This window comes from Anopheles merus, chromosome 3L (genome assembly GCF_017562075.2).
Source record: "Anopheles merus strain MAF chromosome 3L, AmerM5.1, whole genome shotgun sequence".
Lineage (NCBI taxonomy): Eukaryota > Metazoa > Arthropoda > Insecta > Diptera > Culicidae > Anopheles > Anopheles merus.
In genome coordinates this window covers 22,681,348-22,823,211 of record NC_054085.1, presented here as the reverse complement: position 1 = coordinate 22,823,211, position 141,864 = coordinate 22,681,348, and the positions used below count along the sequence as shown (strand labels likewise).

The 141,864-nt window shown below is 44.3% G+C and overlaps 10 protein-coding genes across 19 annotated transcripts; 9 read left to right on the top strand and 1 right to left on the bottom strand.

The window, feature by feature from the left end:
- Window positions 1-21,457: 21,457 nt before the first annotated feature.
- LOC121599911 lies at window positions 21,458-80,678 on the bottom strand. 3 transcript variants are annotated; one of them, XM_041928058.1, is made up of 3 exons: window positions 78,821-80,678; window positions 64,537-64,586; window positions 45,209-45,527 (listed from the first exon to the last, which is right to left on the bottom strand). In XM_041928058.1, exons 1-3 carry the CDS (start codon window positions 79,210-79,212, stop codon window positions 45,358-45,360), a joined length of 612 nt encoding a protein of 203 aa, XP_041783992.1. In that variant the 5' UTR covers window positions 79,213-80,678; the 3' UTR covers window positions 45,209-45,357. The 3 variants fall into 3 exon arrangements, with proteins under 3 accessions (XP_041783993.1, XP_041783992.1, XP_041783994.1); XM_041928059.1 differs by lacking the exons at window positions 45,209-45,527; window positions 64,537-64,586 and adding an exon at window positions 21,458-21,878 and having other exon boundaries at window positions 78,821-80,671; XM_041928060.1 differs by lacking the exon at window positions 64,537-64,586 and having other exon boundaries at window positions 45,491-45,527; window positions 78,821-80,671.
- Window positions 80,679-83,282: 2,604 nt separating this feature from the next.
- On the top strand, window positions 83,283-85,611 carry LOC121599908 (zinc finger protein 101-like). Its single transcript, XM_041928054.1, has 4 exons — window positions 83,283-83,491; window positions 83,584-84,681; window positions 84,756-84,907; window positions 85,014-85,611. Exons 1-4 carry the CDS (start codon window positions 83,354-83,356, stop codon window positions 85,261-85,263), a joined length of 1,638 nt encoding a protein of 545 aa, XP_041783988.1. The 5' UTR covers window positions 83,283-83,353; the 3' UTR covers window positions 85,264-85,611.
- Window positions 85,612-86,843: 1,232 nt separating this feature from the next.
- On the top strand, window positions 86,844-89,450 carry LOC121599909 (zinc finger and BTB domain-containing protein 24-like). Its single transcript, XM_041928056.1, has 4 exons — window positions 86,844-87,010; window positions 87,081-87,923; window positions 87,996-88,147; window positions 88,377-89,450. Exons 1-4 carry the CDS (start codon window positions 86,873-86,875, stop codon window positions 88,621-88,623), a joined length of 1,380 nt encoding a protein of 459 aa, XP_041783990.1. The 5' UTR covers window positions 86,844-86,872; the 3' UTR covers window positions 88,624-89,450.
- Window positions 89,451-91,224: 1,774 nt separating this feature from the next.
- LOC121599910 (zinc finger protein 652-A-like) lies at window positions 91,225-93,058 on the top strand. Its single transcript, XM_041928057.1, has 4 exons — window positions 91,225-91,487; window positions 91,548-92,333; window positions 92,407-92,558; window positions 92,635-93,058. Exons 1-4 carry the CDS (start codon window positions 91,350-91,352, stop codon window positions 92,861-92,863), a joined length of 1,305 nt encoding a protein of 434 aa, XP_041783991.1. The 5' UTR covers window positions 91,225-91,349; the 3' UTR covers window positions 92,864-93,058.
- Window positions 93,059-93,710: 652 nt separating this feature from the next.
- Window positions 93,711-95,654, top strand: LOC121599261 (zinc finger protein 624-like). 2 transcript variants are annotated; one of them, XM_041926941.1, is made up of 4 exons: window positions 93,711-93,815; window positions 93,957-94,874; window positions 94,955-95,106; window positions 95,186-95,654. In XM_041926941.1, the coding sequence occupies exons 1-4, from the start codon at window positions 93,756-93,758 to the stop codon at window positions 95,415-95,417; spliced, it is 1,362 nt and encodes a 453-aa protein (XP_041782875.1). In that variant the 5' UTR covers window positions 93,711-93,755; the 3' UTR covers window positions 95,418-95,654. The 2 variants fall into 2 exon arrangements, with proteins under 2 accessions (XP_041782875.1, XP_041782874.1); XM_041926940.1 differs by having other exon boundaries at window positions 93,711-93,890; window positions 95,186-95,650.
- Window positions 95,655-96,029: 375 nt separating this feature from the next.
- On the top strand, window positions 96,030-98,197 carry LOC121599246 (zinc finger protein 77-like). Of its 2 annotated transcripts, none has more exons than XM_041926905.1 (4): window positions 96,030-96,277; window positions 96,356-97,150; window positions 97,230-97,381; window positions 97,455-98,197. In XM_041926905.1, the coding sequence occupies exons 1-4, from the start codon at window positions 96,140-96,142 to the stop codon at window positions 97,669-97,671; spliced, it is 1,302 nt and encodes a 433-aa protein (XP_041782839.1). In that variant the 5' UTR covers window positions 96,030-96,139; the 3' UTR covers window positions 97,672-98,197. The 2 variants fall into 2 exon arrangements, with proteins under 2 accessions (XP_041782839.1, XP_041782840.1); XM_041926906.1 differs by having other exon boundaries at window positions 97,429-97,545.
- Window positions 98,198-98,288: 91 nt separating this feature from the next.
- Window positions 98,289-107,644, top strand: LOC121599590 (zinc finger protein 628-like). Of its 6 annotated transcripts, none has more exons than XM_041927487.1 (5): window positions 98,289-98,516; window positions 98,593-99,369; window positions 102,058-102,209; window positions 102,281-102,414; window positions 106,728-106,745. In XM_041927487.1, coding segments are annotated over exons 1-5 (1,203 nt in total). In that variant the 5' UTR covers window positions 98,289-98,378; the 3' UTR covers window positions 106,730-106,745. The 6 variants fall into 6 exon arrangements, 5 of the variants coding, with proteins under 5 accessions (XP_041783421.1, XP_041783420.1, XP_041783418.1 ...); XM_041927486.1 differs by lacking the exon at window positions 106,728-106,745 and adding an exon at window positions 103,255-103,389; XR_006005695.1 differs by lacking the exons at window positions 98,289-98,516; window positions 98,593-99,369; window positions 102,058-102,209; window positions 102,281-102,414 and adding exons at window positions 102,571-103,179; window positions 103,255-104,031; window positions 106,981-107,337; window positions 107,402-107,644 and having other exon boundaries at window positions 106,728-106,909.
- On the top strand, window positions 104,041-105,664 carry LOC121599592. The gene is made up of 2 exons (XM_041927489.1): window positions 104,041-104,790; window positions 104,895-105,664. The coding sequence occupies exons 1-2, from the start codon at window positions 104,500-104,502 to the stop codon at window positions 104,973-104,975; spliced, it is 372 nt and encodes a 123-aa protein (XP_041783423.1). The 5' UTR covers window positions 104,041-104,499; the 3' UTR covers window positions 104,976-105,664.
- Window positions 107,645-107,646: 2 nt separating the features above from the next.
- LOC121599591 (zinc finger protein 91-like) lies at window positions 107,647-109,440 on the top strand. The gene is made up of 4 exons (XM_041927488.1): window positions 107,647-107,879; window positions 107,956-108,732; window positions 108,817-108,968; window positions 109,037-109,440. Exons 1-4 carry the CDS (start codon window positions 107,742-107,744, stop codon window positions 109,290-109,292), a joined length of 1,323 nt encoding a protein of 440 aa, XP_041783422.1. The 5' UTR covers window positions 107,647-107,741; the 3' UTR covers window positions 109,293-109,440.
- A 1,778-nt stretch (window positions 109,441-111,218) lies between these two features.
- On the top strand, window positions 111,219-121,921 carry LOC121600039 (zinc finger protein 555-like). The gene is made up of 5 exons (XM_041928313.1): window positions 111,219-111,380; window positions 111,447-112,196; window positions 112,274-112,621; window positions 112,692-112,843; window positions 112,918-121,921. The coding sequence occupies exons 1-5, from the start codon at window positions 111,243-111,245 to the stop codon at window positions 113,153-113,155; spliced, it is 1,626 nt and encodes a 541-aa protein (XP_041784247.1). The 5' UTR covers window positions 111,219-111,242; the 3' UTR covers window positions 113,156-121,921.
- The last annotated feature ends 19,943 nt before the right edge of the window (window positions 121,922-141,864 follow it).

Genomic DNA, 141,864 nt, shown 5'->3' with positions numbered 1-141,864 from the left:
TTCAATCATGTTATTGTTTCATAGGACTGTGTTGATTTGGTTTTTTGGTTCTGCATTTGAATATCTTAAATTATCCCATTTGATGGTTTAAGTTAGAAATCTACAGTTTTTGTCTTTGTGAGTTGAAAAATCATCAACCGAGTTTTATTTTCCATACCTGTTTAACAGTTGCGTTTGTGTACAAACTATCATGCATCTAAAAGTTAATTTGATTCATTTTTTTGTTATTTGGAAAAATAAATCAAAAATAAAGATATTGTTTAAAACTGTATTAAATCTATTTGGATATACTGGTTGTGCTTCTTCATAAAACTATAAAAGCTAACCATATTCATCCCACACAGTGAATGATTTTGTATTGATTGATTTAAGTTAAGGCTGATTGATTTAATGCTGAAAAAGGGGACTTTCACGATACCAGAAGCTTTTTTATAGGGAGTTTGACAGTTGGCGGCTGAAATCATGTCAACAGTCCATACAAAATCACACACAAAACTAGCCTGCTATTTTCAGCCTAGATTATTTCAGCCTAAAAGCTAGAATAATATTCGAGTACCTGCTCGACAAGGTCGTGTTTTATTTACTCCAAGGTGTATTAGAGAGATCAGGTGGTCGAATCTAGAATCAAAGTGTATGTAGACCAGAGTGTTTTTTTTTCTAACTAAATTTGATTGTCATATTTTGACGGAACGGATGAAAACTTTTGCTCAAACAGGTAACTTGACGAATACACAAAACAGAACTCTTAAAATCTTCATTCAGGAGCATAAGTGATAAATAATTGCCTTCTAAGTACATACACCTTAGGATAAGCCCACCTGTATATTATACCTACTTAGACAGCTAAACAGCTGATTGGGTTAATCTTAAAAGCGAAAGGGGCCCAATGTCAGTTTTTGTTCGGCTAAATGTCAAATTCCATGTAAAAAAATAACCTTAAATCGTAAAACCTTTATTTTAGTTCCTTATTTAGATAGATAAAATATATTGTTATTATGTTTTGGCAGAACTTGTACTAAAAAAAAGAAGAATTATAAAGTCCTTTCAAAGTCTACGAAATACTTGGCTTTGTTTGGCTTGGCTATTCCAGAAGATACGCCGCAAGCAACGCCATACAAGCCAACGCTCCATAAAAGGGACTCAAATAATCCTTTTCGCTAGCAATGGTATGAATAGCCAGCTTAAATAATGTACGACAGAGAGAGAGAGGCACGAATGTAACGTGGATCATGTCAAGATCATCACGAAGTGGTTCTCTCCCGTGGCCTGATTGACCTCTTGTTGCCTTGCGGGACCGACCGACAGACTAGGCACCGAGGCAACCCAAAACCTTTGGCTCGCAAAGAGTAAACACACGTCAAACTCATCAACCCACCGCCGCCCGGGCAGGCTTCTCTTAGCACATGAAAGGGGAGGATCCCCCAATTCCCGACCGTTAGCAAACACCGGCAAAGCACTAACCTCAACCAGGTGGTGTGCACTTGTTGCGATTTGATTATGTCACGAGGAATCTTTCCACCTGGGTCGGTGTGCGCGCAATGGAGCTGCAGTGTGGAGGACCACACCACTTTTACGCGCCATTCTTCTTCGTTACCTTGCGACGTTTAGACGGCAGGCGCAAGGGTTGCTCCGATCGGGTTGATGATGGCACCCTGCCTTGGTTCGGTGCGGCTGCAAAATTGGCGGCGAAATTCAAACCGCGCTTCTGTTACGTGTACGCAAAGCGAGGCAATGGCAATCCTAAAAAAGGGCCCCCCGCGTTCCGTTTCGTGATTATCACACGTACTGGGCACCGTGCGCAACTTGCTGTGTTTAGCGGCCCACTTTTGGAGTTCTATCGCAAACACACATAACGGCTGAACATGAACTGAACGGTGGTTCGCTGTGGCGGCACGTGTTGCAACTGCGCTCCCGGAAGGTGCATTTCTTCCTTATCGAACGAGCGGCTTTGCGGTAATGCGGGTCAGTAGAGGGAAACGCTGACCAATTGTAGGGTGTGGCGATTGTGAAAAAGCAGCGGCCTTTGTGGTGCCTTGGAGTGAAAGTAACCATCAATTAATCGCCAAACCGAGCAGATGTTCTAGCGTGAGCTTTAAATGTTTTTTATGTGCTGTAATGCAAGTTATGATGTACATCATGATTGGGCTTTATCGATGGCATCAATCATTTTTAATTACTTACAGTTTGCGTGTGATGCGAGTAGACCAAGTTATTAGGATATCGAATAATGAGTCAAATTGTTTACCTGTAGAAAAGAAAAGATGAAGCAATCAGTATTGAAAAATCGTTTGATAATATAATAGATCATTTGATAGAAGCGATAACCGATTTTTTTATTGTAATTTTATTCTGCTGTTCAGTTTTTTTTGGAAAATGAGTCACAATAAAATACATCTGCAATACATTTCACGACCAGCATTATTCAGAACCGTCCAGAATCTTCCTGAGTCGTAGTAATCTAAAGTCGGAGTCGGAGTAGTTTAGAGTCAGAGTTGGAGTCATCCGGAGTCGAAGCGGGAATCGTCCAGGGTTGAAGTCATGCGGAGTTTGGAGACAGAATTATTCGAAGTCGAAGACGTTCGGAGTCGTCCGAAGTTGTCCGAAGTCGGAGTAGTCCAGAATCAGAGTAGAAGTCGTCTGGATTCAGAGTCGTCCCAAGTCGGAGTCGGAATAATCTGGAGTCATGGAGTCATTCGGAGTCGATGTCGGAATCGTCCAGAGTCGTAGTAGTTTGGAGTCAGAGTTGGAGTCGTGTGGAGTCGAAGTTGGACTCATTCGAATTTGGAATCGTCTGGAGATGGAATCGTCCCGAGTAGGAGTCGTCCGGAGTGGTAGTCGGAGTCGGCCGGAGTAGGAGACGGAGTCGTCCGTAGTAGGAGTCGAGAGTTATCGGGGGTCAGAGTCATCCGGAGTCGGGGTCGTAGTCGTCCAGAGTCGGTGTAGTCTGGAATCAGAGTTGGAGTCATCCGGAGTTATAGTTGGAGTCGTCTGGATTCGAAGTCGTCTGAAGTCGGGGTCGGAGTCCGAGTAATCTAGAGTCATTGAGTCATCCGGAGTCGAAGTCGAAATCGTCCAGAGTCTTAGTAGTTTGGAGTCAGTGTTGGAGTCGTGTGGAGTCGATGTCGGACTCATTCGAATTTGGAGATGGAATCGTCCGGAGTCGGAGTCGTCCTGAGTGCTAGTCGGAGTCTTCCGGAGCGGTTGTCGGAGTGGTCCGGAGTAGGAGACGGAGTCGCCCGTAGTGGGAGTCGAGAGTCAGAATCGTATGGAGTCGGCCAGAATCGAGGACTCCGATTCCAGACGACTCCACTCTTATTACGGTCAACTCTGACGCCGGCCGACTTTCTAGTCGTAAAGTTAAGAATTAAATCATTAATGAGGTCAATTAATTAAGCATTTATTGTTGATTTATTTCGAGATGATCGAGATTTAGCTGACAAAGGAGGTTATAAACTTAAAACGTTTTCATACGCGGCGCTGCTGAACATGTTGATCGTTCCCTTGTTGTATTCCTTTATATTTCGAGATGTTTTATTGTAATCGCGTTGACATGTACGCACCATTTTGTCGCATATCGTAATCAATCAATCAATTTCACTAATTAAACCATTTCCACATTCAAACATCTGAATCCCGATTCCGTCCTCAACCCGCTGCGCCAATTCCCATCCGATCGACCGGATGAACGACTTACGATCGTCTCATAACTGAACCCGTCCGTCACATAACGTTTAGCTTTATGTATGTAACCTTCACGGCGGCGGTCTAACCCGCCTCAGAAGTCGCGTTCGAGCCGAACATAAATATCAAACGCACAGCACCACCCCCTCGTGCGACACACCACGAGGGGCGCGTTGATAACGCCGTCGTGTGTCTTGCGACAGTCGGCAGTCGGCCAGACAACAAAACCGGAAAGTAAAAGTTGCCCTTCTCCGTTCTACGCACGTTTTCCCACCACCACCACATCCACAGCGATGTCCGCCCAATGCACACACGCACCCGGGCGAGAAACACTTTCCCGCACCAAACCCGACCGGTTCCGGTGCCCTTTTTGTCGTGTGTCTGTGTGTGTGTGGCCGGTTCGAAATGTGCGATCCGATTCGCTACATAATAATTCCACGAAAACGTGTCGATCGCATTGGGCTGCTTGGGAGGGGGATTGATGATTGCGCAACCCATCATCATCACGATGGGTTCGATCGAAATGACAGCAAGCGAGGAAGGAGAGACTCTGGATTACTGGAGTAAGGCAAAAAAATACTGTCAAGTGAGTAGACCTTTCGGCAACTTTCTGAGATCGTACACCACACTACAGCACAGGTCGTTCCCTTTCTTCCAACAACAAAAAATGGTCAGCTTTCTTATCACATCGACACCGTGGTGCGTGCTCTTATGCCACCGACATGGCCCGCTTTCGCACACAACCAGGAAGTGTGGCGGTGGCATTCGAATTCGGACGCGGAACGCGAATGGAAGAAGAAATGTGACCCTCTGTTGCATTGATTATGTACCGGGCAGGATAAAAGCTGCTGCTATAATAAGCATAAAAACGCCCGAGCCGAGTAACCTTTTTCGGGGTGGCGGATTGGCGGTCGCTATATCTTTATCGGGGCTCAACAAGAAAAACACAACGAAAGGCGATGTGTGTTGAATTTTAAAACCAAACCATCCCTTCCCGGAGCCGTTTTTTCCACCCCTAACCAACGGTGGGGCACGAGCGGACACAATTCACAATAAACATTTCACTGTTTTGTCAACGATCCTCTTTCAGGCTTTACAGCACCCCCCCCCCCCCCCCCCCCAAAAAAAAAGAAGGAGAAGACTATAAACTACAACGCGATAACGAGCACGTGTTGGGGAGACAATATATGTATGAATTTATCACGTTTGCGGCATTATACTTTCATAATCGTTTAGGCGTCTCACTAACTTTGCGACCCAAGTGCCATCGCTGTCTACGAGACGATGACATACGGTCGCACTAATATGGATCAAAATGAAAAAGCAAAAACGTTGTTTACAGCAACGCTTTATGATTTGATTTTGATTGATTTAAGCTGTCTTATATTTGATGCGCTCACTTGCTTCCTCGTCGAAAAAAAAAAAACAAAAAACGCACACACACACTAGCGTGTGGTTTGGAATTGGAACAAAGTGCATTACAATTCACTGCGCGTCTCTTTCGCCATGAGGCAAAGCTCAATTACAGTTTTGAATTGTGAGACAACACACGCTCGGAAAGAAGAAGGAAAAAAAAACAGCGCCCCAACCAACCGAAACGCCGTTTTGATCAAATCGTTTTGATAAGTTTCATCGGGTATAGGGTAAGTTTAATCCAACGCTGAAGCAGAAGCGGTAGATTTCCTTTTTTTATCGATTTACTTTTCGCTCGACACGACATCAGCCACACATGTGCATCGAACCGATCACTCGATCAACATTTTTCCCACCGCATAATTAATCGTGGATGCAGCTTCTGGTTGTGTTGTTTAAGTCCATTTCTTTAATGTCCGCACACTCCCGCACACACACACACACTGGTATGCATCGTTGTTGAGGACGAATAAATTGGAGCATCTTGAACAGAAGGAGAGAAAAAATACAGTGAGAGTAAAGGTGGCCCTGGCCGAACAAAATGGGGCGTTTGAAACTCATCTCATCACACCGCACGTGTTTAAGCTTCCTTTCGTTTTTACCCCAAAAGAGGTAGCATTTGCGCTCTTAATCATACGCTCGAAAAGAAAAAAACACCAAAAAAGATGATGCCGCTGTTTGAAAGATGAGCATGCTTTCGACGCTGGGCGATTTGTGGTGGTTTAAAAATGAAAACAATTCACATTACCCGGGCCATGCCGGCGACGAAGCATGAAATTGAAAGCATGTGCACACACACGCACACATACTCATCTATTTCCATCAAAACAGTACACTAGTTCGTCGTCGCCCTTCGCCCGATTTCGCTGCCGCGCGCCTGTCAATTTCGCACCACAACGCAGCATGAAAACATGATGGTTCGGCCGCCCCCAACCATCGCCAAACATGCACGTAACATAATTCAATTGAACTCTTCGTTGGCAGCCCGCACCCCACCCGTCCACACGGCATCGATCTAACCCGATACACACGTCTTTCAATGCCGGGGGCGCATTAGCCATGACACGACCCTTGAAGGAGTTTCTGTGGTTTCGATTTCACACAGCCCTGCGGTTTTGTGAGCGTGTGTATATCTGTGTGTGTGTGTGGGGAAGTTTTCAAATTTTATTGTAACCGTACGCGCGAAAAGCTCATATTTGTGTGTCGCATGTTTTCGGGTGGAAGGTTTTTGCATGAGAAACAAGGTAGAAACTAACCTTCGATCAACAAGCAGAAAGAAAGACACGTAACACACACACACACACACACACACAAAAAACCTTCCCTTGACTTTGTTGTCGAAAATTGGTCAACCATGGATGGAGAACGAGTACGGGGGGAGATACACACCGGCTGGTGCACTGGCTTAACAGGCGATCTAAGTGTCCGTGGCACTACCGACGACAAAACGGTCGTCCATCATCCGCGACCATCGCGGATTGACGCGCCGCACACAACGGAAATTGCATTAAAACGGTGTCAAGACGGCGGTCGCGCGTTCATAATTGCCGAAACGAGGGTGGTGGCAAAAGGGAAAGGAGAAGAGCGGGGGGGGGGGGTTTGTCAAAAGGGGAGGACAAAGAACAACAAACGCATAACTGACACCGTTTGGCGACAACGACAACTGAACGGTGGCACGATGTTAAAAATTAACGAAAGATTTCAACGAACGAAGCGACGAACCTCAACACCGCTGCATACAACACGGCGGGCTACAGCACTCCTCGAACGTTTTGCAAAACTGTGCTGCACTTAGAACCGGCACAGCACACACGCTGGCGCATTTTGCAGCAAACCCATTTATAGTAAAATAAGCAGCGCTGGGAACCGATTTTCTTGAACGAACCAATTGCAAGGTGGCCGGACGTAAACGGGACAGCAACACAGTTGGCGAACGGTGTCGTTTCCCGTCCCGGCGGTTAGTTTTCTTAATTACATTGCCCTTGACATAACAAGAAAAATTGATTGAAATTATCTGACGCTGGTCGCGCTGGTGGTGGTAAATAGTTAATTGCCTTAGTTCTTAGTTCCTCCCCTAAATGGAGTTGGAGTTCCGGTTTAGCAGTGAGTGGTTGTGTTTTATGTTGATGGTTTGTTTGCAGTGATTAAAGGAAGAAAGAAAACAAAACCCAAACGACTTTATTAACCTTGTGCGTTGGGCAGCGTAATGGTGGTTGGATAAATTTCATATTTATATTTGGAATGCAAGCCTTGTAGCGCTCCGCGCAACCTTGCGCGTAATGCAACCACCCCAAAACCACGGCGATGCATTACGCCGTTTTCTCTGCGTGCACTTTTCTCGCATCATCGATTCGAGACACTTTATTGGTTCGTGGCCGGCCTGTGCAAGCGAGCGCCAAGTGTCGACGGTAGCAAAATTAGCTCAGCATCCAGCACAAAACCGTACCGAAATCAGCGAGAAACTCAGTCGGCCGCCGCTAAATTTAGCCCGGCGATCGGGTAAAATCGGATCAAGTGAAACATTCAAAAGCAAAAGCAATAGAAGAAAAAAAAGCGAACCGAAAAGAAACTATCATCCGAAAAGACAAAGAAGGGCAAAAATCTAATTTACTGCCCGACTGACTACGAACTGTCTCGCGATCTTACTTTTTACATCTCACAAGCGAGAGCGAACGAGACCGGCGACTACATGCTCGCCATGACGAAAGTAAAAACTAAAAATCATGAAAATATCTCCACCCAAAAGCAGCACACCGTCGGCCGTCGGCAAGAGCACAATCATTCTATTTGCGTCTGCATCACACCCTTTCGGATCGCACTGTCTCCTGCGCGCTGCGCTCGCGACTGTATTATTGCGCATTTTTTAGATGGTTTGTTGAAACACAGACGCGTGCTCGCCCCAGAGCAAAAGCGAACAACAGTGGGCTGCTGCACAAAACCTGCTGTTGTGTGTTTCGCAGTAGCGCCCTGCCCGCGGGGGTATATGTTGGGGCAATTCTATTGTTTCGTTCGCTCGTGCTTGTACGGGAAACAGTTTCACCGGGCAGGGCAGCAGGGCGGCAGAGTGAAAAGTAAACGAACGGCTTTGACTAAATTTCGTACCAAAAAGGGGCCCCAAAATAAAAGGGGACGATTGAAAACGAAGCCCTTTCTGTGTACGTATGTGTGTGTGTATGTGTCCCCTTTTTCCGATGCCACCCACTGCAGACACTGCTGCAAAGGTTGGTAAATTAATTTTCACTTTTAATTTCGCTGTTCCTTTCTGCCTGCCTGTCTGTCTGCCTATCTTGATTCCAAACGGGGAGGTGGAATAGTGCACCACCAAGTGCACGGTAAGAAGGAAGATACGTGTAGTACCCAGGGGGAAGTGGAGCGATGTTCACCACCGTCAGTTGGTCGATTTATTTCGAAACGCGAGCAGTTTGCGGGGTTTATCTCTTTCGCTTTCATTCAAGTCTTTCGAATCTTTCTACGCTGTGCGGCTTGGTTTCGGGGTCTAAAATCATTTGTCTTGTGGCGAATGGCACAGGAGATGGGGAGGGGACGTTTTTCCAACGGTTAAAAGTAATCTTAAATCGCTTTAAACCGTCTGTCATTTGTTGAGGCAGGATAGAATTAAAATTTTCACCAGAGGCGTAAAGCGGTGGGGGCAGCAAGTTGGTAAACAAAATCCTGTCACTTTCAGGACAGGAGAAATTCAAGAATCTCTACACAGTGGTGTTAGGATAATTACATCCAAAGGAAAATTGTGAAGAAAGTTTCCGGGATTCCGAACGATTAATGTTTAGTCGAGGAACTGTTATTAAGCTCACCGTAAAGACCGTAGTTGTATTGTAGTGTTTTTAGCACGGTTTCTAAACATACTGTTTAACAGAAAGAGTAAGTTTTGTGATGCACAAACATTACTTCTCACTTCAAAAACGAAACAGGACCGAAAGGGTATTGATTTGTAAGTAGAAAGTTTACCAACACAGCAACAATCGACACTTTTGGGGCTGGTACGTGTGTGCGAAGGAACGTACATTGGCTGCAATAAATTTGTCATGCCCTAGGCACCGGGGTGAAATGCGATATTTCTTATGAGACATTATGAGGCACGGGCACGATCGCGCAATAAATCTGCACACCCTGACCCTCCTCCGCTAGCGTTCTTCAGCCCGTTTGGGGCCGCTTTTTCGTCACCACTCTTGGCAAGACATCGGCAAACCGCCCGAGAGAGAGAGAGAGAGGAAGCCAGATCACAGCAAGCAGCAAGAAGGGCTTCGGATGGTTGGCTAACGCGAAGCTTAACACTCTGCCACCGGATCGGATGCTCAAGGCAAATTCGGTTGCATTCGGTTGGGTTTAGATTGTGTAAAATCTCCGACTGTTGTTGGCCCTTCCCTCCGAGCGGTTTCCGAGGGCACAACACACCGTGATGTTTCGAGACCACCTATTTTGAGCTGGCATGAACATTTATCGATCAGCATCATCAGCTAGAAAAGAGTAGAGTTAATCCATTCACACACACACACACCCCACACGTGTGCACCAGAATGCAATTACTCACGATTAGATCACTTTCGCGGTCGTGAGGTGGAAGTCTAGCGCTGGAGAGGCTGACTTTTTAAAGGGCTTCTCCCTGTCACGGGGTGGGAGGTTAATAGTAATCGTAGAAAATCACAAAACCGCACACCAGTTGCTCTTGGCTAATTGACATGTCGGGTACCGTCGAGTTGCAACACTAGGAAGTGGGCGAAATCGTCTCCATCTAGTAGCGTAGAGATTCATTGCAGCATTTAACCACTGCAACCGCACCATCTACAATCGATACCCTACAACAGTGGTCAGGAAGGCAGTGAAAATGTACTTCACATTTGGCTGCGGCAAGTAAAACATTGATACAAACACTTTAAATTCAAAGTGACTCAATCAAGTCCCCGATAGTCTTCCAAAAGATCTTAAAAGTCTGGTTTGGGCATGCAGTTTGCATACTTTTGGGCGTTTTACATCAAATTTCAGATTGAATACACCTTTTTTTATTGAAATAAGGTCAATTTTGGTACCGCAAATCAAACAGCTCACCATGCAACATATCTTACTATTTTCGCAATCAAACACATAACACAAATTTGTCACAAAGCAATAAAATGGAAGCTAATCAAATCTATTTCCCCACAAAAGAAGAAAAAAAAACACCCGGAAACTCGTTCGAGCTCGTTAACAAATTCCCGCTGCGAGTTTAGTATGATTAGCATGATCAGCCGACCGGGATAATTTTATCTTCATCTGCTGTGAAGATGACAACGGGTACGACGAATAAGATGCTGGTGATTACAATGATGATGATGATGATGATGAGTACCGAAATTCCGTGCCACCGAAAGAAAGTGACATCAAAGCATCAGCGTGTTATGTGGCAGTCCATCGATTCGCTCTCACTTCAAACATCTACATCGGTGACATCTACTTTCCATCGTTCCTGGTTGCCTCGCGGTACGCTAAACAGGGGTAGTAATAATCAAACCCTACGCTCCAGCACGTTTGTCCGTTCGATTTCGATTTCCATTCAGCCGAGAGTAAAATCAAACACATTTTCCTAAACTAGCCGGCCCAATTTGTCGAACGCATATTTCCCCGATTCGGTTCGATTGTTTGCTGATTGGTAGGTTGGAGACAGTTGTCTTTGTGCTTGTGCTTGTGGTGGTTTGTCTCCGCTCACCCGCATTACTTCCACCATCTCGAGGCGAAGGTACAAACGTTAGCCGTTCGTGAGCGGGCTCGTTTTCCTTTCTGCATCATATTTCGACTGTCATTACCGAAAACGATCGTTACGGGCTATGAGCGACGAGCGAGCTACAGTGCCCATGGGGAGTGCTTTCTCCATTCGTGGATATCAAAAAGCCCACCCTTTATTGATCGCTTCATTTCGTCGTGCACGGTGTTGTCGTGCGGTCCGGAGCCGGGCACGTTGATCATCGCATCGACGAGATTTCAAAGCTCGTCCCCTCGGTTTCCGCCGTTTGCAATTGTTTGCCGGGTCGGCTATATTGTTATTGAAATGACAAAATGGAAAGGACAGGACAGCGGGAAATATGATCGCTGAAAACCATGAGCGTATTCCTGCCGGAAATGATGTTTCTGCTTTGACTTTCCTTTCATTGCTGAATGTTTTTTATTTTTTTTGTATTTCTTTCGATGTTGAACCCAACAATCATACCAATCATGCGAAGGAAAAAGTGCATTGCTTATGCAGATTTAATGGAGAAGGTATCGTTAGCTGCATTATGCGGATGGATGATTATTTGCCCAGACCATACGGCCATTAGCCGGCGAGTATTGACGATGAGCGTGTGCGTCGATCCGACGAGCCGGAACAAGCGGAACTAAAGATTGATTGGATCAGTGCGCGAAGGATGCTTATGGTTTAGCGGAGGTTCTCGTTTGTTTTGTTTTTCAACTTGATTTATGCTTTTTGATTTTAAGGAAAAAATATGTTAGGCTCAGGAAGTCATTATTGAACGTGACTCTTGATTTCATGCGATTGACACCTAATCTGTAACATTTAAAGTATATTTGTAAATTTACATCACTGGAAAGTCTTCACTAACTTCGAAACCTAAATTACAAAGTCCCAAATGGTGAATATCTAAAATTTTCAATTATTTTTGACCAAATATGTTGGGATGCATTTAATCTCAGGCCTTTGCTTACTGTTAGGCCTATTACTTTGCCCAATTTCCCCGCAAGATCACTCTGCGCCAACTATTGCGCGAGTAGCAGGTAAGTTAATTTAGGTTTAACTTGCTCCCATTTACCAAACTGGCCCGATGCGGTCAATGATCCAATTCAGCTGTAGGAGCTGTGTTACACAGATACACGCCACCGGACAAGCGCACAAATTCTGTCCCAAATTGAGTGAAATGAATTTTCGCTGCTCTCAATGGCGGCTCACCGGCCAACGAGTGAGAGCGAATGGCAGCAGCACTTTACCCAAGCATAATCCAATTTTGGAATATGTCATACTTTACGTAACGATTGCGACCGAGAGCCATCGCGCGGGCTGTACGGGCCTGCTGTCAGGTGTGCCGGAGATCGCAGCGCCACAATAAACCCGAAACCAGTGAGCTTGCAACACGTACCAGCTGAAGCAACGATTGAATCTCGGTACAGCGTCGAAAGGCATAACAGTGGATCGGTGCGGGGTTTTCTTTTGGTGTGTGTGTGTGTCACCAAAAAAAGACCCCTGCTGCCCGAAAAGCCGGTGTTCGGGAAGAAATAATGAAGCCATAATGAAAAATCTGGCATTCACATTTTAATTGTCCCCTGAGCAAGCTTGAAACAGCCTTTTTTGCGTTCATCCTTTTTACGAAAGAATGAACTTACTTTCACGTAATTTCCTCTGCAGGGGGAAAAAGCATTCGCTCAAACGATAAAAACCAATCACTCGTGATAAGATCCTAAAACAGTCACACTAAACCGTAACTAAATTAGGTACGCGGCCCGCGACGGCTGTTTTGTAATTGAGCTCCCGCACAGAAGCGTTTGAAGCAGTTTATTCGCATAATAATTTGCGAGACACGGTGGCTGTTGTTGCTATGACCTCCTCTACCCCTCCAACACCATTGGTGTGAGGCAGACTGTATTTACCAACTGCTGAGTGCTTCTACTCCATGCACTCTGAACACTCTCTTTCTATCGCTAACGATAAAATTCAACTTTAGAGTTGCGCGCGTTCGGAAGCGACGAACCCTCGAAACGCTCTCGGGGTAAGGGGTATCAAAATTCTCACATCATATCGTACCAGCTGATAATGAAATAATGCAACCCCCTTTTCCACTTTTCACGTACCGGCGCAGGGCCAAGTTCTTGCATCAAGTCCGGGGGTCCGGCTCAACCCTAATCGACTTCAGAGCCTCCAATCTCGTGCGCAACAGCAGTTAATCAACGTTATTCAACCACCAGCTCTCTAGATCGGATACCCCTGCTTGCTCTGGAGCCACATATACCTGCATCGATCTGGTACGAGGAGCCTTTGCCTTAAGGATTTTTGTTTTTGTGCGATGTGGAATCGATCTATGCTGCGATCTACAGGCGTCCGCTCGCTACACACTTCCATTTTTGCGTCGGCCCAACCGGTGCTCCGGTTTTTATCGAAATGACCTCTCAAAAGGGTTAACCCTGCGGCTGAACCAAGCCGTGGCGTATATGGGCATGCGGTGCCGAGTGTGTGCGTGTGTGTGGGAACAGCCCGGTGCCCATGTTCCGGCGGTTAATTAGTCGCCGCAGTATAAATCGTCACCTGCGTTGGTGTGTTGAGCAATTATGGAACGTGGTGTAAGTGTGTAACCGAAGCGATAGGCTTCGCGCCGTACACCCGGACCGGGGTTCGATTGATTGTACGGTTTTTGTTGCGTAGAAATCAGAAATCGTAGGGGTAATGGTGATGGAAAGAAGTCATTTTGCACGTGGGACGATAGTGTTTATAACCTCGAAAACCCGTTTGCTGGGACGGCTACCTGTTTTTTGTAACCGGACCTCTCTACCTTCTTTTTATTAGTTTACAATCGGAACTGTGCGCATGGTACAAGAAAAGGAATAAAGTTAATGATCTTGATTGCGCTTACAAGTAAAGTCTCTGTGCTTCTTTCATAATGTTTATGTGAAATGGCGTGGGTATATTTTTACATTCTGATGAATATGATATCAAGAATACCTGAAATTGATTTGATTACTAATAATAAACAGGATGATTTTTTTATTAACATTAAAAATGTATTTATGAAATACTCCCGAGATAAATTGTCTTGTAATCCCTTTAAGCTTCAGATTTTAATCTGATTCACACGTTCACACGTACGAAGTATCCAGAGGAATGCTTGTTTTTATATTTTTGTCTCTTTTTTTTTTTGTTAATTCCATAACATTACACAACATGCTCAAAAACCGCCTTCATTAAACCGAACCGTAGCAGCCACCGCTCGACCAAATAAATCAATTTCCCATTCGCGGCCACACGAACGTTCAAGAACAAGTACACCGCGGGCAGCGCAAGCAGATGAATCGATTCGTGATGTAACATCACGATGGAGGGCAACCAAAACTGGCGACACATTATATTCATCACATCAACACGCATACACACACACACGCTCAAAAGCCTTCCCTCGAGGGGCAGGTGAATGTGTGCATTACAGCGCCGCGCTGTTTCATTGGAGCTGTGATTTAGGTTTTTGATTAATTTCGGCCTGATCTGGCAATCATGCGGTCGACTTTAAGTAAATTGAATCGACACAACACACTGCCAGCCTTGCAGCGGCTCGTCAGCTTCGCCAGCTCAGCTCAAGCACGGGCAGTGAAGAAAAGGTAAACGATCATTAAAGGGTACACATAAGACGGCGTCGAAAGCACTTGTTTCGTAGTATGACATTTCAAGCCTCCTCTGCTTGTAGCGGTGAACACGAAGGTTTTCCCTTGCGAAGGCAGATGAGTGACGAATGCTAGTGCATGAAGCAACCACTCACGACGCACGGATTATGTTGATCTTCCGTCCGGCGTGATGACGATTGGCGGAGCCAAACCGATTGGACATGCAACGGTGTCCATCCGAGCTGGTCGGACTGGTTTGCCATATAGGTGTGCGCGCGCGCGCGAAGGCAGCGAAAACGAGCTGATTGTGCGCTCTACACTTTGCGGCTGGCTTGTTTGGGGTTTGTGCGTTTTCCATTTGGTCAGGCAAGGTCGAAACGAAGCGCAGCTGAGATTCGCATGTTTGGCCGGCTGCTGATGCAGCCCCGTCCAGAAGGCAACGAGACTCGTGGCCTACATTCTGATGTACGGATATCACTCGGTGTTTGCGGTGTTTGCGACTTCCCTCTACACGGGTTGGTGTGTGTTTTTGTGCCATCAATAAATTCTGCGCTCCGTCTCGTCTCCGACACGAAACCTTAAGACCGTTACGACCGTTTTTGGGCTTACGGGCTGTTTCGAAATGTTCAAAAATATGGAGATTACGCACTCTTTATTACGCATACCAAGGTCGATATGGTAGGGCTCTCGAATCGTGAAATCAAAACAATCACGTAAGTTTCCCTTATAAGGACGCTGGCTACATATGGATCAGTTGTTTTGGAAACAGAATAAAGATATTACGGATTATCTTGTAAGATTGCAGCTGTGATGTCAACATCAAAAAGAAAATATGCCTTTATCAACTAAAAATAACTGGCTTCTTGCAATAGTTAAAGGCCACCATCGAAAAACAAAAAAAGCGATTTAAAAATCAACAAAATAACAGAAAACACGAAAGAATCCAATTTTGTTAATATAAGCATTTTTCACCATAGACACGAACCTGTGGCTTCGTACACAATTTCTGCCACTAGAGGGCACTGGGGTCGTGAAGCGTTTTGCTAAAGCGTTTCGATCTCCAACAGCTCGACATTATTCGAGCTCAACGAAACTGCTCGAGGGCTTTAAGTTCAAATTTATAGATGGCAGCACAGTAGGAAAGCTTTCAAGGATGAGTTAAAGCTTTACGGTACAGTAAGGCATACATGAAACGACTCAAGAAACCGTTTCTCATAAATAACTAAATTAAATTTTTATTCGGGATTATTGAATAATTTAGATGATTATTGTAACAATCAACAAACCATACTTTTCAAGAATCTTGTTCAGAGAGATTGGTTGTTATTTGAATTAAACTGTTTCTATGACCATGTTAGTAAGCAGAAAAGGACTCATTGTTTTCTTTTCCTTTAACACCCAACATTCAATAAAATCCCCCACTTTAATTTGCAAGAGAATACCATCTGTTTACCTAGTTAAGGCGTCACACATGGAGGAACTCCCCCTTCAACCATAAATACCATCAAATGGTATTTTGAAAATGAAATATTACATTACCTTGGTTGACTAACTACGACCGGCGGCAGCATGGGAAAATTCAAAGAAACAAAGCTTCTAAAGAACAATCCACATTTGCTAGTCTTCTTCAGCTCCGTCATCGCTCGAGATCAGTCACCATCAACACCATCGCCCAAATTGAAGCGAGCGCATTGAAACGCCAACGACTGTATTAGAATTAGCACCCAACACTCAATCAATCCACACAAAAAGAGACATTCCGGAATTGTCATCATTTCTGCATTTTTATAGCACCATCACAACAGAACACAGTAGTGCATAAATTCATAAAATAGTCGTTTGTTTCCCTTTTGTTCTTCCTCAAACTACTACCCGATCCGGTGTAGAACGTTACAAGCGAGCGCGTTTCCTAGTCGACAACAATGTTGAAACGATTCCGACAAGGAATAATTTTATTAGTCATATTTTTATGGCTTTTGCTCTATCCTCCTCCGCGTAGGGGAACGAACGTGGCGTTTGACGAACTTGAAACTGCCGAGCAAGAACAAAACTTTGTAAGGCACGCACAGTGTCAGCGTGCGCGTCCGCCAGAGACAGATGAAAGCGAACAGAACATTAAACCATGCACCATTTCACCTTCGATGGCGTTTGGAAAAGGTTAAATCCTCACTTAAGGCGCGCGCTCGGTTGTTATTACCGCGCGGACTAACAATATTCCCGCTGACAGCAGGGGGAGGACTGAAGATTACCCAGGAATAAACGTCAACTTACAAAGCTGAGATCTTTGTGTGGTGAGGAGCAGAACAGAAGGAAAGGTCCACCACATACCACGAGGAAGGGGAGGCTTTAAACTTAAAGATCCAACACATTTAGGACACCGGGCAACACCCTCATTTTTGTACGCTGTCCCTACAAATGCGGTCACAACCGCAAACCTGAAAACAACGCTCATCAGAGCGATGGGATGCACTCTTCCGAACCCGAACCGATGATCAGAGCTCGTGTTGCAGAGTGTTCTCGTTGTTTTCAACAGGGATCAGGCACCTCGGGAGACAGAAGAAGAGAAAAAATACAACCAAAGTCCAATGTCTGTGGGGCTGCCCAGGGGCGGAATATCCGCGTTCCCGATGCAAGACGCGAACCAGACATTCGATGTGTGGGCGTTAGACGATATATTTTCCTCCAACACCTTACGAATGGTCCCCCAACAAGATTCTCCCCCTGTCCAGTTCAAGCAAATGCTTTGCATGTCGGACAGAAAACGCACACTTTCGAAAGGAGAAAGAAGAACAACAAGAAGTCGTTGAGACCAGACTTTAAAAAAAAAACAAGCGTCGTCCCGCCACCAGTAACAGTTGCTTTCTACGAGGAAGTGTTTTTCACTCCTGCGGAACCCTCCCCACACGAAAATGGGAAGATTAATACGGTGGCTGTGAGTTTGTGATTATTTACACCGCAGCCGGGATTGCCTCCCCCACCATTCGTTGCTTGACCCGGGGGAGGATGGGTTGCAGTTATTTGTCTGTATCAAATTCAAATTATCTTAATGACCATACCCGCCATACCGAGCGCAGGAGGGATTGCATTCACGAGCAAAACACACACAAAATGCAAACACAATAATTCACTTTGCACGGCGCTGTAGATCTCATTATAACAGCCAAATTGATTGTTTTTGAATGCGATGTCAGAGTCTCCCCCATTTTTGAAGGAAATTAAAGTCAGAAGCAATTGGAGACAGCGGGTTTTAAAAGATAAAAAGCTATTGGTTTCGGTCAGACGTATGAGTAATCACAGACAAATAGCTTCCCACGTATTTGAAGACTCAAGAGAAAGATAAGACGTTCGATTGAGTCACACATGCCCCCAAAACCAGCGTTATTCTTGACGCTTGGAAATGATGGACAGACAAATTGAGGGTCTCCTCCCCTACCCAGTCACTGATTAAACAACAGCAACATATCAAACGGACTCACACACAACTAGACTGCAGTGTGGTCTAGAACAGCCCGAAGAAGACAAACTATTCGTTCCATTTCATCAAGATGCAAACTCGTGATGGGACGGGATTGATATCTGTAAGAACCACGCTTCCAAGGAGACAGAGCGACACACAGTCTTAGGGGAGAACAAAATTGGGGCCAACTACTCTACACCCTATCAGCTGATCTTGCATGCTACACCGACACTTAGGCTGTGTTGTTCCAACCAAGAAGAACTCTCCTACCGTTGGCTGAGCTTAGGATGGAGCAAGTGTTTGTGTGTTTTTCTTTCACGCTTTCCATAAATAACTTCACTTTCCACGCAAGGGGGCCACTTTTTTTCTCCCGGCTTCCGAAGAACGGTTGGACGTTCTGATGACTCCCAGGAGATTCTGCCTCCAAAATAACTGTGTGTGTCTTTCTTCAGCTCGGTGATGAGTTTCTTGATACCGAGTGCAGGAAAAAAAACATTAAAAAAACTATCCCAGACCACCAGGAAAGTGATACCGATCGCTAAAGGTTATGTTTTCACGTTGGGTCGACTGCTCGACCCACCGAACCGACCATCCGTCCATCGTCTAAATTGTGCCGGTATTAGCATAATAGCTCTTGAGTGCCGGCGAGTTGCTGCGGGAAGCAGCGCTTGGCGCGGACGTAACGACAGACGAGAACGACACTTTAATTGACTGTCGATTACGGACGCGGAATCCAACGCCTAGAACAGCCGCGCGGTACCCAAATTTGGGCACTAATGTGAAGGGAGTCTCTCTCTCTCTCTACGACTTTGAAATTCGTAGAACTGTGTCGATCGGGAAATTGGTTCCAAACAGTGCTCTTGTTGAAGAACATACAAATTAATTCTATGCCATTCCGTCTTGGCACAGTCTGGAAAGTCTTCAAACTAGAATATCTCACAAATTGGTTCTGGCAAAACGCAGCCGTACACACAAGCATACTCTAACAGCCCGAACTACATCAGAATTGTTTGCTATGGTTTGAGCAGATCTCGCCTTGTGGGTTTTAGGTGTTTTGAGAGGTTATACCGTGAACTCCGTGTAAATCGCACAATATTCTCGACTCTCATTCTAATTCCACACAGACAAAAAAAGGAAGCAACACAGTTTGCCCAATATTCCAAGCACGTTCACATTTTCGCCCTACAACTGCTCCGATTGCCCGGGTGACATTTCTATCCACGAGTGGATGTTGTCTTTTTCGAGCCGGCGCACGAGTGCAAATTAGCTAAAGTGTTTTGGAATTTTCAATGTAGCAAAAAATGTCTTCCCTTAAAAATCCGATTAAATTCCCAGAAACCCAACAATAGGTTTGGGAGGAGGTGTATTTGTACTGGAGCACAAATGTACAACATCGCCCGGAAATAGAAAATGGAGCACGAAACTGACCATCCCTTCCGAGTTGCAATTGTCTGAAGGCACGCGATCATGCAGCTCCAAAAAAAATGAAGGGAACTAATCGATAACCTATTCCTATCGTAACTATTTTTTGGTTCGCTGTTACATCATATTTCAGCATGGGCTTAGTATTTCCTAAGTACCTGTTAGAACACGCGAGAAGATTAATTGTTACGAACATACGATAACGTGCAAGCACAAACTTTGCCTTTCCATGTATTATTTAATTACTATTTCTCTTTTGTAGTGCATTAACTACGTTTGAACGATTTTGCTTAGATTAAAAATAACATACTCCAAACACCATTTGTCCAAATCTCCTACATACGTCTCTATCCGACACTAATCAAGGTCATTGCCAATATATTCTAAGCACACAAAAAAAACATACTAATCTGTTTGAGCCTTATTCCTGCTCCAAAAAGCAGAAACGAATCTGATCTCAACACAAAAGAAACCCTCATGAACCGTTATTTGGCGCTCGGCCACAAAATGTAATCAATTTCAGCCCCGATCGTACTCCGCACTCAACTGCCCCCCAGGCGAACATTTTACCGGCATGAATATTGATTCTTTTACGGGCTGAATAGAAAAGCGTTCTTGAACTAATTTTACTTTCGCTTCTTCAGCGAGAAGTCGCACCGGCAAAGCATAAGCACTGTAATGGTTGCGGATGGTTCACCGGCGTCCCTTGCTTTCATTTCATAATCTTCGCTTAATCATTCACACTCACTGCCAGCATAGTAAGTGGGGAGTTTGGGTGCTTTGGGGTAGTATATTGTTTTCATTACAAACTGTCTTATGGCGCTCGTAAATTGTTTTGAATCAACAAGAGGCTTGTTTTATATTTTGACTCTTACATTTGGTCCTCTTTCATTTTGTTGCCAATAGACGACTATGCAGGGAGCGGCTTCCTGTGTACCATTTTCAGCGAAATCCTCAAAGGAAAGGGTCAGGTAAGGGAATCATCCTTCCAACGTGAGAGCTCGATTTCATCAACGTTTATTGCTTTGGTTTCAGTAAGTTTGTTTTCTTCCTTTTGTTACCGTTTGCGGTAGCCGTTGGGGTTTTTTATGTTGTGATTTCCAAATTGTTTCTAAATATTGTACTATCTCCACTTCAGCATCCAACAGCTAGAAGAAAAGAGCACACACACACAGCAAGAGCAGACCTGCTGCTTTTCGGGCTGCTTGCTTCAGTGGCGGTAGAATAATCTTGCCCGCAGCAAGAAGGTGTAGAAAATCCTGCGGAAATTTAATTTTGCCCCACTTCTCAGAAGAGCCCTTTCGCATTCGGGTGGGTTGGGATTTCGAACACATCATAGCAACGAAATTCAACAGATAGAACGAAGGAACCAGAGAGCAATAAAGAATAAAAAAAACATTTACCACCAAGGCAGAGGCGTTTTTTTGTCGGCCTTTTAGACCACAAATTATCGGCATCTACCCAAATTCAGTATCGCAGACCCATTCTAGCTCTTACCGACATTTGCAGTGCATTTGGTCAGCATTGAAACAAATACGCAGCCTTGTCGAACAAATTGATCCGCCACAGATTAATGTACGTTCATTTTTATCAATTTCGGTAACGACTTGTCGATTGATTTGCGTGTTTGGTCCTTCGAACCGGATTCACAACAACGTGCGGGGCTTGATTTGCATGCCTCGAGAAAGAGAGCAACGAGATGACGTACAGATGCTTCCACACAGTCCCCAGTCGCACCCAGTGTTGTCGGCACAGATAGGCTCACTTAATTTAAATACACGCTTTATTTATATTGGAAACCACCAGCAGAATACACAATCACGGTGGTCGTCGTCGTCGACAAGGCAGCGGTGTTGCGATACAGCCTGATCGTTGCCATTTGGCACCCGGTGCTGTTTATTGATTGAATCAAGTCGGGGTACGAGGACTGAGGAGGTTGGTGGGTGTGTGTGTGTGTACTGTGTGCCACCTTCGAGATCAGAGATCAACTGCGAAGGGAACTGTAGCGAAGCCCAAAACAACGCAACGAAGAACCGTACGCCGAGAGGCAGAGATAACGAATTCTGCGCTCATCAAGTATTCCGTACCGAGGAGACCGGCACGCAACCGATTGTCTTCGGTTAGCGCAAAGCCCTTATGGCGTCCGAATGTGGTCACAGTTGGTAGGTTTCGGGTGATGTTTTAACCATTGAGAGGAATTTGTTACACTTCTTGTCAGACAGTTTTAGGTGCAATGGTAGACTAGACAGACATGGCACTAGCATGAAAACAGTTTACAAGATGCTTGGAGGTATTACGCAGTCTTGCGATACCCACGACTAACGTCGGTGACCTTGACCGACCAGCTTGCTTATCAGGAAGTACACAATGCTCCTATTGGTAGAGGTTGGTGCAGGCTTGCCTCGGAAAGATTTCATTTGCTGACCACCTTTTAACAGGTTACCTACTTGTCCGAGATATTCTTGCAGAATATCTCCAAAGAACTGGCATCTGCATTAAACTCCATCGTCATTACCGTAGTTTATCTTCAGAAAAATGAACTTCTCAATGTGCTCACCTGAAATGAAACCAAGCAAAACAAAATACAAACATTAATACCAGTGTGCCATAGCGTATCGTGCACTGATGAGACAAGAGCGATAAGGGCCTTGGGGACGAGACGCACGGGGACACAACAGCAACCATCGACCAGTAAGACTCCACCCTTTCCACCGACAAACCCACTGAAACCCCAATCGATCTCATCGGAATCGTTCAATTCTGACGTTTTGTATGGTTCGGAATTGTGCCCATTTCTCAATTCCCCTCGTTGGAGCGCGTTTCGCCCAGGTGTGAGGATCTCCTTCGCCGCAAAACTGCTAGCCAACTGCTCGCCATGATTAGACATTCCAGGCACGGCACGGTTTTATGCTTTATGCGTTCCAACCGTTCCAGCGGCAACCACCCCCAATGTCTGGTGCGGTGACACCGATACTCAAGGGTGAAGAAGCAAAAACCATAGAATACGCTGCGTGATGTATTGGCTGCGGAACAGTTTCTCGGGAATTGGTGGTTTGCAATCTTTAACCCCATCATTCGCCACCGGTCGTGGAACAACATAGGGACCCCGGGGGGGCGAAGCAGTAACATTTTTGTTTTCATCACGCAATAGCGAGACATGTGAGTGATTTACAAGTGAAAAGGTCAACCGCGGGCATGACTTCACCGGGGGGCGATAATGTACCAAGGGCGATGGCAGATGATGCGTTCTAGGTATGGTGTGTCACCAAAATAAAAACGTGAAAATGTTTGACGATTTCATCACGTTGAGAAAGTTTGAAACACAGTTCAGAGCAGTTAGAACCAATGAAGTAAACGTAGTTTTTAAAACGAATTGCACTACGTCCCCTTCGTTTCGATGTCTGATTATGGGTATTATTGTATCTTATCGCACCAGGCTTATCAATTCTTCCTTACCCAAGCGTATCATTGGTGGCATAGAACATTAGTCTACGCCACACATGCGAAACCAATTTCTTAGGCACCTATTTCAACTCATGTGTTGCGAATAAATTTGCGAATATAGGCCCTATGCGATACTGCACACGGTGGACTTTCCTCCGCCGCAGCAACGACTCAAACCCAAAACTCAGCCTTTTGGAACGATACCGATTACTTTTACGGCGCGTACTTTTGCACACGGCGAAGGACGGTTTGGCGAAGGCATAAATTATGCTGCCCAAGTGGGATTATCGGGAGATCGGGTACGGCTAAAGGTACGAGAGGTTGGGGCTCCTGGTACCGGATGGCAACGACGCAAACACACATACAGACGCGTGCGCGCGCGCGCTCCCCCTCGCAGACCAATTTGCGCAAGGTAGCGTGGCGTGGCTTTCGCGTAGACGTGTGCGGAAAATGAGCCACACTCCCTCCCAACCCGAAGCACCAGAGAAACTGGACAGGGTTGGTTCCGGATCGTTACTCGCTATCGGAATCGGAAGCGTAGATTAAGCCTCTCCTCTCCTTTGGTAAAGGGACGCAGCTGGAACGTGTGAAAAGGAAGGTTCCGTTTGGCAATCAATTTGTGGTGCTAGACGAACCCATACCACCTTCGGACGGATTCACTTGACTACTTCTTCTCGCGCCCATAAGGTAATGGGGAGTGATTTTGTGGTTTTATTTTTAAATAATTCAACCCATTCAAAGGGACCAATTGGCGGTGCAAGTGATGGCACAATCTGCGCAGAAAATTAGCAGCTAATTGAATTTTTAAAACATTTCACTGAGAAGCCTGCCCGTCGCCACACCTGGTAGCAGAAGCAGTAGAGTGGGTAAGGGTCCGCGCACGTAATATAATCATGACATTAATTATCCCAAGTTTGATGCTTCCTGTACTTAGCCGAACAGGTGGTAGAACGTGGTAGCAAAAAGTTACCGCTCTTCATAAATCTTTTTGTTGCTATTATGAACAGCCAACCACGAACGGGGTTGGGTACGTTTAGTTAATTTTTGAAGCCAGTTTGCTGTGCTGGGCATATACCCAACGTGTCGTTAAGTTTTTATCGCCCTTTTTCGAGCAAAACTTTTAACCGCACTTTAATCTAAAATCACCATTTTACTCCTTCTGTGCCACTTAAACGCGTGACACGAACGAACGGCTGCACAAGCACAATCTGTGTCAGTAGATTGCGTGAGCGATAACTAATGGCAAACTTCATCAGACTATCGAACGGCCTCTGCCTGGCTGAGTCTATTGCTACCCTAGCTGCTACCAGAGCACGTGAAAACTGCATCATTACTGAACCACAGCGAGCTAAAGGCAAGATAAGCACGAGCATCTCGGCTTTACTGCGCGTACTTAGAGAAAAAAGTGAAAGCAGCACAAACAAAACTCGTTAGACGCCAAGTGCTATCGAGGTGCAAATCGAGTGACAATTATTATTGACGCAGACCGACAGACAACGCGTGTGGAACTTGCCACAGTGTAACCGGTGGTGCGCACGGTGACTTCATCGTGGCTCCAATGGGCGCTAAGACGACTAGAATTACCCGTTCCTACACCATTACCACCAACAATTATCTCCTTATCGAACGAGAGCGAAACGCCACACGGTGCGGAGTCCTTCAAAGTGTTGCCAATAGAATAGAATGGATCATTGGCGGCTTTGATCGCCTTTTAACTGTCCGCGATTAGTATCATGAAATGGAGCTGCTTGCCGTCGCTCGACGTGAAATCTTCCAGCTGGAATAAAATGGTGACGTGACCAGGATGCAAGGGAAAATTTGCATTCACTTGATACGCTGCGTGTTTCTTATCGTGGCGGCTGATGCGATGCTTGCAAAACGCTCGTTCGTGTCGCGGCATACCCGGGGTGAGAGAGTAATTAACAACTCGCGCAGTACACTCGAGTATTCAACAACTTCAGCAACCTTGCCTTAGGTAAGTAATTAATCTGTATTTATTAGCTGTGCCCAACTACCCGACACTAAGCTTCCAGAATGGTAATGTTTCACCACACTTCGTAACTATTTCCCACCGTGTCGGATAGCGGCAAAACAGTGATTCACGAACTCGTCAAGTATTCGAGACAGCTAAGAACCTGTTTTTTTTTCTTTAAGTTTTTGAATGGAAGTTTGAATTTTTGAATAGAACCTTGCACGGAGGTGTTGGCGATAAATTACAAGCATTTGTTTACGCCGTGTGCTAACTTTTCCAAATAGAAACTGCAACACAGCCACTGTCATCTAAGAACGTCGAACAAAAGCACGGAAGCTACTTGCCCAAACAGTTCCGCCTAGAGTGCTACACTTTATGTTTGGAGTTTTTCGCGTGCATTTTCCGCGCAGTATTGTGCTCGTTGTTCCCTTTGCGGAAGAGGAAAACTTTACAAACCGACGACACAAAAACCATGCCGCTTTAAAATCCATAGTGAATTGGAGCCTCTCTAGAAGAGTTTTGTCTTTTCGGGAGCAACAATAAATCATCCTGCTGCTCACTAACGTTCGGCTTGAACACGAAAACTGTGCCTTCCGTGTTGGAGGAGAGTTCCGTTCGAACTTTGTTACAAAATGCAGGCTCTGTCCCTCGAGGGCGGGATGCAACGTTCCCTGGTGCTATACTTTGTGTGACAGTTTACAGACAACATACATGCTGAGGGATGGCGAGGTGTCGTCTGTGCGTGTGTGTGAGAGTGTACTTTCACTCCATACTTTGCACTGCAACTCCCGTCGCTTTGTTGCATCGGCAAACACGCCGACGAGATAATGCCATCATTGTATTACTACTCCAGCTCGTCAGGGAACGCATTCATTTTACTTTGAATGACAGTTTACAACTTATCACCGGTCGGTGTGGTGGATGCGGTTTTGACAGTGCGTGTGTGAGGTGTGTTGTTTGCAGTCTTAATTTATCTTTAAACCCACACAGAAACTTTAACGTTGGCTGCACTCTCTCGTAGCGAATTTAAATAGAATGAGAGTGCCCGAAGAGAACGTAGAGCTAAAACTGTGAAGTTTTGAATGATGCTCTTACCAACTGCATGGCCATAATCCGGTTTACTTCACAGCTCCCCAAGATAATCAAATTGAACAACGAACCGCTGGGCAATTTCCATCAATTTTGACGCAAACATTGGTGCGAACAATCAACGCAAATTTTATTCGAATTGACGTCCCAAAAACTGTCACTGTTAAATGTCACTTATCCGTGTTAATGCCTAGCGGCTATTTAGTTCCGTTTATTTATATCAGATTTACAGCCGGCTCCACTATCCGGTTCCAAAAATGTCAAGGACACACGCTGGACGAAAGAGGTTCAGAATAATAGAGTGCCAAGAATTGAGACGCAACGGTTCGAACCGGATAGATACGATTATCTATTTTTTTTTATTTACCATCGATACGTAACCATTTCAACTGTTTGCCGAAGATGAAGATTGATATCATCCAGAGGTCCACACCCGGAGGCAGCTTTTAAGGATAGCAAGCAAACAAGCAAACAAAAAGTATTCGGATCAACCTTGGTTCCTCTTCTCAATGGGCACTGGATCTGGAAGCGTGCCAAACAAAAGGAACCGTTAGTCTATTTGGTACAAATGGTCCGGATATGCTATTAATAAATCATTGCAATACTCCCTCCATCCTTTCAGCCGGAAGAACATTTGAGAAAAGGGCCATGAAAAGGGTATTATAAAACATTGGTTTGTTTTCGTAATGGTGTCACATTGTAGTTCGACACTTTTGTATTGTTAGTATGTGGCATGATACCCATCACATCAAGTAATGGAAATGGAAAAGGAGCAACATAATCATTATTATCTGTCAATAAATGTCCCATTTCACTGATGTATAATTTGTTATCGCAGCGCGTAAGATGGAGAAATATATCCAGGGCATGAAATGTAAATAAATTTTATCGGAGTTAAAGCCAGGAATAGCAATTCTTTGAAATGAGGATAATTGCAGTAGAAAAACAATATTCTATTAAAATGTGTAGAACTCCTAAGAATTAAAATGTCTGCAGCTTAATATTTAGGTGTCCAGAGTCGTTCGGATTCGTTCGGAGTCGTCCGGAGTTGTTCGGAGTCGTCCGAAGACCAGGTCGTTCAGAGTCGGCCGGAGTCGGAGTCATTTGGAGACATTTAGCGTCGATTGGAGTCGACCGGATTCGGAGTCGGTTGGGGTCAACTGGAGCCGTCCGGTGCAATGTGGATGTGATCAGGCATTTAAATTTATTGTATTGTTGTCTTTCATTTTGCGCGTGCTCTTAGTATACAAGCCTTTGTTTCGAAGGCCGACTGCGGACGTCTCCGTACGACTCCGGATGACTCCGGATGACTTCTGACAACTTCGGACAACTCCGAACGACTCTGGATGACTCCGGATGCCTCCAGACGACTTCGGATGACTCCGGAAAAAAGCCGTTCTGGATTATTGCAAACAGTTCTGAATGATACCAAACGGCTCCGGATAATGCTGGATGAAATTATCGGAGTCGGATGAGAGTTGACTACGGATTTTTGCCAACTTTACCCATCACTAGTATGCAGCATCAAAGAAAACTGATTAAATAACACTTTTTAAATATTTTTCAATAAAAAGAGACAAACATCATCGACCAAAAACACTTTGCACTGCTACCGGTAGTGATGTCCCAGAAACATAAATTAATAGAGCACAAAAATTCGTCATAGAATTGTCGAAATTTGAATGAGAACTTTAGAATGCTAGAATGCTTCCAAAGTTTGATTATCGTTGTATTCGATCGACTGAGCGATTAAACTGTTCAATTATATTATTCACACCCTTTGTAAAAATATACATAAGTAGCTGGGTGCCAGCTTAACTGACTTTGCTTATTAAAATGTAGAAAAAGAATACGAATACATACGTAAAATTATAATTTGTCAAATTTTAATACAACAGAAGATTAAGGAAATTATAAGATAAAATAGGAATACAATCCTAAAATCAACCAAACCTACTTTAAGTAACATATTTGATACCAACAATGAGGAGGTAACAGATGAACAACACACAAATCACATGATGGTGATAGAAATGGAAAACTTCAATTTTCCGCTTCAGCAGCTCACTTTCACATCTTTTCCCTTTGCCGCACAGCTTCAACCTGTAAATCCTTTCTTTCGAACAAAAAAAAAACCGTTACCCCTATGATGATTACAGCGCTCTATCGACCTGCTTCTTTATCCTCGTGCCCCCTATTAGCTAGCGTAATTTATGCAGGTGTCTTCAACCACCAAGACACGCGGCTCATCTCTATCTTTATCCATTTTTTCCCCTACTCCAATGCTTAGAACTACAATTTTAACGCCCAGCGGTGGTCCATGGTACCATGTCGCAGCGATAAGCCCAGCCCGAATAAAAGCAACACGACATTAATCTACGGCAATAAACCGTTCGTTCTTTTCTGTTTTCCGATCGGTCACAACACACGCTGCGGATAAAGTTTAACCCAGGAGGTCGTACCGGTCACACACACACCCAGAGAATCGTCGTGTTGAGCACATCGGCGCACGAGCTAAATGAGTTTTCTAAACGCGCCTCGTTTGTGCATCCAGTTGACATGCGGACGCACCAACACACCGTTTCACGATTGATAATAAATAGAACACAATCCAATCGTAGGAGACAGCTGCACACAGCAACAGCAAAGCGAAGAAGGTACAAAAAAAACAAATGATACTTTTTCCGTCGCTCATGGAAATTGCGGAACGTCAACACGGCCAGCGCATCGGAGAGGCGGTACTGCACCTTTGATGTGAACTGTAACGCATAGCTGCATAAATAGGAAATAGGAAACTAGGCACAGCGAATAGAAGGAAAAGCGCACAATAACAACAACAAAAACAACAAAAACACATCCCCTCGATCATACCGCTGCAGTGGCGCGGAGATGGGAAAGTGTTGTTTCATTTCATGCTCGTTGCACAACGATTAGGCATTGAATGTAAAAGAAGCAATGCACGGAGAGGGGGGCTCTATGTACTGCAGCGAGCGGGATTGTGCTCTACTTTTTTGGCATTGATTCGCGCCCACTACCCACACCGCCCTCCTCAGGTGCATCGCCGATTTGTCGGTGCGATGCATTTCTATTGCTTTATTTTGCCACGCGGATAAGCAAAGCCGCGGGTTCGGCACTGTCGGCACTTTTCCGTAAACAATTTTTCTACCTCATTGCCCATCGGTTCACACCATCGGTGGGGCGTTTCTTCTGCACCGTGTTAGTGGAGGACATAAATCGGGGGAGGAAAAAATACAGTATCATGAAAATCGGTAGTACACGCACCAGGAATGGAGTTGAAAATTTCCACACAAATTTCACCACTCGGTAAAACAACATCGACCAATGCATCGAGGTATTTCGTTTGGCGGGATGGCATTTCCAACCAAAAAAAAAACCGCCAGCGAGCCCACACTTGAGAGAAGGAAAATATTTTTCTTCTGTTTCAAACGAAAAAAAAAACGCACACAGCAACCTGACCTTTAGACTGACTTATACATCTACCTTTCGAAAGGTCAGAGCATTAAAATCACAAGTTCAACGTAGCACAAAAAAAAACCCCACCGTCAAACGCAAACGTTGAAGCGAAAAACAGTTATGAGTCACCGTTCATCGTGCTGCCCTCAGGAGCTAAACTAATGAGTGAGGGCGTGTGTTTATCCACGGCAGAAGCTAGACGCCTACACACGCATGGAATTATGGCGAAGGAAAACCATGGGGCTTAGCCCGTCGTCGCTAAATGCAATCAGGAGCAGATCTGATAATGTTATGTGTGTGTGTGTGGTCGTCGGTTACTGCACTGAGCAAGGACGACGCCCGGCAGGGCTGTAAATTTGGTAGGTGTTCCTAGCACAGTAGCAATCGGTTTTGTGAGGGGGACGCAAAAAATCGATATCCCTTCTCGTGGGGTTCAAGTTCATTGCCTCGTTCTGGGCAATAGATTAATGTTGTTCTTTACACCCGATTTGGAATTAATCATGCTGGGAAAGCACGTTCTCCCGTCCTTAACGGACAACAAAGAAAAGAGTCAATATTACAGTGAGAATAATAATTGTATAACTTCGGGTATCCGGTTTTCCTATTTATATTTGTAATAAATTGTTAAGTATAAGAATTATATTAAAGACTATAGTTATTGCATAACTTCAATTAATGCAACACAACAATGAAGGACGACAAATTCCTGTGATCAGGTTCCAAGAAGCTTACAATTGTTTACAAGTATCTGCTTTGCTAGTATATCATGAACATCAACATTATTAATTCATAGATTCATAAACAATTCAAAGATATGTTCTGCTTATCTAACGAATCCAATTAGTTGAAGATTTCCACTTGCATAATAACTTGTTGTTATAGAATATTAATATCTTCTTTTCAAAAGAGCTACGAAGTAAGCTGTCTAAATTGCTGGGAGAAGAGTCATAAACATATAAACAAAAGGACCTTTTTGGTAAACGCACGAAATCTTGTCTGAAAATTCATTCGAGCCCCATTCAGAATTCAACCCTCATTCCCAAAACTTGCGATTCATTACAACTGTGTGAAAAATAAAACAACAACAGGATATGCTTCGTGTGTTCTGCTGTTTTTTTTTGTTTTTGGTTATTGTTGTTTCCCTCCCTGTTTTGTCCGTCATTAGTTGGCTCGGTTCTGGTTCGTTAAGTAGCATATGAACTCACGTGCCACCATTGGCAGTGTGCTGAAGTCATTTGGTGATGTACTTTATGAGACTAGAGTGCAGTTGGTGGTGAATTCATTTCCCCCGATGCAAGCAACATCCAAATTCAGGGCTAATGCAAACGCAATGTTACGCCCGAAAAATGTCCTTTTTGAAAGGGTCCAGAGAGTAGCGGCACACTCGCAAGAGCGAGCCGTCTTTGATGATTCAACAGCAAGGACTTTTTTTTGGCAAATATGAAACATGGCTCAAGTAGGCACACACAAAAAAACTGCTTCAAACGCTTCTAAACGAAACTAACCTTCACTATGCGGTACGTGGCATTTCGATAAGAGACGCCCAAACACGTCCACCCAGCAACGTTATAAACTGCATCTATGCAGCAACAACAAACCAGAACTCATCCAGGCATAACGTTCAGTTAGGGTCATGTATGCGCGTTGGCATAGGGTAAATGTTTAACGTTTTTTTCCGAACAGTTGCCGAGTTTTATGTGCGGCGCCAAGATGTGCGGGCCCGAGTGCTACTGACGGAAATCAACCCCAACGGTAGAACGGTTGTGTACGCGACATCCACGCGGAAGACCTCGCACTGCCGCCCTCCCGGTAACAATTGAGAACCTGATGAAAATGTACTGCCACCAGTGGCGCATTGCCGTCGAGAAGGGATTTTCGGGTACGATTTTCTAATGAATATTGCAGGTCAGGTTCAACGCGCGTTTCCGCATCTTCCCCCTAATTTCCAGAAGTCTTCAACGCCTGTTCGCCTTTGTTCGAGATAAGTACACCGAAGTCGGACGTGCTGAATCATCAAGAATTTGACTTTTGGAGTCGGATCTAATGGCTTTCTTTCTTCTTCTTTTTTTGCGCTCTCTCCGCCCTTTCTTCCGCAACATTGGAAACTCGAGTTCTAGAAGCTGTTCAGTGGTAGTGGCGTGTACATTATAATTATCAGATCACTGTGTGGTGGTGTGGGATTTGCAGTAAGCCTGGGCAAATTTATTCACCCTTCGTGGGTTCGTCCGCAACAAGACCGCAGACTGCAAAACAGACATTGCCTCACAATATAACTAGCACACTCAGCGGTACATCGTTTAAACAGATGTGGAATCGATTTGCCGAATGATGCCTCCCCATTGAATATACATTACTAATACCGCCAGTAGCACTGCGTTCAGGTCCATTCGTATCGAAGCAGAATAGACATTTTATTGGAGATGTTTAGCACGCGCGCATACACACACACCCAGACGCACTTCTGACAGGCATGTCCGATCGATTCTGTTTCGTGTTGCTCGATTTGCATAGCATTGTAGATTAAATACCGTTCATGTGGAGAATAAATTGAAATTTCAATGGCACGAAACTACCCGAAAGCATTACACAACTGCGGGTGAAAGGAGGAGCTGGCATAGATATTCATTTCAGATACGGAGTACGATCGATACATCAAATTGATTTTATTATCATGCGAGTATCCCGACCGCTTACCTGACAGTAACAGAATTTCTGATAATTGAAATTCGATTTCGTTTTAATGAATTATACCAGAGTCTACATCGTTACCAACAATACATAAAGCACACAGGCACACTTAAACTCCGTTCCAACATACAGGCTGGCGTTGCCTAGCCATGGCTTATCAGCAGTTTAGCGCAATAATAAAAATAGCTTTAAAAGATAGTTTCATTTCCAAAACAGCTATCAAGACGATAGGGCCGGCTCGACGCCCAGAGCTCTTTGAACTATACCGTCACAGAGAGCCATGCTGTGCGCGTGTTGCACTAAGCATTTTTCATCTCCAATGAAGTAACTCTGAAGCCGATCGCTTCTCGTTTGGGACCTCCAGTTCGGACATGAAATTCCCATTTGTGAGCCTGGGTGGGATGATGGTGATCTTTATTGGATCAAAAACCTCGCTTCTTAAGCTATCAGTCCCCACGCCCTCCGTTTGCAAACGGGGATTTTCAAATATTTAAATTTATCTTCACCGTGCTGGAGTCTAGGCACGTAACGGCTTAAAACGAAGCCTCCCACACACGATAGTACGGCCGGACGGACAGGGGGACAGGAATAAATCACATTTAGTTGATCTATTATACCGTCTAACCCATCATCATCAGCAGCAGCAGCAGCACCAGCAACCGCGTCCAGTGGCCTGCCACCAAAAAATGATTATTCCAAAAACTAGACATCATTTTTAAAGCAGTTAGCAACCGTTTTGTGAAATTGTGTTCGTGGGTTCGCCCCGCCTCTGACCGCTAACTGGCGGTCGCAAAGACATAAACCTAATGGACCGAAATGAATGTAATGTCACACAGCCCGAACGGGTCTCTGCGTCCCTCGAACGCACGCGGACCCCGCAACAAAGCCCGCGATATGTTAATTACATTAAGCTCGAACATGCTCGTCTACTGCACTTGAACCCATCGGGCCGTTTTCCGACCTCTCGTGTGGTTTACGCGTCGTGCTCGAGGGAGTAGGTTGCGGCCCCTGTATTATCCATTTAACAGTTGCACTCCACTAATTGCCCTGGGTTCCCGACACCTCATTATGCGGCCAGTATGCCTCCATCCATCCAAGCGCCAGACATCGCCTAAACAGTGAAACCATATAAAACATGAATTAAAAACAGAGCGAGCGTTCAAGTGCGAGCCCAATTCAAATACGGCACCGCGAGATGAATAATAAAAGGCACACTCTGGTCGGTTCGTATCTTCGTCTAGCATCCCTTCAGAATCGGTTCTCCAAAAGCGAAACCAACCCTAAAAGGTGCCCCAGAGGATAGCATCGAGTGCTGATCAATGTCATCTTCCTCCTGTACCATGCTTTGCCTTCCCTTCCATTGGGAAGAAAACTCGTTTTGCCTCACTGGACATCGCTGTGCAGATGTGAAATTCGTAGGAAGTTCTTGGAGTTGTATTCAAGATATTCAAGCTCCGCTGCAGAGCATTCCCACCAGTTTCAATATCTGCAGACTATCGTTCTAGCAAGAGGTTTAAAGTAAACTGAGCACTGGCCCTTTGGCAATGAGCCTTACTATGTACAACACCAACATCGCTGGTCACGCATGGTCACCCACTCCACTCATGTGTAATCCAGTGAGTGTCCCTGTTTCCCGAACACCGAAATGCCTACACAGATCCTGCACAAACAAACGGCAGCAACGAGTTTATGCTATGCTTCACTGCAACACGCCACATTCGGACGCATGCTGATGGGGCGATTCGCCCAAACAGTGGGAGCAGCAGTATCTCTCCCGCTCGTCATCCAACTCCTCACACTTGCAACCTTCAATTCCGCACCACGGACTCGGTGTTCTGCCAAGCACAAAATGCACAACCACTGCAGGCAAAAGTGCGAGAAGTGAGAGAGATTAAATTAAACCACTTCACTACGGAATCGGGTGGTAGGGGTATGTTAGCGACTTGCCAGCTGAAGATTCGGAACCTGAGTCGTCCGAACAGGGACGACACTTTGGGGCAACTTGCTTCGTTCTGTGTGACGTGGTCTCGGACTTCTCGCTTCATGGCAGGAGATTTCACAAGATTCAATTACTTAATTGGCGTATGGTGGAAGATGTTTTGCTGGTTTGATTTCCAACCAGTTCACTGGTTCACGGAGGCAATAAAAAGCAGCTCTCTTGTACAAGTATAGCAAAATTCACTTTCTGTTTATGCAACCAACCAGCTGTCGAAGGGGATAGGTTTATAGTCTGCACATTGATAAACACTCACCCACCGCGATGAATGACTTAATTTTTGTTCCTCATGTCTGGGAATCTCTGTTTAGATTGCTCCATTATGGCAAACCATATCCGCACCCGTCGTTAACTCGCCCACATCTCAATCTGCTATACAAAACTCTATGAAAAAAATGGCTAACGCAGACACTCCAACACAATTGTATATCAATAAAAAGGCCCGACCGGCAGGCTAAAATTACGCGCTACAAGAAGGGTCTTCCAGCTCCAGCTACTGTGCGAAATACTTAACGTCTTCGGGATCGAGATTAATGTTGTTATGACGCGCTTACATAAAACACCCGCCACAAAAGCTACCCTTTGTCGTTTTGCGTAATACCACGCGCGAGACCCTTTTAAACCGCGCCCGAAACCACTTGCTAACAATCCCGCCGCCTGAGATTGAGAGAGTGTTGTGTGCTGTAGAGAGGAACATCAGCATCAACAACAACAACAAAAGGAAAAGGTTCTTTCTTGCTCGCACGCCTTTCGCAAAAGTCTGATGAAACTGTATCCGCAAACAAATTGTTGCAGCAAGTCGCGCGTGGTTCAAAACGAAATCCGAAACCACACAGCATTGTGAGGAGAGCTTGAAGGGGAAGGCAATAAGATGCAAGACAGAATGAAGCGCTCTGCTCAGATGAAGATGCTGCTCCGTGCTCTAAACCAGCTCAACCAAACACACTACCACTTTGGAAGTGGAGCAGAAATTTGCATTAATTTGCCACCGGACCTTACCGGAATCGAGTTACTTTCGGTTTCGGGACGTCGGCCGTCGGACGTCGAATGTCTCGTGTGTTTATTTGTTTCACAATTTGTTTTGAACCAATTTAGTGACCAACTCCCTGACACTGATTTTGAGCAGGGTGTCACCACCACCACCAACGACGTCGGCCAGAGCCGGATGTCTTAGGGGGATGTGTCCATTTAGTTGTGTGTTGGACTCGGCGGGCTCGGGACGACCCAAGAATCATCATATCGATCCCGGTCAATGTCCGAACAAGGGCATCCACGCAAGTTTGATGCGCGTGTGTGTGAGTGGGTTGACCGTGGATTATTGGATGGTGTCAAAGTCAAAAACTCAAGGACCAACCGCCACCCCAAAATGCAGCGACACCGAAGATTGTGATAATACTGCCGCACATTGGAGTAGAGCGTCAACAAGACGACAGCTTACGGCGAGGCCTCCTCACTCTATCCGCTTCAAAATAGTCGGTTACTTTCCCGCGCACGTCTGTTATTATTTAATCGAGTTGAATGTTCTTGATAAGATTCCGTACACGACGACAAGACGGGTCGGCATGTGACGGTTCCATTTGCCGGCTGGTTGTAGGCTTTTCCGTGTGGGAGCGGCGGCATCCTAACTAATTTCCTTGCCCTACCCTTATCTGGCACTTTCTCGGGAGGATGACGATGGCGCTTTTCTGGAGGTCGTTATCGGTGAGTTAACCGTATTTCCGATGTTCTCCTTCGGATGACATCCACGGGTAAGGCACGTAACGGTGCGGAACGTACACGACTGCCGGAGCGGTAAGTGAGATAGTGAGGAAATTGAGCTGCCTAAACATACAATATGCTGTACGAGATCTGCCCTGATAACGCTAACAAGGCGTGGTCGGTGGACGAAGCTGCTATCTGCGGCGTACGACTGAAAGTTATCTCTGGCTCTTAGCTGTGCAACGTATCCGTGGGTGCAAGTGTACAATTTAACGTTAACGTACGTTTCTGTTCGGTGCTGTTGGTGGCTGGGAAAAGCTCAGGTTAATTTATGATCAATACTGGCGAGGATAGCTGTCGATGTGCAGCTTTTTAATTGAATTATAAGCCACAAAATTAAATAACCCCTGCTTTTTTCAGATTGTAATAAAAAATACGATGATAGGATTTTTACCTGGTTGAAGAATTATAGTCATGCCTCATGACGATCATGTCATCTTCGCACCTCTGGGGAGTTGGCGGGCATTGACACTGTTGTGGACTGAATCGTTATGTTCACACCAGTTGACTTTGTCAACGACAAGCATAGCTAATATTGCTGTGTATGTGTATGTATGTTTTATTTTTCTAGCCAAGAGATAACATTTTGTGATGTTGCATTCTAGCTAGAACCAACTTCAAGATTCTTTACAGCTTGAACAAATATAAATACGTTTGTTTACACTTTGTTGATATCTCTATCAGATAAAGGTTATGGAAGCTTTTGCACTGCTACAGCTAGGCAACCTGAGTATGCTCCAAAGAAACCAAGAAATTCGTGACGAGTTCCTCTACAGGCAAAGCTATCCCGCTTTCTTGCCATCCAGAATTCCATACAGCTACATCATCCACTGTCAGCGTCAGTTTGTGGGGGGAAATCGTGACACACGATAAATGTGTCAACTTCCACACCATGATTAACCCGTTGTAAAGCTGTCTCCCTCTATCCCCCCTGGAACCATGGACGCGTTTGCTGTGTTCTCGTTCATCGGTGTTTTAAATCTTCATTCCCGCTTCTAATCGCGATGACGAGCGCCCACAATAAACATAAAGCCACTAGAAAGCGCCAAAGAAAGAACCAACTGGTGGTTTGGAACGGTACAAGAACCGCGAAAGAAACCACGTAACAAGTACAAACACACACCCAAACACACATACGCACCCGGCAATTGCTTCATTAATAAAACAAACCTCGCCCATTCAGCAGCGAACGTGCGCGAAACAGCTTAGCGCCCGTAGCCTGCCCCTTTCTTTATTCCGAACCAGGTCGAGTGTCTTGTGGTTCTGTTATGGTGGTTAAATAATGAGACCGCTACTCGCAGACACAGCCAGAACACGAACAGAATGGGGGAGAGTGTGGTAGGCTCGGCCCTGTGATGAAATAATTACGTATAATTTCTCATCTAAAACACTCTATCAAAGGCCCCTCCAAACGTAGAAAAAACGTCCCCGGTGTGACTGAGAGCGCAAAACAGCTAGAGAATCTTGGTCGCGGTGCTTTGGTTTGCGACAACTCACCGCTGCTTTATGAGCTCATTTTTTCTCTTCATGTAATAAACAGCCCGAAAAGAGCTTACAGGAATGGGAAGAGTTCCTAGGCCGGCACGGTTATGGGCTGTGTCAGGAGTGCACGTGTGTCTAGACGCGTGGAGCGTTTCGTCGTCAGCAGTTGGCAACATTAATTTTCACTAATTTGCCCAAGTGGCCCATGAAGTCGCCCAGAAGCGGTATACTGTACATCAGAAAGCATTTAAAATTAAATAAAGAATACAGCCAAAGCAAACAAAATTCTTCCCTTTTTTTGCTGATGTATATGGTGCAATGAAAGCAACAACAAAACCGATTCAAAAAATGAAAAGAAATGGGCTGGGAGGTAAGATCGTGTACGAGATTTTACATACTACATGCTTTGAGTAAGCTCTTCCGAATCGTAAAAAAACGCTCACCCAGCAAAGAACGTTTACAGTAAACGAGATTCTTTTTATTCTCACCCCCAACGCTCGCAACCCTCGGGAGGGAGCCGTCGAGCAGACGGGTGAACAAATAAAAGTACAAAAAAGCACCCCCACAAGATATGCAGGAAGGATGCAATTGAAGAGGAATGTGCAACAAGAAACATTCGTATGCAGGAAGCGTATAGAAGAAGAATTGTAGCATCGTTCCACGTTGGGCATATATATATACAAATGCATTCAAATTTGCCAGGAAAGATATTCAGAAACGCTGTTGATGCTTGTCGCTGATTGCTGTTGAGTGGAAAAATATACTTAGCTAATTATGCAATTTTCATTCATACATGCTACTTCAGGTTTAATGTAAAAACACAATTCTGCAGCCTTTAACCGGAAAGCAAGAGCTAAAACAATGAAGCAGGAAAGTTAGTATTCAAGTTATTCTAACCAGTCCAACCATTCCCAACGGTTCCCAGTTTACATTATTCATCTAACTTGATAACTTGTGATCCGCAGTTGCAAATCTTCTAACAATTTGTCTTCCGTCTTCGATGATTTATATTGATCTTCCTGAAACCCGCCGCCCGGACGAGTGCGATTGTCTTGCTGTCACTGTTGCCATCGCGCACAAAGCTCCATAAAATCAACAGCTTATAAGCTGAAGCAGCACTTTAATGACTCCCAACCGACCATGAAGGTTAGCTCGGTAATATTTCAACACGCTTTAAACGCTAGCCACACTACCACCGGCCGCAGCAACCTACCTGCAACGACATCGGTGCCGTTCCGGTAACATCATCGATGGTGTTGTCTTTCTCTCTTCACCACCGCCACTTTTAATTCACGCCACCAGGATAGATTAGTAGATGCGGGTCCACACCCCGAGCAGTTGGGAGCCGGTTGGGAGTGTCACTTCAGCTTGTCTCAATCAAACCCCATCACTATGTTTACATACATTCTAGCAGTTCAGCTTTTTTGCTGTTGTCTTTCCTCTCCATTTAAGTACCTTTTAATCTCTAACACGCACACGCCGTAGTTGTCGTTCCGCAAACACTCACACACGGTCCATCCAGGCGATGCCGTAGAGCGATTAAGTCCGCAGGCAACTAGCCGGAGATTTTATCGACAGCGCAATATCGATTCGGCGTTTTCATTACTTTTTAATATCACTCCCTGGCACAGAACTCTGGCGACGGACACACCCCAAAGAACCCCGCACCGAAAAATTGTCCCCAGCTCGACGACGGACCGAGCAACAGCATCCGAGGGCGATCGGAAAACTAATCACGCCGATGAACGCCCAAAGGCCTGAAGCTGCCGGCCGAGAGTGGACAAAAAAGCTTCAACTTCAACGGCCGAGTGGGAGTGTGCACTGTCAACTTCGTCAATGGGATGGCGGAGTCTGTGTGTATGTGTAAGTGTTTCTATCCTCAGACCGGATCCACAGGATTGGCAATGACTAGTTTCATCTCCGGTTGAGGTCCGTGGGTTCAATAGCCCAGCGGTGGTCACCAAGCAAACATAGTGCGCACCGCCATGTCCACAGCACACACACACACACTTACGCCCGGTCACTTACTTTCTCGTGAGTAAAACCCGTGTCGAACCAAATACAGCCATCCCCACATAACCTGTCGTTCCGCAGACAGAAGTTTCACTAATTGATTTTTACTCAACTCCACACCACGCTTGCTGTACGCTTCCAATCAAACGATGCTTCGATCACGGCACACGTGGGATGGTACGGAACGGAACGGAACGCGTCACACTTAGCAGACAAGCAAAACTCTCACTGAAAGGTATGGTTTATTAGTGGCTCATAATTCATGCACAACGAACTGCGACTCTATCCAGAATTAACACCAACATCAACCGGAACCTTTACATCATCACCGTTTCCAAACTATTGGCATTAATACCCTTCCGAGACGGGTTGCACAGTCACTTGCGGACACTTGCTTACTACTGGCAACGCAGCTGTCACCGAACCACAAACTGTCGTCCTCCAATCTGCAATTCGTAGAACTTTTATTTCCACTCCCTATCCCTCTCTCTCTCTCACTCTCACTGTTCGCTTCCTCCCCACACAGATAGGCCTCGTGCATTGGCGGACAATAAAAAAAGTGGTGCATTTGCCCGCCACACCATCATCTACCCGCCAGACTGGAGGGCCTTCATAATTCTCTCCCAGGTTGTGCCAGTTCGCAAGCTCTCGCATTTCTCTCGCATCACCCAATTTGGCACAGGCCACAGGATTTCGGATCACGTACATAACCCGGCGGGGATGGTGGCGGCAGCATGGCTCGCGTAGCTGCTGTAGCTGACCCCCTTCATCTAGGCCTCGTAGAACGTCAGCCTACTTTGCCCGCTGTTCTCGCAGGCAGCTACGAACTCTAACTATGTCACTTCCTGGGAGGGACAGGAAAGAAGAAAAAATACGAAATAAGCGTACTCCGTTCCCTCGCTTGCTCTCCTCTTGGCGGGTCGATTGCATCGATCTACTTTAGCTCGGTGCGGCCACACCGCACGATCGGACTGCGTGTGTAGATTTGTGTATGAAAGTTCCACTGTTTACTGGAACCCTTCCACTTTCATTCCTTTTCCTCCAGCAGCGCCCAATCCCCACACAATCGATTGTCTGCGCCATATCCGACGCCGCTCGCCCTTCTCGCTTCGGTTCGTGCGATGCGGGTATATATTGTTGTACTAACCTAGATATTGTGTCACTATGCTCTGCAACTGCAAGGTGAACTAGCTGACCGACCGACTGTGTCCCAACCGAGTCTAGCAGCAGCTACCAACACGGGACGCAGCCTTATACTACTGTCGACTGCTTCACAAAGCATTGCGGATGTACTAGCAGTTCGCGGTACTGGATAAATCTTTGCCATAAATTCTCCTTCCCCAAACCAAACCAATCTACTAAACATTGCCAAATCAAATCAACTAAAACAGATTGCTGCTGTAACTTCTGTATGACTTCCGCCCGCTGGAACCTAGTTTTGTGACGTCCCACAAATCTACTTATTCCGCTACATTCGCGTAACATTACACCATTCCATCAGACGTAACTTGTACTTTATTGCAAAACTTGCTCAACGTCCTCCCGAAAAAAAAGTTGGTCGTTTTAGGGTGGATTATTTTTGCGTTTTTTTTTTGTTTGACAACAGATCTAGAAAAATCTCACACGGTGCCACTATTTTGCTCGAAACGAAGAAGAAAAAGTCCCTCTTTCTGCAACCACCTGGAACGTCTCCGGAGGAAGCTGTACCATTATTACATCTTTGCATAGCCGAATCCAAGAAAAGCGGAACACGAAAGAAAAGTGCTCGGAATTGACTTCCGTCACCAGCAGACGACGAGCTGTAATCGCTTCCGATTACACGCTTCCAAGTTTCACCTTCCGATTCCACAAGTCGCAAGGGTAGTCTAGGCGAAAGTAAGTGGTGGAAGTAACAAACAAAAAAACTTCTGTTTCAGCAGAACTTCTATTTGTACAGACATTTGTGAAACTGTCACGTGCATTATGCTGGAGTGAGGTGCAAATACCTTGGACCATTGCAGATTGAGCGACAACGGAACCGTTTAGTGGCGTTTACTACATTCATTTCAGAAGAAAAAACCAGACCCGTTTCTGCGGATGAACCAAAACGTTTATGCTACTATATTGAAACAATGATCCAAATGACTTTCCTCGTAGGTTTACGGCAGTATGTTTGGTATGTTGAAGTCACTTTGCAGCCGTTACCGTACTCTTCATTAATTTACTGCTTTTTTCCTGAGAAGCACTACTTTACAGAACGCAGAATATGATAGATGAAATATAAATGAGCATTTCAAGTGGAATTAGATATTATCCTTCAAAATAAATGAAGGGTCCATGAAAGTCCCTCTCGGACAAGAGATTGTATCCTTTCATTGAGGTTGATGACGGGAAAAGTTGAGCATCATTCATCTGTACCGGAAAGGTCGTATCAAAAGTATAAAAATATGATATTAAACCCTTTTCGCCCTCCATATGAACTCCATCCTCGCCGGAGATTGTATTCATAAAGAGGTGGAGAGTTTTCCATGCTCGGCCGCACATCCTTTTTGTAGCTTCAACGAAAGCAATAGAACGACACCGATAATGACCTTTTCATCGGTTTTCTGCAAAATTGAAGCAAAAAAAAAAAACACGCACAACATAAAAGTTGTATAACTTTCGCTCACTTTCTCCTTGGACCCTCGGTACTCCTCCGTATATTCAATATTGCTCGTATTGCCCTAGGAATCCCTAGTGTTTGCTGAAAAGACCAATCTAGAAGGCCGGTTCTGTGAGTGTGCCGGCACATTGATAAGACCACTCTCTCTCTCTCTCCCTGTTCGCTCAATTATGCCACATTCTTCCCAACCCGATGAGATCTGCTTTTAAGAAAATTACCCCACGCCTCGGTTGCATCCGGCAGTTGCAGACCTAGCGAGCGCTTCTGCGCACTGACGAGCTCCGGTTGAATCGTACCGGCGCTCGCCGGAATATTTGTCAGTACCATAACATCCAGATACCGTTCCCTCTGCCTAGGAAACCGGTCTGGAGAGTGTTTTGAAAATAAAAACAAACTCAACCTGCCGACCGACGCTCTGTAAACACCGGGTCAGCCAAGAAATTGTGCTACTCGCTAGGGACCACTGCGGTCATTATTATTACGCGAGATCTAGGCAGGATGTTTCAACCCGGTGTGACAACCGGTTACACGGATCTTTCACCGCAGTAGCTTGATGAAATTAATTGTAAGCGAGTATAAAAAAGCGAAAGTTCCTATTAGAGGAGGAGGATTTAGCAAACATAGTAATGACACTAGGTAAATTAATTCTTATTACAGCCAATTTAATATCCACGCCTCGTGCTCGTCTGTCTTCTCACTGACACCGGGTATCTCAATGCTTGGCGGATGCTACCGCCTGTTGCTTTGGCGGGGAAAATCTCACGAGCAAATGGTGAGAGATGCAACGGCCAATAATGAGCCTTGCGTGGGAGTTTCTCTCCAAAGGACACTCATTCAATCGCCCACCAGGGAATGGAAGATAAATGGCTGTGTGCGTTTGTGTACTTTTTTGTGGGTTTCACCAACGCTATGTTATATGGTCGTTACAATTACATTACACTGCTCGCGGCATAACACACCCCATTAAATCCCACAACGATGCATAATTTGAAAGGTTACAGGACGGCTAGGGTACGGAAGGAATGGTTCAGGTGGGGGCTTGCCTTTTCTGTTCTCGCAAAAAAATGTACCGCTAAAACTCACCGACAAGATAAAATCAGTGCGTTGTTGGAAAATCAATACGGTTGGGGCATGGGAAAATACACAAGCCGTCGTTGCTTCATATTTTACGAGCCCTCCCGTTTTGTAGTCTCACATGCCATACATTAACAGGAGGTCTGCGATGCCTTTTTAAGCAGGTCTCGAGTCGTAAACGTCGTACCGGTGTCACTTTTCGACAAGATACGAGCAGTTTAAAATAAACTGATAAGAGTGACATTAAACGCCCCTCTCCCTACTAACAACTAGTACAGTGTGAAGGATACGTGCCTTATCAAGTCTAGCTCTTTATTAACATCTTAAACCATCAAAAAAAGTCATAAAGATGACGTACTTAACTTATGCAAGGTGTCATTTAATTCGTTGCTGCAAAGTTATGAGAGCAATTAAACCACCTACAGTGAGCAGTAAGCAGCAGCAGCAGCAAACCAACCCACCGCCGAACAAACGAATCCCGTAGGTAGAAGTAATTTAAACCGCACAGTAAACACACGCTGCTCCAAAAATAGCACCAAACAAACTACCGAACAGGAGATTTATCAAGCATCTTTTGCGCCTTCCCAGAGCAAATCGAACATCTAGATTGGCTTGGAGAGTTCTCCGGAAGGTACAACTATTAACCCACTTAGATTCCAGCTAAGCGCTATTTCCTGAACCAGCGGGTCGTTGAATGAACGAAAACTCCCAGCTGGATACGTGACTTTCTGCGTCAAACAACTCGATGGAAATAGCCAATGAGCTCAGTAGTTCGCTATGAGTGACACCTAACAGCATCACACACCTTTTGTTCGTGGTCTTTCGTTGAACTCTATATTAATTGGAGACCAGACGTGAAATCATTTGTTATTTAGAAAAAAAAAACCTCAATAAATTAGGAATCCAAAAGCTTCAAAATATTGAATTACCACAGTTTTTGAGAGGTGAACAATCAATAAAAAGTGAAAAAAAAACAGGCTTACGCCATCTAGTTTATTCCATACTTTTCAAGTTTTAGATGTTGGCTATTAGATCCTTAGAGCACATGTTTTTCAGAAAGTTATTTAAACCCAATTTTTGGATTTGTTAATTCCACTCAAGTCTAGATTCTCAAAGAAAGTTTCTAAAACCAAAAACAACTGGAAAACTTCGTACAGTTATTGTATACCAGTATCCAATGCCAGTTTTCGAGGCCATCACGACCCCAGGTAGTCAATGGACATTGTATTTCCCAGTGGGAAATTCTAAAATAGTACCCCCTCAGTGATAATGACTGTAAAACCTGAAAAATAGTCCAAAAGACACTCTCAGCTTCAACGACTATTCCCGCCATAGCAGCAGCTTTGGAAGCCGTACAACAATGGGCAGCAGTACTCCCCTACTTTAAAACGTGCTCCCCAACAATCACAGCAAACGCTCCCCTCGTTGACGGTGGTAGTAGCACCGGGAATGCCCAGTGAAACACGCACTCAATAACCCACCACACCGGTCACGGGCAAAAAGGTCTCGGACAGTCTAAGCCTCGGAATTGCGGTGTGACATTCTATGCCACAGACGGGCGGAGGGAGGCGATGACTGGCTGACTGACTGACAATGACCGTCAACCGAACTCCACACCCTTGATTTCCAGCCTGGATGATGCAGGCTAGTCAAATGCAAACGAGCCTCCATTCCCGAGTACGTCTGGTAGCGTGGTGACTCTCGAATGCTCAAGTACATCAGCATTACCAACGACATGATTATGTAAAATATGTACGTACATCATTCCATCATTTCCATTAAACTGTCCCATGCATTCTTCGCGTCTTGCATTTCTTGCAACGGGGTAGCCCATCTTTGGTGGTAGATCTTCAGAATGGGAATGCAAACAGAGAACACTCCCTTCCTTTGTCGCAAGGCATTGCTACAACATGATTAATGTTTTTGCCTGCTTTACTGATACTTTCAATCAAACGTGAATGGGAAATTTATTACGGTGTGCATGAAGATCAATTTCCGTATGATTATAATGTTCTACCAACATTAAGAACAGCCTTCAATTGAGTATTACACAATAGATGACCATTATTTGTATGTTATCAAACGAAGTACAGGCTTTACCCAACGCATTGGAGCTAGTGGATAAAAGCAAGTTAAAAGTGGATAAAAGCAAGAGAACTCATTTTTTAACAACAATACCTTATTGTTCCTCACTACATACGCGAAAACTATTCCCGCATCATTTTACCAAAAAATACAAGCAAACTCTTTATTTGAAACATGTTAAAAAAGCGCAACACACCTCCCGCACATACATGCGGGAGTAGGAAAATTGCGCGCGGGGACAAAATTACCCACCAACCGGGTACGGCACTAAGGACAAAGCGATTATTTCGGTTACCGGTTGGATGAACCGTCAGATTTGGCTACCGAGTGTCTGCTGAACCTGCTGGAGCTGAACACAATGCTTGTACAAATGCACGGTACTGTACGCGCGTTGCTCCTTTTTTTTCGGCCACTTTTTGCGTGGCACTGCAGAACAAATTCATCATCTCTCCCGGGCACTGCTGGCGTGTGTGTATGGTATGGCACTCACCTGTGAAGAAAGAAAGAGAAAAGGCCAGGAGGAAGGAAGTTAGTAAACATTACATGCTCATTGTGACACAATTTGAAGATAATTTTCGAAACCGAAATCAATGGTTGGATTGTGTGTAGAGGCTGCGGAGGAAGGGTGTTCAAAATTGGTTTTAAATTTGAGCACAATTTAAATTGCGCTGCGATTGTGGCAATCGCTTGCAATGGCGTTCATCAAGCTGTGAAATGACGTAATGTACATTTTTCAGTTGGAAAAAACTGTAATGAAATCAATGGTTTATAGTCAATTTACATAAAATTAGTACGAGAATATCTTTTTCATAAATACGCAATGCCACAAAAAGGTTAAATTTATTGTTTTGCTGCAATACTGTCTATTGACCAATTTTTTATGGGCGGTTTACTTTTTGGTTCCTCTGCTCTCTAAACTTTCAGCACACTTTGCGCGCCATCGTCAATTGCACCAAGTTAAAGTTTCATGAAATTTGTCGTAAATGAATATTTATGGCTAGAATCCACCGCGGCAAGTGTCGTTTGGCTTCTTGTACATCGTTATGCTTTCTTCGAGGGTTTCTAGCAAAAAAAAAACGCCGCATGATATACCCTACCGAGCAGCGCGTCTACCGCCACGTACTTTCAATTATGGTTGACATCATATTTTACCGACAAAATATGGCCGCTGTTTCAATGTCCAATTTCTCGGGAGCATCGAGCTCACTCCGCTTATGTTAGTGCGTCCTTTTTTACAGGACCATTTTTGCTACGAACTTTTCCCAGCTCCAGCATACGACTTTGCAGCACCATGTTGCACACACAAACGATTGTACTGGTGTTTTTCTGCTTGGTGCATATGTTTTTTTTTTGTCGTTCCAGCACCAATCGTGTGCATCGTGAAATAAAAATACACACAGCAAAAGGACACCATTCCCGTTCCATAAATCGATACAAATTCAATCGAATTGCTTCACTCTTCGTATCGTACTGATGCTCCCACATTCAAACGATTCCGATAAAGCACCATTAGGCACAGAGCTCAACGATAAGAACTACCGGAATTGTACGCATCCTTCTTACAGTGGTGCTGCTGCCGGGAGAGAGACTCGCGGATACAGCTGTCGTGGTTGTTTTAGCACATGGCACATGCCAAGTCTGTTGTAGATCCGCTCGAAACGGATATCAGCTTATAGCGAGGACGGATGCAGGGAGCGATACGAAGGGAAATAGTAATGGATTGGATGGAGCTGGATACGCTGGTGAATTGAAATTGTATGATTGGATGATGTTTTCTCGATGCTCGTTGCTAAATGTAGCAAAAGCGATGGTAAACGAATGTTGCTATCATAGGATCTCTTTGTCTCTAGGTGAAGTTGAGCGATAGCAACGATAGCAGGACTTTAACAATAACATAACATAACCCAAAAAAACAAGCATGACGTGAGCTCGGTTGGTTTAAAACGATTGTCAAGGGATTTCGATGCAGAAAATGATACCTCTTTGTTCACATGTTGATGCACGAAACAAGCAGTGGAGTTTAAAAAAATACGGCAAAACAAATTTGTAATGAATAACGTAATGAATTGCGTTTAACTCCAGATTGTTTCGATCAGTTATTGCATGGTTTTTCAGGAGTTCTTATAATTTTGGGACATTTTCTTCTTACATTCTAACAGGATATGAGCTTTATGCGATATAGCATCCCCTTTGGATAGTCACATTGAAAATTCCTATTGAATTTATCCAAAAAGGATGCCACTTCCTGACATAGTAGTAGGAAGTTTAGCTTGTAGTTATTTATAGTGTCGCAACTATATTTACTGCAAATTAAGGATTCAGAATTTCTTCTACACAAAGCCAAATTACTTTCAACTCGTTTGGAAAATGTATTGCACAGCTTTTTCGATAGTAATTAATATAACAAAACACCTCCTCAATTCAACATCTCTTCTCAAAGAATACATTGCATCCCAACAAAAAGAGCATCAACAATGCAATCAAGAATCGGCACCATTTTAGTTCAACCCAAAAATGAGCACAACAGCCGTCCGTCCTAAAGGGCACACTCTGCTCTATACCGAACACTTAACCTGCATCTTCAAACCACTCTTGGCTCGGGGATTGCTCTCCACATCAACAGCAGAGTTCAGGCCACGTTCTCACCAGGGCTGCCCGCGAAGCGATCGACCATAATAATTCACTGCCATATTTTCTCGGATCATCCCAAAGCTGCCCTTGTCCGTGGGCCGGTTGTGTGTCTGCTGCTGATATTCATGCTTTATGTTGCCCCTACCGACGCGGCCAGCGGTGGGAGGTGCCGTGCTTCAAACAATGCTTCACTAGCATGGCGTGGAAAGCGTACCGGCGAATCGACTTAATAATTTCACGATTCCTACCCCGGACACGCAGCATCTTCGGTCCCAGCGAAAAGGCGTGAAAAGCGCCACTTTCTGTCGGACAATCTGTGGCGCTTCTAGTGGTCCTCCGCCCTCTCTCAGTTCGTGCTGGAATTTCAAGCGTGGCAATGAGTGCGCTTTTAACAAGCCGCCTTGAGCCGCACCACACGCCACATAAAATCTTGCGAGCGCGATGTGTGTGCGATTGAGTGCAATTTATGTGTTTCAATCATAAGTTAGCAATTTATGGACGATTGGGATGATAATTTATTGGAAATTATACACGCGCTGCATCGGGAAGGCCAGCGCCGCAGCATTCTTGCAGTGCCGTCTGATGGAGAGAAATGGTTGGCAATGGTGGTTCAACGTTGTGGGGAAATTTGAAGAAAAACATTGCAAACCGTCACAGTAATTTACGGTCGCTGGAAAACACCCTGACGTTCTGTGGATATGGCTTCAAGTAACCGAAGGGAAAGGATAGGAAGCGAAGTACAAATTACCAGGAAATGATTGATGTAACGCCGTTGTGAGCATAATGGAGAGCATGTACGTTGATTATGTTGCCATGTCAAACGGTTCCCGAAAAATTCCATGCCATGACGAAGCAAAGATACAGCGTTACCACTCATACTTGAGATAGGTTTAAGATTAGATAACGTGCCTCAGATAAGCCTGATAACTGTATTTGATTATGATAACCTCAGAACTGCGTGCATTTGATACATCTAAAGTTCTTGCTTGCTTATCTTCAAGGTCTCATATTTTGGGGAAATCTGGTTTACAGAGAGACTAAATGTGAATATCGCAGATTTAAGTACAGTACCTCGCAATTACGCTCTATACTGCGAACCTTGCAATATATTATTCCTAGAAGGATAAACAATTACGATTTCTCCCACCAAGCGGAAGATGCACATAATTGTACCACCTACAGCAATTTTGTTCCAGCTCACCGGAGAGGTTCGAGATATCGAAAGTCTCCAAAAAGCAAACCAAATTAGCTACTACGGGATCTTGCGTCTTAGTAAGTTACGAAAACTTATTAGCTTCCTGTAAGCCAGGCGCACCACACACGCAAACTTTGCCATGTGCTGTACTACCGAGTCGGGATTTTGCGGGAACAGAATACACCTAACCTAGCAGGTCGGTCGTTCGCAAACATTGGCTTTAGGGCCGTAAATTAATATCACCTACGCTACTCGATTTTGATGCCCTAAAGGTATGGCCTGAACACACACATACACACACCCGAATACCCACAAAGTCACAACGAAACTCCTTCGGTAAGTTTTTCTTTGCTTCCCCCTTGCGCCACTCCACACCGTGTGACGCCATTTCCATACCGCCACCACCAAAAGCGGAAACGTGTTTTCTTTACCGCTCCGAAAACAAACAAACAAACAAGGCATACACGTGAACTGCCGTGCTGTCTTCGACGTTGCTCAGGTAATCATGGACTGAAAATGAACGAAAACAAAATGAGAGCAGCAGCAGCAGCAGGGTCGCGTTCGGGAAAGTGGCGGAAGATGTCACAGGGCCGCAACGAAGCCAACGGGGAGCGTCTAAACCCGGCAGCCGCTGGGAATTGGTGTGCTGATTTCAACGATATCGTGAAAAGTCAGCCCCCGATACCATAATGTGGCGCACGTGGCGCGAAAGAAGGTACAGCAACCCGAAGCAGTTTATACACCATTGCACGCGGGACGGCAATTTGAATTTCAATTTGTTTTGACATTTTTGTCGCGAAGGTGGGTGGTACGATAAGCGAAAGAACAAGTAGGTTTTTTCTCTTCAAGTTTAAATTTAAGGATTATAAATTAAAAGTTTTTACATTTCTAGCGAGCTTATGATTCATTTGGCTATCGTGGAATTTGTATAATACTTTGCTGAAAGGGAATTTATCTTGTTTTAATATTATACAAAAATATATGCTTATCGATAGCGTTTAAAAGTCGATTATACCAGACGAAAGCCCTTGCCTACGTTTTACAAAAAAAAAGTATGAAATCCATTGCCACCCAGGCACAAAGAAATCGACCTAAAAACACTCAACCCCCTTTTTTTCTGCACACCTTAACATTATTTCGATGAAAGCAAATTGGATCCTTTTCACCCTACCTGTGCAGCGGTAAAAACCGATCTAATACAGCATGACGGGGAGATGTTTTATTTGATGACGCTGGAAGTTCCTTTGTTTGCTTTTTGACACCTCCCGGTTCTTTTGTAACGACCTTAACCAAACTCAAACATCGAAACGACGCACGAGGGACAAAGTGTAGCTGAGTGAAGGAAAAAGTTAAAGCGCTTCCCCGCGGGTACGGAATGCGTGCTGTACAGGAAAACGAACGAAACCAGCCGCTCCAGCGATGACTTATTGGATAGCGTTAATCAAATGGTTTATTGTTCTGGTCACCCTTAAAAGTACTGTCTGGCGGGAGAAGATATGAATTTTCAATTTGAAACATAAACACCGCACTGCTACGCGAGTTTTACAATCGTTATTCACCTTTGAGCTGAGGTGAGATGAGGTGAGGCGCGGCCTCCATTCGCAATGAACGACAAAATGACAGTTATGAACTTTTACTTTACGTTCTTCGATCGGGCGACGTCCTGCGTTAGTAAACACATTACACCATTTTTGGTATTGATGTGAGTGTGCATTGTGTTACATTTAATTGCCTGCTGCATGCGAAGGTCAATGTGGCGAGGAGTTTGAACGACAAACAGAAGAAGAAACAAGATGTATTCTGGAGCACTGCCATAAATTAGGTATCGCTCCACCGTAAAAGGAAAACACGAAACGGAACACCTTTTGGGTAACATAATGCACTCAAGCCTTTGCAGCATAATGTCTCATAAATAAAATTGAATTCCGTCTTCCTTACGCTGTTTTCCCGTTTCTCTTTTTGCAACATCATTTGCCCGCATTCTTGTTCCTGACATTGGCGACCGACAAAAACAACAGCAACAACAACAAAAAAAACTCAACCATGTGTAAGATATCTTGAGACGGTACCGTAACACCTTCATTAAGTACACGGGAGAAGCGAGACAGCGAGAGTGCGTTGGATGCAGCTGCTGCACTCTGCACGGTTCAGCTTCCGCCGTTTGCAGTTTGCGGTTGGTGAGCGTGGTGACGCCGATCGTGTGCATCGAGTGCCCACTTGAACTCCGGGCATGAGCGCGAACACTTGATGAGCGTCATCTCGGACTGCAGCTGCACAACGAAAACCCCCGTGTTCGGTTCGGTTTGCGCGTTTTGCAGATTCCTGCACTAGTTCAATTCGTATGGCTTTCGTAAGGTACGGGAGTTGTGGTGCAATCCTGCTCCAATAGCATTCAAAAGGTGATGAGTGCATTCGAAAGCGGCCATCGAAATGCACACCTTTCTATCAGCTCCACATCTGTGTGTGGAACTCCATTTTCCAACTACACTACTCTATCTGGAACGAAGGTTACAGACATCAGACCAAGCAATCTTGTAACAAGACAACTGCAACCGAAGCATTCCGAAACAGCGCACTCCCAATTTGGATGCTATTTCTGTTGCGAATAGTCGAACATGTACGAAAGGCTCAAACTATCTCGAAACACACACATAATAGTCTCCCTAACTTGCCTAATGTAAGCCCATTTTAGGGTTCGTCGATTAGCAGCAGCTACACACTTCGGAGTTTAAATGCAGTGTTTTACCGGTACGTTACGAGAATGAAAGACTTCGCTGTTTTGTACCATTTTCGTGCCGAAAAGCGAGGAAAGTTAGTGCCCTGCGGCAGAGGAGTGCATATGCGCGAAAGACACTACCATAGTCTAAAACTATTTAACTGCAATTTGGAAATGGGCCTTTCGGTGCTTTCTACGAGATAGCTCTTGTTTTGGAGGGAGGGGAGTTTCACGCTTAACGATAGCGAACTTCTCCGGTATGTGTGTACCAATTTCAACACATTCTTCCTTTAAAAGGAGTGCCCGGTACATCTGGCAAAGTGTTGTTGAAAACTCTCTTTCTTACAAAAGCCCCTTTCTTGAAGTACGCTCTAGCGAAAGAGTCAGCATCCGTTGCGTCACATGCGTACGACTCCCCGATGGAGTCACTAATGATGGAGCATCATGTTCACAACTATTACACGACAACTGTGCGCCCGCTACGCAGTTGGGGCCACAAATTGGAGTTTTCAATTAATTTTAATTGCATCACGTAGTGTGGAAAAACTACGCTCGGCGTATATCGGATCTCGTCGCCTGTTATGTATGGCGGTGAGTTAGGAATCTTCAAAATCCCGGCTTTACTGGTGCTTTTGCATGGGATATGCCCTGGCAGCAGACGAGCAAAACCGTACACCTTTTCGGTCCTCTTATGCACACTGAACCTAATGGCATGCGTTCGCATTGTATAGAAGGCAGTGTTGAATGAGCGAGACACATCCGTGCATTAAGGCAGCACATCACATATAATTAAAATCTATTTTAAAACACCCTGGAACCTGATATCAGAAGGCGTACTTCACCACAACAAAATTCTTCAAAATCTGTGTCTGGATAGGTAGACCAAGCAGGAACATTACTAACCGGTGAGTCGAAAAAGGAGCGCACACAAAATTTAACAATGCCCTTCAGATTCAATTTACCGAAGCCCAAAAAACAAAACAAAAATGCAGACCGCAATTAGACTAGCTTCAACAATGGTCGCCGCTGTCGCTTTCTTTATTCAATCTAATCTCGCTAACCGAAAATTGACATTGATGAACGAGCTCAAAGACTTCCGACAGTGAATTTCATACAGCGACACACAGCTTGAACTCTCGCCCGAAAGATATAATTCAGCTTCTAATGCTATCAATTTGTGACCATGCGTGCAGCAGAATTCAACTTCAAAAAGACCAGAATCAAACTTGTGACTCATGGTAGGCAAGAAATGTTTTTATTTAAAATCAACAATAAACAACAACCGCATGATGATACAGCGCACCACATACTACATCAACGGCTGAAAAAACACACTCATGCACGTCAACACTGCGAAACACAAAAACCGACCATTCAGCACACACCAGCTGGAAGTACTTAAGCTCATCCAACACGGAGTCCCCCAACAAGCCAAGTTGACAAAATGCAAATGCTGCCAAGTACGGGGGTGACTGCGTGTGACAGCTTCATTTCGATTTATGTGCCGGAGGTGCTAACAAGCAAGCCACCAAAAGTAGTAGCTGTTTTTCGCAGTTCCGCAGCACACCAACCAACGCTTTGAGCAGAAGATTTGGCGAATGCTTGAGCTGACCTGGTGGAGTTGGTGAGTTTGCGAACATTTGTCCTTCTGTGCTATTTATTTTGATTACACACCATGCGCAAATTTGAAAAGCGCACACGAACAGACCACCGCTCTTTTCATTGGACCAGAAGTAGTGAAGACATCCCCTTGTTGTTTGCACTAAACGTCTCCAAACCTGCAATGTCATATTTTAATGTACACGCTCTTACCTGCTTGACTACCCCCCAAGCTCATCCTTTGCTATTTTTAATGCCATAGACCATAATGGTCACGAGTTTCTTGGAATTCCATTCATTACCCACAACGTTCAAGCCAGCTTCCAAAACGGCAAAAATCATCCAAACAGATTTGCGCAACGGACATTCAAACAAAAGAAAACAACCGCATGATCTCATGAAGGTACAGTGCGCGAGATGGGTAAACAATCGGCCGCCGATTTTGCACGCCATTCGATAAATGGTTTGCGTAATAGAAAAAAACGATAGAAGAAGAAACCGAAATCTCACTGCAGTCATTGATTTCTTCTAGCTCGGGCTGGTTGCTGTTATTTGCACTACTGCTGGGCGCGCATTACCGGCTCTCGAATGCGGCTAAAAAACAGTGAAACTAATATCGATGCCGAATGCCGTTTAGACATGCTCACTCCGTGCGCGCTGCGGTACGGATATATTTTTGCGAATCAATAAAAAAACTACACCCAACTAAGACTGTTTTCACTCATCCAACCGGACCTCTCTACTCCACATTGTGGGTACACAGAAATAGGAAAAGCACACCCCCTTCACGCGGTGTTTGGGGTAAATCAATGCAAACACGGGGTGGAAGTGTTTGATTTTCTCCAACTGTACTGTACTGTGCCGCGCGTCAATGAAGAAGCAAATATTTGTGCAATTCAATTATCGCTGGTCGCTCAAAGCAGCCGGCCGCGACCATCTGTTCGTGGGGCGGGAGCTCAATCGTGAGTGGATAATGCATGCTTCCTTCTGGAGTTGCGGTATTAGTGTTTCGGAAATAAAATGTTGTTGAAATATATTTTTAGCATGTATATGCAGAGGATTTTCACCAGAACTGCCACGATTTGCATGTCTTTTTTTATATGATTGCGTCAGTTGTAGGCGCAATTGAATGGATTTAGCTTTCTTTGATGTCCTTGATCCTGACCCTGATTTGAAATGGATGTGCATCACAACTAGATCAGGAACTAGATCTTTGATATTGGTGTTAATTGGCACGATGTAAGAGGACTTTGGTTTTAAATAAACTCTCATTAGGCATCTTAAGGATTATCCATAAATTACGTAACTCTCGCAGATGGGAGGGATAATCTATTGCTGTGCTACGATTTGTTACATACGAAAAATAATGGATTAGAAACCTTTACGCACCAAGGTTTTACCAAAGAAGATTCAAATAAAATGGTAAAATAGAACCAGCCTCTAATTATTTTTTTTGTATTCCATAATTTAATTTTGAAATAATTTTTTAGAGTAACATTTAGAGAGCCATTTGTAGAGTAACATATAGCGAAAGATGTAATAAATTGTCATTTTTGTGTTACGTAATTGATGGATGACCCTTTGACCTTTGGCTTCCTGGTCACATAAATTAGATTATTAAAAATAAAGTTGCATCGGAGTTTCCAACTTCCAATTTTATTTCCCATCAAACTGGTCATTGCACACATCAACACCTGTGCTTCACAATCCTACACCATCAGCCCGAGAGAAGCTTCCGTGAAATCAACATCATAAAGCTCAAGGCGATCTCCACTGGGTGTAAAATTCATTAACAATGCACAACCCGATCTGCGAGCATCTTCCATCCCCCGCTAAAAATGCTCGAAACCATTTTGCACGTGACGAAACGACAAAATCAATCGAACGAGCGCGGCAAAGCGGTCAACCATAAAGAAGATGCGCACCCAAACGACCAAAATAAAACCATCCTTCTTCACTGGCGCAAACCAGTCACATTTAATTTAATTTACACTCCCCGGCCTTTTGTTTTCTTGCATTTCATACACAAACAGCGCACATAATGAAGCAGACAGGCTTTGGGTAAGGTTGATACAATAATCCCTCCAAACAGAAGCAAACAAAAAAAAGACAACGATGGCATTGCGTCCTCCTGCTGGACCGAAGTCTAGCGGATCTATGGTTAATTTATTAAATTACGGTTCGGCACGATCGTTCGGTGCACACAATAATGAACCTCCGCACTGTGTGTCCCTCGGCCAGTCTCTTTCCCCACCGGCGTGCTGCCAAGCATCATTAACAATATCATCATCATTAGCATCATCAAGCTGGGGATGGAAAGGAAAGAGAAAACTCGCACAGGCCGGTGGGTGTACTAGAGCATCGATTGCAAACAATAAACGCCGAAGGACGACCGTGACCCGTTTGAGCGAAATTGTTTCCACCCCCGCAGTGTCCTTCAGAGCAGAGAGGGACAAAAGACAACAATCAAATAAAGGTAACAGTGTCTGGTTTCTCCCCAAATTTCGTTACCGGATATCCCAAGGATAGGACCACGCTGTCACGTGAAGAATCGTTGTGTTGTCTTTCAATGGGAAGAGGATGTCGCAATTTCTGTATCCTAGCATTTGTTACGCAGTCAAAAAGCCAACCTGTCGCTGTGTCGCGCTGATCATAAGCTTCTCTCAGTGCACAATCCCAAACTCCTGCACTGGCCAAGCACGTGGGTTGTGTTTGATTTGTTAATTAAGTATCTGCCGCGGACTCGAAAAGCCATGCATTGCTGCCTGGTGCAGTGTCGCGATGTCGTAAACGGCGTGTGGACTCTGCAAGCTTACCTCCTCCCGCACGGCGACGATGGTGGCAGCTTGAAATGTGAGCCTGCTTACACCTCAGCCTGATGGAACTGTTTCTCCTAGGAGCTGAAGGACAAGTGCCACTGCGCTGGAGTAAAGTTTACGTTCCGGTGTAAAGGCTCCCACGCGCTGCATGATTGACCATTGCATAGCGCCAAACAGTCGTGGCCTTTTGCCACTTGCCACTCTGCACGAGTGGGGTAAGAAAAGTGTCCCACCACCCGGCTGCGGCTGTCCAAGATGGAGATCTCGGACGCGCGAGCCGTAAATTGGTTGCAGTTGAAAAATATCGAATTTAATACACCTACGGAACCATTTGTCTATCATCGGCCCACCTTAAGCTTGTGGCAGGGCAACACACCACTCAGCTAAATGAGTCAAAAAGTTCGCCCGAAATTTGGAACAGGTTCTGAACTTGACTGCTTGCCTAAAAAGAAACACCTCCGGAGAGGCTGGATTGCATTTGATTTCCTTTACCGCAACGGCTGCAGACGGTAGGAACGTCGCTGACAAGATTATGTTATAAATGCGAATGCTGATTTTTAGGCGCGACACGCCTGTTTTGATTGGCGTATAATTTTTCGATAAAATATTCTGCCGAAACGTTTGACTGGCGATAGAGGCGATGAATCGAAACGAGTTCATTTTGAAATGATGATTTCGGGCACCGGGGTTTGATGAAATATGCCGCCCGCTTTATATCAATTTAAATTAAGTGCCATAAAAAATAACACATTCAGCGACAGGCGCAGTAAACTGAAGCCACAAACATTAATCGTGACCCCGACGACCACATCACTATTATTTGATGTCGCTACGGGCAGCAGGTGCAAAGTGTTGCTGATGGCAGCTCAGCAGCAGGCACAGCACGCGAAACAGGTTTGGGACGCGATGCGACCGCGAGAAAGTCCACGTACCTCCACCACTGTGCGCTCATCACCGCGAGCAAGCGTGCACATTAAAGCGCGCTACTCTGTCCCCAACATTACGCAGCCACACGCAACCATTAGCCTTCAAACCGGATGGCGAAAACAAAAAAACAGCTTCCACGCTGAACGATTGCGGAAGGGTGCAATCGTTGCTACCGAAAAATACAGAGACCGAGGTGATGGGAGGTAATTCCATCGGAAAACGCCCAAGAAGTTGGGATGAAATGATCGATCATTTTGAACGCTGATGCCGGTTAAATTAATACCAACAAAAAATGGAATGGATGGAAAGGTAAACGGTGTACCTTCCGCCCGATAAAACCAAGCAGCTGCTAGTGGAAATTAAATGATGGTACCACTTGAACGATGAAAGCTAATTCTCGAACCACGGAATTCACTGCTTTCTGAGCAGATTGTAGTTGTTTATACATTCTCGGTATCAAGGCAGGTGTTAAAAGAACGAAATTTATGCAGGCATCACGCTAATTATTAATGAGAGTTGCATAAGCACACACCTATTAGTGTTGGACAATCCAAAATTTAAGATAAACTCAAAGATCATAAAACTTAATATCTAAAAGAAAAAAATACGATCTGAAAATCAATACAACTAGAAGGAAATCCTATCAACATATTCTAGTTGAGGCACTCATCTCAAGTCTCTTCCAATACTAAACCTGATACAGCACCTATCTCTCTTCTGGAATCCAATTTTAGGATTGATTGAGTAAATTCCTGAGTCTAATACCGGTCTTGGAACTGATTTTGAATCTAGAACCGACTATGAACTAGCCCTAAAACTGATCCAGACAGCTCCTGCGCTGAGAATTGATTCCAAACTAATTTCGATCATAGCACTGATCTCGAATCAATTCTAATCTTGGGACTAATCTGGAATCCATCCCAGTCCTCTGGTGGATCCTAAACCTATCCAGGACATTAATTCTGGAAACCTCAGACGCTGGAAATAATTCTGAGCTTCTGAAATTCTGAATTTCAGGAACAATCCAATCAGTATTCCAGAAGTGGCTAATTCAAGCAAAAATATAAATTACTTTCAACAATTTCCCACTCTATAAGTATCACCAAGGTACATGCTATCGTAGCTTCTTCCAGAAAAGAATATGATTGCACATTGCATTCTAATATACACACAAAAAAACGAAATACCAAAAAAGGAATGTAAAAAAAAGTGTTTTTCCTATATTTAGATCCACTTCTTTTCAAGACACTAGCATAACAAAGCCACCATTACAAACATTCATAATCGTTTTCCATGTCATCAGCTCAAATCCTTTGACCTCGTGTGGCTTGCCGCAGCTTAAAGATCATTACCACATGTTCCACTTTATAGCAAACTGAATGAGACGATCTCATCATCCCATCATCGCTCACAGGAAAAGCAAGGGAAACAAACTGCTCTACTGAACTGAGTGCAAGGATGATAGACAGTCCAGATGAGTGCACCCAAGAGCTCCGTTTACGATTGCCACAAAACGGATCGCAAACTGTCAATGCCATGCACAGGCTGGCGGCTCCGCAAACCTCTCCCACCGTGGGAATCGTTACATTCGTCGTGAAATGGAAACGACGCGTCGTACATACATTGTAGCAGGTTTAATTTAATCCACATTGATGATGCTCGATTCCAGCCATTAAACCGTTGGCGAATATTCAACACGCTCTTTATCCCATCACTTCTATCCTTGTTTTCGCCAAAACCTTCATCAACTCATCAGCCCGTTGTGACACCTTCCACCGTTACGGGGCGCGGCAGTGAACACAATTTGCCCTATTCCGTCGCATAGCGCTTCTCATTTGAATAAACACACGACCCGGGCTGCTGTTAAAACACCATTTGTTTAGCATTTTCAACTACTAATTATGCGCACCAAATGTAAATGTTTCACACTTTACTCCTCTCCCCGCCAGTGGTAGATTGTGGTGAGTGAAATCAACCATCGAAAAGAGTGTCACAGTCCAAGCACCAAAGCTTGCGTAGGAGATGCAAAACTTTTTGCGCCCCGCCCGAAGATGTTTGGAACGGTGTTGTAGTGAACTTTTTGTGCAGAGGGCAATAACTTGCCCGATAGTTGGCGCGTTGATAATTAACAAGCTTTTAGAAGTGGGAAAGACGAGACATCTTGGAGCAAGACAACACAGGACAACGAATGCATATTCACAATAACATAGCCGGTATTGTTTGCTTCTTAATTACCAAGCTTTCTTTCAACGTAGAATTTATTTTCTTGAAGTAAGCCTTTTTGGTAGGAGAAGGTAGACGACCGGCAGTACCCATAAAAAATAACTCCAACAGTGCCTTGGTTACCTTTATCGTAGGTCTTCCAACAGCATTCCACTCTGCTTCCTCTGGCGGATATTTCTTTAGTTTTTTTTGAGTCGATTGTTTTGCTGAATACTAAACGAAGAGTCGTACAGCTCTCTCATCCAGGAGAGCACAAAAGTCGTACAGACACAGCAAAAAAACACAATCTGACGAGCCTCCTATTGTCCTGCGATCTCCTCGGTAAGGAAAGCGAAGTATAGCGAGAAAAAAATAATTACAAAAGCTTCTCGGCTACCTTCCGTACTTTAAACTACATGCCGGTAGCAAAGTGTATCTAGGCGCAGACAAGTACCACCAGGGAAGCCACGTTCTAAAGAATTAAAAAAAAACAAACGAACGCATACATAACCCGCTCCAGCAAATGCAGCGGCACGTTTTGCCGAGCCACTCGTTTGTATCTCCCGCTAAGAAAGGAGGCACAAGACACTGCAGCGCCCATTTATCCCTGCTGGGTCCTGTGATGCTGCTGCTTGTCAGCACGGCTCGGTGCTTCTTTGATGCTTTCTTTACTATTTTTTAAAAACAAGCATAAAGAATAACAGGATATTCCCCCGTCGTTCAGCCTCAGTCAAGATCTTGGATGAACGCTTTTAGAATATCTCCATGCTCCCTGCAGACTGCACCACGGTGTTGATAGTTCAGTTCTACTCTAGACGGAACTCGTCTCTTCTAGCCTAACTCGGAGAGGGGAAAAAATAGGACGTTCCATGCAAGACCAACGTAGGACACCCCCGCCAACTACACTTAATCGCACTCGAGAGATCGTTGCACCACTAGGCGATGGCAAGCAGTGCACAACGCCCTCAGAATGAAGTTTTCATAACGAACTGTGATGGTGATAAAACACGCTCCAAGTGCTTACTTCACCCACGCACACACGATGCGGCGTGTGTATCAATTTTCACCCGGTCCCGGTGCGGCGTGGAAAAGAAAAGGATCCTAACGCCCCGACTGCCCGACTGCTCTCGTGATCCAACCCTTTCCAACGTTTGCATATCGTTAGTAATTGATCAGTGGCAAATCGTGTGGAAAAATGTTAAATCGACCGGCTCCGATGGTTCCCTGGGTTGGTGGTTTCAATAAAAAACACACTTCTAACACCAATCCATCCCTCTCACGCTTTGCGCAATTCAAAAGGCAATTATAAAACTGTATCCATACAGTGATGCGGTTGGAAAAGCTGTTTGAAAAAGGGAAAAAAGGATATTTGCAACAAGCGCTTCAAAAAAACTGCAATGCATTTTTGCCAATAGCAAACCGGATTGGTTTTCCATTTGCGTTTTTTTCCCTATCAAATAAGACCGCAAACACATATGCGGCAGCACAGAGCGGGCAGCACAGAGCGGGCAGCAAAATAGGTCAATCCGGCCAGTGAGCTCATTAGCTTCCACTCGGATTTCGCTCGTTCGGTAGAATAGAAAATATCACCTTTCCTGGCACAGCAATAGGGTGGAAGGGCGGAAGAAAAGCCGAATCATAACTCCCCGTGGTCAGCCATTGGTGGTTTTACTGGGTCTGGGCCGGCAGCATGAAAATAATCATAAAAATGCAACAAACGGTGGCGGTATCACGCACCACCCAGCAATACCAACCGCCTTTCTCCACCCCTTGAGCAATAATGTTCGGTCCGAGGGCAATTAAGCGTGGGAGCGCGCCACGGTTCGAATCTCTCGTCGGATATAAATATGCTACAGGCGATGCTGGGTGGCTAGGGGTGAAGGAAGCGATGAAGCGACAGAGGGGATTAAGTTTCGATATAAATGGGTGACCGCATATTGTCTCCACTAGTGATGGGTAAATCCATAGGCAAAAATCTGGAGTCGAAGCAGATCCGGAATTCGGAAAATGTTGGAACTATCTCCAGAACATCCGATCAGAATTATCTAGAATCGCCCGTAATCGGCCGGAGTCGTCCGGAGTTGTCCAGAGTTGTCCAGAGTTGGAGCCAGAGTCATCTGTAGTTCAGGTCGTCCGGAGTCGGAGTCATCTGAATCGTCTGGAGTCGAAGTCATCCGGAATTGGAGTCGACAGGCACCAATCGGAATCGGTCAGTTTCGAGGCCGGAGACGGCCAATGCAAGTACGCCTTTTCGTAAAGCATCGCTGTCGTCGCTATTCTTAGAACTAAAGGCCTACACGGAGTGTTCTCGCAAAGCAAAAGACGAAAAACGAAATTAAATACCGGCTCAACATTATCCGACTCTGATCCCATTCTACGACTACGACTTTTAATACTTTGAACGACTCCGACTCAGAACAACTCAGACTCCTGCTCCGACTTTGGACGACTACGGACGACTCCAACTCCGCGCGGAACTTATAGTTCCAATTTTGCTGGAGTCAGAATAGGACTAACAAGAGTCGGATGGGCGCTCCAAAGAGCACATCACTAGCCCCAAACACACACACACTAGGAACATACAAAAAACAGGGTTTCAGTTTTTCCCATTTTTTGTTTTCGTCTGTCCACTCGGAAGCACTTTTCCAAACTGCTGTCGGTATCCCGCCGTTCGGGGGTATATCTCACTCCGGTCCTCCGGTCCATGGTCGGCGAAAGGCGAATTGAAATTCGATCGCGAGCCCACAATTGATGGGCCCGGCCGTTAGGGACAGAGCGATAGAGATATTTTTATGTTCGCAGCAAGATGCGAATGTGGCTGACGTTGTGGATGACCGTGTTCCCCAAGACTAAACCCACCGCCGCCCGCCCTAACGACGTGGGGCATTTTCGGTTGCAACGTGTGTAGATATAAAAATAACAATTTGAGGTTTGGTTTTTCTTCCCGGTTCGTTTGCCTTTTTATTTTAGCTTCAAGCTTAGGTTTCATTTTTCCAGTCAGAAAATTTCCCAACCATCCCTCCGGTTCCGACCAGTGGTTGGCGGCATCATATCGTGTATCATTACTTTATGGTCGTGCATGTGGATGACAAATTTAATGACCATCGCTAACGAGTTTGCCTTCTGTCCGGTTGGGGGGAAGCAAAAAAAAACCCCAACAAGAAATATGCGCAAGAATGAACGAGAGACGGGGTAGGAGGTTACTCCACACATTTGACATAAAAATGATTCGTATTGTGCATGTTTTGGGGCCACCAGATAGGGGCGCGCGTCTGCCACTCCAGGTTCTGTTTGTTCTACATGTGCGTCAGAGACGACGGCACACGACATGCGTTCGTCGCCTGGTCTACCATATTGGCGCGCGTCTTGATGCGAGACAGACCGGGCACGGATGATACATTTCCATGTCAAGCATGTTAAGCTTACGGCATAGAAGACAAGGGGACGAATCGCTTTTCCTCCGACAGATGCAGAGACACAGCACTGTGTGTACGCGATAAGCGGACAAAAGAGGGAAAAGAAACGCACGACAGATTAGAAAGACGACGTTCTAAGGGTCATTGGACTGCTGGGAAGGAAATCGAAGCCAAAGCCGACACCGGATCAGGAGAACGTGACCAAAACAATACCTTAATCCCTGCTATCAGTCATAGCCGGGTGACAAATGTCTGGTTAGCACCGTCCGGCACAACACAATGGGAAACTTTTCCACTTTGTCAGCAAGGCGGCAGGGGAATGTTCTTCCGTTCCTCACGGAAAGTGCTCCGGGACGAGTTGCCGTAGGTCCAGGAAGTTTGTGAGTGTATGTGTCTATGCTAGACATTTCTGGATGCTGGGGAGTTTTTAGAGTGCTTTTTAACACTTCCAAAACCTCGAGACACTCAATGTCCTCAGCGTGCCCAAACAAAGAGGCTTAAATCGAACGTGTACCCTTTAAGTCAACTGGGTGAAAAGGTGAAAGTTTGAACATCCCGCTCCTCCCTCTCATACATCCGGGCGATAGTTTGATGTTCTCGGGGATAATGGACGACGATTCCTGAATTCGTCACACGACGATGTGTTTTATCCGTGCTTGAAAGGCTTGAACATCCATTCACCGTACACATTGAACGCGTACCAACATCATGTCACCTTCGGCAGGAATACCGTTGGAAAATGTTTTTACCCACCGACACCACCCGTGTTCCAGAACCAGCATTCTGTCATTATGAACGGCAACAAACGTTGTTTTGTGTGGCGTCTTTCTCCTGCTCCTCCGGCCATGTGTGTACGTGTGCACTTCAAGGCAAGCACGACGAAGCGGATAGTTCAGCGTGCCCAGCATACCCCCTCTGGAGAATGTCTGCCAGCCCTTCTAGCCGGAGGGTAAGGGAAGTCGTCGTCGTCGTCGTAGTTGTCAGTACTCTTTAGTGTACCGTTTCGTTCATTCTGCGAAAAAAAAACACATGATCTCCTCACGTACAATCCCCGCCGTAGGCGCTGTCAACGTACGGGACATCTTAGGGGCCTCCCCCATTCCTACACCTGGAACGTTCTCTAAGCCCCACCACACACCTCCAGAGGCACATCGTCGTGTGTGCTGCTAATGGTGCAATTCTTTTTGCACGCTTCCCCAAATGAATGAAACACAAACGCTTTTCTAGTAGATTGCACCAGTACGCCCCAGTCACTGGTCAACATTTCTCACCTCGCCGAGCATGCAAATATCGCCACAGTACGATTCATCTCGAAATAGTAAAACATACACGTTTGTTCTCCTCCCTTCCGTCTTGGGCCTCCTCACGAAGGCCTTTCAATCGTGCAGGCATGGTACAAGTTCTGGAACGTCAAGCCTCCGTTATCGCGTGGACCGAAGGAAAGTGACAGGACAGGCAGCGTGTCACTCGCGGGCATGGTATTATCGTCGTCTCCCTGCCCCACACGTCATACACATCTCCAGCTTTCTGCACTCTAAGGTACACTCGGCCCTCGCACACTAAAAGCTTCTCTTAATGTGGCTCTACGCCTGTACTCCCACTGATAGCAACTAACAGCTTTGCTGAAGTGCTGAAAATCCTGCTTTTGACTTTGCAGCCGGACTAGAGATCACAGCGTTTTCCTGCAAAGGGATTTCATTTCATTGTAAAAATATTTTCCTTACGTTATCCCTTCCCTGTTCTGCAGGGGCGTTGTTTCTTTTCTAGGAATGATTTCTGGGCCGGGAAAATTGAAACAGTATAGAATCTAGAACTAAAACCCACACAGCATTACGCGTATGGTGCGATTTAATAAGGCCCTGAAGCTAAGGTCTTCCCCCAAAAACGAGGATACAGAATTTCGACGGAATGTTGTCTTTAATTAAATTCTTTCCGGCGTGATACTACCAGAGCTACAAGCTTTACGATGGCATTTGCTGGAAGCAGGTACTCACAGGTATTTCCTGTTCGCAAGAATTTCACAACACCAGAATCAGAAACATACCTGGAAATGGAAAAGAAATAAGAACAATAAATATCCCTCACAACGTATATACATAACAAGATTAAACTAAAAACGCTAACGGAGCAATAAAAATCACATAAAAAAACCAGAGCATATTAACTAATCTCCCTTGCATAGATAAGTCGTCGATTGGATATTTAGTATTCGAAGCGAGACCCACGGATACCGTTCGTACGCGAACCATTGACAGCCCAAAGTATGAGCAAATCCTACACAAATACCAAACGCTCCGTTTGCCGTTAAGCGCCTTACCAAGAAGGAAATAAACCCTTCAGCCACAATTCCTTTGTGCGTTATTGAAGCCTCTTCACTCCCACGTGTTCACCCACCACAGACGTCGGGAGATGAAATCGAAATTGATTATAAATCCACATATCTATTTTTCAAACTCTCACCATCCGCTCGGGTTGGTGGTTCAGTGTCAAGGTACCGCAGAAGAGGAGCGCCAAAAGTGAATGCAAATGAGCAATACATCCTCGCGTGCATCGCTCACACAGACGTTGAACCTCGGTATTACACACATCACCAACCACACGCTAATCGATCGCGACACACACGGGGAGACGCCAAACTGCGCGATGCGATTTACGCGCTCGAAAACTTGACGGTAGTAACGAACACTGCAGGGTGGCATCGCGTCTTCAGCACCAGGCCACACTCCTATGTGTATACCTCTCGCCTGTCACCAGCCGTATACCTCGCACGGCCTCTCTCATGTCAGCTCTGGAACAAACAATGTTTAACAAAACTGACACATGCCATACAAGGCTCACACCTTCGTCTCTTACGTCTCCAAAAGATACGGTGAGCAAACGCGGCGGACCCCACTTCGGAGCGCCATATATCCCGCGATAATCCACTTGTATCGACAATTTAATCACGCGCCAACTTGGCGGCTTCTTCAAGAGTGGCGAATGTGTTTTGATTGGGCCTGCGTTCGAAGTTGTTGCTAGCAATAGACGCCTCGCAAAATGACATCGATTAGCAAGCAGTGGCCTCGCCGTCGTCGGCGGGCTGTACCCATCCTGATCGGCGGTTCTGCACACTCACACGAACCGATTAAACTCATTTAATAGGCCGGCAAGTGAACCGAGCCCCGCGTCAAGCCACGCCATTAATCATTGCACACCGTTTTGTTGGGGTGCCGACAAGGTCAACTGCTTCGTTACGTCTACCCGCCCGGTTTGCCGTGTTTGTGTCTGTCTCCGTTGATGTTGATCCCTTCCGTCAGTGACGATGGGCAACCGTATTGCAAAGCCAGCGGTCACAGATTCATTAATCTCGCCCGACGTGTGTGGCGGCGGACTCTCGTGCGGACATGCACGGTAGCACCGCTTGTTGTGTGTGACACATTACGCGTAGATTTAATGTACGTTTAGATAAAATTACTGCTAATCCAAATGGAGCAACGCTACACGCAAACGAATGGATGAAGGTTGTGGAAAATTTTGCATCCACAATCAATGTTTCCCACTGCATCACTGTAAAGTGTAGCATCTACAACTGGTAACGTGTGTGTGTCACAAACCATCTGCATCCAATTTTCCAATCACAACGGCGCGCACAGTCTGCTCAACACACAGGCGCCACACACACCCGGCACGTTCAGCTTAGTTCCAGTGACACAAAACTAATCAGCGGAATATAAATTATATTGCAACGCATTCTGCTGACAGCTAGAGTCAGTTGGAGCGCTTAGCCGATAGTCTCTCACGCTGCTACCGTGTAGTGCAACGCAGCTTGCTTCTAGGTAACGTCGCTACTCGAGACCTGCGGATGGATGCATTTCACAGCGCTCAGCTTCGAGCTGCAGATTCGGGTGCCCTATCCGTGCTCAGTGTGATCTGACGGACGTGACTGACGTTTGCTTGACGGCAGGTGACGGAACACCATTTCTAACCGAAGCACGCTTTCTTGGTAATTCAGGGAAGATGGAGCAAAGTGGACATGTTGATGATTAGGCCCTGAATTTCATCGAAAAAAATAAATAATACCAATATTTTGTTACTGTGGTTTTGTTATTGTGGTATTATTTTCAACAACAAATTTATGTCAAAAAGATGAGAAACAAAAATGATCTTTCATCATCATGTTACGAAAAAGGTATGTGTGGGGCAAATAGCTCGTCTTGGGGCGGTCCCGTGGTACAGTTGTTAACTGGCACGACTTAACAACATTCCCAAAGGTTCAAGTCTAGTATTGACCATCTCCTCCATAATAAGGACTGACTATCCGTCTGCGAGGTACTGAATAAAGTCTCGAAAACCTGTATAGGCCGGCAAATCCGCGTAGGACGTTTAGTCCAAATGAAAAATTACCATACTCCATACGAACAAAACGACAACAACAATTGCAGGGAGCTGTTCGCATCTAAAACAAATTGACGTTGACAATGTCAAACATGATTACAGATGAACTATTGAATGGCATTTTAAGGTTGTGGTTGTTGCTGCCTTTTCGCTCTTTGGCTACATTTAGCTCTGATAGCTTAACGTGTCAAAAAATATATTTTTTTTATTTTTAATGAGAATAAAAACATATAAAGTATTATTTTAATATAGTGTCTATACAAATATTACTTTTATGTTTCAAATACAATTGAATCGAGTTTTTGAAAATTGAACGATAAGCAAAACATTTTGGAATCCTAAATCATTAGTTTTACGAAAAAACACATTAGTAATTATACTATGCTATTTAATACTATCATGATGATAAGTTTATAAAGAAATTAACATGTTTGGAGCACCACAGGAAGTCTGTGGTTCCAATCAATTCCAATCTTAGTTCCAATACAACCAACAATGCAGGTAACCTATTTGACCCAGCGCTCCCCTATAAATCGATTTCATTCGGTAGACATCAAGCAAACCCCCAAAGTGAGCACACTGCTCGCAAACAAACGGGTGCTAGAACATTATGGTTGTGGTATCACACGAGTCTGTCAGTCGTGCATGTCAGGTGTACAGCCTCCGGAACATTTCCGAGAGTAGGAATTTCGTTATTTCAACACATCTGCTTCTAGTTTCAGATCAGTTAAAATTAGAATAAGCAGATATCCTCCATACTCTTGAATGCCTTGCACAAAAATGGAACATTTTTACAACACATACGCGCACCATGTTCGCCAGCCCGCGCTCGATACATGCTACAATTTTATAGCTCCAGTCGTACTACTCTAGGCGGATAAGGGATTTGCGTAAATTAAACTAACTATAGATAGAGCAGCGCCATTGGCGCACGAAGCCACATTCCGTTCCGGTACGGTAACACTGCTAGGCGAACAGGTGAACCGCACCAGCAGATAATTTTTGTTTCGCCACGCTCGCCCAACTTTAGTCTGAATTTATTGCACAAACCACACACACACTCGCGGGACGGTTCATATCACACAAATCATAATCCATGCATGCCATTATCCCAATAAGGTAAACAACGTAAACCGCGATACCGCGATCTATCTCAGCCTCACCACTAGATCATCAGGCCGAGCCTTGGCCAAGGTTGCACCCAAGCGCTAAAATATTGGCAAACGCGAAGCGAACCGCCTGGCATTGCGGGGAGGTTGGTTTGCAATGGTTTCACAATCGCACCTCACCAATGCGGACGCTTACCAGAGGAGGGAGTGTGTGTGTTGAGCGAATTGTTTGGGAAAACATACGAAAATAGGTAAAAATTTATCTGCATTTGCATATGGTCACGTTCACTTTTACGCTTCCACAACTCACAACAAATCCGGACCCGTTTCTTATCATACACCGAACACGGCACACCGGAGATTGGATTGGATTTTAAAAAGCAAACGTAAGCCAATTATTCTTTATTACCTCGTCCACCGTACGTATTGAACATTAATGTTGTGTTTGGATTGGTTTTAACTCCTACTTCCATGAATCACTGCTTATCAAGAGTGCGTTACGGATGATATCATCGATCGCCAATATTGCTCAGTTTGGTTTTAGAGTCAGCGGCGCTTGTACTTCATACATAATTTTCTTCCACAAACCGAACCCCAGAAACACGGCAAACAAACAAAACGTAGCAGACCAGCTGGCAAACATTCACCTGGAATGTCGGCCAAAGCAAACACACGTTTATAGTTTGATGCCGGCACTCCTTCTGACCTTCAAAAAACATACATGGGAGAAGCATACCGCGGCCAATATCTCGACCTTGACACGCTGACTAGTTTACGACCTTCGAACAACCAAATCTTGCGGCCGAAACAAAACCCTGGAAGAGCCCCGGAAATACTTGCCCACTGTAGTCATCATTACCTAACACATCGTGATGTGATTCTTCTCGATACGTTTCCATGTTTGCTCTACCAATGTTTCGCGAGGTTACACTTTCCATTCCCTGAATTCTTGCTGCTTTGGAAAACAGCGAAACAACGAGAAAGAATCTATGTTCGTGAGCTACCGAGTACCAAACCAAAGCCACCATCCGACCGTGCTACACAGCGTGAGGTCCCAATGTGATCGGTACCGCGAGATGTCATGACCGTGGTACAACGCTGAGGCATCTCTTGAGGAGAAGAAAACAAAAACAAACACCCATCACAAGGGCGAAGATCGGACGCCCATTGCTCGTTGTTGATCTATTGCCGCTGTGTCTCAACTCCAAACGTTCGGCTTCACGGGAGAGGACACCAGACCTCCGCGTAGACGCACCAACGTTGAAGCACACGCCAAAACCACCCAAGGCAACGCCGCGATCATTTAGGTACGAGAGCACTCCCCAATATGGTAGTGACGACAATCGAGGACTCCCCTTACAACGCGTGCTTTCGAGAGTTTGCAGATCATTAGTTTTGACGTTTCATAAATTGCATACCATCGGACGAATGTCTGCTGCTGCTGCTGCTCCACAAACTTATTGTGGAGTTAGACTCCACGAGCTCCAAAAATAGACACCACGCTGTTTCGTCTCAGGGCGAACGTTTTGGAGCAAGCGGACACGAATGTTTTGGGCTAGGATGTAGGGCAAGTCGTATTACATGCGCACAGTTCTAATGTCTGGCCCCGATCTGGAAGATGACACGATGGGTACTGGGGAGTTTCTGTCTGAGTGCATGGTGCGTGTCTCAGGGGTGTACCAGTTTTCCACAAAAAAATCTGGGAACGACTTGAAGTTGAAACCAAATTGTGCCACAGGCGGCGGATGCATTTCATGTTGTTCAACTCTTTTTTCTACAGAATAAACCAAAATGATCAGTTTATTTTGGGGAGTCAATCGCGCGTCTGCAACGTTTCCTTCCCCAGGCCGGAGAAGAAGATGCAGAGTGCATTTTTCCGTTCCATTCCGTGTCTGGGCGAGAAGCAATTACCAGACACACGGCACACGCGGATGGAGATAAATGGGAAACGCTTTAGCAAACAATCTGACACGAAATCTGGAGCAAACGTCTACTTCGGGCATCGGGAGTTTGAGTATTGTTTAAGTGGTGTTCTAAAATCGACTCTTTTCCGAGATGGAATAGAGCCAAAACTGGGTAAACAACGCGCTGGCTAAACGATTTGTTTGGATCGTTACTCTCCGCTTCTTCTTCTGGCAAATGTTTTCCTCCGACCAAACCTGTTCCAACCAGGCAGCAGTCGTTGGCGAACGAAAGGGAAGAACAGGGAATGCATTCCCGGGGCCAGATCCGGTTTTGAGATCACTGCAGCCACTTCCTTCGAGCGCATCGACGCATTAGATTTACGATCTGAGTTATGGCGCCGGAGTGAAGTGAATGAAGCACTTCAAAAGCGATGCTTCTTTAAAAGAGTTCTCATGCAGAAGCGCATCACTGGCTCGAAGTGGTACATGTAATCAACATCTCAAAGGTTTCGTGACACATGATGTAACATATTTCAATAAATCTTGAGACAAAAAAGGTATTAAAATAGCAACAATACATTTCCTTCCAATTCTATCAACAACGATCAAACGTCAAAGGAACTGAAATCTGTCTCAGAATCTGTGAAACAGACCAGTTTTCTCAGAAGCTATTTCACCAAACAATTCGATTTGCCAGAAATTGATGAATTCCTGCGAAATGAGGAATTGATTTTTTCCTTCGCTAAAACCTCGACCAAACGCTAAACCCCTCTGACGGTGAAAAATCACTTCTTTGAAACAGATTCACCCCTTAGAGCATGGTCCGTTCATCATGCACTGTGATGATTGAATTTTGCTCGTTTTGCCCATTAGTTCTGGAACTGAGGAACTGCTTCGTCTTCTATTAAGATCTCGTCTCCAGGGTTTCCATTACCAGCCAGTTTTGCTACGGACAACTTTCGCTTTCGCTTCTCGCTTCAAAGTGAGCATCGCGGCGAACAGCGGAGCCAACTAAACAGCACTGGTTCAGCACTTTTGCACCAGCGGCAAAGAAATTTCGATTTAATCAAAGCGAACGAAACAAAATGTTGCCCATCATGCCATGCATTTGCTGCTATGTGATTTGAAAAATGGTTAACTTTGCTTAGGGCAAAGAAGTCATTCATCGTGCGATCGAGCGCGTCCCTTTTTTCGCGGGTGGTTTGGGGGTAAGAAACTTTGAAAACTATCAACTCAAACATCCGAAAGCAAAGTGATGGTGAAAATAAACAAACTCATGCATCTTCGCCGTCGATATTGATTAGGAAAGCGATCGTGAATACGGGGGCGCCCGCCAACAAGAAGTGGCAGAACGGTGGCATGTTAATGCACTTTTCAACGACTGAGGACGACGCTTGGAGGGGGAAAAAGTGGAAGGTTTTCTCAACTCGGATCGACAAGCAATGATGGATGGGGCGCGAAAAAGGGATCACAAATAAATGGCCATTTCACTCAACTCGTGGGTTAGAGATTACTTTTCTTACTTGGATCGCTATCTTTTACGCAAGAACGAAAGACATAAAATTGGATGAGAAGATTTAATTTCCACTGGTTATAGGTCTAGCCGTGTCGAGGATCTAATTAATTAGATTAGAATGATGTATTGAATAAGTGTGATTACTGAAATTGATTTCTATTCAATTTCATCAAAAAAGATAAATGATTTTGAGTGGCAAGATTGCATCAAAAATTAATTCTCTTTTCAGAAACATTTAAAGAGCTTTACGTGTAAATCTGAGGATGCAAAATAAGCAATCTCTGAATGGGTGGGAAAAACATGTTTACTATTAAAACAAAAACATTAATCACACTCATAAATACTTCTCGATTTAACGATGCAAGTAATCAACCAGTGCGTCGTCGGCATAGATGATCCACTTACACTTTACATCATCCGTTTTTCATCGTATCCTCTCCTTAGACATGGTTTTATTAGCTTCATGTAACTCACAGTTTTTATTGGGTTAACCTTCCAGGCCTTACAAACCAATCAACGATTGATCCAGTGTTGGCTCGAAATTAAGATTTCGACTTCCTCTCCTATCTTGTTAGCATCGCCTTCACCCAGATTGTTCGAACAACGCATTTAATTACATTGGAAATAAAAATACCTCCTCCGTACAAAAACACACACACACACCAACCCTTGGTTCAGCAGACCATGTGCGCTAATTTAAAACAAAACCTCATTCCCGAGGCCCCCTCAAATATGTACGCAAATCAGACCGATGCGGCTCAACCGATGATGTTGAGCGGGGTACAGTGAAAGTACTGATAAACGAAGCCAACAAGAGTGATAATTAATTCATCCTAGACCGTACAGTGCGCGATCGGGTGGAAAAAGGCAAAATGAATGAAATCATGAAATCTTTCCACCGATTTTCCTTTTCAATCAATCAATCCTTCCTCTACTCGCTGGCTGGCTGCTCTGCTCTTTCGTGTTTTAAGGTTCCGGGGGTGTCTCACACCGAACAATAGTGGCGGTGGCAGCGGTGGGTAGTAATTAATCGTGCCCACTTTATTGTGTCGATCAAACAAGATAGGCTGTACAAAAATAGCCCACTTTTGTAAAGGCTCATTACCGAACGGGTATCGGGCGGCAAACGCACTCATCTTACACCTGGATGACGATGCACAGCTCTAAAGCGGATCTTTAACCCTGTTTAACACCCCACATCGAGCTGCTGGCCCGTGCGGGACGGTTGCCTGGCAATAGGTGTAGCGTGAATAGTGTTATGAAGCATATGAGGCTTAAAATAAATAAGATTTTCGTGATTTTTATTGAAAATTTAGCATTATGTAGTTAAATCTGATAATGGCTATAAATATACAGAGTCATTTTCCATGGATAAATAGATTGAACTAATTCTTCTTCTTCTTTGGCACAACAACCGCTGTCGGTCAAGGCCTGCCTGTACCCACTAGTGAAGTGAGCTTGGCTTTCAGTGACTTATTGTTACCATAGCAGGATAGTCAGTCCTACGTACGAGATTGAACTAATACATTTTCAAAATAAACGAAAATCTTTTAAAAAATTAACTCGTTTCTGCATTCATTTGACAAAGAATATGACAAATAATAAATAAATGTTTAGAAGCAATAATTTTAGAGAGTTCAGATAATTAATACATTCTTGGAATGACCCAGCCGAACCGGACAAAATAACTTTAAAAATAGTATTTAAAAATAACAAAATAATAAAATATTACATAAACAGCACTATATTCAAATACAATGAATTGTTCCTTACCGTTCTCTGACCAACTATCTACAAACATACAACATACTGTACACTTTATAACTCATCATTGATCCTGGTAACACTTTAGCGTCGTGGTAAACTCTCAGTCATTAACACTAGAGATGGTGAGTTCAAGACTAAGCAGAACCGAATGCTGGGTCACTCAAAATATATCATTATTGATTCTGGTTGTATAAGTAAACAAAAAAACCCTTTAAAAATCAAATAAGCCACAGTACCACACAATCCAAATTCATATCTCGTATGTTATCTAACTTCTTTAAGTCAAGCCTCAAACAAGGACAGCATAGTTTAATTTAGCAAATAACCCAAAACCCACAAAAAAAGCCATGTCGAAAATGGCAACGACTGTGAAACAATTAAGAAAACAAGTAATATGATTCCCAGCCCTAAAACAATCCTACTATTCAAATGTTTTAACAAAAGTCACACAGAACCTTGTCCAAAATTGTAACCGCAAAACGAAACGATGCTACCATCTGGTGTCCAACCGTTCTTGTGACCCTTTTTTCCTGTCCGAAACCCTAAACCCTTGGTGCGGAAACAAACCATTCGTCCCGATATTGTGCACCGTGTACTCCTTCCTTTGTCCTGGAGAAATTTCTCGAAAGAAACCTCACAAAACGCACACTTCCTCCGAAAGTTAGTACGCAAATGTGCTCGTCAAGAGAAACTCAGAACATGCGAACCTAACTGATGTGGTGTGATCTTAACAAGACAACAACAAGACAACACCGCCGACCCGTCGCAAGCGATATAGTTAATTAAAATAGCAGCTTGCGACCCACTGCGGTCGGTAGGCTCGCGGTGGGTCAAAGAAAACGAGCAGCAAGCTTTCTTCTACTTCCCTGCCCACCAACCTGCTGCTATGGGAGTCTCACCTTCTTCTGCTGCGGGGCCATGAACCAGGGCGCCGTTAATGCGTTCTTCCATGCCGCATGATGAAGCCGTTGATCTTCTCATCTCATCACCGTGACCTCCTCAAAGATAATCTTTGACTTCTATTTTTACGCCCGGTTCTATCGCCGGCATGCACGCTCTCTTGCTCTCTCGCTCCCTCCTCTTTGCTATGTATTTATGTTCACCCTCCCCCAGCGATCGTGGGCCTATCTTGATCGAAAACCCATGCTCGGCCCATGCTCGACCCATGCTCGGTCACAGTCACACACGCAAGAGGCATTTCTTTATGTTTCGTTTTGCTGTGTTTTTTCACACTTAAATGTGTGTTTTTCTTTTCTTTCGGCGGCAAGTGTTGCGGGAGTTTTCTTCAAAATTAGCTCCTCTCCCAGATGGTGGCATCGGGATGATGATGTCGCTTGGACAAGTGATGCTCTGTATTCGAACTAGGATCTCCAATTTTATTTTTATTAATTTTTATACCAAAGCTATGACCCACTTATCACAGTGTTACCCTTACAAATAGCGAAAAAAACCTCCTAGAAAGAATAATAACCATTTCCTACCCCTTATACGGCCGGTAATAGTTCGCCATTAATCTCAGTTAATTACTTATCGCCAGCTTTAAAGAAACGACACTGCTTACTGCCGCCCCAAACAGTGTTACCAACCACGCTTGGTAATTAAACGTTCTCTTCGCAAGGGGGAGGCAGTCGGAAGGGAGGGAGGGAAGGCAACTTCAAGCACAGAGGTAATGGCAACCGGTGGTATGGAGCGGAAACAAAAATTAAAAAATAAACTCCACCAGCCAACGGGGTAGGAGGAGCTCATGCGTATGTCATGAGGTCGCGCCAGAGAGCGCAATGCGGGATGATGGGCGGACCGGTTGGGCTTGGTGCTGCTCGCCACCGGAACTGCACCGGAACCGGTGCTAAATGCGCCACAGCGTGGCTGCGAGTGTGTGCAAGTCGGAAACAAAACACAGCGCCGGAGAATCACGATTGATGACCAGCCACCCGTAGAATCGTAAAAAAAAATACGTACAGCGTACGAGAAACGTACGAAACCCGCTGGCGCTGGCTACAGGCAATCATTAGCTAGATCAACACCAACCACTGCTGCGGACAGATGGATCTGGGCCGTCGAGGAAGATCATCTAGGGCAAGATAGTACCACGGTGGGCCGCTATACACACTAAAACGAAAAAAAGCGGGCCACGAACCAGTGACAGAAGAGGCTCGGCCCCGTCTAACGGGGAAGTACACTGAAGCGCTGCCATGTGATACCACCGTGGGCTACCGGTACCGGAAACGGTTCGTCAATGGGCTAAACGGAAGATAGAACGGAAGAGAATGACCTGCGCTAAACCAGCCCGTTCCGTAAGGTGGACGAGGTTTGAACGGGAATAACCGCTGGACATTCCCGCTGTCGAACAACGATGGACGATGGGATGCAGGGAAACGTTTCATTTCTGGGGCGCATTTGGGGCGCAACGAAAGAGGAGAGCTTTATGCGGAACTGCCGGATGTAAGTAAGGGGAGTTCCGCAGCCGACATGTGACAGATGTGGTATGGCGGTGTGATGTACACACACGTGCGAGGAAGTGAACGTTCAATCGACTTCCCGTTTTAGAACGAAGGTAGCGAAGCAGGTGCGAACATCGCACAGGAAAAGTTGTGACGGTACTGACAGGATTGCCTTTCTTTAAAGGACATTGAGCGAAGGAGGATGAGTGCTAGGGGTCCGTACAGAAATAGGATTTTATTTATCGCCACCTAAACTAGGTCAAACAGACTTTGGTCTTAGGGTATCACCTCATCTTTTGAGGTATTCTAGACATTCGATGAGTGTTGACGCTTCGCTTCGAGTGTTGAGTGTTCGCTCACGCGAGTGGCAACTCAATGAGGTATTTTAGACATTCGATGAGGTATTAAAGGTAATGTCCACGGTTTGAGTAGTAAAAAGAAGAACCTCAAGGTCATCAATTTTACAGAATAAATAGCTCGTTCAGGAATAACATATTTTAGTTTCGTTTCCGTAACTTCCTGACACCAATGCAGAATTTGAATCCAGGAACTCTTCAAGATGTTATGCAATGTATACATTTTTTAATTGAATACAAGTTTTAAAATTTCGTGAACATCTTGAAGAATTCCTGAGGTCAGATTTTGCGTTAATGACAAGTTATTATTTGTTTCTAAGACATATACAAAAATATCTAAGATATATTATTCCTGCACGAGATTTCTATTGCGTAAAATTGATGACTTCCAGGTTCTTCTTTGTACAACTCGAACCATGGACATTACCTTCGATACCTTAACGAATATCTAGAATACCCAACCGAATATCTGTCATACTTCAAAAGATGAGGAAAAGTCAGAGCATACACATAATTTACGCATAAAACAACCATACGCACAAAGTTCCGAGTTCAATTCTGATGATCCAGACGATCCAGAACCAATTCCAATTCCATTTTTCTGTCGAATTTCAGTTGACCCAAAGAATTACATTCTATGTAACCAGCATCTCTTTCAACATTGTTGTTACAAGTGTACTCTTTTCCCTTCATAATTGCCCTCACTTTGTCAAAACTAACCTCCAACAGTCCCTCTCTCGCTCTCTTCCTGTTTCTTCTCTTGTGCCTAAAAGCAACCCTCATCTTTTCGGATGAATAACCGTGCACAGGTCGGAACGAGGTGTGCCAGAGTCCCCAACTGGAATGAATTGACTCTATTGACGCCTTCGGTACGCCCACACAGTGCCGGTGATGGACGGAAACTACCAAACGGTGGTCCGAAAGCAAGTGGAGACGGATCCGATAGGAAGCTGATTGAAGTGCGATCGAATTTCTGTACAACGCGTTCTCGCTTGTTTGCTCCGCGTGTGCAATAAATCGTTTTCAGCGTTTGTGTGAATTGTTGTCACCGGGCGCAAATGGTTTCACCTGTCGCGTTCGCTTTCAGGCCAAAGTAATCGAATACGATGATCGATCTAATTTGGAGGCTTTTATTTTTGTTTATGGAATGGTAGCAATTATTTGCTCGGTTACATCCAGCCGTGGCGTGGTTATGGGACGAAGAGGAGAAGAAGAGCGAGAGAAAAATGTGGATTTTTTATGGTCACAAATCCATTTCATACGATTGCTTCACTCTTGCATGGTGAAATGCATTGGCGCTATAAAGCCGCTGCAAGGCAGTTGGTAAGAACAATAACATAAAAAGACTTCATTCTAGCGTCTTAGAATGCGGTTTTATAGTGGATGGATGTAAATCAATGTGCTGGAAAACGATGCACTCGCTTGCCGCCTCGGGGAGTTAGAGCAATATAGTATTACATTGTATGCCCATCGTAAATGTTTTTATTTGTTAAAACTTCATGCATTGGTTAACGATTGCCTGCAGTGAGATGATTTATGGTGCACTTTACACAGTGCAGTAAATCGATTACCACGCATCTTAATAAAAATGCATATAATTAATTCATCACAACTACACTGTGTGGCATTCAATAACGACGGAAAAAAATGAAGTTTTCATCGGATCCCGGATAGTAGGTCCGGAATCAGTCTCCTGAATTGATTTCGGAATAGGCTCTAGCATCGGCTACGGAATTGACTCTGAAATTTGGCTCGCAAATTGGCTTCGGAATCGGTTCCGGAATCAGTATCGGTTCCGGAATCAGAATCGGTTCTAAAATCGGAGACGGTTTCGGCATCTCCCTGAGTATAGGCCTTTGAATTCTATGATTCTACGCTTGTATTGATAGCCGCAAAAGAATTCAAATTTACTTGTAAACGATCCATTCTCATGGAGAATCCAGACCTGATTTCAATTCCAAAACTGATTCTTATTTCCGAAGCCAATTCCGGAGTCAATTCTGATTCCGATTCCGGAGCTGATTGTGATTCCCGGGTCGATTCCAATTCCGCAGCCGATTCCTGTTCTGAGTAGATTGCAATTTGAATAGGATCCGAAATCTGAATCGATTCCAGAATTTGGATCGGCCCCGGGATCGGAATCGATTCCAAAGTTGAAATCGATTTCAAAATTGGAATCGGCTAAGAAATTGGAATTGTTACCAGCATTGGAATCGGCTCTGAAATCGGAATCGATTCGAGAAGGGGAATCGGATCCGGAATCAGAATCGATTTCAGAATTGGAATCGGCCCCGGAATTGGAATTGATACCAGAATTGGAATCGATTGGTGAATTCCGAACACGAAATCGGAATCGAGTAGATCCGAATCTGAGCTCCCACTACTAGTATTTAAGACGAAGTAAGTTTCTTCCTTAGTTTCTTCTTAGCCGGTCTCGTAGTACAGTCGTCAACTCGTACGACTTAACAACATGCCCGTCATGGGTTCAAGCCCCAAATAGACCGTGCCGCCATACGTAGGACTGACTATCCTGCTATGGGGGGGATCAATAAGTCACTGAAAGCCAAACCCACAAGTAGTGTGGTACAGGCAGGCCTTGACCGGCAACGGTTGTTGAGCCAAAAAGAAGAAGATGAAGTAAGTTTCTTCCTATAAGAATCGTCTATCCGTAGACGATTCTTATAGGAAAAACTTACGTCGTAGGTAATCAATCAGTAACTCGGTTCACCAGCAGCGGTAAAGGTAGGTCTACAAGCACAATGTTCGTTGCGCCAAATAAGAAGAGTTAGCTTGCCCGCCCCCAACACCCACCTGTGTTCCGGTAGCCGCTTCAGTTCGGCCATATCGAGCTCGAGCCGCAGGTTCGCCACCTCGCACAGCAACCGATCCCGGTCGGCGGACACTTCCTTCAGCTTTTCCCGCAGCCAGTGGTTTTCCATTTCCAGCTCCTGGGCGGACACGTACTCGCCGGCACCGATCGCCGGCCCGGGCTGCCCTTCCGGCTGCATCGGCGCCGCGTGCATCGAGTGCGCGGACAGCGAGCTGGCCAGCTGTACTGCCGGGTTGATCGCTTCGACCAGACTGCCAATGTTGTGGGAGGGGTCGACGGCGCTGGGCGACACCGCCGTCGGCATCCCGTTCGTGGGCGGCGGTGCCAGCGGGGACACTACGGCCGGAGCAGCCACACACTCACTGTCGCACATGGTGGCGAGAAGAAGATTGGCTTTTTTTTCAACTTATTCGCTAAATATTATTATTTTTTTACAAACACACACACACACACACACGGACACCGATACACTTTTACCTATTCGCGCGGGAATAGGCACAAAAAGGATCGTAGCACTGGCCACACAAATACTTCGCACGCACGCACCTCGGTCGTGCAAAAATCACGTGTGCAGCAGGCTCTGCACTGCTTGGCGCATCTTTTTGCTCCCACTCTCTCTCTCTCTCTCACACACACAAAGCCACCGGTAGGCAAATTATTCGATGCTCACCAGCTGTTGCACTCGGTTACGGAGCGTGTGAGCGCGCGCGGGCTCTTTATGCAATTTGCACCGGGATGCACCAGCAATCTGCAAAAATGCAACGCCTGGAACTGGGACGGTAACTGCACACACGCACACCGGACACTCACACTGAAACGCACGTACGCACACACTTTTGACACAGGCCGATCCGTTCGCTGCACGAAAACCGGATTTTCCTGCCGCCGGTACAAAAAACGGGGGTAGAACCCGCGGCGACCCTTCCGACCGAAAAAGGGTTCCGTGGTGAGCGGGCCTTGCTTCTTTTTTTTTGCACACCCTACACAGAAGCAACAAAGACACACACACACACACACTCACACACTGACTGCTGGTTCTTCCGGGGTGTTAAACCGGGGTGAAATGCTCTCGCATAAAACAATCACTCGCACAGCGTGGTACGGAAGCGCTCCAATGCTACCATTCGTGAACCTTTTTTGGGGGTTAGTATTGTGGGGGGTTTTTAAACAATTTCCAACGAGTGGTTTACATTTTGGCTTGCGAGACAGGTAGGGCTAAAAACACAGCGACCCGGTATGCTGATGGACACACTTTTTTGCACAACGCACACAAGCATACAAGTGCTCCTGGCCCGGTAGCAGCCAACACTGCACGGCTTGTTTAAAAACACAAGGCACACGCATACACACTGAGTTGTATTATCGCATTTTTAGCTGCATCGTTTGCCGACAGCAAAATACGTAAAGGGTGCATTGCGTACATTTTATTGTTTCACCACACTAACACATGCACACACACATATATGTACCGTGCGCTGGCAAACTGCAGCGAGCGCGCGCCAAACACCAAACCGCTGGTTTTTCCTCCGTTCAAGCCGCTTTGATAGTGGAAAAAGTGCACCGCGAAAACGGCAAACCCCGTACTGATCGTGTTGAATCGCTCACAATTCGCACGTCATGCTGGATTTGTTTCGCCAGTACACCGCACTCGAACTGTTTTGTTTGCACACCCCGTTTTGTGTTTGTTGTTTGTTTTGCTGCCAGTTTCCTAACGAAAAGCGAAAAAGGGGGTATGCACGCACGTACGCACGTACGTCCTGTCGGTTCCGCCGTTCGAATTGGAATTGTGTGTACACGACGGTGTTTCTGCGGGCGACGGCCAGCAGTGCGCCCACGGACAAACGGCGTAGAGCGAGATAGCAGGTAAGCCGAAGAGCCGAACGCCGAACGGGTTGACGCGAAGCCGCCGTGTTTGACGTTTGTAATCAAGTTTGAATGCTGACCGGTTGCTCCGTTGTCGTTTTTAGTACCGTTTGATTTAGGTCGCTTTTTTACAGCGTTTGAAAACATTTTACTATGGATGTTGTGAATGTATGCAAAACATTCAATAAAACACATGTTTTTACTGGTATTGATTTTGTAAAAAAGCAACAAAAAGGCAAAAATTAAAAACCAAGCGATACAACAGTTTTAGAACGTTGCTATGGTGCAAACAGAGTGACCAGAAATACAGATTTATCTGTACAATCATTATCCGATATACGCTATCGTACGGGACCGAACGCAATAGCGTATCTCGAGCGTACTACATGTTCGAGGGTTGAAAAATATCGCCACAAAGTTTTGCATTAAAGTTTTTTGTTATAAAACAGGTATCTTTTGCACAAATTCAATGCAAAAAGTATTAAGAACATTAAAGAAATTCAAAAATAGCATAAAATATTTCAAAAAATTCAAATATTTGCAAAAAAACACATGGAGCTGTCAAATTAAGAGGAATCGCGTACTGCGATTCTATCGAGTATATCGAGTATCGCGTACTGCGGATAATTGCTATATTCCAAACCGCAGGACTCCACACAGCATAACACAGAGCACAACATAACAACTGACAGCTGCCAACCCAAATAACCAAATCGTCCTTAACCCACTGTAAAACCACTTCAAACCCACGTGGGTTTGTGGTGGTCGATTCAGTCGTTAACCCACCAAATTTTAGAACAGTCGGAGCTGCCAGTTCCGATCCGATGTATTTATCTTGTCCACCCTTAACCCACCTTTTCCAAAAATGCTTTGAGGAAAAGTTTGGTCAAGGTTTGGCTTAGGTCAATGTGCTGGACAGGATTTGAACTCCTCGGTTGATTAAATTCATTCACTTACATCACTGCACTTCAACTTCAGCAATATTATTAGTCTATAAACTATGCACTGACCAGCGAAATGGAAGAGTTCATTCGCAAGTAAACAAACACACATATACACATATTACACATGAATGTTTTACAACAAACCAACTTAAACACACACGTTTAATTGCTTCCTTTGCACAAATAAATAACATTTTTAACACAGGTGAAACATGTTGAGCAAATAAATTGCACGTGCATAAAAATCTGACTTCAACAAAATTGAAGTGGTGGCTGCTTCTGTGGCCGTGTGGCTTAACCCACCAAACTGATAGTTTTTTAGCTTTGTTTGATGGAACTGGATTTTTAGTACAAGAAATTGGTGGCGTTTTCGGTATCTTGGTTATATGGGAAACGCTTCACAAAACGCTTGCGAAAGGAAGTAAAGCGTTTCATTAACTGTCGGTCATCGCAGTAGGTTGGTAGCTTTTCTACGAACAAAGAGCTGCCTACTAAGGATATTCAAAACATGGTACCGGCAATAAAGCGTTTTCTGAAGCGTTTGGTAGCTGTCAGTTATTATGTTGCGCTCCGGGTTATGTTGTGTGGAGTCCAACGGTAACAATTTGTGAGATGCCTACCAGATGGACAGATTTTTGCTATTTTAGAATGCATGAGTCGTTTGCCGTCTGCTAAACGAAGTCTTCCGTTTAGGTAGAGAGCTTGAGTCGTTTAGAGTCCGTTTAGTAGTTGTTTAGTGGATTTTTGCACTTGAGCAAAGGGAAAGAGAAAGCTCTCAAAGCGAGGAAAGCATTCCACTTACAGCTTTTTTGCTATGTTTAGAATGCATAAGTCGTTCACCGTCTGCTAAACGAAGTCTTTATTCCGTTTAGGTAGAGAGCTTCAGCTGTTTAGAACCCGTTTAGTGGTCGTTTAGTGAATTTGTGGCACCTGGGAAACCACGTGGCTTTGGAGTGGTATTACAGTGGGTTAAGGCCGGTTTGGTTATTTGGGCACTGAACCAAATCTAACCGCAGGACTCCACACAGCATAACACGGAGCGCAACATAACAACTGATAGCTACCAAACGCTTCAGAAAACGCTTTATTGCCGGTACCATGTTTTGAATATCCTTAGTAGGCAGCTCTTTGTTCGTAGAAAAGCTACCAACCTATTCCGATGACCGAAAGTTGATGAAACGCTATACCTCCTTTCCCAAGCGTTTTCTGAAGCGTTTGGCAGCTGTCAGTTGTTATGTTGTGCTCCGTGTTATGCTGTGTGGAGTCCTGCGGTAATCCATTTTTCTTGCATTAGATGAAGGATGCATTTTCTCGTAATATTAGTCTTCTGCGGATTAGTCCCATCTTCACCCCTCGCTCAACACTTCTTTTTAACTGAGGGTTTACCGAAAACTACCAAAAAATCTAAACCTCTTAGGGCGGTGGCAACGCTTTTTCGCATGCGATTTTATCGGACGCTTGTCAAATTTTTATATGGGATTTGACAGTTAACGTCGGACGACGAAATCGCACGTCCGACGTTATCTGTCAAATCCCATATAAATCTGGTCTGATAAAATCGCATCCGATAAGCGTTGCCGCCGCCCTTACCGAAAACTACCGATAAAAATTTTGATGCGCCTACCGAAAACTGCCAAAATAATCTGGCCACACTGCTGCGCAGCTCTAAACATCAACAGGCAGCATTCCAAAAATTCTCCGAAAAAAATGGAGGCCATCGTACCAAATCTAAACGAAATTTGTCGGCTATGCCTGTGCGAGGACATAAGGTTTCTCATTCCCGCCTCAAAATTGCTCAACGATTCACTTTCCCTGCAGCACATTGAACGGTTCACCAGTATTCGGGTGAGTTGTTGTAGACACCGAGGTTGTTTTGGTTCCGAAGTGCATTGTTGCTTATCGCCTGCCCTTTTTGTTTTCATACTCTCCCTCCGTAGATTCCTCCGGACGACTGTGAATTGTATGCGCTCTGCATGGAATGTGGCAACAAGCTGAACAACAGCGTGGCGTTTCTTGTCTGCTGCAGAAACAACGATACCGTGTTTAGGAATCTGTTCGATCTGCCTGCTCCGGATGCCGCGGGGGAGGATCGAATATTGGTCGATTTTTCGACTGAGGTCAAACAGTCCCCGGAGATCGAAGTGTTAGAGGAAGCATGCACAGAGCCAGAGGCGAAAGAGAACCAGGAGGCCCAAGAATTCTCTCATAATACAACAACAACAGCATGTACAAAGCCACGGGATGCGCCGGAGCACGATCGATTATCTTCCAATTGTTCATCTCAGCTCAAGACGCACTCTCCGGAGATCGAAGTATTACAGGAGCCATGCGCTGAGTTCGAGGCGAAAGAGACCCGCGTGGTGCAAAGCCTCTCTTATAATACAACATCAACATGTACAGAGCCACCAGCAGCAGTGGGCGAATTTACCATCGATCCGAACGATTTCATAATCGAATCGCTAGACAGCATGATAGACGATGTAATGATTCACCACGATGGAGGAGCGGAGAGTTTGGACGGCATTGAGCACGCGGTGGTGGAAGACGAACCGCCGGACGATGCGGGAGTGTATTGCGACGAAACTTCATCTTCCGACCAGCACGATGAACGATCGGCGAAACAGGAACTATATGCAAGCGTCTCTAGCGCATCTCAAATCGATCAGAAACCACAGCTCAACATCCCCATCGACACTGCGTTGGAATGTTCGGCTTGTGAGATTAAGTTCGTCGATGAAATTACCTTCAAGCGGCATTACCGGCGTTACCACGTGAGCGATTTGCAGAAAAGTCGCGAGCACCGCAAGAAACGGCAACTGTGCGTCGAATGCGGCAAGATGGTACTGCAGCTCTCCGCCCACCGGTTAACCCACACGCAGGAGAAACAGTTTTCCTGCCCCCACTGTCCGATGAAAATGAAAAGCAAGGGCAACATATGCCGGCACATCGAGGCGGTGCACTTGAAGAAGCCGGCGAAAACGTGCGAAACGTGTGGGAGAGAGTTTGTGCACGCCAACATGTACAAGTACCATATGGTAAGTGTCGCCTGTGAACGCGCAATTACGAGGAAAGTGCGTTAGTAACCTTCTTTTTTTGCTCTCTCCTGCAGCTTTCCGTTCACGGCATTGGCAAGGCGTACGAGTGTGCTATTTGTTTGAAAAAGTTCAATGCACTTTCGTCGCTCAAATCACACAAACAAACAGCGCACGAGAAAAGGGCGGCTTTTGAATGCGAAACGTGTGGAAAGAAGTTTAAACGCAGGTAAGAGACATACCCACAAAAAAGGGTTCAATGTTGCTGCCAAGCCGTTGCGTGGTTGCCCGATTTAAATATTACCCAACGTTACTAATTGTTTCCCTTTCCCCAGACATACCCTTCAAATGCACATTAAACAAGGACATTCTAACGACAAGCTGTACAGTTGTAGCCTGTGCCCGAAACGGCTCAAAACGTTGCTTGGTAAGCAAGCACACGAGCTGGCACACAGTGGAGCTGTGTTTGCCTGCACGCTGTGCGACAAAGTGTTCCGGTACAAATGTTTACTGCAAGGGCACGTCAGTCAGGATCACGTGAAAGCGGAAGGCAAGGAAAGGCTTAAAAAAGAGCTTACTAATTGAACGAGAAATGAATAACAGACACCAAGCAGTTTCCTTACGCTATGAATAGTGGATATACTTGAGGAATATTTGAACAATGTCAACATGTTGAGCCTTTCCTGAATGTTGAGCCTTTCCTGAATGTTGCGCCTTTCCTATATGATCCAAAAAGCAAACACGTATTTGTACTTAGGATTAGGTAATAATTAGAGTTTGATAATTAGCGATAGAGCCTGAATAACGATAAAAAAATATTATTTAAAATTAGTAAATAGGAAGAAAATGTGATGTATTCTATCATAATGTGCTCCAATCATAATGTGTGCCATACAAAAGAAACCCATACAAATAAATGATAATTAGCTGAAATAATTCAAAATATAATTCTTCTCGCAACATTAAAAAAACCCAGTTATAATAAGAAAATCGATCAAGTGGTTGTTTCGGTCAACTAGTGATGGGTAAGGTTGGCAAAAATCCGGAGTTGACTTCGATTTGACTCCGATAATTTCAGAACCGACTCCGGGAGGTAGGTCCGCCAAGCATTATCCGGAGTCGTTCGGAATGGTCCGGAATCGCACGGAGTCGTAAGGAGTCTGAATCATCCCAAGTCGTCCGAAGTCGTTCGGAGTCGTTTGCAGTCATCGGAGTCGTTCGGAATCGTTCGAAGTCGCCGGAGTCATCCCAAGTCGTCTGGAGTCATCTAGAGCAGTGCTCCCCAATCTTGTTAGGATCGTGGAACACTTGGCTTTGAAAATACATTTGTCGCGGCCCACATCAATGGAGAGCATAAATTTTTTGGCTTAGGTCAAAGTTTTTAACCAAAAATATGTTTTAATCTTATTCTAGACATGCATGTTGAAAATTTCACCTTAATGTCGGGGACAAAAAAGCACCATATGTATTATAATATGGCTTTCTTTTTCAAAAATAAATCCTTTTGCGGACCACGTCTATTAAAGTCACGGACCACAAGTGATCCGCGGACCACAGGTTGGAGATCAGTGAACTAGAGTCATCTGGAGTCATCTAGAATCATTCGGAGTCATCGAGAGTCGTCCAGAGTCGTCTGGATTCGTCCGGAGTCGCTCTAAGTCGTCCAGAGTTATCCCTAGTCGTCCCGAGTTATCCAGAGTCGTCCGGAGTCATTCGGAGTCATTCGTATTCGGAGTCGTTCGGAATCATCCGGAGTCGTCCGGAGTCGTCCAGAGTCATCCAGAGTCATCGGGAGTCATCAAACGAACGACTCCGGACGACTCCGGACGACTCCGGTCGACTTTGGACGATTCTGGACGACTCTGGACGATCCCAGATGACTCCGGACGACCACGGATGACTCCAGATGACTCTAGATAACTCCAGACGACACTAGATGACTCTGGATGACTCTGGAAGACTCTGCGGACGGAATTAGTAGTTCCGATTTTGCCGGAGCCGCATTGGAGTCGTGGATGCGCTCCAAAGAGCACACCACTACCGCTCAACGGCTGCAATCAAATGGGAAAGCGAGCGAAGCCGTGAACATGACAGATAAACGATCAGTTCAGACCTTTCATCCCAACACTGAACTGTCATTCATCCAAACAGCATTCAATGTTTACAAACAAATACCTCAGCTTCGCGGTGCGCAATGGCGGCAATTCCACGCGAAATAAATAAAGTCTGTCGGCTTTGCCTGTGCCGGGACGAGAATATTCTCTTTCCCGCAACCAAATTCATCGACTCCCAGCTGACCCTTGACGATGTGGAACGAGTAGCCGGTGTACGGGTAAGTGCCAGTAGTAGGCACCGTTTTGCTGAACTTCCTCCCATGAGCTTCTCACACACTTCCATTGCAGATCGTGGAACAGGAAAGCTTGCGATGCGTTTTGTGTGTCGATTGTAACAACAAATTACGGCACATCAAAGCCTTTAAGGCCTCCTGCATCAGCAATGATGAGACGTTTAGAAAGTGGTTTACAGTGGCCGATAAAGATTGTTCGCGAGACGCAACTCTTCCACCGAAATTGAATGCTGCAACGCAAGCATTCAACGGGGCGGCGCGCGAAACTGACCAATGTAACGATTCGGCGAATGAGTTCGATGAGGCAACATTCTTCGACAACAACATTGAAGTCATCAAGGAAGAACAAATTGACGACCTGGCGGTCAAATACATCGTTCAAGAAATGTATGATGACATGGAAGTACTCGCTGAAGATGCTGTTGAGTTCGACGTGGATGATGATGACGACGATGAAGATGCTGAGGAATTTGCCGAGGACATGAAAACAGAAGGGAGCCAAACATCGATAGATGATTTCATTCTCAGCGATGATCCAGGCGAGGCGTCTAAACCGTACGAACGGCAGCCAACAACGCCAAACAAAACTTCCGCACCAGCGAAACCAGCGGACCATCAAACAGTAACTCCCGCCGCCAGTCAAGAAACGGGCAAGAAGAAGAATCCACAAAAGAAAACCCTTTGCCCGCTGTGCGGCAAATTAATACTATCGCTAAAAGACCACATGTTGAGTCACACGGGGGAGAAAAAATATCGCTGCAAGTACTGCCCCAAGACCTGCGGTCGGAAAGGATCGCTGCGGCTGCACATGCAAGCCGTCCACCTGAAAAAGGTTATAAAGAGCTGTGAAATATGCGGCAAAGGCTTTACTTACGTGGAGTCGCACGAAGCTCACATGGTAAGTATTGGTGGCATTGTGGGGCTTTGGGTGCGGCTATCCTCATTATGTGGCTTGCAATTTTTTTTTCAGCGCGCCAAACACGGCTTCGGTGAACCATTTGAATGTACCATATGCAACATTAAATTTCGCCATAAAGGCGGATTGCGGGGTCACAACAATCGCAAGCACAACGATGAAACCAACTGTGAGTGCCCTACTTGTGGCATGAAATTTCTCGACAAGTAAGTGACGTATGCTTTCATTGTATATTTATTTGCCCTACTTTCTAGTCTAATCTTATCTTAGTCACTTATGGCTATAACTATCGGTAACATGACTGGTTTATCCACAGTGGAATTAGAAGTCCCTTAGAATTAGAAATCAGTCGACCCGACAAGGCTTATCTACGAGTACCACAGCACAAGAGGGCATTTGAACACATTGTTTGTCTTTTATTTTCCTTTTTTTTAGAAAAGGATTACGAGCCCACAGCATAGTGCACTCGAACGAGCGACCGTATGGCTGCAGCTACTGTCCAAAGATGTTCAAAACTGCTAAAACGCGGAAAAACCACGAATACCTCCACGAAGGTGTAACATTTTCCTGTACGATGTGCGATAAAAGCTATAAACATCAATCGCTGCTATACGTGCACATCAGAAAATGTCATGACGAGCGTAAAAATGACAAATTGAAATTGGAAAATGAGTCTGACTGAACAAATAAGACAAACCACGCTATTAGACCCATAGCACTCTGTATGTAAATGATAGGCGATTCGTTCACGTGAGTTGATGTATAAACTTTGCTTTGTAATTTCCATGCGATGTTAAATATGTTCATAGTGGGAGGGACTAACTGGATGTATAAATTTGGTATGTATTTCTTAAATCTAATAGCATTAGTTTCTATCTTGGTTACACTACATTTGAAATTGGTTTTATATCACCCATTAAATGGACTAGCGATTAGTGACTCACTAGTTTACCCATAACACTTCAATTAATGTTGCGTACGAGAGGGTTACAAGGGGCAAGTCAATCCTGGATAAGAGAGCCTCTAATAAGAGAGTAAACTCGATAAGCTAGCTTAGCAACAATGCTCGGAACATTCATAATAGAGGGACGGGGATGAGAGAGTATCTTAAACTTACCCTCAAATTATGTTTAGTAATAATAATGAACTTTACTTAATAATAATAATTAATAATTATTTCACATATTTTGTTTGTTTTTTCCAATTTTGAAACGAAACTTATGGTTTTTATTACTAAAATAACCGATAAGGCATCATAAGCATACAAAACACTCTAATTTTAAGCAATTATTTTGAGTTATTGAACGTTTTGTTTGAATATTGTGTGTTTGTTGTGCCCGATTATTTGTTGAATGTTCCGTTTAGCACAAAAAACATAAAAAAGCATACTTTGGAGCATAGAGACAACCAACAAATGAAACATTCATAGTTTGTCATAAAAACAGGTTTAGATAGTTAAGAAGGAGGATATGAAATAAATGTGTGGAAAAAAAAATTAAATGTATGAACTAGGAATATAGTATAAAGTATTTAGTATATTTTACTATAGAACTGTATAAGAAAGAAACTTACTTGTGTCAAATATTTTCCCTATCTACGGAACTCCTTTCATTACCCAAGATTTTACAAGTTTTATCCCTTTATGACATTTCTATCATAATTAAGGACCCAGGATTCAACATAGAGGAGAGAACGATTTGTCGGTAACGAACCTCTCGTGTTACGACGATTTATTGAAATGAAACAGTTGGGAAAATTCTCTAACCATCCCAACTTGCGCCACATATTAAGCTTAAACGACTGGAAAATCAAATATCCATAAAAAACGAAAGCTCCATAGCTTCACAGGTTTAATCAATAGATGGCGTCCTATAAATTATCGTTATATTGCTGTCCTTTTCTTGCAATGTGCTTCAACCTAGCTTCATCCGAACAAACATCTATAGAGCAGTCATTTGGTCAAGGTCAGATACACATGTATCAACACCATCGACCATTCAAAACTCCCTTGCTTCAGATCTGGTAACTTCTGGTTTGAAGTTTAGTATTTAAAAAATTGTACCGCCATTCTAGTTCTAGCAGTGCATAACTTCAATGCGAAACCATACAACAGTACAGAGGGAGGAGGAAAGCCCCACTTTGTGATTGACCACCAACAGATGGCGCCATCTGCTTTTTGGTTTTTTTAGAATGCATCAGTCGTTTACCATGTGCTAAACGAAGTCTGTTTAAATTCCTTTTACGTTGAGAGCTTGGGCCGTTTAGAACCCGTTTAGTGGTCGTTTAGTGGATTTTTGCCACTTAGGATGCAGGGCCGGATGTGGTTTGATTCCGACCCAGACTGTACCTCCGAGGACAATCACACTGTTTTGTACTTCATAGTGTTGATATGATATTACTTGCAGCAATTTGACATAAGAATATCAAATGTTCAATGTTTGCTACACCCATCGCCTACAACATTGAGTATTGTTTTATTCTTTTTTATTTAAAGTGAAGCGCCGTTTATCCGGGCTTCTCGGGACTTGACCTCGCCCGGATATATACGACCTACGGATAATGAGTCAAATGATATATTTTATCTCCAATTCCTGCTTATGTTTTGGAAAATTTTCTTTTTTTAAATAAAAATAACCCAGTTTTTGGACCGGTCTGGTGGTACAGTCGTCAACTCGAACGACTTAATAACATGCCTGTCATGGGTTCAAATCCCGAATAGACCGGGGGATACGTAGGACTGACTATCCTGCTATGTGGTAACCATAAGTCACTGAAAGCCAAACTCACTTCACTAGTGGGTGCAGGCAGGCCTTGACCGGCAGCGGTTGTTGTGCCAAAGAAGAAGAACCCAGTTTTTATTAACTTCACGTTTTTCCAATGAGAATATATGAAATTTGCCATGAATTATAGTGTTATTTGTCATGACAATGTGCTCTTATAACCGCTTTTCAAATATCCTCCTCATAACGCAATGTCACCTTTGTATTGAACTGTCATTTCTCAACAGCACGGATAAACGGAAAGCCGAATAAAAGGTACCCGGATAAACGGCGCTCCACTGTATCTGCGTTTTCCCGTTTAGACAAGAGAGAACCTTTTATAGGACATACGATAGGCAGAGCACCAAGGTACCTACGTATGCAGATGGATTTTAACCACTAAAACTCTCTTGTGCCTCAAGGAATACTGGCCGGATCGCCCGCTAGAGCATTACTTCGAACAACTGTCGAACTGCCTTATATGATACTATTTAACCAAACCTTGGGGACTCGTAGCATGAAGGGGGATAGGTCGAGCAACGCTTTACACTTTGACAGATAAACGATCAGCTTCGGAAACTGCGCTCTGTCAATCATCCAAACAAAGTTCAATGTATACAAACAGCAGCGTCTAGCTTTGCGGTGCGAAATGGCGCTAATTACAAGAGCAATAAATAAAGTTTGCCGACTTTGCTTGACCGAGGACGAAGTTATTCTGTTTCCCGTTTCGAAGCTGCTCGATTCCACGCTGAACGTTGACGATATCGAGCGATTTACGGGTGTGCGGGTATGATGCCCCATTTGTTTAGGTGCCCACTTGGTCTGAGCTTGTCCTTTTGTTTTGTAGATCTGCGAACAGGAACACTTGCCGTACGTCGTGTGCATCGATTGTAATAACAAGCTAAGGAAGTTCATCGCTTATCGTGCTTTCTGCTTAAGCAATGATGTTCGGTTTAGGAAATGGTTTGCGGTAACTCTTTCGGACGATTTGAGCGACACGGATCGGGCTAGTTCATCGCTCAAAGCCCTCATAAAGAAGGAATTGGCCGCTGATCAACGCGAAGCCAGCAAACATTACAGTCCTATCGATGATTGTAACGATCAATCGTTTGATGGTAAGCAGGAAGATCAAGAAATTGCACAGGGCGAACAAAGGATAGAAGATGCTACTGCCCTAGAGGGTACGGACGATACCGCCATAGATGATGAGGATCTGGGTCTAGAGCATGTACTTTTGAGCGATGAGCTGACGCCTGATCCATTCGAGACGAACAATACCCTGCCATCCAGCCATCAAACCGAACAGCAACGGAAGCAACGGCAAAGGGTGACAGCATCGCCCGCTGCCAAAGACAAACACGCAACACGGGACAGCCAGGAGCAGGACAGCAAAAAGCATGTACCGGCCAAGCAGCTGTGCCCGCTGTGTGGCAAACTGGTGCACTCCATGGCAGACCACATGCTGTCCCATACGAAGGAACCGAAGTTTTCCTGCCAGCACTGCCCGATGACGTGCAGCCGGAAATCGTACCTCAAGCTGCACGTGGACGCCGTGCACAAGAAGCGCATCATAAAGAGCTGCGAAATGTGCGACAAAGGGTTCAGCTATATCGAATCGTATGAGGCTCATATGGTAAGTGTTGCAGTCAATGCCTGCCCGCCCGTGGTGGTAACGGTTGTTTTTCGCTTCTTCTGTTTTTTTTCAGCGATCGAAGCACAACTACGGAGAATCATTTGAATGTACAATATGCAACATTAAATTTCGCCATAAAGGAGGATTGCGGGGTCACAACAATCGCAAGCATAACGATCAAACCAACTGCTCCTGTGACATTTGTGGCATGAAGTTTCAGGACAAGTATAAGAGCTTAATCTATTCTACTCACTTGTTAGCACCTTTTACCTGACCCCTTTTTGCTTCTTTGCCTTCACAGGAGAGGGCTGCGCGCACATGGTAGGGTACATTCGGACGAGAAACCCTTTGCCTGCCAGTTCTGCCCGAAGCGCTTCAAGAGTCCTAACGCGCACAGAACGCACGAGCTGATCCACAAGGGCGTTGTATTTCCGTGCACGATGTGCGATAAAACGTACACGTACAAATCGTTGCTCAATATGCACGTGAAAAAATGTCACATCAAGCAGGAGGAGGGCGCGGAAAATTAACTCCAGTGGTTTTGTTTTTCTGTAGTGGTGTGACTCCATGTGAATAATAGAAACGATGTGGATTTTTATTTTAGTGGAATATTGTTGAATGTTTCGCAAAACTCTGAGATGCGTTGAAGTATTTTCCCCGTAACGCCTGTAATGCAAAATGTCAAGACAAACCGTTTTACCAATAAACAAACGCCAATAATGAAAGTGAAAGCAAAATTATGCTTTTTTTGTTCAACAGTTGTCACTTGATGTTGTACAGTCAGAAATCAATAGTTGAACATGATTTCCAACACGTCTCAAGCTGGTACAGGGTTTTCCAAGTCAGTTTCGAATGTGAACGTTGTTATTCATCGCGTGCAAAATGTTATTCCACAACGATCTGACATATCATTTCCATCATCATAATTTTCCATTTTTTCAGCATGATTTTCAACACGACTCAAACTGGATTGAGTCAGATAGTTCTTGGTTATATATTGAAAATTATGTGTTGAAACTGAAATTTCATTTTGAAGCTAATACACCATTCAACAGCTGTTGAAAAACATCTTGGAGGCGGTGAATAATGATGTGCACATTCGAAAGTAACTTGCAACCATGTAAGGTCCGGTAAACAAATCCAACTCCGAGTCAGACACATGCTAAACGTATCAGTTATGTTGGACTAATTCCGTCAGCCAAACGACTTTTCCCGGTGCCGCGATATTTTACTTCAGTTCTACATAATCAATGTTTTTTTTAAATAATACAAAAAAGTAGTTCAAATAATGACCTCTTGAGAATAACACGTGTAAACATAACTTAATCACCCAACTGTCAAATTGCTACGATTTTTTTTAATGCGATTTTGAATATTGTTGATAAACAAACCATCTCCACTGCAAACAGGATCCGCATCGAGATGGCGATAATTTTACGCAATATCAGCAACATTTGTCGACTTTGTCTAAACGACGACGAGGTACTGTTTCCCGCCACGACTATCCTAGATTTAGGACTAACCAGCGAAGATGTGGAGCGGTGCACCGGAGTTCAGGTTTGCGGCTGGCTCCTTCCATTTTAGCTATCCCATAATCGCTCGTTTTGTTTTGTTTTACTCCAGCTATTTGACGAGTCGAACATTTTCTACGCGGTTTGCATCGAATGCCACAACAAGCTGCAAAAGTTTACCACGTATCGAAGCTGCTGTATGAACAACGATGTGCGATTTCGTCGCCTGTTTCCGATGATATTCGAGAAGGTGGTCTGGGACGAAGAAATGGGCCCGGAGAAGTGTTTGAAAGCGGACACCGTTGACCATAGCTACTGTGTGGAGGCGTACGAAAATCCACCGGAAGAGGAAAGCCTTCCAGTAGAGGAAAGCCTACCAGTAGAGGAAAGCGCTACACCAGTTGATCTGGTGGAAGAAATTGATCCAGAATATGAAGAGCTGGTAGAGCTGTATGCGGCTGACGACACCAAGGATGATGTTGATGACATTATAGAAGAGATCGTACTACAAACGAACGCCGACGTCGAAATCATCCCTCAAGAGAGCGGTGAAGAAACATTCTTGCCAGAGTTGCCTCCGGTGCAGGAAGCAACGGTAGAGGAAGACAGCGCGTGTGAAATCGAATCAAATGCATGCTTACAGGGAGTAGTAGAACTCAGCGAACCTAGCCAACAACAGCACGCCACAGACGAACCGCAGATTGGGCAACAAAGTCCTGAAGAGGAGAGTGATTACGAGTGGATGGAAGAACCGAAGGCGGCTGAAGAAAGCACTGCCAAGGGTGCTAAAGGAAGCAGACCCAAACAGCAGCTTTGTACGCTGTGCGGGAAGCTGGTTAGCTATCTGCGGGACCACATGATAACGCACACGAAGGAACAGAAGTACGCGTGCGACCGGTGCCCGTTCGTATCGAGCCGCAAGGCGAATTTAAAAACGCACGTGCAAAATGTACACTTCAAGCGGGTGATAAGGAGGTGTGAAAAATGTGACCGCGGTTTTAGCTACGTCGACTCGTACAACGCTCACATGGTTTGTGTTGCAAATCAATGCGCTTTTTGTTCCATTCGCACAGGGAAATCTTACAACGTTTTTTTCTCTCACCGTTTCAGCGCGCCAAACACAATCTGGGAGAGCATTTTGAATGTAAAATATGTTCGAAGAAATTTCGCCACCGTGGCGGACTGAATGGCCACCTGAACCGCAAGCACAATGAGGAGAGCAACTGTACCTGTCCGGTTTGTGGATTCGTGTGCCAGGACAAGTAAGTTATTTGAAAGGGAAATTAATAAGCTGTACATGATTTCTAACCAATGATTTCTAATGCTGCTTCCACCCATCAGAAAAGGGCTGAAGGACCATAGTAGAGTGCATTCCAACGAGAAGCCGTTTTTGTGCCGGCACTGCCCGAAGGCTTTCAAGAGCACGTACGCACGCCGAACGCACGAGCTCATCCACAAGGGTGTCGTTTTTTCGTGCACGCTGTGTGAAAAATCCTATCGCTATAAATCGCAGCTGGTGCTGCATTCGAAAAAACATAACGCGCAGCCAAATATGCAGCAGCAAGAAAATTAGCGATAACTGGTGGTGAAAAATTAATATAGGAAATGGATTAAATTTCCCACTTTTGTCTTAAATTTAATAAAATATTTTATTTTGTACATTTATTTTAAATTTACAGTGGAGCACCAAAAAACACCATTATTCATGACAAATATTCTCTTTGGAAAACCATGATAAATAACCCAGTTTAATTTTTGACAAAATATATGATAAATTAACAAAAAATAAGATCTCGTGGTTTAATATATCCTTTGGCTTATTATCCGTTTTACTCGCATATCCAAGCTAAGTCGATTCCCGATGAGCTCGGATAAACGACGCTCCACTGTATTTAGCCTGAAATCACGAGATTCGACTTACTCAGAAATTCGAGATACGCCCGGTATTTTGCGGCCGTTTTCGGTCCTCATTAACCGTGTATCTCGGGAACCGCCAGTATCATTGGACCCAAACGCCAATTCTTATGGAGATGCGAAAACCGGCTCCGATTCCGAAACCGATTCTGATTCCAATATATTCCAGAAAACTACGGAACTATTCCGAAATCGATTCTGACGAAAACTTCTCTCATTCCTATCACTACTCCGTATGCCTGATCAGCAGGCTCGTCGAACCACAGCTTAGCAAATTGGAGTTGTCAAACGATGTAAACAAACAAAGTGCAGCAATCATTCCTCGATGGAGCAATTCGAGGAAGCCAACACGAAAACCTAGCGCGTCCGTTGTCGTCCGAAATGGAATCAATTTTAGATGAAGTTCGCTGTGTTTGTCGGCTATGTCTGTGCGAAGGAGATGGTGTGTTGGTTCCGGTCTGTAAAATACTCGGCCTTAGCTTAACGGTGGACGATATCGAACGATGCACCGGAGTAAAGGTAAGTAGCACCAGTAGCTTTCCCCTGTTGAAACCCGGTTTCCGGTTTTCATGTTACCGTTTTTTCTTCGTTTTCCAGATAGCGGAGGAGAACAGCATACCGTATTCTGTTTGTGAAGATTGCCACGGTAAATTGACACTCTTTACCACCTTTCGTACCTTCTGCCTGTCCAATGATGCCCGATTTAGAGAACTGTTTGCAGCGGTATTTGCAAATGTTCCATCGGACGATGAACAATCGCTACAGGAAATGGGCAGTAACGACAAGACACGGCCTGCAATGGATGACCATATCGGGTATATTGCTACATACGTGGGACCAACGTTCCAGAGCAAGATAGCGAAGGTGGAATATCTCGAGCAGGACGACAGTTCATCGGTCTGCAGCAGCTCGAAGGGGCATAATAATTCAGACGATGAGGATAATTTAGCCATCGCGGTGGATGGCAATGAATCGTACGGGGAGCATCCACAGGATCGCAGCGTATCCCCGGACGGAGAAGCTAGTGAACAGGAAAATGATGAAAAGGCTTCCGTTACGGACTGTGGACGCGGTGTGGACTGCATCGGAAGTGCTTCTGACGGAGAGGACAACGATGAGGAAAACGAGCGAACCCAAAAGAATGCTCTCCAGGATAAGAACTCCCGCCGGCAGCTGTGCCCGATGTGCGGTAAGCTGGTGTACGACCTTCCGGTCCATATAGTATCGCATACGAAGGAGCGCAAGCACGTCTGTCCCCATTGTTCCATGGCTTATGGGCGCAAAACGTACCTGAAGATGCACGTGGAAGCGGTGCACCTGAAGAAGGTGGTCAAAACGTGCGAACTGTGCAATCGCGGCTTTACGCAACGAACAGGCTACGAAGCACACATGGTAAGCGTTGTGGTGCATTTGCTTTCCTTTATTCTTTCAATCGATTTTCGTATTTATTTTTTTTCATGCTCCCTGGCAGCGGGCACAGCACAACATCGGCAAATGGTACGAATGCAAACTGTGCGATATGCAGTTCCGGCACCCGGGTGGCTTGCGGGAGCATAACAATCGCAAGCACAACGAAAAATCCAACTGCTCGTGCCCGATCTGTGGCATGGAGTTTCAAAGCAAGTGAGTAGGGGAAGAATGGAATATTTAAATGCAATTATTGATTAAAGCTGTTACCCTGAATTTTACATTGCAGAGTTGGGCTGAAAAATCACAGCAGGGTGCACTCCGTGGTGCAGATGTTTGCGTGCAAGCACTGCCCGAAACGGTTCAAAAGTCCCAACGCGCACAAGCAACACGAGCTTACCCATTTGGGCGTTACCTTTCCCTGTCCGGTGTGTGCGAAAACGTACCGCTACAGTCAAAACCTTACGGCTCATATGCGAAAGCACAAAACCAAAGATAGTTTATAGCCGATTGTGCAGGATGATGGGGAACCTTTTAAGTGATATAAACTATAACGGAACTGAAGCTCTCCTTGGGATACTAAAGGTACGGACCATGATGTGAACTATGTAGGGGTTGGTGAACCACGTCACTCTTCTGCATATTTGTCATGAATATTCGCTGTTTGAAGTCGTTAAGCTGGATGGCCTCTACCATTGGATGCGATAAGCGTATATCAGCCCTGTGGCCGCATAAGGAGTTCAAGTGTACCAGAGACTAGATCCTCGGCGGCCAGTAGTCCGTAACCGAATTACACATCTACCCTTGTTGAGTGATGAAAATAGAAGGAATGTGCTATTTCTAAATCAAGGCTTCATTGCGTTATTACTAATTGCGATTGTTAAACAGTTTTGTTTCATTTTACGATCTCTCGATCAGCAAGGATGCAAAAAGTGTGAATTCTTCCGCCATATTAGACCAAGACCATGAGAGTAATTTTAATAAGTTGACTAATAAGGAGATTTGAATAAAAATATCGACTACATAAAGTAACAGCATTGACTTTCACAACAAATTATTGTTGTGTACTAATTTACCATAAACGATGCCATAATAACGGATCGTTTAAAAATTGAATACAAAGCTGTCAAAACCCGAATTTTGACAAGCAGAAATATTGTTGGCTCTTCACAAATGTTTACAAACAAACGATGTCTGCCGTCCTCGCGTAGAAATGGCCAGTTTTGTGCGTGTAATTGATAAAATTTGTAGACTCTGCTTATCGGAAAATGAAGCAATACTACTGCCAACATCACAGGTCATTGATTCAACACTGACCGTCGATGATATTGAGCGATGTACCGGCGTACGGGTAGGTGTGGTCATGGTGAGGTTGTACTTCTCATCCCTATCGTTCTAACGGTCTTTTTTTCCTTTTGCTCATGAAGGTGGAGGAGGAACACGTGACGTACGTGATTTGTGAACCGTGCCACAATAAGCTGCAAAAATTTATCGCCTACCGTTACTTCTGCTTAAGCAATGACGAGCGCTTCCGGGAACTATTTTCAGCGCTGTGCGTAAGTGAGCGAGATTCGGAGGCTAAACCACCCAGCGCGACGTTCGAACACAGCTACTTCCGCATGGACGATGGCAGTGAGTACGTGATTACCGACGCCAAACCCACGGATGGTGGTTATGAAGAAGCAATCGATGCGTTTGGGCTCGAGGAACATCTAGAGCCGGAAGAGCATGTTGAAATACTCGAACCAACGGAGCAGCAGAACGGTGACGAGGGATGGAACTGGTGGTCCGCCACCACACCACCATCACCGTCTGAAGCCGAACTTTCCACAGAGGAGCTGGAAGAGATTGAGCCTCCGCAGAAACCAAAGAAACCACGGAAACCGTATGTGCGACGGGCGACGATTGGTAAAGAGCAGGATAGTTCGGTGAAAAAACCACGGGTGTATAAGAAGCGACCAAATCGAAACAAGCTGCCCAAGAAGCTGTGCACGGTTTGCGGTAAGTTTGTGGCCCACTTGAACCATCACCTTCTATCGCACACGAAAGAGCGAAGGTTCGCCTGCACATACTGTCCGGGGGCGTTCAGTCGCAGCTCGTTATTGAAGGTGCACGTAGAAGCGGTACATCTGAAGAAGACGGCCAAGAGCTGTGAGCTGTGCGATAGGAGCTTTACGCACAAATCCAGCTACACGATCCACATGGTAAGCAATTTGGGATTAATGTTAGCACGCAGTCCATCGCTGAACATAAAGAAGTTTTGGGTAAAACACAACTATTCTCGATGAACGATGGGATCGGAATAGTATTTTATTATATTGTTAACCTAGCAATCGCATAGTAGACAAAATGCAAAGGCAGATCTCAGTAGTCTGTAATAGCATGCTCCAATAGTTGTAATAAAATAAGAACGGAAGTCTTTAGGTTATGGGCCCAGACAAGCAGAAAGAAAAGGCAGTTCACGGAATCCCGCAGTTTTCCGGAGCACACCTATAAGTTTAGGGTCGAAGTGTATTTGAAAGCCTCGTAGCTATGGGACGCAGTCGTAAAGCAAGTTCCAGCAGAGGCTAGTAAAGTGGCCATATTCGAGGAAATGGACGCCATCGTTGCTGGCGAGTTTCATCTCAGATGTGTACTTTGAATGTATACAAGAGTAGACCACGGTGAAAGAAATGTGGAACGTGCTCGAAAATACATTCGCCAAGAAGTCCTCGGGAAGGCAGATAGTTATACGAAAACAAATCGCGCACCTTCAACAATTTGAGGATCTGGTTCGGCAGCTTCGAGTAGCTGGATTGAAGCTAGAAGAAACCGATGTTTGCTCTGCATTTAGCATAATCCTTCCGGAGTCCTACGATCCACTGATGACTGCATTGGAAAACCTTCCCGAATCTCAATTAACTTATGAGTTGATGAAGACCCAGTTGCTAGACCCAGGGCGTGGTAACTTTAAATCAACCAGTGTACATATACGTACCAAAGAATCCTCTTGAGGGAGAGTCCCTCTTGGCCAAGAAAACCGGTGTCGTTAGTGGCATGAGTAACTATGGTATTCTCATGATTGCAGAAAACGTGCCTACTTTTCGAAAAAAAAAATCCTGTCCGTGAAGCAGCTAACGCTGGCTGGCGTGAAAGTGCTGTTCAAATAAATAAAGGTGATCCTTATGATGAATGGCGAAACAATTGCGATAGTCATGGAATCAGAAATTGAGCGAGCACATGCTAGTTTAGCGGAAGTGAAGCGTTCTGACTAGCATTGTTATCTTGGTCGTAGCAATGGAGGAAGTAATGTTCACCAATCAGGAGCATGAGAACGTTGACATTGGTGTGCGTTATCCATCGTTTTTGGTGATAAAGATTATAAAGAGAAGTGGATTGGAACCGTTCATATAAGAACAAAACTATATCGATGTGAGCAGGAAGGAGAATCCTGTTGAACAACACTTCTTCGCGGAATTGTTCAGCTGCTACGTTGTCCAGTCGTGGCTGACCAAGACACAAACAGCAAGAAGCGGATAAGTTCCTTAATAAGCAGCACAGCATCCGATAGAAGATCGACAATTTTACGGAGGACAACAAGAAGACGATGGACTTCGGCGAGAGTCTGACGTCTAAGAACCCGCAGTACATGATCTTATGCGAACATCTGAGGGCACTGGTTAACGCCTGGGAGGAGCTGCACCAGATTAGAGTTGCGTTTCATGAAACTATCGTCAATCTTGAGTGATGAATGATTCGAATCTCGAATCGAATCTTCAAAGATTTATGGATCTCCAAAGATTCATGAATCTTGAAAGATACATGAATCTTCAAATATTTATGAATCTCTAAAAAATCATTAATCTCCAAGGATTCATGTATCACCAAGGATACAAAGATTTTTGAATTTATAAGATTCATAAATTCATTAAAACTCATCTATCTATAGAGGATCATGAAACTATCGAAATATTGAATTTGCGCGATCTCGCCTAGCAACATGCCCGTCGTGGGTTCAACCGTCTCACAGTAGCCCCCTAGCATGGACCGTCTCCCCGAAGCAAAACAAATTATCCGGCTGCGTGGTACTTGCCAAGATGTCCCGAAAGCTTCTAAAGACTGGCATGACCACGTAGGTTGTTACGCCAAGAAGAAGAACAATGAAAAGCTCTATGAATCATTGGAGATTTATAAATTCCGCGAATTTCATGAATCCTTAGAGATTCGTGAATCTTTCAAGATATATTAATCTTTCGAGATTCACGAATTGGAGATCCATGAATCTTTCAAGATCCATGAATCCTTGGAGATCCATGAATCTTTCAAGATCCATGAATCCTTGGAGATCCATGAATCTTTGAAGATTCATGAATATTTGAAAACGAAGATTCAGATTCATTGAATCATTTCACAGATTAATTTAGATTCATGAATCTGAATCAGATTTATCTCACACTACACCAGTTGTGGAAGAACTGGCAGGAACACCTTGCAGGATTTGAACTATTAGCTGTTCAATAGCTACGCGTGCCATGCCAAGATACTTCTGGGTCAGCGCTGGTCAATCGTGCGCCTGTTCAGCTGAGGCTGAAGCAGGACGAAGTACCACGTTGCAGAGGAACAATGAAAAATGCAACACGACCGTCTTTGTGGTCGATGAAATGACGAACAAGGTAACCGTTTGGCAATTATCACAAGAAGCAGTTGTTGTAGGTGATTGGTAATCAATAGCTAGGTTTTGTTCAAGGCATGGCTTGAAACTGTTGAGTAAGAGTCTGATTGAGATGGGGTATTGTAGATCTCGCCAGAAGCAACGGACCTCTTTATATTATACACAAATTCTATATCAAGGTTAGATTAATGATTACTTTAATAATCCAACAGAACACTTTTTTTATATTCCGTTCTGTAAGCGAGCTGCACATAATATTGGCGAATGGTACGAATGCAAGCTTTGCGATCTGAAGTTTCGCCATCCGGGAAGCTTGCGGGACCACAACAATCGCAAGCACAATGTGGCGAGCAACTGCGAATGCACAATCTGCGGCATGATGTTTGAGGACAGGTGAGAAGGAATTTTAGTAATATTGTGGGGAACGTAGCTAATGATCTCCTTTTTCTGATGTTCTTTTGTAGCTACGGATTGAAGAAACATGGCCGAGTGCACTCGAACGAGCAACCATTTGCGTGTCGCTACTGTCCGAAGCGTTTCAAAAGCCCGAACGCGCACCGGTCACACGAGCTGATCCACCAGGGTGTCGTGTTCACGTGTGAGTACTGTAAGAAAACCTATCGTTACAAATCGCTGCTCAATATGCATGTGAAAAAAGAGCACAAGAAGCAGGTGGCCGAAAGCGAAACAAAAAATGTTGAGATTCATTTAGGCAGAAAGGAGCGGGAAGAAACGACACAAGCAGGCAAAGAGTGGTAGAGGGATGCAGCTATACCCTGTTAAATGCCCTCGGCGGCCAGTAATTTTCAAAGGAGATTATGATAAAACAAATCAGCTAATTGTTGAACAGTGGAAATAGAATGCATGTGATATTTCTAATTCAAGGCTTCAGTACTATATCACTTTCCCGATGTCTCCATCAGCAGGAATGCAAAACCACGCGCCAATTCTTCCGCCATATTAGACCAAGACCATCAGAGTAATTTTAATAAGTTGACTAATAAGGAGATTTGAATAAAAATATCGACTACATAAAGTAACAGCATTGACTTTCACAACAAACAAATTATTGTTGTGTACTAATTTGCCATAAACGATGCCATAATAACGGAACGTTTAAAAATTGGATACAATGCTGTCAAAACCCGAATTTTGACAAGCAGAAATATTGTTGGCTCTTCACAAATGTTTACAAACAAACGATGTCTGCCGTCCTCGCGTAGAAATGGCCAGTTTTGTGCGTGTAATTGATAAAATTTGTAGACTCTGCTTATCGGAAAATGAAGCAATACTACTGCCAACATCACAGGTCATTGATTCAACACTGACCGTCGATGATATTGAGCGATGTACTGGCGTACGGGTAGGTGTGGTCATGGTGAGGTTGTACTTCTCATCCCTATCGTTCTAACGGTCTTTTTTCCTTTTGCTCGTGAAGGTGGAGGAGGAACACGTGACGTACGTGATTTGTGAACCGTGCCACAATAAGCTGCAAAAATTTATCGCCTACCGTTACTTCTGCTTAAGCAATGACGAGAGCTTCCGGGAACTGTTTTCATCGCTGTGCGCAAGTGAGCGAGATTCGGAGGCTAAACCACCCAGCGCGACGTTCGAACACAGCTACTTCCGCATGGACGATGGCAGTGAGTACGTGATTACCGACGCCAAACCCACGGATGGTGATTATGAAGAAGCAATCGAGGCGTTTGGGCTCGAGGAACATCTAGAGCCGGAAGAGCATGTTGAAATACTCGAACCAACGGAGCAGCAAAACAGTGACCAGGGATGGAACTGGTGGTCCGCCACCACACCACCATCACCGTCTGAAGCCGAACTTTCCACAGAGGAGCTGGAAGATATTGAGCCTCCGCAGAAACCAAAGAAACCACGAAAACCGTATGTGCGACGGGTGACGATTGGTAAAGAGCAGGATAGTTCGGTGAAAAAACCACGGGTGTATAAGAAGCCACCAAATCGAAACAAGCTGCCCAAGAAGCTGTGCACGGTGTGTGGTAAGTTTGTGGCCAACTTGAACCATCACCTCCTATCGCACACGAAGGAGCGAAGGTTCGCCTGCACATACTGTCCGGGGGCTTTCAGTCGCAGCTCGTTATTGAAGGTGCACGTAGAAGCGGTACATCTGAAGAAGACGGCCAAGAGCTGTGAGCTGTGCGATAGGAGCTTTACGCACAAATCCAGCTACACGATCCACATGGTAAGCAATTTGGGATTAATGTTAGCACGCAGTCCATCGCTGAACATAAAGAAGTTTTGGGTAAAACACAACTATTCTCGATGAACGATGGGATCGGAGTAGTATTTTATTATATTGTTAACCTAGCAATCGCATAGTAGACAAAATGCAAAGGCAGATCTCAGTAGTCTGTAATAGCATGCACCAATAGTTGTAATACAATAAGAACGGAAGTCTTTAGGTTATGGGCCCAGACAAGCAGAAAGAAATGGCGGTTCACGGAATCCCGCAGTTTTCCGGAGCACACCTATAAGTTTAGGGTCGAAGTGTATTTGAAAGCCTCGTAGCTATGGGACGCAGTCGTAAAGGAAGTTCCAGCAGAGGCTAGTAAAGTGGCCATATTCGAGGAAATGGACGCCATCGTTGCTGGCGAGTTTCATCTCAGATGTGTACTTTGAATGTATACAAGAGTAGACCACGGTGAAAGAAATGTGGAACGTGCTCGAAAATACATTCGCCAAGAAGTCCTCGGGAAGGCAGATAGTTATACGAAATCAAATCGCGCACCTTCAACAATTTGAGGATCTGGTTCGGCAGCTTCGAGTAGCTGGATTGAAGTTAGAAGAAACCGATGTTTGCTCTGCATTTAGCATAATCTTTCCGGAGTCCTACGATCCACTGATGACTGCATTGGAAAACCTTCCCGAATCTCAATTAACTTATGAGTTGATGAAGACCCAGTTGCTAGACCCAGGGCGTGGTAACTTTAAATCAACCAGTGTACATAGACGTACCAAAGAATCCTCTTGAGGGAGAGTCCCTCTTGGCCAAGAAAACCGGTGTCGTTAGTGGCAAGAGTAACTATGGTATTCTCATGATTGCAGAAAACGTGCCTACTTTTCGAAAATAAAAACCTGTCCGTGAAGCAGCTAACGCTGGCTGGCGTGAAAGTGCTGTTCAAATAAATAAAGGTGATCCTTATGATGAATGGCGAAACAATTGCGATAGTCATGGAATCAGAAATTGAGCGAGCACATGCTAGTTTAGCGGAAGTGAAGCGTTCTGACTAGCATTGTTATCTTGGTCGCATCAATGGACGAAGTAATGTTCACCAATCAGGTGCGTGAGAACGTTGACATTGGTGTGCGTTATCCATCGTTTTTGGTGATAAAGATTATAAAGAGAAGTGGATTGGAACCGTTCATATAAGAACAAAACTATATCGATGCCGGCAGGAAGGAGAATACTGTTGAACAACACGTCAGAGAGAACTTCTTGGCGGAATTGTTCAGCGCTACGTTGTCCAGTCGTGGCTGACCAAGACACAAACAGCAAGAAGCGGATAAGTTCCTTAATAAGCAGCACAGCATCCGATAGAAGATCGACAATTTTACGGAGGACAACAAGAAGACGATGGACTTCGGCGAGAGTCTGACGTCTAAGAACCCGCAGTACATGATCTTATGCGAACATCTGAAGTCACTGGTTATCGCCTGGGAGGAGCTGCACCAGATTAGAGTTGCGTTTCATGAAACTATCGTCAATCTTGAGTGATGAATGATTCGAATCTCGAATCGAATCTTCAAAGATTTATGGATCTCCAAAGATTCATGAATCTTGAAAGATACATGAATCTTCAAATATTTAGGAATCTCTAAAAAATCATTAATCTCCAAGGATTCATGTATCACCAAGGATACAAAGATTTGTGAATTTATAAGATTCATAAATTCATTAAAACTCATCTATCTATAGAGGATCATGAGTCTATCGAAATATTGAATTTGCGCGATCTCGCCTAGCAACATGCCCGTCGTGGGTTCAACCGTCTCACAGTAGCCCCCTAGCATGGACCGTCTCCCCGAAGCAAAACAAATTATCCGGCTGCGTGGTACATGCCAAGATGTCCCGAAAGCCTCTAAAGACTGGCATGACCACGTAGGTTGTTACGCCAAGAAGAAGAACAATGAAAAGCTCAAGTTCTATGAATCATTGGAGATTTATAAATTCCGTGAATTTCATGAATCCTTAGAGATTCGTGAATCTTTCAAGATATATTAATCTTTCGAGATTCACGAATCTTTGGTGATCTATGAATCATTGGAGATCCATGAATCTTTCAAGATCCATGAATCCTTGGAGATCGATGAATATTTCAAGATCCATGAATCCTTGGAGATCCATGAATCTTTGAAGATTCATGAATATTTGAAAACGAAGATTCAGATTCATTGAATCATTTCACAGATTAATTTAGATTCATGAATCTGAATCAGATTTATCTCACACTACACCAGTTGTGGAAGAACTGGCAGGAACACCTTGCAGGATTTGAACTATTAGCTGTTCAATAGCTACGCGTGCCATGCCAAGATACTTCTGGGTCAGCGCTGGTCAATCGTGCGCCTGTTCAGCTGAGGCTGAAGCAGGACGAAGTACCACGTTGCAGAGGAACAATGAAAAATGCAACACGACCGTCTTTGTGGTCGATGAAATGATGAACAAGGTAACCGTTTGGCAATTATCACAAGAAGCAGTTGTTGTAGGTGATTGGTAATCAGTAGCTAGGTTTTGTTCAAGGCATGGCTTGAAACTGTTGAGTAAGAGTCTGATTGAGATGGGGTATTGTAGATCTCGCCAGAAGCAACGGACCTCTTTATATTATACACAAATTCTATATCAAGGTTAGATTAATGATTACTTTAATAATCCAACAGAACACTTTTTTTTATATTCCGTTCTGTAAGCGAGCTGCACATAATATTGGCGAATGGTACGAATGCAAGCTTTGCGATCTGAAGTTTCGCCATCCGGGAAGCTTGCGGGACCACAACAATCGCAAGCACAATGTGGCGAGCAACTGCGAATGCACAATCTGCGGCATGATGTTTGAGGACAGGTGAGAAGGAATTTTAGTAATATTGTGGGGAACGTAGCTAATGATCTCCTTTTTCTGATGTTCTCTTGTAGCTACGGATTGAAGAAACATGGCCGAGTGCACTCGAACGAGCAACCATTTGCGTGTCGCTACTGTCCGAAGCGTTTCAAAAGCCCGAACGCGCACCGGTCACACGAGCTGATCCACCAGGGTGTCGTGTTCACGTGTGAATACTGTACGAAAACCTATCGTTACAAATCGTTGCTCAATATGCATGTGAAAAAAGAGCACAAGAAGCAGGTGGCCGAAAGCGAAACAAAAAATGTTGAGATTCATTTAGGCAGAAAGGAGCGGGAAGAAACGACACAAGCAGGCAAAGAGTGGTAGAGGGATGCAGCTATACCCTGTTAAATGCCCTCGGCGGCCAGTAATTTTCAAAGGAGATTATGGTAAAACAAATCAGCTAATTGTTGAACAGTGGAAATAGAATGCATGTGATATTTCTAATTCAAGGCTTCAGTACTATATCACTTTCCCGATGTCTCCATCAGCAGGAATGCAAAACCACGCGCCAATTCTTCCGCCATATTAGACCAAGACCATGAGAGTAATTTTAATAAGTTGACTAATAAGGAGATTTGAATAAAAATATCGACTGCATAAAGTAACAGCATTGACTTTCACAACAAACAAATTATTGTTGTGTACTAATTTGCCATAAACGATGTCATAATAACGGTCCGTTTAAAAATTGGATACAAAGCTGTCAAAACCCGAATTTTGACAAGCAGAAATATTGTTGGCTCTTCACAAATGTTTACAAACAAACGATGTCTGCCGTCCTCGCGTAGAAATGGCCAGTTTTGTGCGTGTAATTGATAAAATTTGTAGACTCTGCTTATCGGAAAATGAAGCAATACTACTGCCAACATCACAGGTCATTGATTCAACACTGACCGTCGATGATATTGAGCGATGTACCGGCGTACGGGTAGGTGTGGTCATGGTGAGGTTGTACTTCTCATCCCTATCGTTCTAACGGTCTTTTTTTCCTTTTGCTCATGAAGGTGGAGGAGGAACACGTGACGTACGTGATTTGTGAACCGTGCCACAATAAGCTGCAAAAATTTATCGCCTACCGTTACTTCTGCTTAAGCAATGACGAGCGCTTCCGGGAACTGTTTTCAGCGCTGTGCGCAAGTGAGCGAGATTCGGAGGCTAAACCACCCAGCGCGACGTTCGAACACAGCTACTTCCGCATGGACGATGGCAGTGAGTACGTGATTACCGACGCCAAACCCACGGATGGTGGTTATGAAGAAGCAATCGAGGCGTTTGGGCTCGAGGAACATCTAGAGCCGGAAGAGCATGTTGAAATACTCGAACCAACGGAGCAGCAAAACAGTGACCAGGGATGGAACTGGTGGTCCGCCACCACACCACCATCACCGTCTGAAGCCGAACTTTTCACAGAGGAGCTGGAAGAGATTGAGCCTCCGCAGAAACCAAAGAAACCACGAAAACCGTATGTGCGACGGGCGACGATTGGTAAAGAGCAGGATAGTTCGGTGAAAAAACCACGGGTGTATAAGAAGCGACCAAATCGAAACAAGCTGCCCAAGAAGCTGTGCACGGTGTGCGGTAAGTTTGTGGCCCACTTGAACCATCACCTTCTATCGCACACGAAAGAGCGAAGGTTCGCCTGCACATACTGTCCGGGGGCTTTCAGTCGCAGCTCGTTATTGAAGGTGCACGTGGAATCGGTACATCTGAAGAAGACGGCCAAAAGCTGTGAGCTGTGCGATAGGAGCTTTTCGCACAAATCCAGCTACACGATCCACATGGTAAGCAGCTGGGGACTGTTAGCTTGGCATGGCATTCCATCGCTGAACACATGTTTTTCCTATTTTCATGTTCCGTTCTGTAAGCGAGCTGCACATGATATTGGCGAATGGTACGAATGCAAGCTTTGCGATCTGAAGTTTCGCCATCCGGGAGGCTTGCGGGGCCACAACAATCGCAAGCACAATGTGGCGAGCAACTGCGAATGCACAATCTGCGGCATGATCTTTCAGGACAAGTAAGATGGGATTTCAATGGGATTGTCAGGAGCGTTGCTAATGACCTTTTTTTCTTGTTCGTTCGCAGTATTGGACTGAAGAAACATGGCCGAGTGCACTCGAACGAGCAACCGTTTGCGTGTCGCTACTGTCCGAAGCGTTTCAAAAGCCCGAACGCGCATCGGGCACACGAGCTGATTCACCAGGGTGTCGTGTTCACGTGTGAGTACTGTGAAAAAACCTATCGGTACAAATCGTTGCTCAATATGCATGTGAAAAAAGAGCACAAGAAGCAGGTGGCGAAAAGCGAGAGAAAAAAAGCTTTGGCCAACACACAATTGTAAGATAAGTTAAATTTAAAAAAAAAACTATAATGCTGTTAAAGCATTGCGCAGTACGCTCATTTACTGTTTGTGAGTATTAATGTGAATTTCTCTATGGCTAAATTAATAAAATATCAATTAATTTCTATTGGGAGTGTCCAATATGCATCCAATATCCAATAATGTATCCTGAATATCCAATTATTTGTTCGTTACCGTACCTCTCAGATGTTTTACATAGGATATTTCAAATGTGTTTTCAAGGATGTTTTACAGCTTGCCAGTGATGCAGCGTTGTTGTTGTATTGGCTCAGCAAACAAGATATCAGGTCTGGTGCATTGGGCTAGGTATATCAGCCTTTTGATAAGGAACCGATGGCATCTCTTCCTTCTCTTGTTCTGTCTGTGGCCACATTTCCTTGGTTAGCTTTATGCAAGATTTCATAGCAGTATCAACAACTTTGCAGTCTGCAATTCCGTTTTTTCAAATAATTCACACGAATCGCTAAAAAAAATTCAACTATTCCCAAATCCTTCAACTGGAACATAACGCGTCTTCATTGGTATCGAATCGAAATACCATTTTCCGTTTTCTTTCGATCCACACGTAGATAGCACTACACAGAACGAATCGATTCCCTTCGTGCTGTAGCAATCCTTCACTATATGGCCAAATTTCGAACCTTTTCGACATTTCGGTCCCTTAGCTGTATTAGATTGTTTACTTTCTTCTCCTTTGGCACAACAACCGTTGTCGGTCAAGGCCTGCCTGTTCCACTTGTGGGCTTGGCTTTCAGTGACTAATTGATTTCCCCCCATAGCAGGATAGTCAGTCCTACGTATGGCGGCACGGTCTATTTAGGGTTTGAACCCATGACGGGCATGTTGTTGAGTCGTACGATTTGACGACTGTACTACGAGACCGGCTAGATTGTTTACTTTACGTACCGATATTAACGTGCTTCGTCCTTGCAGCAAACTGACTGTGGGAGAAAGAAGAACCTTCTTGTAGAAGTTTCGTTTTAATGATGTCCCCAGTGATGACAATTTGTGGTAGTTTTCAAGGGCCGCGATCATTGGGCGATACTGTTCTGATTATCCAGCCAGCATTAGATTTATGACTCACTCCTCTGAAATCGTGAAACCAATTCCATTCAGTTGCGCCGTTGATACAATACGATTAACATAATCCGACATAGAATCACATGATTCTAGATCTGTCAACAATACGACTCGTCTTGTAAGGCCAGAGTCTTCGAAAGCCTTTTCTAGTTTTGACCAAACTTATCTCGCTGCTGTCGTTTTCTTCACGTGAACGTAGTTCACTGGTTCAAGCAGTAAGATGATTTTCGCTCGTGCCTTTCGACCATTTGGTGTATCGATGGATTCGTAACTTCCATCGTCGCTCTTCTTTGGATTCACTGCAGCATCCAAAGATCTTCGAGTTCCAGAAACATTTGCACGGCAAACTTGCATGTTTCCTAATTGTCTCTCACGATGAGTCGTTCAATGCCAGGAAGACTTGATGTTGTAATGCTACTACCTGCAGCGCTTGATGGATCCAATGGAGTTCGGGTCCATCTTTAAACTTCTTCGGAATAACGGCGAAAAGATTCTGCTTGTTACTCGGCGCTATAGCACCAATCGAACACGACATCGAACATGAAAAATGTATGGGATTTGACATGTTTGTCTTGTTTGTTTGTTTGTGTCTGACAGTGCACCTCCATATGATTATATGGGTTTGTTCGAGTCGGATGTCGTGTTCGATTGGTGCCAGAGCGCAGCCTTACCCAACTACGGATTCCAATAATTTCAAAATAATCCATACATGATCAGCAATTTGGACAGCATTCGTCTAACCACGCCATAATGTCAACAAATCAATGACAGCTCGGTTAATTTTGACATTTCGGTTGTAAAAAAAGTAATCAATGTTGTTGGTAAACAAACCCTCGTATTGTACGCGCGATGGCGGACAGAATCAACGAATTAAATGGTATTTGCCGGCTCTGTTTGTGCGAAGACGACGAGGCGCTCTTTCCCGTGTCCAGCATCATCGATCCCTCGCTAACGGATGTAGATATAGAGCGTTTCACCGGGATACAGGTAAGTTTCCGCTTCCCGTTAAACATCACCATTCCCGCTAACCCAATGCGTTCCACACTGTTGCAGCTGTTTGGCGAAGAATGTATATCGTACTCGATCTGTGTGGACTGTGGCAATAAGCTGAAAAAGTGCTCTTTATTCCGTGCGGCGTGTTTAAACAATGACGCACTGTTCAAGCAACTGTTTGCGGTGCTGCTCGAAAGCGCCAGGAAGGAAACATTGGGCGGAGAAAATCGCGATAAAAAGGAGGAAGCGGTACAGCACGAGGAAGAAATCGTGGAAGAGTTAGCGCTGGTCGAGGCAAGCGAGCGTTTGGAGCAACTGATCGAGCAAGCGGAAGATGTTCAGATCGAAACGCAAGAGCTGTCCGAGGAAGAAGACGAGGAAACCGCCAGCAGTGACGAGATGGAAGACGGCTCGCAGGAAAACGCCGAAAGCGGCGACGAGTCTGGCACGAACAATGTATTGGATGAAAGCACTGACAGTATAGAAAATAGTCCACCTACTCGTACGAGGCGTCTGTCCTCGCGGTCGGCCAGAAGCGCGCAAACGAGCGACGCAACCCGCTCACGGAGGAAGGCAGACCACCACTATCAGCATTGCGATGCGTGCGGGAAGATGGTGTCGGATCTGAAAAGTCACATGCTCAGCCACACGAAGGAGAAACGGTTCTCCTGCCCGTACTGTGCCGTGACGATGACGTTCAAATCGAATCTAAACATCCATATCAAGACGGTCCATTTGAAGGAGATTTCGAAATCGTGCGAGCTGTGCGGGCAAGGATTCGTCAATTACAATTCGTACAAGAACCATATGGTGCGTGCCAGCTAAGAAGCTTGTTTTTTTTTTAATCCTTTTAATTAGTGATCGGTACTGTTCTCTTTTTCTTCCAGGCTTCACAGCACGGAACGGGTGAGTACAGCTGTGAAACGTGTGCGAAAAGGTTTACGCACCTGCGAACGTACAACATGCACGTGCGCCGGCACCATAAAGCCGATGCGACGTACAAGAAAAAGAAGCAACTTTGTGGCACGTGCGGCGCCATGGTTACGCACATAGCGACGCACATGCTCACCCATACGCAGGAGAAGCGGTACGCCTGTCCGCACTGTCCGATCGAAATGGTGGACCGGGGGAATCTGATGCGCCATGTCCGGTCGGTCCATCTGCAGAGTGAGGTGAAGTCGTGCGAAACGTGCGGCATAGGCTTCAAGTATCCCAGCTCGCACAGATCTCACATGGTAGGATGGCGCGGCAGTGGTCGATTATAAGTGCGATTGTCTTAATGATCATTTCCCTTTTTCCATTTAGCTCCGAGTGCACGGCATTGGGAAAACGTTCGACTGCCACATGTGTGCCAAAAAGTTCAACCACAACAGTGGGCTTAAATCGCACATTGCCCGAGTGCACAGCAATGAGCGAAAGTTTGAGTGTGAAACGTGCGGGATGCTGTTTAAAGTGAAGTAAGTTTAATGCGTTTGACGCGTTTATTTGCGTTCAAGGTACAACCTTAACGCTCTTTCATTTATCTTTGCAGAGTCGCCCTTACGAAGCATCAGCTAGTGCACTCGACGGAGCAACCGTACGCGTGCAATCAATGTCCGAAACGGTTCAAAAGCCGCCACGGGCGCAATTCACACCAACTGACCCACAGTGGTATAGTGTTTCCGTGTCCACACTGTGACAAATCGTACCGGTACAAGGATGTGCTTGGTATTCACATCCGGCAGAACCATCCCGAAGCAAAGGAGGATAAGACCATAGCGTGTGAATAAGGAAGTTGGACTAATTTGAAGCGTTTTTCATACGATGATTCTTATGACTCGTTATTGGTATCACGTGGACACTGTTAAATTTACCAACTCGATCTTTAATGGAAGCGACGTTTTTATTTGACTTGCGGTTTCTTGGACATCTAGCCATCTTTATCCCGGATCGAACGTTGGTCGACTACTACTGACGATAGGGAAAACTGGTGAATGAAAGCCTCTTTGTTGATCAATTTCGACAAACGTTTGGATACGGACGTTGGAAAGGGAATTTCTAAAGGTAGGATAGATGCCCAAGTCTTGTTTTTTGGCTAAGGAGAAAAGAAAAACTAAGATGGTTGTTTACGTATCGCAATGTAACCTTGAAGGACTTTCAAGTATTTTGATAAAAGGCTTTAGTTACGCAGGATATGTGGACAATTTTAAATATTATGATTTATGTTTTGTTAATTGCTCATCGTCATACCCCTTCTTTTGTATGGAAAAGTAAGATTTTGCGGTTGATGCACGATAAAGATATGCCTTGAGAAGACTGTGGTAAGCAAAGCTACAAAAATCTGAATTTTCTATGCATCAATACATGTCGAAGACCTATTCAATTGTGGATCTCGTATCTGAGATGGGTTCTTGTCATTGATTGATTGATTCCTTGATTGGTTGGTAGTGATCCTAGTCAGGCGTGTGTCTGGTGTACCTCTGGCTTATTTTAACCTTTACAAAGTCGTCGCGGGCCGCATTACAGGCTCTTGAGGGCCGCATGCGGCCTGCGGGTCGTAGTTTGAAGACCCCTGGTCTAGAGGCATGAGCAAATATATCTGGAGGCATATTGTTTAGAACAATCAAGCACACACTGGGTTTAATACCATCCGAAATCTGATTCAGGTTCATGAATCCGAATGAATCATTGAAATTATTCAATAACCCTGAATCTCGATTCGAAAGATTCATGAATCTCAAACATTAATTAAACTCAAAGATTCACGAGATCTCGAAAGTTTCAAGAATCTCTAGGGATGCACGAATTTCAAGGAATTCATAAATCTCCAAAGAGTTTGAGTGTCTTCTTCTTCTTCTTCTTCTTCTTCTTCTTCTTCTTCTTCTTGGCGTAACAACCTACGTGGTCATGCCAGCGCCTACCTATACAGGTTTTCGAGACTTCTTGGGAAGTACTAAGCAGCCGTATAGTTTTCTAGAGGGAGACGGGTCCATGCGAGGCTTGAATCCACGACGTGCATGTTGTTAAGTCGTGCGAGTTAACCAATGTATCATGGAACCATACAAATGCAATATGTTTATAACCGTACATCTGTAAAGGTGCATGTATCCCTGGAGATTTATGAATCCTAATGAGTTCATGAATGTTGTAGATTAATAAATCTTTCGAGATTCATGATTTCTTGGAGATTCGTGAATCTTTTGAGATCCATGATTTCTGGGAGATTCGAAAATCTCTACAGACTTCTTTGGAGATTCATGAATCTTTAGGGATTCGATTCGAGATTCAAATCACTCATCCCTAAAATGAATCTGAACGAAAGATTGGTGAAACCCAGCACTAGAACATACACAATTTAACGCTCTACTGTTCCAATACGGTTGTCCTGTACGGTCATGAATCCTTGGCCAGTACAATAGAGAATGCTTTGTTTAACGAACTGGACATATTGGTGTAGCTGCCAGCTTCATATTCCAGGATCAGAGCACAGGCTATGATGGATAGCTGCTGCCAGAGAACTATCAAACGAATGGAAATCCTGGAAACAACAAATGACAATCTCGTCGTGGTGGAATTATTTCGAATTATTAATGTAATCGTTGAATGAGTTAGGTTTTAATTCTTCCTGATTAAAAATAAGGGTCCAAATACTATTTGAGTATATTTGGTGTAAATGTACCCTATTCCTTATAAAGGAACTCAACAAAGCAAGAACGGATTGAGCTAATAATAATAGGATTCGCAGTATCGACATAAACTCACTATAGTTGTCTCGTTCCGATGCGATCGTTCATCTATGGGGCAAAATTTATTGCACACGTGAACAATCGTTCACACTACACACAATCTCACCCGAAGTGAAGTGAATTACCCTTTTGCTACTAAAGCCAACCAGCCAGCATCATTCATTGGAAACCCGGTGCATTTAAATTAGTAATCACGATACGCACACCGGGCACAGTGGGACGTTCTCATCGCTGCTGCCCAGCATGAAGCGCAGCCCCGGCTCGTTTCGCACGCCCGATGGACGGGGAAACATCTTAAACAGCGCGTTTAACAATTTAATCAAACGGCCTCGCGAACGATCACACCGTCCATCGTCAGGACTTTGGCGCACACATCTCCATCGAGCAGCATCAGTGTCATCGAATAAAATCTCATCCGAAAGAACACGCACCGAAATCGTTCGGTGCAAATCGTTCGGTGCACTCAGTAACTGAGCCGTGTGGTGCGCGCGTGATGGCCCATTAAAATCAATCAAAATGAAAGATCGCATATAACGCAGTAAATTTTGCAATTTTATGGCAAAACACGAATGTGCGGACCGGCATTGGATGCATCCCCAGTTTGGCCGTTCGGAACAGGGGAAGTGAAAAACTGCCCTTGCGAGCGCGGAAAGAACAGATTTGCATCCCCATTTATTGACCGTTAATGTCGGTCGAAGCTGCCACACCGATCGAAGCAGCAAGCTCCCACTGCCGATGGTGTCAAATTTTGATGATCCCAGACAGATCTCCGGCCCGGTGTGGGAAGGAAGGCAACCATGCATGATTGTATCTTGGCGGTGGTGGTGCAAGAACAAGCGAAAACAAGACATCTCTCCCATTGGGAGCCTTTGGGGGTACAACAGGTCAAAACAAAACACCAACTAATTACGGCGATCGTGCAGTCTTAAAATCGTCACTCTGGCGGTGGGTATCTGATCTGGTGCATCGTTTGGAGGGAAAGAAAAGGGTACATGATTCCTGATTGAAGCATCAGCAGGTTTGATTATATTCTCGCTTTTCTCAAACCGTTGCTGTCGTTTCGTTTAGCTCGGGATTTTTTGTTGTTTTGGGCAAGAAGAAGAAGGTGCGCTGTAAACGTGTTCGACCATAACAGGAGTTCCAGGCCGTTAAAAGTTGGCCGCAATCAAGCTTACGGTTGATTATTCCAGAACTCTGTAAAATTGTACAAGCAGCGTGGAGTTATGAGCCTTCAGTTCAATAATTCTTTCAGCAAATTCAGCTCTTTCAGGCAGCTTTCAATGTGGTAATCAATTTGCGCCAGTCAGCGATTCAGGCTGAACCATGCTAAACGATCAGTTTGGGATGTTTGGGTCGACCATAGTGAAATCTTTTTGAAGCTCACCCACGCGAGATGACCACGATGAGAGAGAACAGTGTCGTAAGTTACAGCTCATTAGCTACTTAAAAAACGGCATTCAGCTTCCGAGGATAGATGCTCAACGGATGGTTTTTAGAGATATTGGAGGAATAGCCTAAACAAACCTGAAATCAGTCTGGTTTCGAGAAGTTCATTCAGTCATCGTTAAGGGGCCTTCACGACACATGAGCAAAGTATAGAAATATAATTAGGATATCAACCATGCGGAAGGGGGCCAAACATAAATAACGTAACGCATCAAATGACATTGTTTTATTCGCTATCCTCTTCCCCATTTATCTTAACGTCTGTAATTATTTAAAAATTAAAGTATTGAATTGAAGGTTGACTTCATATCTGTATTACATGATCATCTATCTCTTGTTCTTGTTGGGCACAACAATCGTTGTCAGTCAAGGTCTGCCTGTACCACAAATTGATAAGGATCAACCATTACAAGCGCTAATCATCTTCAATTTTCAAACTGAAGTACCTATCAAATGGTGTATCACTTTTGAAATGCAAAACCAGACAACAAGCTCCTTTTTTGTATTTTGGTATGGAAGAATTTAATTATGGGTAATTAATCAAAACTTTGCAGCTCTTTTGTCATCTAAAATCGAGTTGTTTACAGCATAGTGCTTATTAAAATAATATTATAGTAAAAAGAGTATTTTTTGTTTTAAATTGGCTGCACTCTTCTCCAGAGTTTATCGGCAAAGGGTAGTGTAGAAGTTGTCTTAAATCTCCCGTCCTTGGTAGAACTTCTTATAACTTCTTATAGGTTTCGTTATAACCTTATAGGAATTTTCGAGTCTCATAATTTTTGGACACTTTCATGACTCTTGCTTCCGGCACCCTTTTTGGTTAGGCTCTTTTTGAATCTAATAGTATTTTAAAATGAACCATAAGGTTCACTGCCCGTAAGAATGGCATAGATCCCTAAAAAGCTATATTTTTAGCATCGGCTATATCTTCATCGGTAAATTTCCTGCAATTCTGATGTCCATAAAATCTACACTGTCTTTTTTTTCGATAGAATTCTACAAGCTTCACAACCTGCAGTATCTTCTATTTCGTTTTGTAGCACAATAAGGAACCCTCTCTTTCTCTCTCTCTCTCTCTCTCTCTCTCTCTCTATATATATATTTCTCTCTTTCTCTCACTAGGGTTACGTAATTTATGGATGCTCTCAAAGAGGATAGTGACCGAGACAGAGGGTTCGGTGGATGCAACCTCTTCTGAAACCTCCTCCGATACCAAACTTCTTTCCATCGTCAATTAACACGTCATGAGCATCGTGAGCAGCTTAATTCTGCACGTCTTGCACCCAAACGGTGGCCCTTTTTGTCGGCGGGGGTTCACTTTAGCAAACCGAGCATTCCCTGTAAAGGATGATATTACTAAATCATCACTAAGTACGTGAATGTGGGGTATGAAGTAGGATCTTAATCTTATTGCCAGTTCCTTCTTGCGACGCACGACCCTAGCTCACGCAGCACACAACACACACAGTGCTCCCGGAATTTGCTAAGCTTTCAAACAAGACTCAACAAAAACCAACAAACCAACCAACCAACCACTGCAGGAAGCGCCTCAAGGCGCAGCAAGGCACGAGGAACGGACGCCATGCTGTGCGCATCTTGCTTCCGGGAGTGTCCTGCACGGTCTTCGGCAGCTTCTTCAAGATGCAAACATCGAGCACAAGAAGCTTTGCACACGAAAGCTGCAGGAATTCTTGATTTTGTGTGGAAAAGATTATTTTTTTGTATGCGTTGGGTTTTTTTTTCACAGCCTCATGACCGGTCTGGCCGTTCTTGTTGCGCTTTTAATGATGATGATGATGATGTGCAGTTGCAATACATGTTTGCAATATGTATCGTGTGCAGATCGCGATTTTCCATTTCATTCTTTGCGCCCTCCCATATTATTCTGTTTTTTGTAGCGTTGCGCGCGCAGTAATCGTACTCTCATAAATCTAGATAAAAAATGACATTACACGACACAAGCTTACTGGGCGCACCGTACACGGGGAGGGCATTAAGGCGCACGCGTATAATGGAAACGCAGGCGAACGGAATCACGATCGATTTCTGGTGGATTCCTGCGGGACAGATCAACACACTGTCGGCACACACTAATTTTAACACCTTCGGGAAAGATCGGGCCCCCTTCTGGGTTGGGGACAATTCCCCTTACACCTGGCGTCCGAGAAGTTCGACGATCGTTAGAGAATCCGATGAGAGAGAGAAAGAGAGAGGTGGGATGTAGCCACCGGACTCATGCAGTCACTCCCGTCTTCGGGTTGTGCCAGTGGGCCCTTGATGGTGGGAAATAAATAATGTTTTATGAATTAATGGAAACGTAACGATAGCGCATGCCGCTGGTGCCCTTCCAAACGAAGGAGCACACGATAGGTAAGGCGAACCGGAGCGAAAGAGACAGAGAGTGGTTGAGCAGTGATTATTGAGATGTTTTCTGAGCGATAAGACGCCGCTCTAGTGCCCGTTGTCTCGTTCGATCAGACGGTGGGGGCTTCCAAAGGGTACTGGAAGCTGGTGACAAGCGTGAATAAATTACATGTCCTTTGTGGATAAATTATGCTCATTACAAGCGCGGGTGAGTGTGTGTGAGCTGATTTCACACCTCACCTGTTCTCGGTGTTTATCTTGTGAATCTTCACTTCTTTGCACGGTTGTCATCTCGGAGCTCGTTTAGCAACTGATTTAGTGACACGAGGAGCGAATGGATTGGCTTGCTATAGAGTGCACTACGCACTACCGGTTGGTCTGACAAGGTAGAAGAGTATGTAAGGGAGATTTTATCATCTTATTTTTAATAATTGACGTATGTTAAACAATGTAAAAACAATGGCTATTTGCTAATTTGGCTGAATCAACGGATTTTGGGCGAGAAGGATGAGCTTTTACCATCGATCTTTCGCTACTGTCTTTAGATTTTTCTGGGCGTTATCCCCTCTGAAGTCCATTTTTGGAGTACAAATAGTTTTAAGACATGGGTTCACAAATGGTTTAATATATACAGCGTTTAGATCAACTCCAACCTCTAAAGAAGGTAGTTTTAATTTTGGATTCGATGGCCTAACTATTCCAAATCTTGAAGATGACTTAACTTGAAAAGGGTATTGCGTGGAATCTTTTTACCAGAATGCAGTTTTGAGGATACTCAAAATTCAGACATCAGAGACCTGCTTGTAGGTAATGCACCCTTACATAGGTATATTCTCTAATTAGTTTATTGGGAGATCATTTGCATGAAAAAATCACATTGGAGTTCATTTTCTCGAATCGAATCGAGTTCAGAATATAATAAGCCTGTATGCTTTTACCAAACTGATATCTACTAGCATGCACATAGCTTCCTTGGCATTGTAGTTAACCTAATAACATGAATCTGATGGGTTAAATGTACGGATCAAGCGGTATCTATATGATAAGGCTGCCAGAATACAAGCCTTGCTTCAATGGATGCATCAAAACAATGCTGAAAACTAGTAAGGCGATAACATCGTTAGTAAGTTCAAAGCGCTCATGGACTTCATTCAAATGAATGAATGAATGAATGATTTGAGTGAAATACGAAGACGAAATGATAAAAAGGATTTGTCATAGCAATGTCAATCATTGCCTTAATAAGACATGCAAAAAGCTCAAATACACATCGGTGAAATGACCAAAAACTAAAATTTCTATTCGCAGACAAATAATCAGGAAGAAGGTAGTCGCTCCATCCTAACTAAACTTGCAGTTTTTAGGCTCAGGATACATTAATATTGTTCTCTTGTAATCTAATCCTAACGAAACTCGCAAGTTTTAGGCTTAGGATACATTAATATGTTTCTATTCTTTGTTTTCGAAGTGCCAGATCCAGCAAAGTCTATAAGTATTTCATCGAACATGAGTTGAATGGTAGCTTCCAGTGAATTTACATCATGGGAGCAGTAAGTCGATTTATTGCTTGATCTGTATTACTTTTTAACACCTACAGCCCGTTTCGCAGAGCTGCTGTTGTTAACACTGTTGCCGTTTCATTCTTACAGTAGTAATCTAGATGACTTGATGTGTTCAATCACTCGCCATATATTTTGTACCAAAACGCTCCACGTTGTAAATATTCGACTCACTTGTGAACTAGATAATCGTGACAACTATATCATCCTATAACCAGTAACCAGCAACCAAGTTTGCTGTATCGGTGTGACTAACGCTAGTTTATTTGCTTACAGTTCCAACAGTTCATCCATAATAGACACACTCTCGCCCTCCTCGCGCCCTGGGTCTAATCAACGGCAGCTTATTTATGTTCCACCATGTTCGGTGCTCCAGTCCGGCTCGAGTCTATTTGCCGGCGTTTTCGGTTAAAGCGTCTGTGATTAAGAAGTTAGAAAAAATTTATAGACTCTCGCGACGCATCATGCGCAACGTGTCGGCACGTTTTTTCCTTGGTTTAGTTTCAAAACCCCCCTAAAAAAAAAACAGATTCTAATCCAAGCTTAGGCAGCGCAGTAAACGATCTCGACGACAAAAAAAAAGTTAGAAAAGAACAGATGGACAAGCAGCGCACCACTAAAGCTCTGTGTAGTGGAAATTTATCGCCGAACGAACAGCCATTAATGGTCACCGGTTGATTATCTGTGCCCATTAATAAATTAAAGAAACTTCTCGCGTTTTCCTCTCTATTTGGGTCTTCACCATTTTCATGCTGGTAAACAACAACACTTTCAACTGTGCGTTCGACTGGCCGCATCGCTGTGATCGCCACGATGGTGGGAAGAAAGCTATCTTCCAAACAGCAACAGTGACGCTGAAGCTGATGTTGCCGCCAGTCAGGACGATCAGGATAAATCATCTATTTTTACGCGCTCATTACGCGCCGGTTGGCACAAGTCTAGGGTGAAAGTCATCCGGGCGTCATCTCAAGCGGAAAGTCATCTCAGCGGTAAACCAGTCATCATCATTATCTTACCCGGCAGCAGCAGCAGTAACATCGGTGGCACCAGCAACAGCAGCAGCAGCAGCAGCAGCAGCAATTTGATCGGCAACATTTTGTCGCCTCCTATCAGATGTCATCCGCACCGAGCTGGAAGCGTGAAAATTGCTCCAAAATCACACTAATCCGATCCCAATCGCGACCGGATTATCAGGATGATCTTTGCCGTCCAGGCCGCCGGTTGGATATGCGTTTAAAAAAAGAAACATGGCGACCACTCATTCCGCAAATCAGTCCAGTCTGGACGGTCGTCGGCAAAACCGTACGGAATTTGAACCGGCTAACGTACGCTAACGGGCGAATTATGCAAATTATGCACTGCTCGTCACTGCGCGATCGCTGCTGTCTGTCTGTCTGTGAGCGTGTGTGTGTGTGCAACTGGAGTAAAAGAAAAAAAGCAAAGCTATGCAAAAAAAAACTTACCGAACAACCGACCGCGATCTCGTTTGTCGCATCCGCGAAATTGTTGTCCGAGTGAAGGAGGCAAGAAGCAAACAGGAAAAACACAACGCGCTGCAGCAAAACATTAGGCAGGAAATTTATTCCTAAATTAGGGGACATTTGTTTGTGGCCGATTTGCGTTCACTTTTCCTGGCGGACTGTTTTTTTTTTGTTTCTCTCCCCCGTTCCCCCGCGTATCAGGTGCGGTAATGTGTGTCGCCCGTCGGATCATTCGTATCGCGATCGCGATTCGGATGCGTGATGATCCGCTTCCGCCGTGCACCATCGTACGGCAATCACGGCGCGTGGTGGTAATGGGGAATCGCGTGAAAATGAGTTTTAAAAAGCCGCCAATCGACCATCCACAGCTCGTTGACACTTCATCCTGGTGCGGGTAAGGTTCGGGCGGGCCGAATCGCATTGTTGTTGGGTTTGGATGTTTTCGGTTTATTTTTTGAGAATAGTATGCGATGAGCTAGAGATGTACTTTAAATACATTTTAAGACACGTGTATTCACTAGGCACGAGAGAAACTACCGCAATATTTGGAGACGAATGCTCAGGAGCTTGAGTTTGTGAATCTTTGAAGATTTCAGCTTGAGATAACTTCGATTCATAGCGATAAATTCGCTGATAATAAAATGAATGCTCTGCGGTGCAGATTATTTAGAATAAAGCTGAACTGAATAACAGTTAGCAGTAATCTAGATGATTTAAAAAAGTTGATTAGTTATTGAAGTAATTTTTGGAGATTTCGTCAAGAAGCATAATAGGACAAAGCTTAATGCTAATATAGTAGGAACATTACTTTTTATAAAATTCTAAGTCCTAATCCTATTAGTTCTAATGTCACACACCTCATATTTAAACTTATCTTCTGGCTATGAGATTTAAGAACAGTTTTTTGAATCACGTTTTTGGAAAACTGTCTCCAATACGTCGATCAAGAAACTTGAAAGACGCGGATTAACACATGTAGAGGTCCTAAACGGTCTTCTACAGATTCTACAGAAGTGTAGAGCAAAAAGTTGTATGAGGAATACTGGACAATATGTAGCTGAAATTGAATGATTACAGTTATTAGTCATTGGTATTCGTTTATATGATGTACAGGCAGTACTTCATGTGCGCATGAAGTAACCTAAGTTAGGAAAACAATGTCTCAATCCTAATAAAATAACCATGCGCCATTAGTATTTCTTCGAAAGGCGCAAAGTTAGCACATATCTGATGAAATGTATGAGACAAATTGAGTGTCCGAGCTATGGTAGTTTTAATTGTATGCTCAGCGTTCTCAAACAATATTGCCTCAAAGTTAAGAATTAATACCAGAGTTTAAACTGAGCATTGTTTGCATAATGTGTGGGATACTTTGTGCCTAATCTAATCTAGCGGTAAGCGAGCCTTCAAAGGTAAAGTTCGCAGAACCGAAGTTGTGCTTTAATCTTGAGGTAGTCGAGCAGTCTTAAAGTGCAGTTGAACAAAGTCCTATTCAATCCACTTGTTTATTTCATAATCTCTGACTGATTAGTCGATTAGAGGATAATCGGCCTTATGTATGAGATTTCCATATAATATTTTAACTCTTCATATTCTTCTTCTGTTTGGCGTAACGTCCTACGCGGCCATGCCGGTCTATACAGGCTTTCGAGACTTAATTCATTACCGCGCAGCCGGATAGTCAATCCTTGCTACGTGGGCATATTTGAATTGAGCTCATGACGAGAAAGTTCGACATCTGTAACAAAGTCTAAACAATCCTTGCTATACAAATCATCTAGCCCATCGATTTTATAAAGCAATTATTTCTTGCAGCAAGAAACTTCCTCCAAACCACTAGCTATGCACTTAAAAGCATCCGTTGAATGTTCCGACAAAAAGAAGCATTAACTGATATTTTCAATCACCTGCCACTCCGCACTACTGTCCACACGATTTATCAACCGCGAAACGCGATTGATCCCTTGTTTCCTAGCGCCAAGCGTCTGATTGAGCCATCGGCCATCGGTCTTATCAGCTGGCTGGAAACGGTGCCCATTATCAACGGGGTACACCGATCCGGCAGGGAATCCGGACGGGTGGACGCACTAACGATGATGGCTCTATTTCCATCGCAGCGCGCCCGAAGCGAATGGGGCAGACACAAGTAACACACCGTGTCACACGACATGCAGATTGGGGCGTTATCGAAAAGACCTTTTAGGCAACCGATCGCGCCTCGAAATACATTCCGATCGGTGGCGGGCAAGATCGATCGGCAGGATTTGGGCGGGCGGGGAGTCATCGCCTACGCTTTCATCGGCGCGCCCATCGGTACGCTGGCCGTCCGGCGGACAAGCTGTGGACACGATTTGTGAGCTCGTTTTGGAAAACGGTCTATGAGCATTGACCGGCTGCTGCCGCTGCTTGTGAGCTGCTGGAAGGGAAGGAAGCTGCTCTCGTCGAGAGAGGAGTAAGACAGAGGTGGAAAGGGGGTTACGAGTTGAGAGTGTGAATATGCATGAGAAATCTCGTAATTTATGACACATTAAATGTCACCGGGATTGTGTTGGATGTTTGTTATTATTGGCTGGACAGAAAGAAGGCAAGAATGAGACACAAAAAAAAAAACACGACCGGTCGAGATGAGGGGAACGACAAAAAAAGAAAAGAGGCACGTTATCAATTTAATTAGGCGGCTTTGGGTGCCTTTGGATCGGTCCCGGTTGAGCACACGGGCACAGAAAACACACAATGGCAGGCGGAAGATAAAACAAACACAAAATTAGAAGCAACACAACCAGCACAACCAGGACGGAGTGCGGGTGTCACGTGGTGTGGAATCGGTGAGGAATTATGGGCTGCCCGATTATGGGAGCTCGAAGGGGTACCCGAAAACAACACCGAATCCCGTGATCCGCTCGGCTAATGCTTATCTATTGAGTAAACTTTAGGATACCGGAGGATTGATCTACAAATTATGACCTCGTGGCCGTCGCACATCAGACATCAGAGAGAAGGAAGAGTTGGTTATGCGTTGCGTGTACGGGAGAACTTCTCTTATCGTCGATATTAGCTGCTTTATCGAGTGAGTGAGTCGATGCGAGTGAGAGAATGGTTTTAGCTTTGGGTGTAGCAATATCCTTTCTTATTTGCGGGGCATATGATTTGTGCTGTGCTAGTAGCCGTAACGAAGTTCAGCTGATGTAATATTCTAAGTTCGCTGTAAGAAGAGTTAAACGTTCGTGTTTGATTTCCCCTTATTGTGCTGGCGTGGAAAACCTCGCAATAGTAAATCAAAATTGGAAATTTTAGTGATAATAATTTTTGTAGCTGAAATTGAAGTCTGAAATAATACATGAATCCTCAAAATGTAAGCATAAAACAATAGGAGAAGACTTTTAGACGGACTTATCTTAGGCCCGGTTTTTCTGGGATTACTGAAATTAGAGTTTAACCTTTTCTATTGACTGTGGGATACCACTGACGACTTTTGATTATGTCAACTGTTAGCTTTCTATAGTTTTGAAGTGAAGTAGTGTCTTCCAAAACTTATATTATTATAATATTACATTTTATTATATTAAAGATACACTTATCCTTCATTTTACAGGTGTAAGCGTTCTTTTTTATACTACACCATCCTTTTGGGCCACATGAATAGGATGAGTTAGTGAATAACAATGAAACAAGTTTATTTTGAATTCCTACGTACCAAATGTATGAAAACCTTTGTTACCTGGTCTCCAGAGGAGTTAGAAGAACATAAAGAAAGACTTAAAACCAAAAAGCAATGATGTTTACATTAGGCGTGTCAAGTAAGATAACCAAACGTTTGATAAAACCACATCTTCCCAAATGTCATGATAATCTTTGGCATACATTTTGCACTCATTGGGTAAAATCCTCAATGCTCTGTTTTCTACCATGGCTGACCTGAACTATAGGTAATACTGAACTATTACCTACACAACTGAGCTTCAAAATCGACACCCAGTTGCCATCAAACAGGTCACGGCAAGTAGCATCGCAACAGAATGTGATTCATATTATTCAAGGATCTACCCCTGTAGAATAAGTGTCTAAGCGAATAAGTGATAAGCGGTAATGCGCTATAACCAAAAGTCATAAGTGCAGATTAGAGCTCAAACCGCAAGGAAATGGTCAAAATATTGCATACATTGTTAAACTGATCGAACGGATAGAAATCAGTAGCTGAAAATGAGCAGCAATGAGGAAATAATAGTACATCAATCGCGCCACGTGCACATATCCATGTTAAAGAAGGAAGAGAAACGGGCAACAAGAAGCTTGACTCAAACTCGACGCTTGAAGAAAACAGAAATGATTATTTAGGGGAGTGAAAAAAGAAAAATCCTCACACCGAACAAAACAGAAATACAAAAAAAAGAGAACCTAAAGTCACAGAATCACGGCCACGAAGCGGAACAAACGCGCCGCAACTAATCGATATGAAGGTGTGTTGAAAAATATTTTCCCTGATTTCGATTGGATATGATTACACAGATTTAGTTGAAATGTTGCCAACTCATCCAGACCATCCTGGCAGGAGGTTAATGCCAAAAATATAACGAAACCGAGAAGAAGGAGGTGGTAGACCTCGGGCCGTCGTCCACCGGGGGGGGGGGGGGGGGGGGGGGGGGGGTGCTGCACAATAATGGGCTGTTGCTGTGGGTGATTGTGTGTGAGCGCGCGCACGAGCGTAGGCAGCCCACGGGAGTGCGTAGGAGTGTGTCGACGGACACGGATTGGATCCGGGAGCATTTTCTGTTTCGGTAGCCTGTTTTTGTTGTTGTTTTGGTTGAGGCAGAATTTCGCGCAACAGTCGTGGAATGTTGATTGTTATGGTTGTGCGTGCGCCGATGGGTGCAAGCGCAAATCGTCGAGTCCGTTAAGGCACGGGTGAATGTCGGTTTTGTAGCTCGATTATGCAGAGTGAGAGTGCTTGCGAGCTAGGCATTGGAGGTAGACGAATTGGGACGATTTGTGGACTGGAATACAGGGAACATTGAGATGTTATAACAAAAGTATCTAGATATTGAAATTGCTTTTGAAGATGTGATTGTTTGCAGTCTCATGCCCTTCACAACAAGTGTCGATCAGCATTATCACGGATCACTGGCAATCGAGCTCGTGCACATCATATCTCTTCAATTTTTTAAAGCTACTCACATAGCAGAACATGGCCTTTGGCATCGATAATTTCGAACTCTATGCCCAACAGAAAGGAGGTCTCATTCTGCAAGCCATCAAACGTCACAGTCGCATTCCAGCTCAGCGTACATGCACATGCACCAACAGCTGATACACGATATCTCCAATGTCCCGTGTGTGTGTGTGTGTGTGTGTGTGTGTGTGTGTGTGTGTGTGTGTGTGTGTGTGTGTGTGTGTGTGTGTGTGTGTGTGTGTGTGTGTGTGTGTGTGTGTGTGTGTGTGTGTGTGTGTGTGTGTGTGTGTGTGTGTGTGTGTGTGTGTGTGTGTGTGTGTGTGTGGTGTGTGTGTGTGTGTGTGTGTGTGTGTGTGTGTGTGTATGCGTGGTGGAACAATTGTTTGTTCTCCCCCCCCCCAATGCAGTCTGAACAGTGTGGGCCGGTTTCATAAATCAAACCAGGCGTCAGATTTTCACCGAAACCTCGAATGAAAAGGGTGTTAAAAACGTTAAGCACTAACGGTCGAGCAAATTTCTCATCATCCCGTATGCCAATGCCAATGGAAGGCAATGGCAAACATAATCGATACACGGCAACCAAGGTGGAAGTGGAGCCCGCAGGATCTCGCGGTTGGAAATTTGAGCTTCACCTCCGGCTCGCTTCCTCACCTGTGCCACCAGCAGCAACCAACAGCGCTCATCCAACCGATTTAAAGGGCCTTTGGTGGGCTTCACTGCCCAAAAATATCTTCCCCTTTTCCCCCTACTTGCCACGCTGCGCTACGCTTCCTCGGGTGTGCGATTCGGTTCCCTCAGGTGTGCGTTCCGTCTGTCAGATGGAGGGTCGCCTCCCTCAAAAGTGCCAAAATTAGCGAACGTTGCGCAAGCACATGTTAATGCTGACATTAATTAATCACCGTCGCATAACGTGTGTTTGTGTGTTTTTTTTTGACTGTTTTGGAGAAAAATTTAACTCAGGGGCATCACAGGTGAGCAACGTAATGTGTCCACTGTGGGGAGTATGGTACTGGGGGCCTTGAGTTATTGAATATTCTCGGATGGTATGAGACAGAATATATTCGACGCAACACGCTCTTACTCACTGTATGCAAAGGACTGTTTTTTTGTTTGGGATTGCGATTTTGATGTGTGTTGGGAAGGGATTGGTTCCAATTTCCAGGGAATCGTTTCAAGTTCAAGATCAGATGTAGTCAAATGAGGGTTTTTGTAGGCATGAGATCGCCCAATGACTTGGAATAGGTCGTCATGCTCATTGAATATGTTAATTGTCACAGGTCATGATGAGTTCGTTTTCAATAATTGATAAATCGTTCAATGTTACAAGATATGAGCATAAATTGTGGCGTTTAGTATGGGAATTTCACGTGAGAACTAAATGTAACTAGGTTCAAAATTTAACGACAGAGTGAAGGATTGAAATAACATTTGATTTTAAAATACAATACCTGGGGAGGATATAATAAGATAAGCAATAAGACAATAAGATAAGCGCATACTGAGCGGCCTTGTAAGATCTCTAGATTGGAAATGGGTTCTTAGATTGCTAAAGTGTCCAAGGAAAAAAATATCACAAGTAAATGTTCCTATTTATTCCTGTTTCTATTGCGCGTCTTGTGATCTATTGATTGCTTGAGATCTTCATTCGTGTTTATGTGCCACTTATTCAATAAAATATAAACCATAATTAATGGGGGCCTTCACGATTTTAGTTAGTTTTTTGCATGGAGTTTGACAGTTGGAGGCTGAAATCATGTAAACACTCCATACAAAACCACACAAAAAACTAGCCTGCAATTTTCAGTCTAGATTATTCTAGCCACAAAGCTAGAATTAGATTCGAGTACCTGCTCGAAAACACGTTTTTGTTTACATTTATCCCAAGGTGCATTAAAGAGATCTGGTGATGGAATCCAGAATCAAAGTGCATATAGTCCAGGTGGTCTCATAGCTTGTTTTACAACCAAATTTGAATATCACTTTTTGACAGGACGGGTGAAAACTTTTCTTCAAACAAGCTTTCTGGAGGCTTGACGAATACACAAAACACTCTTAAAATCTTCATTCAGAAGCAGATGCGATAAAAATCAGCTTTCTGAATTCATACACCTTGGGATAAGCCCACCTGTAAATTGTACCGACTTAGATAGCTGCACGAAAACTGCTATACAATGCAAACAGCTGACAGGCTGAAATTTCAGCCTACGAGCTTAAAACGGAAAGGCCCCCAATATTAGAGTTGTCCCCGATTCTCGACTCACAGGTATTAATATATCATGAATTTTGAGGTTTTGAAAAGAGTCATAATACTTATATCATGTCTTAAAACACAATTTCAAACAGTATCTAAGCTTCTTCTTCTTCTTCTTCTTCTTCTTCTTCTTATTTTTGCCTCAACAACCGTTGTCGGTCAAGGCCTGCCTCTGTACCACTTATGGGGTTGGCTTTCAATGACTTTTGGATTACCCCCCCATAGCAGGATAGTCAGTCTTACGTATGTCGGCACGGTCTATTTGGGGTTTGAACCCATGACGGGCATGTTGTTAAGTCGTACGAGTTGACGACTGTACCATGAGACCGGCAAGTATCTACAGTATCTAAGAATTAGCTGTAAGATGAGTGTATTGTGCATTAGCTAATCTGGGCTGCAAAGTTTAGTGATAGATTAAATATGAGAATCTCAAAAAACAGAACTAATTAAATTACTAACTAGAATTAATTTTATTTTATAATTTAATATTTGGTTGATAGATCCAACACTTTAAAATAACAACCTCTATATTTTATATTTTAAAATTAAACGTGATATCTTTTAGAACTAGATTATTATTTAATAAAAGCCCAGTAAAGGGTTAAATGATGAGAGAAATCGATACAAGAACGAAATAGTGAATATAAACTATTTTACATTCAATCAACATGTTGCTCATAGTAAACGTATGTCACCCCCTTGGTATAGAGCCCATGGTAAGAAATTAGATAGCAAAATTCTGATGAAACACTTGCCAATCCTGTCTAGGCTTCTGAAGAAACCTGACCCAATTTCCTAGAAATAGGGCTACCATTCGATCGATTTTTAAACTTATCCCGAGGATAAAAAAGCAACCATCAGCAAAGATGAAACTTTATCCATCAACAGTTCTGTGGGAACTTCCTTCCTTTCAGGGGTTCTGTTTTTTTTTGCTACATTTCACAAGCTGCTTGTTAGCTCAGCCCCGGTTGTTGGCAAATAATAAAAAAAATCGCCCTCTCGTATCGTAAAACTTCCGTCCGCTGCGAAGCTTTCGCTAATGATTTTGTGCAACGAATTTGCAACGTTGTTGTGTCGCTGCGGGCGCACGCCCTCCTTCTCAAGCGATGTTGTACATTTGCTGTACATCACTGGCACAACATCCCTGTGAACTCTTTTCCCGCGCTGGCGATCGTAACCATATAACACATTTCGGCTGTTTGGTTGTTTAACAGCATGGCGTTTTTCGGGGCATGGGTGTAAAATAATCTCTCCACGGGTAACCGCGGGCTACGGGCGCCAGGGAGCAATTTGGTGGGCAAGATGGACCGACGGATTTCGTTTTTGGTAGCTCAAAAGAAAGGGCAAGAGCGCTCATTGCTTTGCTTGGTGGCAACCTTTAAACCTTCCACAATGCTTGTTTAAAAGAATCTGGCGTGAGAAGGAGGAAGGTATTCGGAGAAGAGGGAATGAAACGCTGTAAAGCAAGGTGAGCGGAGAAAACGTCCAAACACACCAAACAACACCCTTTTTTCTCGTTCTCCCGAACACGATTTAAGATTATTAACCACTAATAGAATTTTTATGAACTCATTAAGTCCGGGTTCGGGGCGACGAAGCGGTAAGATAAACTGTTTGCTCACTAGAAAGTTGGGCCGTGCCGTAGATGGTGATGGTGGATTGGGACTTTCTGAGATTTGCTCGAGTTTTTGTGCTCTTTTCTGGTCGCAACACTGGACGCTAGCCTGACGAGCGTCTGATGAGTTTAGAATTTATCTCTTTTCGGGATACTACGAAATGGGTGCAATTTTACTTGACCCAGCTAGTGGGAGGAATGTTGTATGTGTGTGTATGTGTGCGCGCACACGCGTGTCTGTTACACATATGATGGGGTGTTAAATGTGGACAGAACGGTCAGCGGGCTGAAAACGATAACAATAAAACACAACACTTTGGCTTTGGTGTAGACAGTCCAGTGGAAGAAAGATGGAGTAAAACGGTGAAGAGAAAAACAAGAATAGAAAGTCGCATATCATTTCTAAATGAATGGTTTGCGTAGGATACGGTAAAGAATTTTATACTATTTCTAAATATTCCTTTTAGGATCCGATCGATGCGTTGCGGATGAAGTATGAAAGGATTGATCTGAAAGGATAGAAGCGAAAATATGAGAAGTGGCGGTGATGATTATAAAACAAAAAGGTTTACTTAATGGGGCGTCTCCATTCCTTGCTTTCTTTGTAGGGTCTCATAGAATTTTAACAGGTTCATTTTTTTGCTTCCAATTTATCTCGATTACTTACTTACCTACTTACTTGGTTGCTTGCTTAATTATTTTCTCACTATTTTACCTTTTTACATACTTATTTACTTAATAACTAATTCAATTACTAACTGATTTACTTACTTACTTACTTACTTACTTACTTACTTACTTACTTACTTACTTACTTACTTACTTACTTACTTACTTACTTACTTACTTACTTACTTACTTACTTACTTACTTACTTACTTACTTACTTACTTACTTACTTACTTACTTACTTACTTACTTACTTACTTACTTACTTACTTACTTACTTACTTACTTACTTACTTACTTACTTACTTACTTACTTACTTACTTACTTACTTACTTACTTACTTACTTACTTACTTACTTACTTACTTACTTACTTACTTACTTACTTACTTACTTACTTACTTACTTACTTACTTACTTACTTACTTACTTACTTACTTACTTACTTACTTACTTACTTACTTACTTACTTACTTACTTACTTACTTACTTACTTACTTACTTACTTACTTACTTACTTACTTACTTATTTACTTATGTACTTATGTACTTACTTGCAAACTTTTTTTTATAATTTAATTGATTTCTTTGTTTACTTCCATTAATTTTAACAGTTCTATTCATGTTTGTATTTGGCTCCATCATTCCGAATATCAATTTTAATTATTTTATACGAGATTTTGTCTCTTTTTTAAATTAAATTTATAATAGATTTTTTTCTAATTCTACTTTAAATTTCTGGATCGTGTCTTTTTATAAATTTCAGTGCGTTTTGTTCTGTGCTGTTTAATGTCCGCCACTCTCTTCTTTGCGCCGTTCTATGCTTACTTACTTAAACAAAAACGGTTCCAAGCCGAAGCAAAGCATCCACCACTCAGACGGAAGGTGATCGTAAAAAAGTGACCATATTCATTCCGTTTCCACCATGGTTACATGTCACATGTTGAACAAGCAATCTTTATCAGCATCTAAATAAATATAAAAAACCCCTTCTGGAACGGACCTGGAGCACGGGGCAAAGGCACAACGGGCAAAGGGAGCTCTAGAAGCCGTCTGAGCATTCCGAAGAGGTGCCAGCGTCTTATTTTATTTCCAAACTGGATCTGGATCGGTTTCCTCCGCTAAAGTGAAGTGAAGATGTTTAATTTAAGCGCAGGTAGGAATGATTCACCGTCGCTTCTTGCTGTTCGGGTTTTCTTCACCCGTTTCTTTTCATTAGTCCACCCCGCCCTCACACGACCCAGCCGCTTAGCAAACTCTTCCAGTTTCAGCCATGACGCGACAGCGATACAAAGTGTCGCACAGACCGATCAAATCCACCCAGGGCGTTAGGTTGATGCTTGGTTCATCGTTGATTTGCGGGTTGCTAATTTGCGGCTTGCCATAGTTTAATGGTGATTGTTTTCAACGAGCGATCTGGCGTTACTGCCCCCGACGGCTTCACGTACTGCGGGCCGTGCGGGTAGGACGTTTTAGTGCGCTTTTCCGTGAAACAATCCAGCGCGAGTGAAGCGCTTTAATTTGATTCGATGTTCAAATTAGCTTGCCCTTGTTGGCCTCCGAGGGGGGGAAGGAGTGCTGCGTGCGAGCAGTGAGGAAAAGCGGAATGAGCGTAAAAATAAAAACCGTCATTCCAGGGAACGCATTTCGTATCGCAACACTTCATCTTGTTGTCGAACGCGTACCTGCCCCGGGTTCACCATTTAAAGGCGATATTATAAAGGTGTTGAAATTTAACTTCTTAATTATTTATTTCAGATTTATAAGCACACAGCGCGCCCATCGAAAGACAGTTGAACATTAAAACAATTCACGACGCTCTGTGTGATGGGGTACGTGGAAAACCGGGGAAAAGGAAAGGGAGAGACAAATAGCAGCCAACCATCCGGCAGCAGCAGCAGCAGCAGCAGCCAAGCTTAAGCCACAAGACAAACCAAATCAACAAATTAAGAAATAAAACAGCCATAATCAGTCTCGGAGGCTCGGTCGTGCGATGGGACGCCGTCGTCGAAACCGGGCCGGGGCCAGGCTCCGCGCAAAGTGAGCGTGCTGTAGCGCAGTTACCGAATGCTCAACGGTTCTCTTATCTGTTCTTTCGTTCCCGTTTTTTTACCTCGCTTCGTGCCCTTTCGCTTTCACCTCTGTCTTCTCTCCGCCCCCTCATGGATGCTGGGGGTGTACGACAACAACATTCCGGGTATAGTTTGATCTCGACGAGCAGAGAGGTTGAAAGATTTGCGTGCTCTATTAGACACGAACCCGCTGCGAAGGCGACACATTCACCAACAACGACGACGACGACAACAGAGATCGGTCCAACATCGGTTAGGCTGGGAAAAGGCACGCACACACACACACACACACACACACTGGCGGCACACAGTGCCTCCGTTGTTTGCCTCATTTCGGAGGCAATAATTCACTGAAAACAAATAAAGTTGCTCTAAACGTCGAATGTTTCGAGCGGTTTCCTGAGCAGTGTTTTGCCTGGGCAGAGGTGCAGAGGGCGCGGAGGTATGCTGTTGAGATGGGAACCAGCTGCTCTCGCAACGGAGGGCTACGGAACGCAGGGCTAACAGATTATCTAGCGAGCGAGGAATGCGCTTCACACCGGCAACAAACATCGGTACGATCAGTCGCCGCGGACAGTTTTCATTACATTTTTATGTTAATTTCTCGCTAACTCAATTAATTAATTCCCCCGCGTGGTTCACATTCTAATCAATTAAGCCCAATAGGGTTCCCCGCTTCTGGCATGTGGTGAGATTCGGCGAACGGAAAAAAAATACATGGAGTTTCAGCCTAGTTAGGTACAGCTTTTTGCCTCTTCTGGCCGCCATTCTTGCTCGCTGTCTCGCCTCTCCTTGTTGCGTACTGTTTTCAAGCTGGTTTCATTTTCTAATTTACGTCATGCAGATGAAGCGCGAAAGGTGCGAAGTTGATGGTGTTGCAACACTAGTTTAACACCTTGTTTTTTTTTTGCAATGGAAACGATCGTGTCATTGAAGTGAAGAGCCTATAAAATATGTTAATTACTGTAATAGTTATTTGCAAAATGTTTTATTCCTTAAGTAGCTCTGTCGTGGTAAACATAACGCTTGAGCAGGATTTGTGGATACACCTTCGTTATCATTTTGTTTCAAAGATAAACATATGACTTTGGCTGTTTTCGATCAAAAAGATATCAATTTTGAACAGAGATATATTACTCCAATGTAATCTAAATAAGTGTAATCAAGTGATTAAGTCGTACGAATTTGCAGAATGGTAGTATTAACGTTAAAAAATACTGCATTATTACTGTCTCGAAAAAAACCTCATATTATATTCGACTACAAACTCGCGGACTTCTCAGTGCCTCAAACTAATTTAGTTAGAGACCTAGGCGTTGTGTTAGATAGCAAGCTATCCTTTAACGACCACTTAGAACATATCCTATCAAAAACACTCCGTACGCTAAACTTTATTTTACGTGTTGCTAGTGACTTAGGGATACGTTTAGTGTGAAATCCCTGCAATGTGCAATTGTTCGTCCAATTCTTGAATTTGCCAGCATTTTGAAGAAACCTGCTCAACAATATAAAAGAGACAGGATTGAGTAAGTTGAGCATAAGCTTACACGTTGTTTGTTTTATCGTCTCCCATGGTCCCATGCCTGTGAATTTCCGTCGTATCGTGTTAGGTGTCTCTTATTTGTACTTGCACCACTACAGCATAGGAGAATGACGGCGCAGTGATTATGTGTACCAACACTTTTCTGTTGTTTTATTGACGCCCCGTCCATTGTAGATAAAAGTAACATACAGGCACCTTGCAGGATACTTAGACCTACTAGAGCTACTCTACACATCCACAATCAAGATCGACACATTTCGGAGCTAATGACCCTTTGTTACAAATTGCCAACGTTTACAACTCGTTAGAAAACAATTTAGATTTTAGTACCAGCTTAAGTAGGACATTTTTACATAGTTTAGTTTGACGATTAAATACATGTTATTTATTTTATCGTGCAATGTGTGCGTACTATGGTTATTATGTTATTGTGATAGGGCAGTTGCGGCCAGCTTGTTTCTCGTTTTATTTTATTTTTATAATAATAATTATAATTGTTATAATTATTATAATAATATAATTAAGGTAAACTAATGGCAATAGAACGACTAGGTAGCATTTTTAAAATAAGTGGAATAAAAATTTTAATTTAGACACAAGATTAATAGAAAAAATGGTATAATTTAACTGTTCTGTTAGTAAATGACAATCATAATAGTACTATAAAAATTTAAATTGAAAACTGTGTCATAAAAAATGAGAAATTTAATTCAACACGTTTTTCAGTGACGTTTTCATTAGCTTTGTTTAAAATAAAATAAATCCATTGAAGTGGACTTACTCTTCCATTATATTACATAACGCCATTTTTTACTTTAATTTGAATCCTCTTTGTGGAAGCCAGTACAAATAAATACAGTCCATCTTTTCTTGGTCGTGAAAGGATTCACTCTTTTCTTTCATCGCTTTCAGCACTCGCGCAACCCCTCAACCCGCACTGACTAGGCGATAAAATCCAATTAATTATCAACCGTGATGGGTACGCGTAATGAGTCCGCGCCCGTCATCGCCTCCGAAACGTGCTGGGAACGCATCGCACCCATGATCGATCGATCAGCAACCATCTTGATCGCGCGGTGTGATCGCGCTCATCGCCGCCGCCGCCGCTGTCGATGATCGTCCTTATCTCGGGCCAGCGCATCAGCGCCAGGGCTGTTGATGTTTGTTGTTATTAGTTTTCGATTTGTTCGGTTTCATCCCATCCCGAAGCGAATAGATATCATTCACACAAAAGGAGCCTGCTAGAAACGATTGATTGGTGAAAATGACGCGATCCTTCCCGGGATGCGTGGATGCGCGTGGAACGAGAACAGTGAAGGGAGAATAGAACTCTACACCCCATTAATGCCTCGTCAACCGGTGGTAAATTGCTACCACAGTTTCTCTCGGGTGGAGCACGGTAACTGCCCCGCAAAGCCGCTCGCTGCTAAAGGTGTTTCGATTCAATTCTGTAAACTCATCGTGCTCGTTCATCTGATTTTGAGCAATTTTCGTGCATCGAAAACAAGACGCAACGAATCGGTATCGTCTCGGGGCTCCGTTTTACCCCATGTCAGCACCCGAACAAGAAGTTGAGGGCGGAGTGAAAAAGGAAGCGAAACGAGTCGAAAGAAGTTTGTCTCGAATGATTCGCTCACACTCTTTTGGCCATGCGTTTCGTATTACTGTGGTCGAGTGCAGTGCGGGAGCCCTCGGTAAGGGGAGGAGGTTCGTTGCTTAATCACGCATTGAAATCTATTGTTTCTCGCGTCGCCTTTGCTTTCTCTTGCCGGGGCGTTACTTCATCATCATTCATTCTGTTAAATAGGTAATTTTTCTAAATAAAAATTTCACACTATTTAGAACGTAAATTGGGTGCCGTTGTTTTGGCGTGGTTTGTTTCTTTCTCGGGTTCTCCGTTCTTTATCTTCGTTCCGTGTTCTGTTTTACGGTGTTCTTTCTTTTGGGGTGAGGGTACGATCGCGCAAACGAAACGTGTCGAACGAAAGGTGTTAGTCATCGCCACTTCGGAGTGTGCCGTTAGTCGTGTCATCTGGGTGGTGTTGGAACCTGGTTGGTACTATAATTATTTGATGCCCGGCCTGGCATGGTTCTACGTTGGCCTGTAGACCTATGGTCTAAGATACGTCACATCGATTTGTACTGGTAGAGGTGCGTATCGATTGTGGAAACTTTTTGAATTATTGATGGTTGAAAAAGTGTCAAATTATAACATAGCACAGGCATAGCAAAAAAAAAGAAAGAAACCCCAACTTTAAAGTAGATCAAATGTACGTATATTTAATGTATTTGTCATTTACACCGTCTTCGTGTGGAATCGTATTCAGAAGATAATTTGGCGATGTAAATGTACTGAAAATAAACTCTTCTGTTCTTAACTTACTTCGACAGTGCTATTCAAAGAAGGTACTTTTCTATATCTATTAGATGTAAGTGCCGACATTTCCATTTATTTGGACATCAATTTGAATTTTATTGGAAAAAGGGGTTGAGCAACTGAGCGATTCGAGTAATTTTCAACGGCGATCTGGAGTACAACAGCTTGAAATCAATTGTTCGTTAGCTCATTCCTAGCGATCCTAATATAAAAAATAGGGGTCAAAAAGGCCTTTTTCCTTTTTTCATCTTTGGCAGATTAAAAAAAAGTTGTAATCATTAGCAGCTAAAATCCACGAACGAAATGTCCATGTTTATGCGTAAACTTTTCGCGCCGAACCATTGGTGCCGTGACCAGGATAACGACCTCTGTTTCTAAGTTGACTGATTCTAGTGATAAAATCTGCCATGATTAGGTCACGTAGGTTGTTACAACAAAGCAGAAGTTTGGTTGCAATTGATATGTTTAAGTACAAGTACAAATTGACAGTACTTTACGGAAATTGAAAGCGGGGAAGTCTATCATCTTCCTCGTTTGGGAGAAAATAAACCATTTTATACGTTTGTGTTAACCATAATATTGTTTTGTAGCTTTCATAATACAGAGATTTTTTTTGTTGAGTTATAAGAACGAAAAGTCTTCACTGTTTTATAGGCTGATGTTAAATTAAATTTACTCACATAATTTTCCAATCATCTCCTACCTGAAAACCACTTCAATACATTGTCAGGCCCGAAGTAAGTAATAACAATAGGAAGAAAAAAAAAACTGGTAATAAATTGAAATTTATATTGCACTACCCATTACCGCGCATCCATAGTTTAGTGCACGATTTCAACACCCTTCATCCATGGTTAGGCGCAATAAACTGCACCGTCTACCCGTCCCCTTGAAACTTGCTCCACTCCAGATAAAACCCGCAAGAATAAAGATGTTGACGCGATAGGCACGGTGCAAAAACCTGTGCATCGGTAGATCAGTCGCCCGCCAGTAACGTGACGCGAATGCTTGCGCCTAGGGCACTGTCTGAATGGTTCACCACCATGATGCCATCGGAATTGGCACCTGTGCTACGTGTGTTGCCGCCGTCCGATGCCGCCGGTCAACCGGAACATACGCTGTTGGTGGTGGCGGCGGTGGTGCAAATCCAATGAGCATTGAATTAACCAGATAGCTTTAATCGTACAATTTACGCCGGTCGGAAGTGTCGGGCAGTCGGTTTGCAGATGACATTTTACACCCCCGGTTAGCACTAATTGGCGACAGATTGGGTCGTGCGTTCGGACACTTTACGGCGAGTGCGTCCTAGGTTGCCCGATCCCCTCTAGCCCTCCCCTCCTCCCCCTCCCCTGCACAAACCATGTCTAGGCACATGTATTATTCGCTTATTAGCATCACGCTGAATCGAATCGTGGAACAGCGCGCACGGTACGCCGCGAAGGAACGTGCTGTTTGGTAGGTGATGCCGAAACGCTCGTACGCGATCCGAAATTTATGTACCCGATCGAGGCTTGTTGTACAGAGGTCAATGGTTATTTTATGATGATTTGAGTGGCAAATGGTGTAGCTCGCTATGACGATTCGGTTGTTTGATGGGTTTGTCGAGCGCTGGCAGGACAGGGCTGCCTGGTCCGGGTTCGGGCCAGAGCAACTTTCAAAATCGTATCGGCTCTTATGTACCGCTATCAAGATACACATGGCCCGATCGAACAGTTCGGCATCACTCGTTCGGGTCCGGGAGTGGAATGGAAAAAAAACAGAACAGGACGCCGTACGCACCCGTACCCAGCGTTACAAGCCCGGCCCGCACTGATCGATACGATACGATATTTATCGATTTACACCGATGAATTATGATTAATCAATGATTCGGCAGCTTTCTTCGGTTGCGTTGGTACGTCCCGCCCACCTTTTGGAAGGGGGTTTGCCGGGATAAAGAGGAGGAAAATGGGGGTGTAGGGAATGAGGGGGCGAAGAGGAGAGAACCATGAGGTAGCAGCAATATTTCATGATATTATTGTTACCGATTCGCTACCAAAGCGCAACCCCGGCGCGGACTATCGCCACTCCAATCGGCCGGCCGGGAGTGAAGGAGTGGTATGATCCGGTAACGAAGAAGCGAACACGCTGGCAGGGGAGTGAAAGGGGAGAAAGGAAAAAAAACACGGGACGAATGGATTTTGATAATTCTCTCACCCATTTTGTGCTCGATCATTGCTCCGGGTGCTCCGGCGCACCGATGTTCGCGTGTATGTATTTATGCTTGTAAAACCGATTATAAGCATTCATTTGTTAGCTGTAGGCTCAGCAACACCGTTTTCAGCGAGCTCGGGATGGAGAGAGGGACAGGCGAAAGGTGTGTGTGTGTGTGTGTGTGTGTGTGTGTGTGTGTGTGTGTGTGTGTGTGTGTGTGTGGTGTGTGTGTGTGTGTGTGTGTGTGTGTGTGTGTGTGTGTGTGTGTGAGTTAGGACCTTTGGAGGAGTGTGATGATTCGGTGCTGATAGTGGGGCCGGTTACTAGGCGAAAGGAACAAAACGATTATTAAGGAAGTCGATTAACTTCTCCGCAAACTCGCGCTCCATAGCTAAGTGCTTGGTTGGATAGGAATTTCTGTGCACGGGAAAAGAAAAATGCGAAAACAATCAGATTCCAATGAGAGAGGGAAGCAGGGAGAGCTGCTGGTTGATTGTTGGATTGTAAAACGATGATCCAAAGGGTGCTAGAACGCGTTTCATTTGCCATGATCAGCGTCAATCGAGATGGCAATGACAATGGAAGGTGTTGATGGTTGGATGATCGTAAGCAGCTGATACGCTAATGACACCGATCGGAGATGTGAAATCGATCTGCTTTTCTACATTAGAGCCTAGCCATCCGTAAAACGGTTCTCTCGATCGGCAGGATGAGGATGGCTGCTAATCTTGAGATGCTAATTTAATGTTGTTTGCTGCTCAATTTTAGTCATTGCGAATTATTGGCCCAATGTTTCGTGTGAATGTAATTCTTAGTTTTGTTCACAGAGGGCGTTGAACACAATATACACTCAATACTGAAAGACTGAAGATGTATTGAAGTAAATTATATATATTTTTTATGTGTGAAAAAAGGATTCAAGTTGAGATTTGATTTTATTTAAAGTATACTGCATGGTTTGTACTAAAATATTTACTATTTACTATAGATTTTAGTACCTAAGTATTACCCACACGGTACAATACATACAATATAAATGAGAAATATAGAAATCCTTCTGAATCGTTTTTTAGTCTTTGATTCAATTATTACACTCGATTTAATGTTATAAAATTATTAAACCCAAATAGGTAATAAAAGCAATGATTTCTTGTTTGTCTCTAAATATTTTTTTTTAAATATTGGTGATTGATTTTGGCTTGCAACAAGTAAAGTAACGATTGTTGCATCTTTTCTATCAATCCCTGATAATTATAATTGTTTGATGCTTAATAAGCGGATTCCTGCTAAAGCTTTAGTAGCATTCGTTTTTGTTTAATTAAAACACCCAAACTATAAATTTGAAATAATGAAATAGGCGATTGCAAGACGACATAACATGTTTCTAAATGAAATTCACTTTAACTGTCCACCGGTTTACGATTGGTGTGGAAGCAAACCCCCAACCCGAAATTGAGGGCGAAAGTAACAATCCCAATTTTGCGCCAAAATCATGCGCACACGAATAAAACGTTGGCCGTAAAAACGCTGAAAACGCGAAGCAGCTTGCGCCTCACGTTGCCACCGCCTGAGTGACCGGCCTACCCTGTGCCACCTTCTACGACATGATGAATTCCTTGTGGCTGTAGCTGTGGGGGCCACTTTACGATGCCCTCACCGGCGGACTGGGCGCGCGCGTTTACGAGCGCTTTTATAACTTAATATGGCCAAATTATAATGTTGCTGGTTTGTGGAGTGTTTGATAATCATCGTCGTATAAGTTTAATTTGTTTACTCTTGGGCTTGAGTTGGGCTTTTTTCCAGAAGGGGAGATGGTGGAGGTGTGTTCAGTGGGCGCAGTTGTATGCAGTTGAGCGCAAAGGTGAACAAGGCATGATTTGTGTCGGGTTTGTGGGGTGAAGATATCATCCGTTCCCGATTGGTCGCACCTTCTCCGGCAGAAGGGATCGAGAGGGTGTCTGGTGCGGTGGACTGGCCCGACTGTTGTTTGGTTCCGATCGAAATGATTCGTTGTTG

What these genes read in the sequence shown, in the direction of transcription:
- LOC121599592 (XM_041927489.1), top strand. Translation starts at nt 104,500, where the DNA reads ATGTGGAACGTGCTCGAAAATACATTCGCCAAGAAGTCCTCGGGAAGG. An exon ending in GTAACTTTAAATCAACCAGT is followed by an intron (nt 104,791 to 104,894) that starts GTACATAGACGT and finishes TCATGATTGCAG; the next exon opens with AAAACGTGCCTACTTTTCGA.
- LOC121600039 (XM_041928313.1), top strand. Translation starts at nt 111,243, where the DNA reads ATGGCGGACAGAATCAACGAATTAAATGGTATTTGCCGGCTCTGTTTG. An exon ending in AGCGTTTCACCGGGATACAG is followed by an intron (nt 111,381 to 111,446) that starts GTAAGTTTCCGC and finishes ACACTGTTGCAG; the next exon opens with CTGTTTGGCGAAGAATGTAT. An exon ending in ATTCGTACAAGAACCATATG is followed by an intron (nt 112,197 to 112,273) that starts GTGCGTGCCAGC and finishes TTTTTCTTCCAG; the next exon opens with GCTTCACAGCACGGAACGGG.
- LOC121599246 (XM_041926905.1), top strand. Translation starts at nt 96,140, where the DNA reads ATGGAATCAATTTTAGATGAAGTTCGCTGTGTTTGTCGGCTATGTCTG. An exon ending in AACGATGCACCGGAGTAAAG is followed by an intron (nt 96,278 to 96,355) that starts GTAAGTAGCACC and finishes TTCGTTTTCCAG; the next exon opens with ATAGCGGAGGAGAACAGCAT. An exon ending in GGCATGGAGTTTCAAAGCAA is followed by an intron (nt 97,382 to 97,454) that starts GTGAGTAGGGGA and finishes TTTACATTGCAG; the next exon opens with AGTTGGGCTGAAAAATCACA.
- LOC121599911 (XM_041928058.1), bottom strand. Translation starts at nt 79,212, where the DNA reads ATGTGCGACAGTGAGTGTGTGGCTGCTCCGGCCGTAGTGTCCCCGCTG. An exon ending in AAGCGGCTACCGGAACACAG is followed by an intron (nt 64,587 to 78,820) that starts GTGGGTGTTGGG and finishes TTCCATTTCCAG; the next exon opens with GTATGTTTCTGATTCTGGTG. An exon ending in CTTGCGAACAGGAAATACCT is followed by an intron (nt 45,528 to 64,536) that starts GTGAGTACCTGC and finishes CTTTCTTCACAG; the next exon opens with GTGAGTGCCATACCATACAC.
- LOC121599909 (XM_041928056.1), top strand. Translation starts at nt 86,873, where the DNA reads ATGGCGGCAATTCCACGCGAAATAAATAAAGTCTGTCGGCTTTGCCTG. An exon ending in AACGAGTAGCCGGTGTACGG is followed by an intron (nt 87,011 to 87,080) that starts GTAAGTGCCAGT and finishes CTTCCATTGCAG; the next exon opens with ATCGTGGAACAGGAAAGCTT. An exon ending in AGTCGCACGAAGCTCACATG is followed by an intron (nt 87,924 to 87,995) that starts GTAAGTATTGGT and finishes TTTTTTTTTCAG; the next exon opens with CGCGCCAAACACGGCTTCGG.
- LOC121599908 (XM_041928054.1), top strand. Translation starts at nt 83,354, where the DNA reads ATGGAGGCCATCGTACCAAATCTAAACGAAATTTGTCGGCTATGCCTG. An exon ending in ACATGTACAAGTACCATATG is followed by an intron (nt 84,682 to 84,755) that starts GTAAGTGTCGCC and finishes TCTCTCCTGCAG; the next exon opens with CTTTCCGTTCACGGCATTGG. An exon ending in GGAAAGAAGTTTAAACGCAG is followed by an intron (nt 84,908 to 85,013) that starts GTAAGAGACATA and finishes CCCTTTCCCCAG; the next exon opens with ACATACCCTTCAAATGCACA.
- LOC121599261 (XM_041926940.1), top strand. Translation starts at nt 93,756, where the DNA reads ATGGCGATAATTTTACGCAATATCAGCAACATTTGTCGACTTTGTCTA. An exon ending in AGCGGTGCACCGGAGTTCAG is followed by an intron (nt 93,891 to 93,956) that starts GTTTGCGGCTGG and finishes GTTTTACTCCAG; the next exon opens with CTATTTGACGAGTCGAACAT. An exon ending in GGATTCGTGTGCCAGGACAA is followed by an intron (nt 95,107 to 95,185) that starts GTAAGTTATTTG and finishes TCCACCCATCAG; the next exon opens with AAAAGGGCTGAAGGACCATA.
- LOC121599910 (XM_041928057.1), top strand. Translation starts at nt 91,350, where the DNA reads ATGGCGCTAATTACAAGAGCAATAAATAAAGTTTGCCGACTTTGCTTG. An exon ending in AGCGATTTACGGGTGTGCGG is followed by an intron (nt 91,488 to 91,547) that starts GTATGATGCCCC and finishes TTTGTTTTGTAG; the next exon opens with ATCTGCGAACAGGAACACTT. An exon ending in AATCGTATGAGGCTCATATG is followed by an intron (nt 92,334 to 92,406) that starts GTAAGTGTTGCA and finishes GTTTTTTTTCAG; the next exon opens with CGATCGAAGCACAACTACGG.
- LOC121599590 (XM_041927483.1), top strand. Translation starts at nt 103,042, where the DNA reads ATGGCCAGTTTTGTGCGTGTAATTGATAAAATTTGTAGACTCTGCTTA. An exon ending in AGCGATGTACTGGCGTACGG is followed by an intron (nt 103,180 to 103,254) that starts GTAGGTGTGGTC and finishes TTGCTCGTGAAG; the next exon opens with GTGGAGGAGGAACACGTGAC. An exon ending in CCAGCTACACGATCCACATG is followed by an intron (nt 104,032 to 106,727) that starts GTAAGCAATTTG and finishes ATAATCCAACAG; the next exon opens with AACACTTTTTTTTATATTCC.
- LOC121599591 (XM_041927488.1), top strand. Translation starts at nt 107,742, where the DNA reads ATGGCCAGTTTTGTGCGTGTAATTGATAAAATTTGTAGACTCTGCTTA. An exon ending in AGCGATGTACCGGCGTACGG is followed by an intron (nt 107,880 to 107,955) that starts GTAGGTGTGGTC and finishes TTGCTCATGAAG; the next exon opens with GTGGAGGAGGAACACGTGAC. An exon ending in CCAGCTACACGATCCACATG is followed by an intron (nt 108,733 to 108,816) that starts GTAAGCAGCTGG and finishes CCGTTCTGTAAG; the next exon opens with CGAGCTGCACATGATATTGG.